Below are 144,179 nucleotides of genomic sequence, written 5' to 3'. Positions count from 1 at the left end.
TCTACACTCCTTGCCAGTGATTCAATGCATTTGGGCAACCTTCTCACTGCACCCATGAGCTGAGTGTGCATGTCCACCGCCTGGGTGTTCATTTCAGCGATGAGCCACTCCTCCTCTGCGTCCAGTGCAGCAGGACTTGCTGGCCTACTCTCCCTCTGGGGAGAAGGCCCCCGAGCTTCTCTAGCCTGCTGGGTCCTGGAGCTTCCCCCCTGCTCCCCTTCAGGGAAGATGTGGTCCCATTGTGGGCATGGGCTTCCTTGGGAGAGGGTGGCACTGATGCTCCGGCTTCCTCTTCCTCTTCCTCCTCACCTGTGGCTTCGCTCCCACTAGCAGCTTCAGGGCCCGTCTCCTCAGCTGGTGAATCACCATCTGAAAGCAGGGAGGTACAAGAGTGGCTTTAGCGTCAGGACAGGGGGGCAGTAAGGGAGGAAGGATTGGAGCAATTTAATAAGTTGGATTGAAAGTGTCAAAGGCTGGTGTTGTGAGGGACAAGTGGAATGAGAGAGGAGAGAAAGCTGATGACCTTACCATTGCTGTCCCGAACAGGGTCGACCTCTCCAGGGGCGATGGGACCGATCACCTGGCTTGCCACAATCCTGTGGACCTGCGCCTCAAGATCGCTGAGGGGTTGCAGCTGAGGCCGCCCTCCACCTGTCCATTGCTGCTGTCTCTTGTTATGAGATAGCTTGGCCTGACAGAAAAAGGATGGTGTCTGAGTAAATATACAGCCATGATATGCCTCCCATAATTGAATAGCCCTTAATGTATGCAGCCATGGTCCTGCCTGATGTGCCTCCCATAGTTGAATAGCCCTTACTGTATGCAAGGTCTGGAATGTGCATGTGTGTTTCATGAGAGGGCCACAGGTGTTGGGTGAGTGTTGGCATTGGGGTTTTAAGACCCTCTGGCCATAGTGTGAGGTTGAAATGGAGGGATGGAGAGGTATTGAAAAAAAGCCACTCAACCTGACGACCCGAGTGAGGTCGTTGAACTTTTTGCGACATTGAGTATGGGTCCTGGGCACCATGCTCCTGGAGGAGACGTGCTGAGCCACCTCTCTCCACACTCGGCTGTAGTCGCGCGGCAAAGGCCTCCTGCCACTCTCAGGGTAGAGTATAGATCTTCTGCGCTCCACCGCACCAACCAGAGCCTCCAAGGCCCGCTTGCTGAAGCGCTGAGCTCGTTCTCTCACTCTCTCCATAGTCCTTGGCTGGAAAATGTAGTCACAGGTCTCTCCAGGCCGAGATGCAAGGCTGCAATGAGCAGGGTGTGGCTGGAGAGCAAGATCGACCCTCCCCTTTAAGAACTGGCCGGCGTCAGTGTGCCTGTGTTCCATGGCTAACTGACATCACCAGCGCTGCGCCCGTGCTCTGAGTTAGCGCCTCGCTCCTCAGCCTTTGCGCCTTAAGACAGGTGTGAAGCGCCTGATTTAGCGCTCCAATCACCTCCAGGGGCGATAAAAGCCAAGTTTGCAGTCAGAGGCAGTAATTTGCGCCAGGCGCTAAACTTTGCAACCGGCCGATAATTGCACCCCAAACGGGGCGATACCGAATTTCTCCCCCTAAATGTGCCCCCCTGAGGCTCCATGGTACACATGTGGCCCACAGGCTGAGGTTTGGACACCCCCTGATTTATGGTACTGCTCAGAAACAGAATACTTTTTAAATGGTGAGAAACTATTAAATGTTGGTGTTGAGAGAGATTTAGGTGTCCTCGTACAGGAAACACAGAAAGTTAGCATACAGGTACAGCAAGCAATGAGGAAGGCATGTTGGCCTTTATTGCTAGAGGATTGGAGTACAGGAGTAAGGAAGTCTTGCTACAATTGTACAGGGCCTTGGTGAGACCACACCTGGAGTACAGTGCAGTTTTGGTCTCCTTATCTGAGAAAGGATATACAGGTACTTGCCTTAGAGGCGGTGCAATGAAGGTTCACTAGATTGATCCCTGGGATGAGAGGGTTGTCCCATGATGAAAGATTGAATATTTTGGGCCTGTACTCTCTGGCGTTTAAAAAGAAAAGAAAGGCTTGCATTTAAAGAGCGCCTTTCACAACCACCGGACGTCCCAAAGAGCTTTACAGCCAGTGAAGTACTTTTTGAATTGTAGTCACTGTTGTAATGTAGGAGAAACGGCAGCCAATTTGCGCACAGCAAGCTCCCACAAACAGCAATGTGATAATGACCAGATCATCTGTTTTAGATGTTGATTGAGGGATTAATATTGGCTAGGACATTATTATGAGTGTATGAGTCAGTACATGGCTCCCATGTCATTTGTTTACTTTTGACGGTGAGTTTATATTTTATTATATTTTCTCCAATCTTGCAGCTATAATGACAGGCAGGCGAGCTGCTCAGAGGCCTCTGCCATTGATGTGAGAGTAGCTCGGGCCTTGGGCCCAGGGATGACTCGTCTCAGACTAATTCCAAGAGTAGTATGGATGACATTGAAAACTTATTGGGGTCACAGGCATGAACCCACCTTGATAATTCATTCCCGATAAAGGAGGCCAATATTTATCTGCACAGAAGGAAAGCATTATTTCTGTCAGTTTTGTACTTTATTTTGTCCTCTTTCCATTGCTCCACTCACCTTCCTTTAACAACAGAATGAGAAGATAAAATTCAGACAGGTTGCGCTCCCCAAGTGGAATCTTGCTATGGACAGGGCACGAGTCGGAGACAGGGCTAAAACACTATGGCCTAGAAATTCAGTATAGCCACTTTTGGGGCGGTAAAGTCGGGCGGCCGCTAAAGTTTGCGCCCGGCGCAAAGTCGCGCCCCCTTCGCCGATATTCAGTCGCATCGCCCCAAGAGGTTGCTGCTGCGCTAAAACAGGCGATGCACGACTATCTTTAGGCGCTAAGCCGGCGGTGCTGAGCGATACCCCCGAGGCCGGGCGCAGCGCAGGTGCGGCGAGTTCTTGATTGACGGCAGACACTCTGGCGCCGGTCATCTCTTAAAGGGGGAGGGTGGATTTGTTTGCCTGCCACGCCCTGCACACTGCAGCCCTCAACCTAGGCCTGACCACTTCAGCTTCACCTGTACAACGCCCAGGACTATGGAGAAGGCCAGGGAGAGAGCGCAGCGCTTCAGCGACGGTGACCTGAGGCTGCTGGTTGGCGGAGTGGAGCGCAGGCGCCATGTTTTGTTCCCAGAAGGTGGCAAGAGGCCGCTGCCCAGCGCCTACCGGAAAGCCTGGAGGGAGGTGTCCAACAGGGTGTCTTCCAACAGCATGGTTGCCAGGACTCCTGTGCAATGCCGGAAGAAGTTCAACGACCTCACTCGGGTTGTCAGGGTGAGTACCCATTCCAGTGTCCTCCTCATCCTTGCATGAGCACCTCACATTATGGGCAAAGGGACCTGAAAGCCCTAATGGCCAGCCCTCATCCAGCAGCTATGGGACTGGCATGAAAATCAATTGCACATTCAGCACTTTACACACTGTCCAAGCTATTCGACCATGGGAGGCATTGCAGACAAGATCAGGGCTACACACTGTCCAAGCTATTCGACCATGGGAGGCAGTGCAGACAAGATCAGGGCTACACACTGTCCAAGCTATTCGACCATGGGAGGCAGTGCAGACAAGATCAGGGCTACATACTGTACTTAGAGGCCGTCCTTTCTCTTGCAGGCCAAGGTTGCGCACAACCGGCGCAACTGAACTGAGACCGGGGGAGGCCGTCCTGACCTCAAAGAGCTCTCCGACCTCGACCAGCGTGTGGAGCGCATTATGGTAGGCCGGCTGATTGGCCCCGTCGCCAGTGGAGATGCCGACCCTGTTCTGGGCACCAATGGTAAGGGCATCACCTTTTGGACCTCTCTCGTTCCACTTGCGCATCAGATCAGCATCCTTTGCCACTGTCCGACCAATGCGGTGAATGGCACCACTCATGCCTCCCTCGCTGCCACCCTGTCCTCACTCTAAAGCTACTCTTGTGCCTTCCTGCTTTCAGATGGTGAATCGCCAGGTGAGGAGGCGGGCCCTCAAGCTGCCACTGTCAGCCCTTCGGAAGACGAGGAGGAGGAAGAGGAAGCCGGCCCATCAGTGCCACCCTCAGCCGCACCAGCCCATGGCGATGTAGGGGACACGTCTTCCCTGGAGGGGAGCCGGGGGGAAGGGTCGGAGGAGAGTGAAGCTCCGGGGCCCAGCAGCCTGCAGCAACGTGGGAGGGGTGGGGAAGCTCGGCGGACTTCTCCCCAGAGGGTGAGTGCGGCCTCCAGTCCTGCGACGGTCAGCGCAGAGGAGGTGCGCCTCCTAGAGGAAATGGCCGTCCAGGCTGAGCGCAGGCACACTGAGCTCATGGCTGCAGTGGCAAGGATGCCTGACTCCATAGAGTGTCTGTCAAGGCATGTGCAGCAATTCGGAGCAGCACAGGCCAGGAGTCTGCAACAATTCAGTGCAGCACAGGCCAGGAGTCTGGAACTATTCAGTGCAGCACAGGCCAGGAGTCTGCAGGACTTCGTGGCAGCACAGTCGGCTTCTAGCCAAGTGCTCAGTCGTGCCGTCCATTCACTGGCTGGTGCCATGCGGACACAGACCAGGGCCACACGGGCACTAACTGCTGCCACCCTCGCTGGATCAGCCAGGCATTGCCAGGGCACTCGCCGCGCAGCAGCAGCCCAGCAGTCTGTTCTTCAGCTGTTTGCTGCGCATGCTGCAGTGCTGGCCCGTGCGAGTGCCAGTGTCTCAGGCGACCAGCGAGCACCTGCGATCTGCCAGGTTGCCACCATTCCTGCAGCCGACACTGCCACTCCGCCATTGCAGCTGCCATGAGCTGCTGGACAGACTGCTGCCGCCCAGCCAGAGTTGGAGCAGTCAGCAGCCGGACACTCCAAGGCCAGAGCTGGTGCAGGCCGACCCCCAAGGGCATCTGCCGTCTCGCCATCTGCCCCTCAGCAGCCTTCCCTCAGCCTTGCTGCAGCCACTGGGCTCCCATTGAGGAGGAGCAGCAGGGCGGGCAGGGGCCAGGCAAGGATGCACAAGGCATCGCCCTCGCAGGGCAAAAAGTAGAGGTATGCACAAATGCCTGGTGCTTGTTGTAAGGCCGACACTGGTGCAGTTGTTTTTGTGTAAGGCCGAGACTGGTGTCTTTCTTTCTTTTTGTAAGGCCGAGACTGGAGTCTTTATTTCTTTTTGTAAGGCCGAGACTGGTAGTTTTGTGTTTTTGGAGGGGGCTTCTCCACATGAGCATGTAATGTGGGAAGGGCAGAGGTTTTCAATAAATTATTGCTGTTAAATTGCAGTGTGCATGGTTTTTGGGTTAAGTCCTGGTTGCCCTGCTCGGCTGAGGGCTTGTGGAGCGGCTACATTCATCTGCTGACATTGGCACAAGCCAGTCCCTGAGAGGGGGCCTAGAACCGACGTTCAATAAGCCGGCGACGGGCGGCCCTTGCACTTTCTGCCTCCCTCCTGTGCTGGTCCTCCTCCTCCTCCTCCTCCTCCTCCTCAGGTGGTCCTCCAATCTGTGGTGGCAGTGGCTGAGTCCTGCGGATAGCCAGGTTGTGCAGCATGCAGCAAACGACCACGAAATGGGAGACTCGTTCCGGCGAATACTGTAGGGCTCCACCGGAACGATCCAGACAGCGGAACCGTTGCTTCAGGACGCCGATTGTTTGTTCGATGATGTTCCTGGTCGCTTGATGGCTCTCATTGTATCCCTCTTCAGCAGGGGTGCTGGGCGCACGGAGCGGGCGTCATCAGCCAGGTACACAAAGGATAGCCTTTGTCCCCGATAAGCCATCCTCATGGGTGAGGCTGGGCCTGGAACATGTCTGCCACAGAAGTCTGTCGCAGGATGAAGGCATCGTGGCTGCTGCCTGGAAAGCGGGCATTGACAGCTAGGATGAGCTGCCTGTGGTCACACACCAGCTGGACGTTCAGCGAATGGTAGCCCTTCCGGTTGCGGTAATCCTCGGCATTCTCCAGAGGTGCCCGCAAAGCCACATGCGTGCAGTCAATGGCGCCCTGCACCATGGGGAAGCCCGCGAATGTTGCAAAGCCCATTGCACGCTGTTGCTGCTTGGCAAGGGCCATGGAGAAGGAGATGAACTGACGTCTCCTTTTGAAAAGGGCATTGGTCACCTGGTGGATGCAGCAATGCACGGCGAACTGGGAGATGTTGGCAATGTCCCCAGTAGCGGATTGGAAGGAGCCGGTGGCATAGAAGTTGAGAGCCACCGTCACCTTCACTGCCACCGACAGAGACATCCTGCTCCTCAGCTGTGGCTGCAGATCACCGCCAAGCAGCTGGCAGATCTCTGTGACCACGTCCCTTCTGAATCGCAGCCTCCGAACACACTGCTCCTCAGACATGTTGAGATAGGAGAACTGCTGGCGGTATACCCTGGGTGGGTAAGGCCTCCTTTGCCGACGCCTGTTGCCCCCTCTCCGTCTAGCCAGGGCCCTTTGGATGTAATTGAGAAAGCCAGCGTTGACACCCATTGCAGCCCCCATAATATGCTGGCAAACAATGAGATGTCAATGAAGGCAAAGACTAGTGGAAAGCTGCGGCCTGAAGCCAGAAGTACCTGTCCGAGTGTTGGGCCAAAGCAGAAAGCTATCTACCTTCGTCTCTCTCCAAAGATCCGTTTCTCAAGAGGGAGTGCTGCGAAATGGCAGCCTTTTATAGTGCAGGAGGAGTGCCCTTTAATTTGCGCCCCCCGCGCCCCGCATCGGCTGAGCACCGTTCCACTCTAACAGTCGCTAGGGGCGCCAGGCGCACAATGGGGCGTTGCCACTGAAGTTCCGGTTGGGGGCGCACAAAGGGCATTGCACGAGGAAATGACGTCATGATCTGCGCGCACAGCTGAGCGCGCGCAAAGACTTTGCGCCGCCGCTAAATCTCTAGTGAAGTTGGGGCGAGGCGCTGTTCACGCTGCGCCCGGGCGCTAGCCGCCTAGCGCCCGACATCTACTCCTCCTAAGGCGCTAACGGCTGGCGCAACCAACTGAATTTCTAGGCCTATAGCCCTGATTCTCTGAGCTGCGCTTCCATCTAGCAAGGCTGTTCTAGGAACACAGCCTGGCTGAATTTGCCCTACAGTACATTAGGAATAAGGAAAAAGGAAAAATTTCACGATGCAGCACTGATGGAATAATATTGGGAATTTGGGTGCAAAGCTCAGCATGTCCACTTTGCAACCTGCATGATAATGGATGAAATATTGTCCATGCTGCTAATCGGGCGTGCCAACCTGCACACCTGAATTCCTGCCAAGTATGCTGGATCATGACATTTACTCCAAAGTCAATCTGGGATTGGACATTTCACTTCTGTATGGTAATACTATGGTTAGCAGGGTAGTGAGTGCATAAAGGTCACATTAGGGTTAAATGACAGGAAGGGAAGCTATTGGTGTTATTTGAAATAGGGCAAAGAGAGCTGAAGGGTAGATCGAATGTCAGACCAAGTTCAGGATTCAACTGGGAGCATCTGAAAATGAGTCTGCACCATAAGTAAGATACCCACTGTATTGCTAATTTTCACAAAACTGAGCTTTTGTGAATTGTGGAGGACTTTTAATATTATGAGTTACTTTTTTCAAACATCCCTTCTCCCCAGTTTGTCTGATCTATGAAACATAAAAGGATTGCAGTTTTTGATTGCCAGTTTGCCTAAATCATTTTTTGGCAAACATTAAATCCATTAAAAAATGCTTAGGTTTTGATTTGTACCTGTTGATAGAGTCGAGTTATTTAGAATCGCTAAAGCTGGTGTAAAAGGTACTTACAAGTCAATGAAATGCTGGAATCACACTCTTTTCCAGGATATATCCAGGATAAGAACATAAGAACTAGGAGCAGGAGTAGGCCATAGAGCCCTTCGAGCCTACTCCGCCATTCAATAAGGTCATGGCTGATCTTTGACCTCAACTCCACTTTCCCGCCTGATCTCCATATCCCTTGGTTCCCCGAGAGTCCAAAAATCTAACTATCGCTGTCTTGAATATGCTCAATGACTTAGCATCCACAGCCCTCTGGGGCAGAGAATTCCAAAGATTCACAATCCTCTGAGTGAAGAGATTCCCCATCTCAGTCTTAAATGGCCGACCCCTTATCCTGAGACTATGCCCCCTAGTTTTGAATTCTCTCCAGCCAGGGGAAACAACCTTTCAGCATCTACCCGGTCAAACCCCCTCAGAATCTTATATGTTTCAATGAGATCACCTCTCAGTCTTCTAGTGTCAGCTGTGGCTCAGTGGGTAGCACTCTCGCCTCCGCGTCAAAAGGTTGTGGGTTCAAGTCCCACCCGAGGGACTTGAGCATAAAAATCTAGGCTGACATTCCTTTGCAGTGCTGAGGGAGTGCTGCACTGTCAGAGGTGCCGTCATTCAGATGAGGCATTAAACCGCAGCCCTGTCTGCCCTCTCAGGTGGATGTAAAAGATCCCATGGCACTATTTCGAAAAAGAGCAGGGGAATTATCCCCGGTGTCCTGGCCAATATTTATCCCTTAATCAACATAACAAAAAGAGATGATCTGGTCATTATCACATTGCTGTTTGTGGGAGCTTGCTGTGTGCAAATTGGCTGCCGTGTTTCCTACAGGAGATGAGGCCAGGCAGTGCAGCACCAGCTGCTGCAGGAGGGAGGGACAGGAGTTACAGGAGGGCAAATGGGCTCCAGATTAATTCTGACTTGCTGCATGCTCCACAACCTGGTAATCATGAGAGACCTGCCATTACCACCAGCAATTGTGCCAGAGGGTCAAGCTCAGGAGCCACAAGAGGAAGAAGAGGATGGGATAGATGCAGAACAGATCTAGCAGCTCAAAACTGGGCATCCATGAGGTGCTGCAGGCCATCAGCAGCACTAGCATTGTATTCCACCACAATTTGTAACCTCATGCCCCGCCATATCCCTCACTCTTCCATTACCACCAAGCCAGGGGACCAACCCTGGTTCACCAACGAGTGTAGAAGAGCATGCCAGGAGCAGCACCAAGCGTACCTAAAAATGAGGTGCCAACCTGGAAAAGCTACAACACAGGACTACTTGCATGCTAAAAAGTGGAAGCAGCTTGCTATAGACAGGGCTAAGTGATCCCACAATCATCGGATCAGATCAAAGCTCTGCAGTCCTGCCACATCCAGTTGTGAATGGTGGTGGACCATTAAACAACTAACGGGAGGAAGAGGCTCCGAGAATATCCCCATCCTCAATGAAGGTGGAGCCCAGCACGTGAGTGCAAAAGACAAGGCTGAAGCGTTTGCAACCAACTTCAGCCAGAAGTGCCGAGAAGATGATCCATATCGGCCTACTCCTGAGGTGCCAGGCTTCAGCCAATTCGATTCACTTCATGTGATATCAAGAAACGGCTGAGCGCACTGGATACAGCAAAGGCTATGGGCCCCGACAACATCCCAGCTATCGTGCTGAAGACTTGTGCTCCAGAACTAGCCGCGCCTCTAGCCAAGCTGTTCCAGTACAGCTACAACACTGGCATCTATCCGACAATGTGGAAAACTGCCCAGGTACGTCCTGTCCACAAAAAGCAGGACAAATCCAACCCGGCCAATTACCTCCCCATGAGTCTACTCTCAATCATCAGCAAAGCAATGGAAGGTGTCATCGACAGTGCTATCAAGTAACATTTACTCACCAATAACCTGCTCACTGATGCCCAGTTTGTGTTCCGCCAAGACCAATCAGCTCCCGACCTCATTACAGCTTTGGTCCGAACATGGACAAAGGAGCTGAATTCCAGAGGTGAGGTGAGAGTGACTGCCCTTGACATCAAGGCAGCATTTGACCAAGTCTGGCATCAAGGAGCCCTAGTAAAACTGAAGTCAATGGGAATTAGGAGGAAACCACTCCACTGGCTGGAGTCATACCTAGCACAAAGGAAGATGGTTGTGGTGGTTGAAGGTCAATCATCACAGCCCCAGGACATCGCTGCAGGAGTTCCTCAGGGCAGTGTCCTAGGCCCAACCATCTTCAGCTGCTTCATCAATGACCTTCCCTCCAACATAAGGTCAGAAATGGGGATGTTCGCTGATGACTGCACAGTGTTCAGCACCATTCACAACTCCTCAGATAATGAAACAGTCCATGTGTAGGGGGTTTCTCTTGCTCGTTCTGGTCTCCTGACAGGCTTTGTGCAATAATTACCCTTGAGTGGTTCGACCCACTCTCCCCTACGGTTCTAGACCTTGGACTTAGACGCAGAGAACTGTAGTGCAGAGAAAGGACTCAATAGACCAGGTTGAATAGCACGAAATGGATGCTTTTATTTTTACAGTTTGAAGCATTACAAAATACATGTCATAGGCACAGATTAAAGTAACTACAATCATGCACAATTTTATGAACTTGACTCTATGGAAATGGGGAACACACGGCACATCGTAAAAGGGAAAACACATTACGATTACCCTTAACTCCCTCCCCTATACCTAAACTAAGTTTCGACCTGAGGAACTTGGGATCATGCTCACCACTCTCAAAATCGCGAAAAAGGGGGTTCGCAGCCTTTTGGCACAGCTTTCCGTCGTCACGTGGATTTGGAAACTTCTGGCGCAGTCGATATTCTCTCTCTCTTGAGGCGGCGGGGTAGACACAGCCTCGATGAGCGCTCATCAAGGTTGAATCAGCTAAAAGCTGTTGAAGAACTGCATGCAAATGGGAGAATCTGAAGGTCTCTGGCCGAATGGTATGTCGAGGACCTTTCTCGCTCCCGCCTGGCTCGGTGGCTTTCCAGAGGGTTTCTTCTCCTTCGGCCTGGGTCGTCAATGATCTCCCGACCACAGTACCCGGGCCACCCTCGTCGTCTTCCCGTCGTCACCGAGCCTTGTCTGGCTGAACACCGACCACGTTGTCTTTTCACCGAAATTGTCCGTCCGAAGCGTCTTTAAAAAGACGAAGCGTCTTCATCGATTCCGAAGCTACCGAGGTAGAAGAGGCGCGCTTGATCCTGGATCTGTGTAACCGTCACCGTCCGTCCTTCGTTCGTTCGATCGATAACTCCGTAACTTTTGATGGACTTTCAATCCATAGTTATACCCTTTTGGGACAGTCTTATCTCCCGCCAAATCATAGTCCTGTCTTTGTATTAATTTTGGCGGGCAGAAATCTCTGCAGGAGCGCTTTGTCTTGTAACGGGAGCCGGTGATAACTTAACTGGCCTTCCTGGCCGATAATGTCTTTTAATGTCTTTTACATTGTCACCGCGACTCGGTTCGCATATTGATCGGTCTGGAGATTTTCCTTGATGGCTGTTAAACGGTTTCTCCTTTGTACATTAAATGGGTATAAGTGTTCATGCATTGTCCGCCCATATTTTGATGGGCCCCATCCTGTACTTAGAATCCATTGAATATGTATGCTGTTTCCCTGAGTTTCGGTTCCCCGATACTGGCTTTCGCAGGCTTACTGTCTTCAATCCACAAGCCTGTCTGGCTTGCAGTAACAGAAATCAAACGGTCCAGAAAACTGATCACGAGGCCCGGCGGCCATTTTGTATGCCCTTTTATCAAAGGTTTTTCTGTGCAAGCTTACTTTGGTCAATAAACTGTCTTATTTTATCCTGTTTTCTTGCGTGATTATTGCTGAAAATTTCGACTCTTACAGGCCCCCCTGTGATACTGATAGCTTGCTAGAGGTATCAATAATCCTTGGTGAGCAAATTTTCCCTGATTCCCCACATCCAAACATTCCTGGCACTTAACTATCTATGACCCTCACGACACATGCAGTTCCCATTTCCGAAAAAAACGAAAATTACTTTGTGCGCATTCGGACAATCATAGGCAGCATTTCTTAAACTATAACACATTCATCTGTCAGATGTGCAGGGGTTGATACCCCCTTGCACCACCTGCATACATATTTTATTAATCCAAAAACTTAAGAACGACTAATAACATAACAATATTCATATCCTTAAAACAAAAACACGCAAATGGCCAAAATCTAAAAATGGAGGGACGCTTAACCTTCAATACTAGCAACTTAAAGTGGGGTGTCTTCTTCCCCCATTCGCACATAGCGTTCTCTCCATTCTCCTGTGTTCTCGTGCCTCTGGAGGCGTTTGCCTCTTTTGCAATGCACGAATAGCAAAAGTATCACAATTAAAACCTGACACACTACTAGGATGTGGGATGCTATTCTAATCCAGGCCGGGACCTCTATGTTAGTGAACAAGTCCCACCATGGTGGGATGACTATGTCCAATATGTCTTTTCCTATCTCTAAAGTCTTCTGCTCCAGTGTGTAAAAATGTTTCTGTGAAACTATAACGGCTTTTAAAATCTTGGTGAGGTGTTCGGGAAGAGGGGGAATGACATAACCAAAATGCGCGACGAATCGTTGCAAGTCCGTGAAATTTTCTTTGACAGTGAGGTGAACGGTGGAGGGTGCAGGAATGGGGACAATTCATTGTTGTGCCACTTGAACCTCGGCCCTGGGTTTGAAACAGAAACTGCTATCACTGATCGAACATCACTCATGTTGTCCATAGCAGTAGTGAGGCGCTGCAGTGGTGACGCAGTATGTCCCACCCCGATATATGCTACCTGCGGGGGCACATGGTCCTCTGCCATTGCCTCCATGGTGCAATTTATCGGCTTCGTGCTAGCGGTTCTGAACCCGCACTGTGGTTTCAAAAAGGCATTCAAGTGCTGGGGACACAGGATGATGTGTGCTCCCCGGCTCCGACATCCCGAGAGGTCGGTGCCTGTCATCGTACGCTCCCATCTGATGACGTAAGGTGGGACCACTGCGTAACGAATGTGTGCGCCCCCCTGAATGACTCCAATGTTCTCCACCCTGTATACCGGCGCGGGCTTTGCTGCGGGACCCAACACCGGCATTCTTACCACTATTCCCATGATAGTATGATTCGAACGTCCGCAGTCCACTGGGACTGGGTACGCTTCTGCAGCTAGTCTGAGCTGGCACGGGCTCAATGCATTCTCAAAAGGGTGGAGCGCTTGCAAGTGCTTGTTGCTGATCCAGGACGGGACCAAACCCTGTTTTAAATCCTCAAGATTACTGCGACCCTCGCCCAGTAACCACGCCCCATATAGCACACAGGCCTTGTTTTGCGCAGCTTGATCGGACGCATTCCGATCCTCCTTAATGAGCGCATTTACCGTTCTCGCGTGTTTCTCCAGCTCAGCTATTATTTCCTTAAAGTGTAGTTTCATGGCCTGGTCCTCATGTAACTCAGAACCCACTACCTTATTTTCGTCTGTCAGTATGTTCCTTAACTGGGCTTTTAAACCGTTGATCTGTGTCTGCAGCTCCACGTTATCTAGAGCGTTGACGACAGATGTCCCGGTATTAAAAGCAGTGAATATGTCATTTACTGTACCCCTTCTTTGCCTCCCGACTCGATCCAAAACTTCTGGTGGTGTGGTGTATAATTTGTCTTTGTCGATGTCGGCAAAGTCGAACTCGTAAAACTGTCTAAACATTCGGGTTAACAGGACCTGGTATAATTGTTCCGTTTCTTTGGGACACCACTCTGGCAATTGTACCTCAGTGAGGTTTAAAATCACTGAGGCCACCGCGTTGTGTACCCCTTGGTACAGCACCTGACCGGTGGGTACCAATACTAAACCGTTCCCGGGTCCCTTGGTGGTGGTTGGGCACCCTTCTTTCTGGGCTAGTGCTACCGGAAGCGTGGGCAGGGGCTTGCGTGGGCGGGTGATGAGTTCAGTGGCGTTTACCGGAATAGGGGGGTATGGGGCTCCGCACGCTCGAGTGCTGACATCCCATCTCATCCCCTTTCCTTCATCCTGCCACTGCCTCTGGAAGAAGATGGATACGCCCTTGGGGCAAACGTGTTTTGAACCCCACATACAGACATATATTCCTTCATCTGGTTCCCACCATTTGTCCCAACACACACGTAATTGTCCGTGAGTCCCCGTAATAGTCCGATGGGTATTATTACCCAGTCGCTCCCACTCGACCGTAGAGTTCCTCATGTCCTTTCCCAGCTTTCGCAGCCACCACCATCGCCTTAGTGGTACGTTCCCATTACACACCAGACAGATCCTCTTTCCCACGGTAACGCTGACTCTGGGTGCAAGGATCCTCACCCGAGGGCACGTTAACGAAGTCTCTTGGTAGGCAAAACCGAAATTGCTGGAGTATTCCGTAGAATTCGTCCCCAGCCAACCTGGCCATCTCCCCTGGTGGAAGTAGGTGGCGGTTTCCTCAACCTCTCGCTCCCCTGTCCCATCCGTTGTGATGGGGGCCGTGTCCCCGGAACACCCGAAGATGATGACGTCCTTGGTGTGGCCTCGGTAGGCCAACCCGCACCCGATCGCCACGAACACGATGAGAATCTTTTTCATCATATCCCAGGTTTCTGTAACCAATAAAATGATGTAGCCGGGCTCCCAATAGGTGCTGGCCTAATTAAATGGACGCGCGGGTTCCTGGACCCCGCTCCCAAACAAGCACACATACCGGGCAGACTTCAAAATTGTACTCTTAACATTTCTTAACACCGTAAACTTTATATTCCTTAAACTATCACCATAATTACCTAACTTAACTTATGTACAGCGCCGCCCTCCGCGGGGCGGCCTACTGAATCCCTGTGAGGGCTGCAGCATGCCATCCCCTGCGGTGGGGCTGCACTGGCCTTCGGCTTTGATCCCCCGCAGCCTGTCGCTGTTGAACGGGAACCATGCCTTTCTGGGGCTGCTCTAAACCGAGGTTGGGAAAAATGGGGAGAATCTGGCCAAAACTTTCTGGGCTGAGGCGCTCGAGTCGACCTACTGCTTTGGGTGGGGCTCCCGGGGCTGATGGACCGGGGGTTGGGACTGTCACCGTCACAGCCTGTGGTTCCACCACAGCTGCCGGTTCCAGCTCCCCTCCCTCAGGCTCTGTCCCCCCGGGGCCGGGATTTGTGGCTTCCGACTCCAACTCACCTGTCCCTACAGGTAGTGAGTCTCCGCCCCCATTCCCTACCTCCCCCAAGCTTGAGTCGAGGGCGGGATCGTCGTCCTCTGACTCTTCCTCCTCCGTGATTGGGTCTAAGGCGAGGTCGAGCTGTTCGGGCTCTTCCTCGTCCGAATCCCACATTAGAGGGGAGACCTCCCACTCTGATGGGGTGGCCCCTCCCTTCAAGCAGGCTACTGTTCCAGCCTGTGTGGTCTGTGACTCTGTTACAGGCTGAGGATCTTTGTTCTCAGACCTGGTCCCTTTTGATGGCCCTTGTGCACCCGATTTAAACAGTTTACACTGGTTAATGTGAAACCATTTGGTACGTCGGGGCACCTTCACTGCATAAACCATGGGGCTGGCCTTGTCCACAATGCTGTAAGGCCCCATGTACAATGGTTCAAAACTCCCTACCCTGGCGTAGTTTCGGACCATGACCTGGTCTCCGACTACCCACTCTTGTTGCTTACGAGGTTCCAGTAACAGTCTATTTCCCTGGTGCTGTCTTCCCATGTTCCCAGCCGCCTGCCCATAAATCTGTTTCAGGCGCTCCAAAAGGGTTTGGACGAATTTGTCTCGCTTCACCTCTCGGAGCTGGCCCTCAGTGAGCACCGGGGCTAGTACATGGGTGGGTGTTCGCATGATCCTTCCAGTCATTAATTCGTGCGGGGAATACCCCGTACTTTTGGACTGGCTGGCTCGGATCCCCATGAGGACTAAAGGCAGGACCTCCGCCCATTTCTGGGGCGAGCCCATTGTCTCTTTCCTCAGCTTTTCCTTGAGGGTCCGATTCATGCGTTCAACAATCCCGGATGACTGGGGATTGTATGCTACGTGTCACTTCCCCTCAATGCCCAAGAGCATGAGGGCGTTCTGCATTACTTGACCGGTGAACTGACTCCCTTGGTCGGACTCTACAAAACGGGGGAGTCCCCACCGTGAGAACACTTCCCGAATCAAGATCTTAGCAGTGCCCAGTGCCGTAGCTGTTCTGCATGGGAAAGCTTCTACCCATTTGGTGAACACATCTACCAGGACAAGGCAGTACTTATATCCTCCCTGGGCGGCGGGCAGGGGCCCTATGTAGTTGACCTGAATCGACTGCCATGGTCCCTCTACCCTCCTGATGTGCCCCATGGGCACCTTCCTTTTGTGGGGGTCTGGGTTGTTTGCAGCGCACACAAGACAGCTTGTGCAGAATTCGCGGACATCGTCCCGAAGTCCCGGCCACCATCCCGCCTGCTCTACCCGCTGCCAGGTGACCTCAGGCCCGGGGTGTCCCGCCCCTGGACCCTCGTGGGCCAGTTGCAGGAATTCCCTCCGGTGCTGCTGCGGCACAACCCACTGCTCCTCTCGGAACAGCATGCCTTCTTTGACTGAGAGGGCTGCCGTACTGTACGGACCCTCTACCTGCTTGCCTTCTGTGATGGCTTTTAGGACTGTTTTTAGGGCGGGATCCAGGGTTTGGACAGTCTTTAGGTCTGGGGGCGGTGTCACCCCTGTGTTCCCTGGAATTCCCTCCCTGCCTTGGATCGCCGCCACGGGTCCGGGTTCATAGGGGTCCCAGAGAATGCCGTTGCGGGCACCCTCCCTGGCTAGCGCATCCGCCTGCTGGTTGCCCTGACTGCGTGGTTCTGTGGTGGAATGAGCCTTCACCTTATGGATGAACACCTCCCCTTCCTCTCCCACAGCTGCCAGGATCTTTTCCAGCAAGGGCTTAGCTGTTAAAGGCCACCCGTCCGCGGAGGTATATCCGCGGCGGGACCAGATGGCGAGGTACTCCGTACACGAATTGCATGTGAACATGCTGTCTGAGCAAATCGTGTATGGGGTTGGGAAAATCTCGGGGTGGGTAACCACGTATGCCACCGCGGACAGTTCAGCCTGCTGTGCGCTCATAGTGCTGGGGAGCTTAATTGCCAGGGCAATGTTTGCCGCAGGGTCATAAACTCCACACCCTGTGAGTCGTTCGCCAGCAGATACAGTGCTAGAACCGTCTACGTAGATTTCGCGGCCTGTGGGGTGTATCCCGGCCCGTAAACCTATGTTGACCTTGTGGTAAACCACTGTTTGTATTCCACTGTGTACATGCCTGGACATGCCTCGGCTGACTCCTCCCACAAGTCCTAGTATAAAGGTGACTGCTCCCCAGCCCTTTGTATTTCTGGACCGGTCGACCACTCGAGGCAGACCTTCATTCTTTTGTTAATAAAAGCCTTTAGTTACTCTCTTAACTCTCAGTCTTTTATGAGTAATTGATAGCGCATCAATTTTATTAACAAAATTTTTATAATGGAGAAGATCCTCACACCAGCATGCCTGGACTTAGATCATCGGGAGGCGGACTCATCCACCAAGTTTACTCACTGGCTTAAGTGTTTCGAAAAATTCCTGACCGCCTCCGCAGCAATCAAATCGGACGAGGACAAACTGGATGTCCTGACCTCCAAAGTGAACCACCGAGTGTACTCGGTCATCCAAGACGCGACCTCGTACGCGGACGCTATCAAGCTCCTCAAGGACCAGTACACGCGCCCAGTGAACGAAGTGTACGCCAGGCACCTTCTGGGGAGTCGTAAACAACAACCTGGGGAATCGACCGTGGAATACCTTCAGGCACTGTCTGTGCTTGGCCGGGCCTGTGGTTGTAAGGATGTAAAGGCCGCCGTGTACACAGAGGAACTTATCCGGGACGCTTTTGTAGCGGGCCACAGATCCAATTACACCCGACAGCGACTGTTGGAGCAGAGTGACCTCGACCTCAACAAGGCCTCTGAACTCGCACTATCACTGGATGCAGCCTACCGGGGCATGGATGCCTACTCCTCTGCACCATGGACGCCGCGGGGAATGACAGCCTGGGACACGGTAGGACCGCCTCATAGCGCCGTGCCACCCCAGCCACACCCCAGCAACGGCCCAACTACCGCAGCAGTGTCCCAAGGCCAGACAGCAGTGCCCCAAGGCCAGAAATGCTACTTCTGTGGCCAGGCAAAACACCCCAGAGCGCGCTGCCCGGCGAAAAACGCGATCTGCTCGGGCTGCCGGAAGAAGGGACACTACGCTAACGTCTGCAGGGCCAAAGCCACCCCAAACCCCAGCAGCGCCGCGTGTGGGCCATGCGGGCCGCCATCTTGGGCCTCCCCGGCCATGTGTGAACCACCGGTACAGCAGCCATTTTGGACGCCTCCAGCCACATGGGGATCATGGACGCCGCAATCTTGGATGACAGCCGGAACGCAGCAGGCCCCCAACACCGCCTCATCTGATACCCGCAGCGACACACCGACCCCTACGCTGGCATCCGTTACACTGGACCAAGCGAGACCGCACCAGCTGGCCAGTTCCACAATGGACATTAAGGTAAATGGCCACGATACAATCTGCCTTTTTGACTCTGGGAGCACGGAGAGCTTCATCCACCCCGACACGGTGCGGCGTTGCTCTCTCCCAGTCCTGCCTGCGCACCAGCGGATTTCTATGGCCTCCGAGTCCCAGTCGGCGGACATCGGCGGCTACTGCGCAGTGACACTCGTAGTAGACGGGACCGTGTACGATCATTTTAAACTTCTGGTCCTGCCCGACCTCTGCGCTGCCGTCCTGCTGGGGTTAGATTTTCAGTGCCACCTTAAAAGTGTTACGATGGCGTACGGTGGACCCCTACCCCCACTCACAGTCCGCAGCCAGCAGCTCCCAAATTGCCCGCCGCGCACCAGGTGCAACCTCTCCACACTCAGAGTCACCCCCCCCCGACTGTTTGCTAAACTCACCCCCGACTGTAAGCCCATCGCCACAAAGAGCAGGCGATACAGTGCCGGGGACAGGGTTTTCATTAAAACCGAAGTGGAGCGGCTCCTGAAGGAAGGGATTATTGAGGGCAGCACCAGCCCCTGGCGAGCCCAGGTTGTGGTCATTAAGACCGGCGAGAAGCAGCGCCTGGTCATCGACTACAGCCAGACAATAAATCGCTACACCCTGCTGGACGCCTAGCCACTCCCCCGCATAGCTGATATGGTCAACCAGATCGCGCAGTACCGCGTCTTCTCGACCATTGACCTGAAATCAGCATACCACCAGCTCCCTATCCGCCCTGAGGACCGCCAGTATACTGCCTTTGAGGCAAACGGCCGCCTCTACCACTTCCTTAGGGTTCCCTTTGGCGTCACCAATGGGGTCTCCGTCTTCCAAAGGGAGATGGACCGGATGGTAGATCAAAATGCGTTGCAGGCCACTTTCCCATATCTGGACAATGTGACCATCTGCGGCCGTGACTTGCAGGACCATGACGCAAACCTCGAAAAATTCCTCCGCACCGCCCAACTCCTGAACCTGACATATAACAAGGAGAAGTGCATATTCTGCACAAACCGCCTCGCCATCCTTGGCTGTGTTGTGGAACACGGAGTCATCGGCCCCGACCCCGACCGGATGCGTCCCCTTATGGAACTCCCACTGCCCCACTGCCTCAAGGCCCTGAAGAGGTGCCTAGGGTTTTCCTCCTATTATGCCCAGTGGGTCCCCTACTATGCGGACAAGGCCCATCCGCTGATCAAGTCCACCTCTTTTCCCTTGACGGCAGAGGCCCGCTTAGCCTTCCACCGTATCAAGGAAGACATTGCCAAAGCCACCATGCACGCAGTGGACGAATCCATCCCCTTCCAGGTGGAAAGCGACGCGTCCGACTTTGCCCTGGCCGTTACCCTCAATCAGGCGGGGAGACCCGTGGCCTTCTTTTCACGAACCCTCCAAGGCCCGGAGACCAGACACTCCGCTGTTGAGAAGGAGGCCCAGGCGATTGTGGAGGCTGTGCGTCATTGGAGGCACTACCTGGCCGGAAAATGATTTACCCTGCTCACTGACCAACGTTCAGTTGCTTTCATGTTTAACAACAAGCAGAGGGGCAAAATCAAAAATGACAAGATCTTGAGGTGGAAAATCGAACTTTCCACCTACAATTACGAGATCTTGTACCGGCCCGGGAAACTCAATGAACCCCCGGATGCGCTATCGCGTGGCACCTGCGCCAGCGCGCAGATCGATAGACTGCGGGCCCTCCACAATGACCTCTGCCACCCGGGGGTCACCAGGTTCTTCCACTTCATCAAGGCCCGCAACCTGCCTTACTCTATTGAGGAGGTCAGGACCATGACCAGGAACTGCCAAGTCTGCGCTGAGTGCAAACCGCACTTTTATAGACCAGACAGGGCCCACCTGATAAAAGCCACTCGCCCCTTCGAGCGCCTGAGCGTTGATTTTAAAGGGCCCCTCCCCTCCTCCGACCGCAATGTGTACTTCCTCAATATTATTGATGAGTACTCCCGTTTCCCGTTCGCCATCCCCTGCCCGGACATGACCAGTGCCACGGTCATTAAATGTCTGAATGACCTCTTCACCCTGTTCGGTTTCCCCAGCTATATCCATAGTGACCGGGGCTCATCGTTTATGAGCGACGAACTCCGTCAGTACCTGCTAACTAGGGGTATTGCCACAAGCAGGACCACCAGTTACAACCCCCGGGGGAACGGACAGGTGGAAAGAGAAAATGCGACAGTTTGGAAGGCCGCCCTGCTAGCCTTAAAGTCTAGGGGCCTTCCAACCTCCCGCTGGCAGGATGTGCTCCCCGATGCGCTCCACTCTATTCGGTCACTGCTCTGCACTGCCACTAACGCCACCCCTCATGAGAAAATGTTTGTCTTCCCAAGGAAGTCCACATCGGGGACATCGCTACCGCCATGGCTGACGTCCCCAGGGCCGGTCCTACTGAGAAGGCACGTGAGGACCCATAAAACGGACCCCCTGGTCGAGAGGGTCGACCTACTCCACGCCAACCCCCAGTATGCTTACATTGCGTACCCGGACGGGCGGGAGGACACAGTCTCCATAAGAGACCTTGCACCCTCGGGGGCCGCAGTAACCCACTACTCACTACCACCCCCCCCACGATCCGATATCCAGCCCCAGCAGACAGCAGGCCTGGGCCCCGCGACCCGCTCGACATCTACGAGGACGACACGCCTGTGCCACAGCCCACGCAGGACTCGACGCCGGAAGCTCCACTACCCCTGCCGTCGCCACGCCGATCACAGCGGCAGACAAGACCTCCGGAGAGACTCCAATACACTAACTTTTAATACACTTCACCCCGCCGGACTCAATTTTAAACAAGGGGTGAATGTGGTAAACCACTGTTTGTATTCCACTGTGTACATGCCTGGACATGCCTCGGCTGACTCCTCCCACAAGTCCTAGTATAAAGGTGACTGCTCCCCAGCCCTTTGTATTTCTGGACCGGTCGACCACTCGAGGCAGACCTTCATTCTTTTGTTAATAAAAGCCTTTAGTTACTCTCTTAACTCTCAGTCTTTTATGAGTAATTGATAGCGCATCAGACCTCCCATACCCCTTCTACGGAACACCAATGGGCTGTTCCGGGATATGCCATGTTGGCTGCGAGCCTTGGCGCGCAGAGGCCTTTAACTTTGAGATCCATCTGGGAAAGGAGGAGGGTCCAGCGCGCAATCCGAGCGCTGCTTACGGTCCCATCCTTAATCCTTCCATCCAGAAGCATCTTTGTGGGGGTGTGATGGGTGAGGAGCATGATGGGAGAGGTTCCTGTGAAGATCACTGATCTGTTCACAGCCCAATGCGTGGCCAGGAGATGCCGTTCGCAATTGGAGAAACTCCTCTCTACATCCGTGAGCACCCTGGAGGAATAAACTACCGGTCTCAGCTTGCCGTGCCGCTCCTGGAGCAACACGGCGCTCAGGCTGTCCCCACTAGCGGCTACCTCCAGGAAGAACTCCTCTCCCCCATCTATGGCCCCTAGGGCTGGCGCGGTCTGCAGATCTCTTTTCAACTTCTCGAATGCTGCCTGGCACCCCTCATCCCAAGACCACTCGACTCCCTTGTGTAAGAGTCGAAGTAGCGGGGCTGCTGTGGCAGCATAGTCCTCGATGAAATCTCTGCAGTACCCGGTCAATCCCAAAAAGGACCTCACACCCGTTACTGTATTGGGGATCGGCAGATCTTGTATTGATTCCCTTCTGGCCTTATCTATGGCTCTTTCTCCAGCGCGGATGGCCAGACCCAGGAATTTGACTTCCTGCTGGCCGATCTGTGCTTTCTTTGGGTTTACTTTGAAACCCTTCCTTTCTAACAGTTCCAATAATTCGGCTAATAGTGGGCCGTGCTCCTCCCTTGTGTCCGTGAACAGAAGTAGGTCGTCCACATACTGTACTATCTGGTTGGGCTGGCTAAACTCTTTTAAACTCCCTGCCATGCATTGATGGAAAATGCTGGGGCTGTTGTGAAAACCCTGTGGCAAGCAGTTCCAAGTGTACTGTTGCCCTTTGAAAGTAAAGGCAAACTTGTACTGATCCTCCCGCCGCAGCGGAATGGACCAGAAACCGTTCGAGATGTCCAGCACCGTGAACGTGGTCGCTGATGCTGGAATACTCCCTATTAGGTCTGCAACTGCTGCTACCATGGGTGCGCAGGCTGGGATGTTACTATTGAGGACTCTGTAGTCCACCGTGGCTCTCCACGAATTGTCCGGCTTCTTTACCGGCCATAATGGGGAGTTCACGTGAGTGGCTATTGTTCTCAATACGCCCTGCTGCACCAATGAAGATATTGCGGTCTCCATGTCGGGTTCTGCCTCCTTGGGGAAATTATACTGCTTTTGGGGTCGGATCATGGGGTCCCCGTCTACGCTGACTTCAAACCCAGTGACTCTCCCACAGTCGTGCTTGTGGGTGGCAAACGCGGTCAGATTTTCCGACACACACGCCTGCAAGTCCGTTGGGACGTTCGCTACCATGAGCTCGAGATCGTAACCTCCTGACGGCTTCATGGTGCACAGGGCCCCCTTTTCTTCCCTCCCTGGGATTACGACTACCTTACCTAAACCGCTCTCGGCTCCCCAGAGACAGTGATTTCTCAGGTCCACGAGGATCCCGTGTTCCACCAAGAAATCAGCCCCGAGGATGCCTTTTCCACCCCCCTCACTCCACTTCAATAGGATACACGTCCATGTGGTGTGGAGTGCTCCCAAATGAATGGAGAGCGGGATGGAGTACGCGCCAGCCTGTTCTCTGCCTGTGAAACCCGCTACTAAGTATGGAGCCTGGGCGGACAGAGGTGAGGCAAAAGGTTTATCTGTGTGGATCACGGTACACGAAGCTCCCGTATCCAACAGGTAACTACCCTTTTGTCTTTCCACCTCCATTTCCACCACAGGTCTTCTCCAGGCGTCATAGCGGAGCGGACACAAGTAGACGGGCTGCGCAGGCGTCAGTCATTTAGGTGTTTCGGTTGGGGTCTCGGGAGCGATAGGGCTGTTGGCGACCGCTACCTTCCCCTGCCAGGTCATCAGAGACCGCATAGTCTCCAAGACTGACTCGATCGCAGCGGGATCCACAACCGCACCACCCCCTATTGTTGGGGCAGGGGCTACGGTTGGGTTCTGGACTGGTGCTGGGGCAGCGGTCTGGGCGTGGGCTTGGACTTGGGCTTGGGCTCGGGCTTGGGCTGCGGCGAACATTCTCTCTCTCTTATCCTTCCATGGATTTCTACAGTCCTTGCGCCAATGACCCTCCTTCCCACACCCGTAACAACTGCTGTTGGCTTGGGGAGGGCGATTTCCCTCCTGATGCCATTCCTTTTTAGCAGAAGCTGCAGGCCTCACCTCATGCACCTTTCCCTTTAAAACAGGCGTTTTCCTACCCTTGTTGTTCCTGTAACTGATCGTGAGCTGATCAAGTATTAGTTCCTCCATGGAGCGGGCGTTAGTGGGGTCAAACCATGCTTTGGCCTGCTCCCGCACTATTGGCAAACAACCTGCTACCAGGCACCGGAGCCAATGAGCCCTTTGTTCATCATTTAGCGCGTTCCGTTCCGGTCCTCCCGGGCAGCTGCGCCGATACACGGGCCACAACCTTCCGGCGAAAACCCGTGGGGGTACTCCCTCTAGCTGCACTCTCTTTTCTAAACGGAGGGACGGAGTTCCGTCACCCTCTCCTATAATCTCCAGGATCTCGTCCCGTAACAACTCATAGTCCCTGTGCCCTCTCTTGCTCTCGTCAGGGAGACACTGGAGGAGCGAGCTGTCCAGGGAGAACAGCAGCATCTTAGACTGTTCGACCCCGTCGCAGTCATTAACTGCTGCGATCTGCTCCACGTCCCTAAAATGGACGGAGGGATCTCCTGACTCAGAGAGTTTTGGGATGTGACTTATCATTGCCCTCAGCTGTTGTGCGCTGTGGGGCATTATGATCTGATGCACAAGGGGTCCGTCCTCGCCATTGTCTTCATTCGGACCGAGCCTCCGGTGTCGAGTTGGACACATCGGCGCCGGCCCTGACTCTACTATCTGGTGTTGCTCTACCTCAAGAATCTCTTCATCTACCATCTCCGTTTCCTTCCCCGGAGTCCAAGACTCATCATAAGCAGGAGGCGCAGAGGGTTCGGGGGTTGGTGCCTGAACTATCTCTTGTGGAATCGGTCTTTTGGATTCCTTGGCTAGCAATAGCTGGCTCGCTGGTGGGTTTATGAGACACACCAAGCCGTTTGCCTTGGCTAGGGCCGTTCTCAGGTTCTCTTGCTCCCGGCGGCAAGCGCTGTGGTCGGTGCTCTCAGATCTATCCTCCATGGCCATCTTATATGCTGCCCTGGCTCCCAGAAGTTTTTCCTCTTGGGCCTCTATTTGCTTAGCTAGACGGAAACACTTCTCTCTCATTCTACCTTCACAGGCCTTGGCTTCAATGACCTGACATTTTAAATACTCTACCCGGGTTTCGTGGCAGCGAGTTGTGGAGTGTCGTTCCTGATTCAGCGCGTTAAGCGATTCAATCAGTTTTTGACCTCCCGCAACCTTTTCCTCTACGTCTGTAAGCAACCCTTTGATCTGGGCTGTTTGTGCTGCAACGACTTGGTCCAAAAGCTGGACTTGCTTCTTGTAGCACATCAGCCAGACCGCCTTTTCTACAGATTTCTTATGCTCTTTACCCTCTGTCCACTTGATGGCTGCGTCTAGCGGGCGCCTATCCCTTAATAGGTCAGATATCCATTGTTTTGTGAGGTTGACTTTTCCAAAAACATAATCCGCTATTCTTTCATCCATCACATTTCGTTTATTCAGACCTTGATCTAACACACTACTTTCCTGCTGTCAAGGTCCTGCCGCGGTCGCCATTTCTGTAGGGGGTTTCTCTTGCTCGTTCTGGTCTCCTGCCAGGCTTTGTGCAATAATTACCCTTGAGTGGTTCGACCCACTCTCCCCTACGGTTCTAGACCTTGGACTTAGATGCAGAGAACTGTAGTGCAGAGAAAGGACTCAATAGACCAGGTTGAATAGCACGAAATGGATGCTTTTATTTTTAAACAGTTTGAAGCATTACAAAATACATGTCATAGGCACAGATTAAAGTAACTACAATCATGCACAATTTTATGAACTTGACTCTATGGAAATGGGGAACACACGGCACATCGTAAAAGGGAAAACACATTACGATTACCCTTAACTCCCTCCCCTATACCTAAACTAAGTTTCGACCTGAGGAACTTGGGATCATGCTCACCACTCTCAAAATCGCGAAAAAGGGGGTTCGCAGCCTTTTGGCACAGCTTTCCGTCGTCACGTGGATTTGGAAACTTCTGGCGCAGTCGATATTCTCTCTCTCTTGAGGCGGCGGGGTAGACACAGCCTCGATGAGCGCTCATCAAGGTTGAATCAGCTAAAAGCTGTTGAAGAACTGCATGCAAATGGGAGAATCTGAAGGTCTCTGGCCGAATGGTATGTCGAGGACCTTTCTCGCTCCCGCCTGGCTCGGTGGCTTTCCAGAGGGTTTCTTCTCCTTCGGCCTGGGTCGTCAATGATCTCCCGACCACAGTACCCGGGCCACCCTCGTCGTCTTCCCGTTGTCACCGAGCCTTGTCTGGCTGAACACCGACCACGTTGTCTTTTCACCGAAATTGTCCGTCCGAAGCGTCTTTAAAAAGACGAAGCGTCTTCATCGATTCCGAAGCTACCGAGGTAGAAGAGGCGCGCTTGATCCTGGATCTGTGTAACCGTCACCGTCCGTCCTTCGTTCGTTCGATCGATAACTCCGTAACTTTTGATGGACTTTCAATCCATAGTTATACCCTTTTGGGACAGTCTTATCTCCCGCCAAATCATAGTCCTGTCTTTGTATTAATTTTGGCGGGCAGAAATCTCTGCAGGGGCGCTTTGTCTTGTAACGGGAGCCGGTGATAACTTAACTGGCCTTCCTGGCCGATAATGTCTTTTAATGTCTTTTACATTGTCACCGCGACTCGGTTCGCATATTGATCGGTCTGGAGATTTTCCTTGATGGCTGTTAAACGGTTTCTCCTTTGTACATTAAATGGGTATAAGTGTTCATGCATTGTCCGCCCATATTTTGATGGGCCCCATCCTGTACTTAGAATCCATTGAATATGTATGCTGTTTCCCTGAGTTTCGGTTCCCCGATACTGGCTTTCGCGGGCTTACTGTCTTCAATCCACAAGCCTGTCTGGCTTGCAGTAACAGAAATCAAACGGTCCAGAAAACTGATCACGAGGCCCGGCGGCCATTTTGTATGCCCTTTTATCAAAGGTTTTTCTGTGCAAGCTTACTTTGGTCAATAAACTGTCTTATTTTATCCTGTTTTCTTGCGTGATTATTGCTGAAAATTTCGAATCTTACAATGCCCGCATGCAACAAGACCTGGATAAGTGACAGGTAACATTCGTGCCACAGAAGTGCCAGGCAATGACTATCTCCAACAAGCGAGAGTCTAACCACCACCCCTTGACATTCAATGGCATTACCATCGCCGAATCCCCCACTATCAACATCCTGGGGGTCACCATTAACCAGAAACTTAACTGGACCAGTCACATAAATACTGTGGCAACAAGAGCAGGTCAGAGGCTAGGTATTCTGCAGTGAGTGTCTCACCTCCTGACTCCCCAAAGCCTTTCCACCATCTACAAGGCACAAGTAAGGAGTGTGATAGAATACTCTCCACTTGCCTGGATGAGTGCAGCTCCAACAACACTCAAGAAGCTCGACACCATCCAGGACAAAGCAGCCCACTTGACTGGCACCCCATCCACTACCTTAAACATTCACTCCCTCCACCACCGGTGTACCGTGGCTGCAGTGTGTACCATCTACAAGATGCACTGCAGCAACTCGCCAAGGCTTCTTCGGCAGCACCTCCCAAACCCGCGACCTCTTCCACCTAGAAGGACAAGGGCAGCAGGCACATGGGAACACCATCACCTCCAAGTTCCCCTCCAAGTCACACACCATCCTGACTTAGAAGTATATCGCTGATCCTTCATCGTCGCTGGGTCAAAATCCTGGAACTCCCTACCTAACAGCATTGTGGGAGTACCTTCACCACATGGACTGCAGCGGTTCAAGAAAGCAGCTCACCACCACCTTCTCAAGGGCAACTAGGGATGGGCAATAAAATGCTGGTTGCCAGCGATGCCCGGATCCCACAAACGAATTAAAAAAAAGATTGAGGAGGAGGAGGAGGAAGACAAGGCGGATGAGGGGGAGCATTAGCAGGTTCCAGGTAGACAGCCTGCACCTGGGAGTTGCTCACCGCCATCTAATTGAAGACCGCTTTTGAGAGACGTCCTCCGCCATCAGACTTCAGAGCACTGTTGCCACATGCTTTACCTTCCACGACTGAGGATCCAACAAGAAGTCCACCATCTGCACTCAATCCTTTCAATCCCTTCCCCATGAACAACACAATAAAAAAGACCACCAATTGCAGCACCACACAATTACCATATTGACTCTTTATCTGGAGCAAACACAAACAATGAAAACATGACATAACCAACAGCACTTACAAATATTACACTATTCACCCTAGTGCTTACCCTTAGTCACTATCCTGTAAGTGCTCTTCCCTACTCTGATGCTTCTACGAAGTGGGTGGATGGCTGCAGAGATTCTGAAAAGGGCAGTTCAGATGTCCTCCTGGGACTCCCTCGAGAGGCTGTGGGCCGTGATGACCCCACCTCAGACTGCACCATCTCGGCATGTGCTTGAGCAATCTGGGCCGCCTGGCTGACAGGCAATTGCAAGGACAATGGTGGAGTGCTAGGGGAGGGAGCAGGAATACTGCCATCCGGAGAAAGGCCAGTACGTTCCTGCTCCATGGTCCCCACGCCACTACCTCGGGCCATCTGTTCAGCCAGCCCTGTAATCTGCTGAATGACAGATCTCTGGGCAGCTGAGATATTCTGCAAGCCCTTTTCGTTTCATGGAAGCCACAATGACTGCATTGGAAACTGTGACCTCACTCATTAGACGCTGCATGATGTTGGGCTCCACAGGTCGCTGGATAGAAATGGTCAGCCTCTCCACACTGGAGAGGATGGGTTCCAGGCTCTGCATCAAGCCACGGGCCAAGCTGGAGGCGGACTGTTCCATTCCCCTAAGCTTTCTGGCAGGCTGTCCATTGCACCAAGCATTTGGTTTGTGTTAAATCCATCAGCCTTCTTCTGAAGCTTGGCCTTGCAAGGTCTTCATCAAGTGTCAGCTGTGGCTCAGTGGGTAGCACACTTACCTCTGAGTCAGAAGGTTGTGGGTTCAAGTCCCACTCCAGAGACTTGAGCACATAAATCTAGGCTGGCACTCCAGTGCAGTGCTGAGGGAGTGCTGCACTGTCAGAGGTGCCGTCTTTCAGAAGAGGTGTTAAACCGAGGCCCTGTCTGCTCTCTCAGGTGGATGTAAAAGATCCCATGGCACTATTTCGAAGAAGAGCAGCGGAGTTATCCCCGGTGTCCTGCCCAATATTTATCCCTCAATCAACATAACAAAAACACAATGGCCCAGAACTTGGTGTCGGGGGCTTGCCGCGCGTGCAAGCCCCCGATGTGCACTCACCCTGCACGCCGACATCTGAAACCTGGCCCGCAGTGGATTTCCTGTCAGTGGCCAGGTTCTGATGTCGGCGCGCTGTGCTAACCTGACCCAGCGGCGTAGTTAGTGCGATGTGCCGGCTGGGATCAGGTGAGCACTGTTCAGCCAATCAGGGGAGGGGAAACTTCATTCATAAGAACTGTCAAACTCATGAGAAGTACTGCACCCCAAAACACTACTTAAACTTTAAATAACATTTTAAAAAACATCCCAATCATTAAATTAAGTATAAATAAGTTTAAAAAAATAATTTAAACAATTATTTTTTTTTTTGAATAAAATAAATTTTTAATAAAAAGGGTCTAAAACTAAACTTACCTTATTGTAGATTCTTTAAAATAATAAACCTGTGGAAAATTTTTTTCTAAGTTGCACTAAAACACCACTTACCTGTAAAAATAAATACTTACGTGTGCTTTTTACAAGCGTAAAGACCGGAGGCCTTTACACATGCGCAAATCCCCCAAAACAGAGGAAATCCAAGACGCACACGCTGCCCCCTACAGCGCACGCGCTAGCCTCTTCAACTCTTGGGTGAGAGGAGAGGAAATGCCGGTTTTCAGCGCATGCGCTGTGCATGCTGAAAACCGGCATTTCCTCCGGCCAGACGCGAGTACCCCTTCCGTACTCACGCGTTTGGGGAGGAATTACTGCCCCAATAGCCCAGAAATTCGGGTCGGAGGCTTCCCGCGGGTGCAAGCCTCCGACATGTACTTACCTAGCACGCCGGCCGTTGAGCTGTGGGCCCGCATGGGATTCCGATCCTGGGCCTCCTCCAACTGCTGGCACGCGGTGCTTGCATATCCCAGGGGCGCAGTTAGTTTGATGTGTCCCCTGGGATCATGTGGGCCATGGAGAGCCAATGGTAGCAGGGAAATGCCCATTCATAAAATTGACAGGAAGAGCTATAAATACTATAAGCCCCAAAACATCACTAAAACTTCAAATAAATTAAAAAAGAAACATCACATTTTTAAAATAACAATAAATTATATAAAATAACTATTTTAAACAATAATTTAAATTTTTGAAAAAATTAATTACATTTATAATTACATAAAAATAAACTTACCTTTCTTTAAAGTATTTAAAAATAATAAACCTGTGGAAAAAATGTTTTAATTTTAATTAATTCACCACTTACCTTGTTAAAAGCAGGCCTTGCGCCTGCTTTTTACATGTGTAACTTCTGGAGGCTTACCCTGCCGGAGAACCCTTCAAAAAAAACGTAAGCTCCATGCGCACGCACTGCCTCTCCGGCGTACGCGTTCGACCTCTGAACCCCTTCCTTTAAGGGAACGGAAGTTCCGGTTTCCCGCACATGCGCAGTGCATGCACGAAACCGACACTTCCATTGGGCTTACGGGTGAGTACCCCGTGCGTAGTCACCCGTGGAGACCCGAATTTCTGATTCTTGCCCCCTGGCAAGATGGCACCTGTGCTGTCCCTTCCACCTGATGTCACTGGTGCCCGGTGCGTCCCACTGTGAGGATCGGTGTTCTACACTAGCCTCTAAGTTATGCATGGTGCCGGTCTCTGAGTTGGTGCCTGAGACAGTGGTAGCGATTGACGCAGTGCCATCTTCCTCACTCTCCTCCTCTTCCTCTGGGGCACGGCGGGGGGGAGGGCGAGGTGGCTCTTCCTCCCCTTTTATTTCCTCTGGGGGGCAAGATGGATCTTGCTCCTGGGAACCTGCAATGATAAAGCTAGAAGGGTTAGGGTGCAGCATGTGTGGCCAATATAGGAGGATGTGTGTGATGAGACCATATGGAGTTTGTGAGTGAGGATAGGTTCGTGGATTAGGGATCAGGAATAGTTGTGGATATGTAAGGAAGCTGGAGTGTCCACATACCACTAGGCGAGATGTTCCCTGCTCTGCCTATGGCCACTGCGTCTGCCGCTCCCCTCCCGATCACAGCCAGCACTGCCTCCTCAAGGGGAGTGATCTCATGCAGTCACACTTCTCTTCCCTGGTCAGGTCCTGCTGGTGCTTGTTCTGTGCTAACTTGTCCTGGAAGAGAAAGATTGGTGATTGTGAATGAGTGTATTGGTAGGTGTATTTTTGTGTGTATGATGTCTCACATGGTTGAAGAGCTGTGAGATGTGTCTGAGGTGTGAGTGGTGCCTGTGAAGGATGTAGTAGTGTGAGTTGTGTGAGTGTCAGGGTGTATAGTTAGATGGTGGATGCAGTTACTGAGCAGTGTGTTTGTGAGATGGGATCTTACCATGACCACTTGTGTCAAGTCCTCCAGGCATGTTTAAATCATGTTAAAGAAAGAAAGGCTTACATTTATATAGCGCCTGTCATGACACCAGACATCTCAAAGTGCTTTACAGCCAATGAAGTACTTTTTTGGAGTGTAGTCACTGTTGTAATGTGATGTTGTAATCATCAATTAGCCCCAAAATTGCAGGCTAAAACCAAACTTTCAAACTCACGTGTCTCATTAGCGCCTGTTTTCACTCTTTCCCCAAAATAACCCCCATGCTGTTTTATTACATGGTGCCACTAAGCTCCAAAAATAATTGTCCCTTCTACTCATAGCAGAACCAGAGATGCATTCTCACAATTAGGTTCTCTCCCTCTTTCTCCTTCCTTTTCTCCTCCCACTCTACCCAAGCTCAGCTGGCTCTCTTCCACCCTCACAGTATAGCATCTCCCATTCACTCTTTTTTCTCCCTTTCTCTTTCTCTCCCTGCAAACCCAAAAGGGTCTCCCTCTCTGCTCCCTTCTCAACTGTATCCCCAACAAAGCATGTCTTCCTCGCCTCTCAAGACAGGCTTTCTCATTCTCCCTGCCCCCTGCCACACCACCTGCCTGTCTCTGTCGCTATTTCCTCCCCATTCACCAGGCCATAATACTCCTGAAGTAAAGTCGGGAGTTTGTTCTTTGTGGATGAACTCCTGCACATACGATTGGAGCTGTCATTGGTTACAACTGTGATTCTCAAACCTTTTTGGGCTTGGTCCCTCCCAAAAATTCTCAGCCTCTTGAATCATTTTAGCTATGGATATTGATACTGGTAAGTCTACAAAAAGTGTCTCCTCTCTCCTTCACTTATATTTTTATGCCCCTAGCTGCCAGGACTCTGAGAGCAGCTCATTGAAGAGCTTGTCACCTGAACCATCCCTCCCATCCCCAATACATCAACAGTCCCACAGCTCTTGTCGCCACTGTCCTTACTATCACTATTTAAATAAGGGTCTGTGGTTGTAGTAGGAGCCTTTTGTGATATTGGGCTGCCCCAGTTCCTGACTTGCAACGTGATAAACTTGTGCAGTAACTTGTGGTGATAACAGGCAGGAAAGACCTTTCAGTCGTGCTATTTACTACATACAAGTTAGCTGCTGGTTTGTCATTTACACGTTGGTTAAAATTTGGTGGGTTTTGACTTGTTTTCTGATGTGATCATTTAATTCTGACTGCTGAGAAGATTTTGCTGGTACTGCAATGTTTTTTTCTGTCTTCTAAACAGTTGTACTGCAGTTGTGAGTGGTCTGGTAGGGCTGCCTTTAGGGCTGGGGGAGGAGTGGAGGAGGAAGACAGGAGAGAGCAGGAGCAGCTCACAGAAAAGGGAGGATGAGGGCCCTGGGCAAGAGGCCATATCCACAGTGGGTCTTCAGGGAGCACCTCTCTTACCTGAACTTCACTTAGGAGCAATGTCTCAGCGCCTCTGCTTCACAAAGGAGATTGTCACCGAGCTATGTCAACCGCTGCAGCCACAACTTGAGCCTCGTACCAGAGAATGGACAGCACTGCCTGTGACTGTCAAGGTCACCATGGTCCCTAACTTTTATGCCATAGGTTCCTTTTAGACTGCAGCAGGTGACATCAGTGACATCTCCCAGTTTGCAGTCCACTGCTGTATCAGGGAGGTCACCAAGGCTCTCTACACCAGGAGGAACACAAAGATCTCTTTCCCCATGAACAGAGCAAAGCAGGACTAGAGTCAACTGGCTTTGCTCGTACTGCAGGCTTCCCCAGGGTGTAAAGTAACATAGATTGCACTCACATTGCTTTGCATGCTCTCTCTTTTAAAGGGATCTCTCTCAATTTTTCTCTCTACCAATGGGATCTCTCTCTATTTGTCTCTCTCTCTCAATGGCAATGCTGTCCCTTACCACTAGGTACTACATTCTTTATTTTCTCTCTCTTGAGCGATAGAGATCCCAATGAGAGAGATAGAGATCTCACTGAGCAAGCTAGAGATCTCACTCAGATAGAGATCCCAATGAGAGAGATAGAGATCTCACTGAGCGAGCTAGAGATCTCACTCAGATAGAGATCCCACTGAGAGAGATCCCACTGAGAGAGATAAAGATCTACTGAGAGAGATAGAGATCCAACTGAGATAGAGATCCCACTGAGAGAGAGATCACACTGAGAGAGAGATCCCACTGAGAGAGATAAAGATCTACCGAGAGAGATAGAGATCCAACTGAGATAGAGATCCCACTGAGAGATCACACTGAGAGATAGAGATCTCACTGAAAGAGATAGAGATCCCACTGAGATAGCGGTCTCACTGAGATAGAGATCCCACTGAGAGATAGAAACTCCACTGAGAGACATCAAGATCTCACTGAGAGATCACACTGAGAGAGATCCCACAGAGAGAGATAGAGATCCCACTGAAAGAGAGAGATCCCACTGAGAGAGATAGAGATCCCACTGAGAGCTAGAGATTCCACTGAGAGACATCGAGATCCCACTGTGAGAGAGATCACCCTGAGAGAGATCCCACTGAGAAAGATTCCACTGAGAGAGATCCCACTGAGAGAGAGATCCCACTGAGCGAGAGATCCCACTGAGAGAGATCCCACTGAGCGAGAGAGATCCCACTGAGAGAGATTCCACTGAGAGAGGTCCCACTGAGAGATAGAGATCCCACTGAGATAGAGAGATCCCACTGAGAGAGATAGAGATCCCACTGATAGAGAGATCCCACTGAGAAATCCCACTGAGAGAGATAGAGATCCCACTGAGATATAGAGAGCTCCCACTGAGAGAGATAGAGATCCCACTGAGAGATCCCACTGAGAGAGATAGAGATCTCACTGAGAGAGAGATTCCACTGAGATAGAGATCCCACCGAGAGAGAGATCCCACTGAGAGAGAGATCCCACTGAGAGAGAGCCCACTGAGAGAGATCCCACTGAGATAGAGCTCCCACTGAGAGAGATAGAGATCTCACTGAGATAGAGATTCCACTGAGAGAGACAGAGATCTCACTGAGAGTGATCTCACTGAGAGAGATAGAGATCACACTGAGAGAGAGATCCCACTGAGAGAGACAGAGATCTCACTGAGAGAGAGATCTCACTGAGAGAGAGATCCTGTAAAGTCTGTGGGTTGTATAGCGAAGTAATACACAGACTACAAGAGTAACTTAAACAGGACTTTACTATTCGAAGGTCAGGGCGAATCTGCCCAATAAATTCTGCCACAGCACTTATATACCGGTGTGGTCACCGTCGGTATTACAGTATACAGCAGCCAGGATAAAGTAGTGCCACACCTAAAATAGTTCTCTTAAAGGTGGACGGTTACATACAATAGTTCTCTTAAAGGTAGAACAGTTACATACACTACAATCCTCCCTTTTTAGCTTACAACATACTTATTCCCCATTAACATAACATCATAACATATCCAACTTCATGTTACAACAGTTCACAGAGGTAGTCTCTGCGGAAACAGTTCAGATTCAGTCTCTGCGGGAAACAGTTCACAGATTCAGTCTCTGATCTTCTTGACTCGGTCCGGACCACGCCTCCGTGGTGTAGTCGGGTCACCTTGCTAGAGGGACTCATCCCATAGTCCTTCCCTAGACTTAACAGCTTTACTTCCATCACTTCTGAACCAGCATTGCTGACTTTTTAAACAAACAAAAAAAAAAACAGTTGGATTGCCTTGGGAAATTTTCCTACTTTCCAACTGATTTGGCTCCGTTCGGGGGACCACGTGTGTGATCGGGTAGAGGTAATAATGGTTCAGATGGTTATCATCTTCTGCTTCGTCTTTTCCTTTTTTGCTTCTTGGAGACTCTCGGGGCTCCATTGTCAGCTGCCAGCTGTAACACCACCATCTCCCTATGTTCCTTAGACTTTAAGTGATTCATCCTGATTTCGGCACTTTGGGAGTTGGGCAGACCAGGTCCTCGTAATATTCAGTGTCACTCAACAGGTCATGGTAATATTCGGTGTCGTCCTGAGCTAGGCCAGCGAGAGGGTCTTCTATTTCCTCCTTACCCAGCTGGACGTTAGCCGACTTTTGTTCCAAATCCCGACATCTGTCCTGAAGAGACTTCATCATGCGTTCAGATTCATCCCGCTTTTTCTGGGCTTCCTGCAAGTCTTTTACTAATGACCTCATTTGTGATTTCAATACTTTAACTTCATTCGGAGATTGATTGATCGGACTATTCAATCCCTCTACTGAAGTAGCTGTTTCAGTATTCTGTTGTTCTACATTGCCGTGCGTCAGCGTACTTTTGGCATCCAAGGGCTGTTCTGCTGCAGACTTCTCAGTCTGGGTTGCCACCTCAGCTCTTCCAATGACTTTTGAGAGCTCCCTTCCCTTTGAAGATTGAGGCTCGTATTTAAGTTTTTCCCATTTTAGAGTTTTATCCCTCAGCATATGAATGAGTTGGCTGACTGTTAACTCTTCTGCCATCATCCCTTTTCCATTAACTACAGGGCTGTTTATAACCTTGCCCTGGAGGAGTTGGCTGACTGTTAACTCTTCTGTCCTCATCCCTTTTCCATTAGCTGCAGGGCTGTTTAGAACCTTGTCCTGGGGCTCCTTTGCTGCTTCTACTTCGCCATCATCCGCAGCCCCCATCATTCGAATTTCCACAAATGAATCGTCCGGTGATGCTGCACCCAACTTCAGTAGGAGCTCGGAAGTCATGTCGACCAACTCAGCTTTTTCTGCCTGCAACCTGCTAACCAGCGCCTTCAGTTGCGGCACATCTTGTTCCACCGGATTGGAGCACGCCCCTTCAGAAGCCGAATCAGCTTTGATTCGTTTGGCCTCCTCGTGCAGACGGTTTGTGTGCTCCTGCTCCCTTTTCTTCCCCAGCTGCTTCTGTTGTCTTTCCAGATTCTCCCATTCGGTATCATAGAACTTTTTCATTGCTTTCATCTCTTGCTCGAGACGGCAATTCAATTGTTCTAATTGCTGTCGTAATCTGAAATAAGTTTGCGTTCGAGCTCGATGTTCCTCAGTAATATATATGTCTGTAACTTGAACAGACTCAGAATTCTCTGTCAAGCTATGTTGTTGTTGTTCAGAGGAATTCTGTTCTGAAACTTTGTTCTCCTCTGGAGCATAAGCCTTTATGCCCACATTCGTTCTACCAACCTTAGTCAGCAAGTTCATTTTAGACTTGTCTTTCATGCTTGGGCTGGTCTTATCGTCATCCGTTTCAGAGTCTGAGCTGATTGTCTGCCCCGAGTCCTCACTCGTTATTGCTTTGAGGTAGTGCCATTCCATGTCTATTTTCTTGATCCACTCCCGTCCTAGAAGTGGTGGTCCTCCCTCAGGTAGTACGTATAAGTCCATTCCGGGGTGTTCTTTGCCCCTGTCTCTCACCTTGACTCTTATCTTTCCCATGGGGTATACTTTATGCCCCGTGTATGTCTGCAATACGAACTTGGTATCTCTCAAGGGTATATGTGAGAATAGCCGGTTGTAATCCCTTCGATTTATGACTGATGGGGCTGATCCAGTGTCCAATTCCATTCTCACTTGGACTCCGGCTATTTTTAGCATGACCCAGATAGTTTGTAGGTCAGCTTCCTTACTCACATTATGAATTCTCAGACTACCCAGTTCCTGGCCGCTTGGGTCTGAATCCGAATTCTGTTCATCTGAACTCTTCTCAACCACCTTGTGTACTTTGTTGTACTTTTCCTGTGATGGCTTTTTTTTTTTGGTTGTTGGTCTTCTTCCCTGACCGGCATACTTTGGCTATGTGACCCAGTTTGCCACATTTCCTACAGTCCTGGTTTTTAAACCAGCATTGGTTCTGGTCGTGTGTTGTCTTCCCACAACGATAACATTTCGTTGCACCCGAAGTAATTTGATCCACACTGAGGACCGCTGCCTTCAGCTGCATTTCCGCAGTTCCTTTCGCTGCGGCTTCGTGTGATGCTGCAATAAGGACAGCCCTATCCAGTGTAAGGTCGTTCTCTTCGAGCAGTCGCTTTTGCGTTCCTTCCTTCGACAACCCACACACGAACTTGTCTCGTAATGCCTCTGTCAGATTTCCTCCAAACTGGCAGTATTTCGCTAGCCTACGCAGTTCGACCAAGTATTCCGCGTTGCTTTCCTCTTTCCGTTGCGTTCTCGCATAAAATTTGAATCGTTCCGCCAACATCAGCGGTGTGGGGTTCAAGTGATCCTTCAGAACAGCAACAATATTATCGAAGGTTTGATCCGCCGGTTTAACTGGTGCTAGAAGATGCTTCAATAGCCCGTATGTCTTCGCCCCCATCGAGTTTAGCAAGGCTATAGCTTTATCATCATCCTCTATTTTATTGGCCTCACAATATATCTCAATGCGTTCTACATACGTGGCCCAATCTTCTACCTCGGAATCGAAATCGTTGATGTTACCACGCTTAGGCATCTTCACCTCCCTGATAAACAACAACGAAATAGTTCTTTAACTCTTTTTTTTTTCCAAGATGGCGGTTTCCCCGCGCTTATCTTCTTTCCCCGCCCCTTTCAAAATGGCGGTTCCCGCTTCTGTCTTTTTCTCCGCCTACTGGCGGCTTCCCGCGGTTTCCCGCGCTTATCTTCTTTCCCCGCCCACTTTCAAGATGGCGGTTCCCGCTTTTCTTCCCCTGGCGGGAGGGGTAAGCTTTTCCCTCGGGCGACGGCCGCTGGCTTTTGGGGTTCGCAGCCTGCTCTTCGGCTTCAGCGCGTTCCCTTCTCTCGGCCGGGCAACCGGCTCTGGGTACAACCCGTTGACGGCGAATGGTCTCAGCCGCTGGCTGGATCTCGCTCAGTTTCCCTCACTCAGGCTCTGTCTCTCCGGTGCTGGGTACAACCCGTTGACGGCGAACAGTTTCAGCCGCTGGGCTGGATCTCGCTCAGTCTTCCTCGGGCTCTGTCTCTCCCGCTCACGCGGCTCTCGCTCGCTCTCTCTCGGGCTCTGTCTCTCCTGTTCGTGCGGCTCTCGCTCGGGCTCTGTCTCTCCCGCTCGCGCGGCTCTCAATCGCGCCTCCCAGCCCTCTCGCAGTCCGGTGCTTCCCTCCCCGGCTGCGGCTGAGTTCTCTGCGCTTTATTTATTTTATCTCTTCCCGCGCCTTACGATCCCGGTCGCAGCGCTTCGTGGCCTCGGTCACTGTCCGACCTTCTTCACCCAATCGCTCCTCCCAGCCTCTCGCAGTCCGGTGCTTCCTCCCCGGCTGCAGCTGCGTTCTCCGCAGTTTATTTATTTTTATCTCTTCCCGCGCCTTACGATCCGGTCGCAGCGCTTCGTGGCCTCAGTCACTGTCTGGCCTTTTTCACCCCAATCGCGCCTCCCAGCTTCTCGCAGTCCGGTGCTTTCCTCCCCGGCTGTGGCTGAGTTCTCCGTGGCTTATTTATTTTTATATCTTCCCGCGCCTTACGATCCCGGTCGCAGCGCCTCGTGGTCGCGGTAGTTGTCCGGCCTTTTTCGCCGTCGCGGTCTAGCCGTCTCACGACGCTCCCCAGCCCGCTTGTACCGCGGCTTCTGCTCCACGCTGCCCCAGTCTCAGCGCCTCTGGGCCCGACTTCTGTCCGGCTCCTTTCCCCCTCGACCGTGGTCGAGTGCACCGCCCTTATCCTCCGTTTATTTGTTTCTATTTTCCCTTTACTCACAGTCACCGTGGCCGACTTGCTTCTCCTGTTGATCGGCTCACTCACCACCGTGGCAGAAGGGACAATCCGTGCCTGTTGCTGATGGAAGACTTTGTGTTTGAAATCTTCCTCCTTTCTTGGTCTGCAGACTCGAGTTTTCTCTCAGCAAAACGACGAGGGCGGGTGCCTCTTCTCGACGCTCGTTTACTTCTTCAGAAGTATTGTTGCCGCAGGGTAAGATCGAACTCGTCGCCACTGTAAAGTCTGTGGGTTGTATAGTGAAGTAATACACAGACTACAAGAGTAACTTAAACAGGACTTTACTATTCGAAGGTCAGGGCGAATCTGCCCAATAAATTCTGCCACAGCACTTATATACCGGTGTGGTCACCGTCGGTATTACAGTATACAGCAGCCAGGATAAAGTAGTGCCACACCTAAAATAGTTCTCTTAAAGGTGGATGGTTACATACAATAGTTCTCTTAAAGGTAGAACAGTTACATACACTACAGATCCCACTGAGAGAGACAGAGGTCTCACTGAGAGAGAGATCTCACTGAGAGGGATAGAGATCCCACTGAGAGAGAGATCCCACTGAGAGATCCCACTGAGAGATCTCACTGAGATAGAGATCCCACTGAGAGAAAGATCCCACTGAGAGAGATAGAGAGATCCCACTGAGATAGAGATCCCACTGAGAGAGAGATCCCACTGAGAGAGACAGAGATCTCACTGAGAGAGAGATCCCACTGAGAGATCCCACTGAGAGAGACAGAGATCTCACTGAGAGAGAGATCTCACTGAGAGAGACCGAGATCTCACTGAGAGAGAGAGAGAGATCTCACTGAGAGAGATTCTGTACTCCTTTTCTTCCTTTCGTCTATTGTTCTCTTCACGGGTGCCCACCGCTCGCAAGTTACACGGCTTCCTATTGGCCGGAGTGAAGCGGTGAGCGTCTCCGATTGGCTCCATGGGTATGGGTGACGTCAGCGCGGGTATTTGCCAAAAGAAACGAGAGTAGCGCCGACAAAATCCGAAAAGCCGGTCCGACAAACAGTGAGTGCCGACACCGAGAGGCCGGTCCGACAGACAGTGAGTGCCGACACCGAGAGGCCGGTCCGACTGACAGTGAGTGCCGACACAATCCGAGAGGCCGGTCCGACAAACAGTGAGTGCCGACACCGAGAGGCCGGTCCGGCGAACAGTGAGTGCCGACACCGAGAGGTCGGTCCGGCGAACAGTGAGTGCCGACACCGAGAGGCCGGTCCGGTCCGGCGAACAGTGAGTGCCGACACCGAGAGGTCGGTCCGGCGAACAGTGAGTGCCGACACCGAGAGGCCGGTCCGGCAGACAGACAGAGCCGACACCGAGAGGCAGGGACACCGGGAGCTGAGCCGGCCCTGGATGTCCGTTTGTAGCTCCCGGCGTATCAGCAGCGCCGCGTCAGTGTAGGGGGAGCAGAGCGCCGGCCAGCGAGCGATCCGGGAGCCGAGCGACCGCGATGTTGTGTTACGTGACCAGGCCCGACTCGGTGGTGATGGAGGTGGAGGTGGATCCCAAAGCGAACGGCGAGGACTGCCTGAACCAGGTGAGGGGGCCGCTTGGCTTTTGTCGGGGAGGGGGTCGGGGTGTTGTGGGTTGAAGGGGGGGTTGCGGGTTGAAGGGGGGGGTCGGGGGGGTGCGGGTTGAAGGGGGGGGTCGGGGGGGTGCGGGTTGAAGAAGGGGGTCGGGGGGGGGGTTGCGGGTTGAAGGGGGGGTCGGGGGGGGGGTTGCGGGTTGAAGGGGGGGTGCGGGTTGAAGAAGGGGGTGCGGGTTGAAGAAGGGGGTCGGGGGGGTGCGGGTTGAAGGGGGGGGTGCGGGTTGAAGGGGGGGTCGGGGGGGTGCGGGTTGAAGGGGGGGGTCGGGGGGGTGCGGGTTGAAGGGGGTGCGGGTTGAAGAAGGGGGGGTTGAAGAAGGGGGTGCGGGTTGAAGAAGGGGGTCGGGGGGGGTGCGGGTTGAAGATGGGGGTCGGGGGGGTGCGGGTTGAAGAAGGGGGTCGGGGGGGGTTGCGGGTTGAAGAAGGGGGTCGGGGGGGGTTGCGGGTTGAAGGGGGGGTCGGGGGGGGTTGCGGGTTGAAGGGGGGGTCGGGGGGGGGTGCGGGTTGAAGAAGGGGGTCGGGGGGGGGTGCGGGTTGAAGAAGGGGGTCGGGGGGGGTGCGGGTTGAAGAAGGGGGTCGGGGGGGGTGCGGGTTGAAGAAGGGGGTCGGGGCGGGTGCGGGTTGAAGAAGGGGGTCGGGGCGGGTGCGGGTTGAAGAAGGGGGTCGGGGCGGGTGCGGGTTGAAGAAGGGGGTCGGGCGGGGGCGGGTTGAAGAAGGGGGTCGGGGCGGGTGCGGGTTGAAGAAGGGGGTCGGGGCGGGTGCGGGTTGAAGAAGGGGGTCGGGGCGGGTGCGGGTTGAAGAAGGGGGTCGGGGCGGGTGCGGGTTGAAGAAGGGGGTCGGGGCGGGTGCGGGTTGAAGAAGGGGGTCGGGGCGGGTGCGGGTTGAAGAAGGGGGTCGGGGGGGGTGCGGGTTGAATAAGGGGGTCGGGGGGGGGGTGCGGGTTGAAGAAGGGGGTCGGGGGGGGTGCGGGTTGAAGAAGGGGGTCGGGGGGGGTGCGGGTTGAAGAAGCGGGTCGGGGGGGTGCGGGGCGGGGTGAAGGGGGGTGCGGGGCGGGGTGAAGGGGGGGTGTCGGGGGGGCGGGGTGAAGGGGGGGTCGGGGTGGTGGGGTTGAAGGGGGGGTGCGGGGCGGGGTCGGGGGGGTGCGAGGGGGGGGTGCGGGGCGGGGTGAAGGGGGTGCGGGGCGGGGTGAAGGGGGGTTGCGGGGCGGGGTGAAGGGGGGGTCGGGGGGTGCAGGGCGGGGTGAAGGGGGGGTCGGGGTGGTGCGGGGTTGAAGGGGGGGTCGGGGTGGTGAGGTTGAAGGGGGGGCGCGGGGCGGGGTGAAGGGGGGGCGGTGCGGGGCGGGGTGAAGGGGGGGTCGGGGTGGTGCGGGCTAAGGGGTGGTGCGGGGTGAAGGGGGGCGTCGGGGTGGTGCGGGGTGAAGGGGGGAGGCCGGGGTGGTGCGGGGTGAAGGGTGGGGGGGGGCCGGGGTGGTGTGGGGTGAAGGGGGGGTGGGCCGGGGTGAAGGGGGGGGCGGGGTGAAGGGGGGTGGTGCGGGGTGAAGGGGGGGGGCGTCGGGGTGGTGCGGGGTGAAGGGGGGAGGCCGGGGTGGTGCGGGGTGAAGGGTGGGGGGGGGGCCGGGGTGGTGTGGGGTGAAGGGGGGGTGGGCCGGGGTGGGTCGGGGCGGGGTGAAGGGGGGGGCGGGGTGAAGGGGGGGGTCGGGGGGTGGTGCGGGGTGAAGGGGGGGGGCCGGGGTGGTGCGGGGTGAAGGGGGTGGGTCGGTGTGGTGGGGGGGGAGCGGGGTGAAGGGGGGGCGGGGTGAAGGGGGGGTCGGGGTGGTGCGGGGTGATGCGGGGTGAAGGGGGGGTGCGAGTTGAAGGGGGGATCGGGGGGGTGCGAGTTGAAGGGGGGGTCGGGTCGGGGGGGTGCGAGTTGAAGGGGGGGTCGGGGGGGGTGCGAGTTGAAGGGGGAGTTCGGGGGGGGTCGGGTCGGGGGGGTGCGGGTTGAAGGGGGTCGGGTCGGGGGGTGCGGGTTGAAGGGGGGGTCGGGGGGGGTGCGGGTTGAAGGGGGTGGTCGGGGTGCTGCGGGTTGAAGGGGGGGGTCGGGGGGTGCGGGTTGAAGGGGGGGTCGGGGGGGGTGCGGGTTGAAGGGGGGGGTCGGGGTGCTGCGGGTTGAAGGGGGGGTCGGGGTGCTGCGGGTTGAAGGGCGGGTTCGGGGTGAAGGGGGGGTATGCGGGGTGAAGGGGGGGCCGGGGTGGTGCGGGTGCGGGGTGAAGGAGGGAGGTTGGGGTGAAGGAGGGAGGTTGGGGTGAAGGAGGGAGGTTGGGGTGCTGTGGGGAACCTGGGCAGTGGTTTAGTAACATTTGCAGTTACTCTAATGATTTTCCTTCTTCCCAGGTTTGCCACAGGCTTGGGATTAAAGAAGTTGACTATTTGGGGCTGCAGTACTCTGCGAACAAAGGGGAGACACTCTGGCTGAACCTGAGGAACAGAATCTCTCAACAGATCGAAGGGATGGCTCCTTATAGATTCAAACTCCGAGTCAAATTTTTTGTGGAACCTCATCTCTTGCTTCAGGAACAAACTAGGTGTGTAATAAAAAATCCTAAAGTTTTTCAAATACTAATTTTAAATGTAAATAGTTTTTTAAAACTTTTTTTACTTGCATTTTGTTTTGGGCTTCTAAGTCTGGAATTGCGTCTACTTTGTGGTTCCTTGCAGTAGTTTGCGTCTTGTTTACAAATGACCGATAGTAACCTCATCACTGGAGTGTTATTACAGGTCATTATGGCTGAAACCAGTCCTCGCTGCAACCAGACATGGCTCCTGGGTCCTAGTGCACCATCTGTTCAACATTTCCAGGTGTTAAACTCTTTTTTCTGTTAAATTGAAATGCGGGGTGGGTGGACTGGAGAGTTAGTCATGTATTTTTGCAGTTTTGATTCTGCTTAGTCTTTATTTCGAGGATTTACCTGGTGTGTCAGTTCTAGTTGACATGAGTGATTTATAATTTGAGATGTACTTCAGCAATCTACCTTGCCTGTTCCAAGAAAAATATGTTGAAAGATACAATGTTCTCTTCAGTAGGATAGCATGTAGCTGTAAATCTCATAAAACCTGATTGATTTGGCTCTGTGATTTCCTAGAAAAAATAATCATGGTAAACAAGTTAAGTGAAAACTTAAAATAGCCTCGAAGAGTGCAGTTCATGTGTAATAACGCAGCAATTGAAACCAGATAGAAGTGGGTGCCCAGTTCCTAGCCTATGAGGGAGAAATTCAGTATAGCCCTGTTTGGGGTGCTAAAACTTTTTAAAATTTGAAAAGTTAGTGCCAGGCACTAATCATTCTCTCCTGCAAAATTCAGTTTAAGCGCTAACTGCTTCTCAAGGCGCTAAAATCTGAGAGCGGGATGATAGCAGCAGAGCGCTAAACAATTCCGAGCACATTGTAAAGGGCACTCTTTTTATCACCGAGGCTGCTTTCCTCGCTTAAAGGAAGAGGCCAGTGATGCTGCACAAGCTAGTTGTCATCAGTTCTGTTTTGCAGGGCGACTTGGGCGACTGCCATTACAGCCCCAAATCCCCCCCTCAAAGTGGAGGGCTTGGACATCTTGCAGCAATGAAACATTAAAAACTTTGTGCAGGCACCAGGTTGTGCTAGCTGAAAAGCATTCCCTTTAATTACCACTCCTGAAGCGGCCAGCCAAGTTCACAATGCCTCTGCTTGCTGGTGTTGGCATGAGGTGAGTGGGGCGAGATTCAACTTTCCATCTGGGGCGATAACTCTGCACTTTATGCCGTCACGATCTGCCAGGTGCTAAGAGTTAGCGCCAGTGCTAAACCAGCACGGAAGTTCGCGGGCGTTGCTGCATTTGCCGCGCCTGGGCGCTAACCCGTTAGCGCCCCCCCCCACCAAGCACTAACTGGAGGTGCTAACATACTGAATTTTGCAGTCTATTTATAAGTTTTGACCTACATGGGGCTTCAAAAGACTACATGGGGCTTCAAAAGACTTGCTACGGTGGAACAAATTAGTTTGACTGAATTGACAGGACATTTTGCTAACCTAGTGCAGTAAATAGTTTACTGTTCTTTTCTCCTTGATTAGCTTGGGGATGATGTAAAAATGATGTGGGGTGAATAATACTCCTAAACCTATATTATTTTGGTATGACTAGCGACTGACCCTCCCTCACCCCACCCCCAGTAAAAGCTCTCCTCAAATGTTACCTTTTGCTATAAAGCCTCACTTAAGCAATGGCTCCACTGTACACATTTACTTAAAATGACTATGCTTTAAAAAGGTTATTGGCATGTTTTATAAAAGATTTCCTCCATGAACTTAAAGGAATTTTTCCTCCATTATGTTAGACATTTTCATTTTAATCTTGTACATTCAATGAATAAGTAGCAATGGCCCAGTGACTAATAGACAGTGTGCAGTGCAAGCTTGGGTGCCACAGTGAATCTTGGCAACAGCCTCACAAGGTGTATCCAGCTACAAACGTAACATCTATACATAGATGTTATTGCTTGCTTGCTTTGTGCTATAATTAGTACTATTTCAAATTTTTGTTTGTACACATGAATTGTGTAATGGAGACAACTTGTAATATTGCAGACTAGCCACTACTAACTTATACACTGTCAAATATGCACTGTCAAATATAGAGCACTTTTTGTAAGTGTCGGCCATGCAAAAGAGATTGTGCTGTAGGCAAGTATTTGAAACAGAATGCATTTAAAGATGGCTTTAAAATGTTACCTTTTTTTATAGGGATATGGGTTTTGACTCCAATCCCCAGAAAACTAGTGCAAAAATAAAGCATTATGTAGTTGGTCAAATGTTTTTGTAGTGGATCTTTATTTTGAATTCAGTGGTCATTGAGTGAAGTTGTTCCCGACTGGGAATGGAATTATTTCCACTGACTGCAGCTGATCCAGCATTCCCAGGCTGGGTGTCGCACAGCCAAAGAACCCTTGTATCCCCATATCATTATTCGCTTTAAAAGTGTCGCGTTGCTATTCACTGTCCACACTGTACCAGCTTGGGATGTTTCTCTGTTAAATCCGGTATATAAATGCAAGTTGTTGTCCTCATGATATCTCAGAATATGCCAAATGAGTACTTGGGTTGCAGGTGGTTTTGTGCCTAAAACTACTGGGGCAAGGGGGGTGGTGACCATGTTTCAACTGACAGAAGACTCATCCACTTAGCTGACCTTTTATCACTTGTTTGCCGAGCATGCTGCTGTTTTGTCTCCGCATAATCCCCTCCCTTGGATGTGGATGTATTCTGACATCAGTCCGGGTTTGCGCGGAGTTAACTGCTCTTAGCAGCCGCCTATAATTGACCTCCACGCAAGGGAAGGAGAAAATGAACCTGGACTTGGTTTCCTGATGGCTATCCAGGAGTGTGGAGAACTGGTGGGGGGATTTGGCCACGTTGATCTGAAGTTCATTAAATTCTTTCTGGATCTTTACAGGGATTCAGATTTGTGGAAATAACGCGCGTGCACTTGCTGTAGCAAGTTTCATACATCAAATCATAAGGTCTGCAAATGAGTAATCGGGAGAAGGCCCTATCTTTCTTCCCTGCAGTACAACTTGAGCACATCATTTAACTTCTGATTTAATGTTGCGATTTATCTTGTTTTGAACGATACCAGCAGCTATAGTTCTAAACAGCTAGTCTGGCATAGTCTTGGCTAAGTGCTGCAATGGTAGTTTTTATGAATTTGGGTTCCTGACATAGTTTCACGTGCATCAGGAATTTTAGCGCGGAGGTCATTGGACCTGCAGAACTTGCCCTCCATTGTTTTTTTTAATGACTGGACAGAAAATCCTGTGGACCAAGCTGGCCTCCACACCCAAATTCTTGATGGGTGGTCCTGGCGCATGAAGCTCTGAGCACAAGTGTGTAAAATCTAACCATGGGTGGGAAGGGTTTACATTTCTGATTGGGTGGAGTGAAAGTAATTTCCTGCTGAAACGGGTGTAAATAGTTCTGTGGTATGTAACTTGTGCTCCATGTTAAATAGCAGTGTGCTTTGTAATATGCTGTCTGCTTAGTCTATCGCCATTGGGAGAGAGGGTGGTGGTGGTGGTGGTGGAGTTGGGAGCCGTAGGCCCAAAAATTGCGATCGGAGGCTTCCCGCGGGCAGATGCCTTTGACCTGTTAAAATTACGCATTTACCTGGTTGGTATGGAGGCTTGTAATCCTGGCAGAGGCCCACGTATCCCAGGGGCGCATGTGGTTCGCAAACGACCCTGGGATCACGTAGGCCGGCCCAACCAATAAAAGTACTTGCGGAACTCCCATAAGTGTGAATGGGGATCACTTTTTTTAAAATACACGAACACATTTAAAATTTAAAAATTACATGTTAAGTAAAATGCCATTTAATTAAATATTTTAAACTCAAATGTAATTTAATTTTTTGAAGAGAATTTGTTTTAACAGGGCCAAAAAAAACCTTACTTTATTGGACAGGGTTTTTAATGTATAAATGAGAATTTTATTTTTTTCTATTTTTTTAAAACTTATGCTGGTAAAAGCAGGCCTTATGCCTGGTACCAGGCGTAAGAATTTCACAGGCATTCAACGGGTGGAAATAGCGTAACTCCACCCGCAGCAGCCCATCTCCCGGGGATGCGGAGGATCTGTCAAGATCGCAAGTTCCGGGTTTTAGCACTTGCGCTTCGCACGCCTAAACCTGGAATTTGCGCGGCCCCTGCAGGCGCGTATGCACCCATGGGGGTCGCAAAATACGGCTCATAGTATAGGGCCGTTCCCCTCCTGTTGAGTTCTTTGCTTTACATATAATGTTAAACATGTCAACCACATAATTTACTGCTGATGTTTTAAATTGGTAGTAGAAAGATCATGTATACAATCATTTTTGCAGCCTTTTCTTTTGTTTCATGGATAATTAGCTTGCACATGATCATTTTACTCATTATTTAGGTAGTCAGGTTCTAAAACTTTTGTATTGTGCAATTGCAGTGGTTGTATTGCTTGGTTACCTATTTTAATCTATTTTCATGGTAAGCTTTCTATTTTGTTCCGAATCTGATCTGTTTAGAACTTCAACTTTAACAATTGGAAAATGTTTAGGAAGTTCAGATGACTAAGGCTCCCAACTGCAGGGTGAAAGTAGGAAGCAAGTTCACATTAGATCTGGCACTCGTCAGTGTTTTTTGAGTTCATTGACTGCTGGTTACCTCTGACCAACAGCCTTTTGCCCTCTGGGATGAAAAGCCACCCACATGATGGTGTCGGCTCGCACTGAGTGCAGTCAAAAAGAAACTAATTCAGCGATTTGGTAGCTTCTGTTTCAAGGTAGTTTGTTTTCTTATAAAAACTTTTTTTTTGCCTTCAATACTGAAATTACAGGAGGATCAAAAGTTAACCCTTTTATGATTTAATAAGAATTTGGAGTAGGCCATACGGCCCCTGGAGCCTGCTCTGCCAATCAATAAGATCATGGCTGATCTTTGACCTCTGTTCCACTTTCTCTCCCGATTTCCCCATATCCCTTGATTCCCTAGTCCAAAAATCTATCTTGCAATGAATAGTAGCAAAGTTATTGATAGACCGGTGACATGTAATCAGCGCTTAGATTTCATGCTTTAGCTGTTTTGTCTGGCAAAACTGTTTTATTATTTACTTTCATTAATCTAACAATTCAAATAAAGCAACAAAGTTTCTATTTGACCTTTATTATGAAATTTGAAAAATGCTCTCCACTCCAAGCTGTGGGCATTATTGGCCCAGATTTTGCGATTGTAATACAGGAAACTTTTTTTTATCCGGGACCGACGTGCTGGTTCATCAAAAATTCCGGATAACCGAAAGCTATAGTAAAAGATGCTGAGAGCTCCGTATAAAGCAACAAACCCTGTTGCTTAGCAACAGGTTCAGAACAATGGCCACAAGTTCCAAGCGTCTCTGTAGCTTAGCAACAGCTGCAGCCACACCCTTACACAGCAACAGATCGAGGAAGGCAAGTAGAATATGAAGTAAAACTTACCTGAACCTACTCCTGAATTTTGCTGGTTAACTGAAATTTCCGGTTATTTAGGTGCCGGTAAACCGAAAGTTTCCTGTATTGGCAAAACTCTGTTTGCCGTCGGACATGCAAAATCGGGCCTTTATCTCCTCGCCCACCCCCCAAAAGCCATTTCTTCCCCTAACTGAGGGGGACAGACAGGAAATCTACTTCCTGAGCAGATGATCTGTTTTGTGATGTTTGGTTGTGGGATAAATATTGGCCAGGACACCAGGGAGAACTCTCTCCTCTCCCTCCTCAAAATTATATTGAGTTTGAAAGTGATTTAGTTAAATCGAAACTAGGGTCTTAAATCTAAACAAAGCAAACTACGTAGGTATGAGGGGCAAGTTGGCTAAAGTAGATAGGGAAACTACATTTAAAAGGTATGATGGTAGACAAGCAAGAATGAATACATAATTTACAACAAATATACATTCCTTTTTAAGGCACAAAAACTCCACAGGAAAAGTGGTTCAACCGTGGCTAACAAGAGAAGTTAGGTAGTGTTAGATCAAATGAAGAAGCTTATAATGTTGCTAAAAATAGTAAGCCTGAGGATTGGGAGGATTTTATAATTCAGCAAAGGAGGACCAAGAAATTGATGACAAAAGGGAAAATAGAATGAGTAAACTAGCAAATAAGACTGTAAAAGCTTCTATAGGTATGTAAAAAGGAAAAGATTAGCAAAAGTAAACGTGGGTCCCTTATAGGCTGAGACAGGAGAAATTATAATGGAATAAGGAAATGGCAGAGTAATTAAACAAATACTTTGCCTGTCTTCACAGAAGAAGATGCAAAAAACTTCCCGGAAATAGTGGAGAACCAAGGCTCTAGTGAGAATGAGGAACTGAAAGAAATTAGTATTAGTAAAAATGTAGTACTAGAGACATTAATGGGACTGAAAGCTGATAAATCCCCTGGACCTGATGGCCTACATCCTTGGGTTTTGAAAGAGGTGGCTATAGAGGTAGTGGATGCATTGGTTGTCATTTTCCAAATTCCATAGATTCTAGGATGGTTCCTGCGGATTGGAAGGTAGCAAATGTAACCCCGCTATTTTAAAAAGGGAGGGAGAGGAAATGGGGCATTACAGACCAGTTAGCCTGACATCAGTAGTAGGGAAAAAGCTAGAATCTATTAAGAACATGGTAACAGGGCACTTAGAAAATAATAGGATTGGGCAGTGTCAACACAAATTTATGAAGGGGAAATTGTGTTTGTCAAATCTGTTTAGTTTTTTGAGGTTGTAACTAGCAGAATAGATAAGGGGGAAATGTAGAAGCAGGAGTAGACCCTTCGAGCCTGCTCCGCCGGTCAATATGATCATGGCTGATCCTCAATACCATATTCCCGCTCTCCCCTCGTACCCCTTGATGCCTTTTGTGTCTAGAAATCTATCTATCCTTAAATATATTCAGTGACTTGACATCCACTGCCTTCTGTGGTAGAGAATTCCACAGGTTCACCACCCTCTGAGCAAAGAAATTTCTCCTCATCTCAGTCCTAAATATCCTACCCTGTATTCTGAGACTGACCCCTCGTTCTACACCCCCCAGCCAGGGGAAACATCCAGTCTGTCTAGCCATGTCAAAATTTTATACGTTTCAATGAGATCCCCTCTCATTCTTCTAAACTCTAGTGAATACAGGCCTAGTCGACCCAATCTCTCCTCATACAACAGTCCTGCCATCCCAGGACTCAGTCTGGTGAAACTTCGCTGCACTCCCTCTATGGCAAGTATATCCTTTTTAGGTAAGGAGACCAACTGCACAGAGTACTCCAGGTGTGGCCTCACCAAGGCCCTGTACAACACTAGTAAGACATCCTTGCTCCTGTACTCAAATCCTCTTGCAATGAAGGCCAACATACCATTTGCCTTCCTAACTGCTTGCTGCACCTGCATGTTTGCTTTCAGTGACTAGTGTACAAGGACACCCAGGTCCCTTTGTACATCAGCATTTCCCAATCTATCACCATTTAAATAATACTCTACCTTTCTGTTTTTCCTACCAAAGTGGATAACTTCACATTTATCCACATTATACTGCATCTGCCATGTATTTGCCTACTCACTCAACTTGTCTAAATTGCCTTGAAGCCTCTTTGCATCCTCCTCACAACTCACAATCCCACCTAGTTTTGTGTCGTCAGCAAACTTGGAAATATTACATTTGGTTCCCTCATCCAAATCGTTGATATATATATCGTGAATAGCTGGGGCCCAAGCACTGACCCCTGCGGTACCCCACTAGACACCGCCTGCAACCCTGAAAAGACCCATTTATTCCTACTGTCTAGTGTATTTGGATTTTCAGAAGGCATTTGATAAGTGCTGTACAAGAGGCTATTAAATTAGGGCTCATGGGATTGGGGGTAATATACAAGGATTGATTAATGGGCAGAAAACAGTAGGAATAAATGGGTCATTTTCAGGTTGGCAGGCTGTAACTAGTGGGGTACCGCAAGGATCAGTGCTTGGGCCTCCGCTATTCCTAATCTACAATGATTTGGATGAGGGGACCCAATGTAATATATCCAAGTTTGCTGCTGATACAAAGCTGGGTGGGTATGTGTTGTGAGGAGGATACAAGGAGGCTTCAAGGGGATATAGACAGGCTAAGTGAGTGGGCAAGAACATGGCAAATGGAAATGTAGTGTGGAGAAATGTGAAGTTAATCCACTTTGGTAGGAAAAATAGAAAAGCAGAGTTTTTTTTAAATGGTGAGAGATTGGGAAATGTTGGTGTTCAGAGGGACCTGGGTGTACTTGCATACGAATCACTGAAAGTTAACATGCAGGTACAGCAAGCAAATGGTATGGTGGCCTTTATTACAAGAGGATTTGGGTATAAGAGTAAAGACATCTTACTGCAATTATATAGGGCCCTGGTGAGACCGCACCTGGAGTATTGTGTACAGTTTTGGTCTCCTTACCTAAAGAAGGATATACTGCCATAGAGGGAGTGCAACGAAGGTTCACCAGACTGGTTCCTGGGATGGTGGGGGGGATTATCTTGAGGAGAGATTGAATAGACTCTGCCTATATTAAGTTTAGAAGAATGAGAGGTAACCTCATTGAAACATACAAAATTCTTACAGGGCTTGACAGGGTAGATGCAGGGAGGATGTTTCCCCTGGCTGGAGAGTCTAGAACCAGGGGTCACCGTATCAGAATAAGGGGTTGGCCATTTAGGACTGAAGAAATTTCTTCACTCGGAAGGTGGTGAACCTTTGGAATTCTCTACCCCAGAAGGTTGTGGAGGCTCAGTCGTTGTGTATTTTCAAGAGTTTTTTTTAATATTAAGGGAGTCCAGGGATATGGCAATAATGCAGGGAAGTGGATAATCAGCAATTCTTATTGAATGGCGAAGTTGGCTTGAAGGGCCAAATGGCCGCGTCCTATTTCTTCTATTATCACTGTCTAATTGTATAGTCAATTTTACAAGTTAGTTGCCCAAATACAAACTGAGTGCTGTGTGAATATTGAGTAATGGGGAATGTTCAGAAGCATACTATGAATGTGTGGAGACTTCCAAAATGCTGTGTTTGACTCTTGAGCCTCAAGGAATCCTGGGACTGAACCAAACTTGTGCATGGAGACAGGTTCTCCTCTTACACAGGTTCAGCAAAGTGTGAGAAAGCAACTGCAGACTAACTTCACCCTTTCCGGTGTAGGACTGTGGGGGTCACTCTGCGTATGTGGCTTCCAACTGTTTTTGGCAGCTGTTTGAGTGCCCACAATGACCATGACTGTCTTTGTTCCAGAATCTGTGCTGGAAAAGGACAGGGATCCTGTAGAGGAGACACCATCCTATTTTGTTGGCTGTTAAATTGGCTAGCGTAGCAGATGGTCTTTTTATGTAGTATTGATGTTTAAATATGATTGAGAAAGTGGGGCATCACTGGAAATTGGCCAGCCAACTGGATTGTTCTGCTTTTATTTTTAAATTGTAGCCTACTGTACAAAACTGGTTTTTAACTGTTCTGGAATTTATTGTATTTTTCAATCTAAAGTTTTGTTTCACGCAGGTTTAATACAGTGAAGTGAAAGGAGATCAATGGGCCTTTAAATGTTAACTGAAGTGTATGCTGTAGCTATTGTGTTTTTTAAAAGAAAAGTATTGCTAATGTGCATTAGATGGTCTAAATGTGTTTGTTACTTTTGTATAGTTAAGAGGCAGCTTGTCAGTCCCTAATTAGCTAAACAATGTTTCCTTTATTTCCACTTGATGATGCATGTTTTGCCCTCTAGTAACCTTCTGTTTACACGGTTAGCATTTGACCGAGGGTTACCTCTGCAAAATATGGTGTTCTGAAAGTACTGGTGCCTCTGGCTAAATGAGATAATAACCAACCTCACCATGTGTTGTACTGTTCATCTTGAACAAATTTTGACTTGTTTCTTGGCAATTCTTTGAGCATTTTGCTAACGGGTTTAGGCAACAAGTTTTAGGTTCAGAGGAGTATCTTAAATGCTGTGGTCACACTTCCCCAAAAGGCTACCTTAACAGTTCTGTCTCTCCTCCCCACTTTCTCCCTTATTTCTCTTTTTCCCCCTCTGTTCTAAGTCATGTTTTTTGCTATTCCAAATCCATGCAAGCAATCTTTTTTCACGTTCCTTCCCCTAACCTAAGGTCACTGACCTCTCTCTCTCTCTCTCTCTCTCTCTCTCTTTGTTCTCCTTTTTTTTCCGCTTCCTCTCTTTCCCTTTCCCCCCCCCCCCCCCCCCCCCGGCCTCACTTCATTTTGATATTAGTTTTTCTGTCCTCTGCCAATACACTTCTCTCTCCTTCCCACTCCTCTTGCCCGTAGCAGTATTTAGCCCTCTTATTGGGGCATTGCAGACCTGCTTGCTAAAAGTGTTACTTTGCTGTTATGTGCAGGCTGCCTCTGCAATCTACTGTTGCAATTTGAATGACAACTACTCAAATGGAAAACCTAACCAGCAGTTTGCAACTGAATTTTTGATGTTGCACTTTGAGTTCAAAGCCGGATGTGTTGGAGCGAGTTTATTTTTCAGTTTCAGTTCTTGCTTAGCGAGGGGAATTCCAGATTGTATTGGGAAGTGGAGCTAAACTGTGCCAAACAGCACCACCCACAGAATCTCAGTTGATGGCCAATATTTTTATGTTGAGTGAAACTATTTGAATCTAGTACAGTGACCAGCGGTACAGTTGTTTAACGTGGTCCATAATCTGTTTTTGGAGGGGGTCCTGGTCCAAATGAAGAGGTGGGGGGGGGGGGGGTAAAACTAGATGGATTTCACTGAAAATTGCTTATTAACGAAAGTGTGGTTTTGAAAACTGACCGCATGACTCATGGTCTATCAATTTCTGACAGATTTATCATGGAACAACAGAACTTGCTTATCTATCTGAACAGACCTTGGCTGATAAGCTATATAATATTTATGGTAGCTGTGCCACTGGCTGAATTTCCCACAGCTAGACTTGGTGATTAAGGGAAATAACATGTAGGAAATTGTAAATCGTTGACTTGGGATAGCCAGTTTAAAATAACACCGCTGACTTAAATCCATTCTCTTTCTCTTCTCCTTCCCACCCACCCAAACCTTTTTTGTTAAATCCTGAAATCTTTTTAGGAGAAATTGGATATATAATTTACTCTTCTGGTACAATGTACAGATGGAGTAACTATTTCCAGTACAGAATTTCAGACTTGAGGATGCTCGTCAGCAGTGTTCCTAAGATCTCCTGCACCTTGAACCAGATTAGCCAGCAAAGTTTGTGGCCCATATTGTTTGTAACCTTCCAGATAAGATTATTCCAAGCATTGGTGTTAAGGTGTTGGTGTCTTTGACATGGTCACCTCTGATCCATTTTAATGAAGCTTTGTGATAAATTTCTAGATCGATTGCTGTCTTAAGGTACACTCAAATGTTTGAAGTGTTAAAACTGTGCAACAGTATGAAGTACATGCAAAATTTTGGCTAAAAGTTAGAAAGAATTACTAACGACAACTTTACTGAACGTGATGTACTTCACTGAGGAAGCCTGTTTTGATGACTCTTGTCAAGTGGCATGTTTTTGTATTCTGAATTTCCCCTCTTGAATGAGACTTTAAATCCAGTCCCGTCAGTCTATCCAAATTAATGTCCAAGATGGATGGTGCTAATTGATGCACGGGTGTTCTCATTAGCTCAAAACATTAGTTGTTTCATTGCTGTTTGAGACCTTGCTGTGCCCAAATTAGCTACTGCATTGGCCCACAAGTGATTAAACTACATAAAGTAAAAAGGTGTTCTTTATCTCCAATTATATAGCTGTAGAATGTAAAAGCATTCTATCAATAATTAGCTGCAGAATGTTGAGCTTTGTTTAAATTACTGCATTTTTTACCCCTTTTTTAAAAAAACTTCAGGCACCAGTTTTTCATGCACGTGCGGGATGACCTACTAGGCGAGCGCCTACAGTGTTCACCAGAGCAGGCTGTCGACTTGAGCGCACTTCTAGCACAAGTGGAAATCGGAGACTACAATCAAAACACTGCCAAGTATTCTTATGAAGACCTCTGTACAAATGACTTAAGCGCTACCATTTTGAACAGGTAACTGGGCCGCACAAAGCTCCAGCCTTCCTTACCAAATTAAATGAATAGCTTGCTTCTAGTTGCAGCATCTTTAGAAGCCCAATTTTTTTGAGATAATTCTTGAGAACCACCTCACCAGTCCGAGTTTGTAAATAAAGTTCTGTTGAGCTTCTGTATTTTCCTCTAAATCTTGGTCCACTGGTAATAAAATTTGACCAGATAATACAATTTGACCAGATAATCCAAATGTTGCTCTTTCTGTTTCAACAGTATTGTTGCAAAACACAAGGGATTGGAAGGAATGAGTCAATGCACAGCCGAGTATCAGGTTCTACAGATTACATGCACGCTGGAGCACTATGGTGTGGAGTGGCATCCAGTAAAAGATGGTGATGGACAGAAGATGATGATTGGAGTGGGGCCTGATGGTGTATCTGTCTGCAAAGAGAACTTGAGTCTCATTAACAGGTAAATGGCACCAACGGTTTGGATTAGTTTTTTTTTAATCTAATTTCCTCAAATGTCAATTCAGGGATTTTTTTTTTGGATTAGTTTAGTTCTACGTTTGGATATATTGGTACATTTTATAAATTAAATAATCCCTTTTACTTTTTAAACTTGTACCAGGTTGCTGAGTAACAGATATAATGGTGAAGGCTAAGCCAGCTTTTATTTAAGAGCTTGGTTAACACAATAGCTAGGATCCATTCCTCTCTTTTCTCCCCACTGGTCATAGAGTCATAGAGTTTTACAGCACAGAAAGAGGCCCTTCGGCCCATCGTGTCTGCGCCGCCCATTCCCTCCCTGTCCAGTCTAATCCCATTTTCCAGCATTTGGTCCATAGCCTTGTATGCAATGGCATTTCAAGTGCTCATCCAAATGCTTCTTGAATGTTGTGAAGGTTCCTGCCTCTACCACCCTTTCAGGCAGTGAGTTCCAGCTTCCAACCACCCTCTTGGTGAAAAAGTTCCTCCTCAAATCCCCCCTAAATCTCCTGCCCCTTACCCTGAATCTGTGCCCCCTTGTTATTGACCCCCCTACTAAGGGGAAAAGTTCCTCTTTATCTACCCTATCTATGCCCCTCATCATTTTGTACACCTCAATCAGGCCCCCCCTCAGCCTTCTTTGCTCCAAGGAAAACAACCCCAGCCTGTCCAGTCTCTCTTCATAGCTGAGGCGCTCCATCCCAGGTAACATCCTGGTGAATCTTCTCTGCACCCTCTCCAAAGCAATCACATCCTTCCTATAGTGAGGCGACCAGAACTGCACACAGTACTCCAGCTGTGGCCTCACCAGCGTTTTGTACAGCTCCATCATAACCTCCCTGCTCTTATATTCTATGCCTCTGCTAATGAAGGCAAGTATCCCATAAGCCTTTTTAACCACCTTATCTACCTGTTCCGCTGCCTTCAGGGAATTATGTACATGTACACCAAGGTCCCTCTGACCCTCTGTACTTCCTAGGGTCCTACCACTCATTGTGTATTCCCTTGCCTTATTTGTCCGTCCAAAATGCATCACCTCGCACTTTTCCGGGTTAAATTCCATTTGCCACTTTTCCGCCCATCTGACCAACCCGTTAATATTGTCCTGTAGCCTGAGGCTTTCCTCCTCGCAATTTACCACCCCACCAATTTTCGTGTCATCCGCGAACTTACTGATCATACCCTTTTACATTCTCATCCAAATCATTAATGTAGATCACAAACAGCAAGGGACCCAGCACCGATCCCTGAGGTACCCCACTGGACACAGGCTTCCAGTCACAAAAGCAACCTTCGACCATCACCCTCTGCCTCCTGCCACTCAGCCAGTTTAGGATCCAACGTGCCAAGGCCCCCTGGATCCCATGGGCTCTTACCTTCTTGACCAGTCTCCTATGCGGGACCTTGTCAAAAGCTTTACTGAAGTCCATGTAAACCACATCCACAGCATTTCCCTCATCCACACACCTAGTCACCCCCTCGAAAAATTCAATCAGATTGGTCAGACATGATTTACCCTTGACAAAGCCATGCTGACTATCCCCGATTAATCCTTGCCTCTCCAAGTGGAGACTAATTTTGTCCCTCAGAATTTTTTCCAATAATTTCCCTACCACAGATGTTAGGCTCACTGGCCTGTAATTCCCTGGTTTATCCCTGCTACCCTTCTTGAATAATGGTACTACATTAGCTGTTCTCCAGTCCTCTGGTACATCCCCTGTGGCCAGAGAGGTTCTGAAAATTTGTGTCAGAGCCCCTGCAATCTCCTCCTTTGCCTCACACAACAGCCTGGGATACATCTCGTCCGGGCCTGGGGATTTATCCACTTTTTGGCCTGCTAAAACCGCTAGTACCTCCTCCCTCTCGATGCTAATATGTTCAAGTATGTCACAGTCCCCTTGCCCGACTTCTATATCTACATCGTCTTTCTCCATAGTGAACACTGAGGCAAAAAATTCATTTGAAACCCCACCTACTTCATCTGGCTCTACACACAGCTTGCCACTTTGGTCCCTAACCTTTCCCTGGTTATCCTCTTGCCCTTAATATACTTATAAAACATCTTAGGATTTTCCTTTATTTTGCTCGCTAGTGTTATTTCATGGCCCCTCCTCGCCCTCCTAATTTCCTTTTTAAGTATGCCCCTGCACCTCCTATACTCCTCTAGGGCTTCCACCGTCTTTTGTCTTTTGTAACTGCCAAAAGCCCCCCTTTTGTTCCTAATGCATTTTTGTATATCCTTTGTCATCCAAGGTTCCCTTTGCTTGTTGGTCCCACCCTTGACCTTTACAGGAACATGTTGGTGTTGTACTCTCTCTATTTCCCTTCTGAAAGCCTCCCACTGTTTTGATGTGGATTTTCCTATAAGTAGCTGCTCCCAGTCCACTTTTGCCAGATCCTGTCTTATCTTATTAAAATCGGCCTTCCCCCAATTTAGAACCCTGATTTCCGGGCCGTCTTTGTCTTTTTCCATGACCACCTTAAATCTCACCGAATTGTGGTCACTATCGCCAAAATGCTCTCCTACAGACACTTCCACCACCTGCCCGGCTACATTCCCTAGAATTAGGTCCAGTACCGCCCCCTCTCTTGTAGGACTTTCTACATGTTGGCTCAAAAAGCTTTCCTGGATGCACTTTAAGAATTCTGCTCCCTCCAAGCCTTTCACACTCTGACTATCCCAATTTATATTGGGGAAGTTGAAATCCCCCACTATTACTACCCTATTATTTTCACACTTTTCTGATATCTGCCTGCATATCTGTTCCTCTATCTCCCCCTGACTGTTTGGGGGCCTATAGTACACTCCCAGTGTGGTAAACCACTGTTATAGTTATCACTGTATATTGTTCTCACTGTTCTCACTGTCACATCACTACACGAGGTCGCCTCTTGTCGCACTGTTATACCTGGGCTGACCACCTCCGACTCCGCCCATTACCTGCCCAGGTATAAAGGTAGCTGACTGGCTAGTATTCCTCCCTGTTGGATCGGATCACCCACGAGGGTGGGCTCTGTTATTTAGCCAATAAAAAACCTTCAGTTACGTTCTTAACTCGTCACCTTTTATTGGACTAATTGATAGGCATATTACCCAGCAAGGTGCTTGACCCCTTTTTGTTTTTAAGTTCTACCCATATGGCCTCATTAGAGGAACCCGCTAATATATCATCCCTCCTTACAGCAGTAATAGACTCCTTAATTAATATTGCAACACCCCCTCCCCTTTTACACCCCCCTCTGTCTCGCCTGAAGATTCTATACCCCGGAATATTTAGCTGCCAGTCCTGACCCTCCCTCAACCATGTCTCCGTGATAGCAACAATATCGTACTCCCATGTGTTCAACAACAACTTCAGTTCATCCACCTTATTTGCAAGACTCCTTGCATTAAAATAAATGCCTTCCAGCCCTGCCATATTCCCTTTTGCCTTCACATCTTTGCTCTGCCTTCCCTGCTGACTTGTTTTTTCCTCCTTATTTGGCTGTACATCACCCCCTACTATAGCTCCACTCTGTATCCCATCCCCCTGCCGAATTAGTTTAAACCCCCCCCCCCCCCCAGCAGTGCTAGCAAACCTCCCCGCAAGGATATTGGTTCCCCTCTGGTTCAGGTGTAAACCGTCCGACTTGTACAAGTCCCACCTTTCCCAGAAGCAGACCCAGTGATCCAGGAAACTAAAGCCCTCCCTCCTGCACCATCCCTTTAGCCACGCATTCATCTGTTCTATCCTCCTATTCCTATACTCACTAGCACGTGGCACCGGGAGTAATCCAGAGATTACAACCTTTGAGGTCCTGCTCCTTAATCTTGCCCCTAGCTCCCTAAATTCTTGCTGCAGGACCTCATCCCTCTTTTTACCTATGTCGTTGGTACCAATGTGGACCACGACCTCTGGCTGTTCACCCTCCCCCTCCAGAATGCCCTGCAGCCGCTCAGTGACATCCTTGACCCTGGCACCAGGGAGGCAACAAACCATCCTGGATTCACGTCTACGGCCACAGAAACGCCTATCTGTTCCCCTTACTATAGAATCCCCTACGACTATTGCTCTCCCACTCTCTTTCCTCCCCTCCTGGGCAGCAGGAGCGCCCCCAGTGCCAGGAAGCTGGCTGCTGCTGCCTTCCCCTGGTGAGTCATTCCCCCCAACAGTATCCAAAACGGTATACTTGTTTGAGAGGGGAATGGTCACAGGGGTTTCCTGCACTACCTGCCTACTTCTATTGCTCCGCCTGGTGGTCACCCATTTCCTTTCTTCCTGTGCAGCCCTTCCCTGCGGTGTGACCAACTCACTAAACGTGCTATCCACGAACTTCTCAGCCTCGTGAATGCTCCACAACCCATCCACCCGCAGCTCCAGCTCCTCAATGCGGTCTGCTAATAGCTGCAGATGGATGCATTTCCTGCACACGTAGTCACCAGGGGCAGTGTCCCTGAATTCCCACATGGAGCAGGAGGAGCACATCACGGGGCTGGGCTCTCCTGGCATGACTTTCCCCTTAATTAATTTAAATTAATTTACTATCACCAATTAAAGATATCTCTAAGGCTCTTGTATAGTCTACCAACAGTACCTGCTACACCAGAAAAGACCCTAGTAACGATAAACTACAGTTAAAGTTTAAAAAAGAGAAATACTCACCAACCAATCACTTACCTGCTCCCTGGTGACGTCACACACTGACTATTTTTTACCTCTCCCCCCGCTGCGGAGTTGGTGTGCCTCGCTGGTCGTGGGTTTTTACACCCGGCCGCTCCTCCTCTGCTCCCGCTGCTCCGAGTGCTCTCTGGCCTCGCTGGTCGTGGGTTTTTATACCCGGCTGCTCCTCCTCTGCTCCCGCTGCTCCGAGTGCTCTCGGGCCTCGCTGGTCGTGGGTTTTTATACCCGGCTGCTCCTCCTCTGCTCCCGCTGCTCCGAGTGCTCTCGGGCCTCGCTGGTCGTGGGTTTTTATACCCGGCTGCTCCTCCTCTGCTCCCGCTGCTCCGAGTGCTCTCGGGCCTCGCTGGTCGTGGGTTTCTATACCCGGCTGCTCCTCCTCTGCTCCCGCTGCTCCGAGTGCTCTCGGGCCTCGCTGGTCGTGGGTTTTTATACCCGGCTGCTCCTCCTCTGCTCCCGCTGCTCCGAGTGCTCTCGGGCCTCGCTGGTCGTGGGTTTTTATACCCGGCTGCTCCTCCTCTGCTCCCGCTGCTCCGAGTGCTCTCGGGCCTCGCTGGTCTCGGTATCCTCCTTGCTACTGACTACCCTGTAAGGTACTCTGAGAAGTCTCCATATAATGAGTGCTATAGAAATCTATGTGGTTGTATAGGAAGAGTTTAATATTTCACTAAAGCAAAATTGCTTGTTTTTTGGTAGATACCTCTTAACACTCTGATTTACCTTGCAGGATTTCATACCCCATTATCCAGATGGCAACCCAATCTGGGAAAAATGTTTACCTTACCATCACCAAGGAGTCTGGTAGCAGCATAGTGCTAATGTTGAAGCTGATCAGCACCAGAGCAGCAAGTGCCCTTTACCGTGCGATAACTGAAACCCATGCTTTTTACAGGTATACTATATGCTGTCACTGCAATTTAATCTTCATTACACTTATGTAAATTAAATGTTGCTCTGCATTATCTATAACCATAGCTTTTATCTGTAATGGATTCTTTGCACATGTTTCAGAGTTGATTCTTGTCATTGGGCTCATTTGTGTTGGAAGGTATTGAGCTGTGCATTCACCTTGTGCGTTGCCCTTGCATTTGTTTGGTTTGCAGACGCTTAGGTGGTCTTTTGAATATTGTTTTATCTTTAAATGAGCTTTGTTGTTTATAGGAGCAGGACTCTACCAACAGTTCAGTGCCATATTGATAGTCTGATTTGGGTTAAAAAGCAATATCCTTAACTTGTACCATCTTGAAACCAGGTTATTTGCATACTCAGTAGTATGGAGTTTACCTTTTTTTCAGCAGATCACATTTTCAAAATCTTACTTCATGTCCTCTGGAATTTAACTGAAGATTCGTTCTTCTTCAGGTGTGACACTGTCACAGATGCTGTCATGATGCAATACAGTAGAGACTTCAAGGGCCATCTTGCCTCTTTGTTTCTCAACGAAAACATCAGTCTGGGTAAGAAATATGTCTTTGACATCAAACGCACATCCAAGGAGGTTTATGACCATACACGAAGAGCTTTATATAATGCTGGCATTGTAGACTTTGTTCCACGCAATGATCAAGATGGCCAGAACTCTCCACTTAAATCTTCAGAGCATGAACTGAACTGTAACAGTTGTGAAGGGCTGAGCTGCCAGCAAAGTCAGGTACTCCAAGAGAAGCTTCGAAAACTTAAAGAAGCATTATTGTGCATGGTCTGTTGTGGCGAGGAGATTAATACAGCCTTCTGCCCCTGTGGGCATATGGTTTGCTGCGATACTTGTGCTACTCAGCTGCAGGTAAGATTTTTCAAACTATTTTAACACCTTTTTTTAAATGGGATTTGTCTAATAAAATGACACACTCCTCCATCATGAAGACCATCTACTTCCACCAGAATACTGCCTGTCTCCACCCCTACCTCAGCTCATCTGCTGCTGAAACCCTCAACCTTTGTTATCTCCTAGATTCAACTATCCCAATGCTCTTCTGGCCGGCCTCCTACATTGCACCCTCCACAAACTTGAGCTTATCCAAACCCTGCTACTGATTTTATCCTCTGGAATTTCCTCCCTAAACCCCTCCACCTCTTGACTTTTTTTTCTTTAAGACCTTCTTTAAAACCGAGCTTTTGTTTCCCCCCCCCCCCGTCCTAAAATCTCCTCGTGTGGCTGGGCGTCAAATTTTGTTAATGCTCCTGTGAAGTGTCTTGGGACATTTTACTACATTAAAAGTGCTATATGAATGCTAGTTGTTGTAGTTTAGATAGTCCCAATTGCTTAAGCCTTTCCTGCAGTTAAGTTAGATAACTATTACCCAATTACATTAGTTCCTCAGACATCAAGTAACGTAGGCTAACATTGAACATGGGGCAAGCTTGATCTTTCCCTATCTAGATATGGAGCAACCATGCTGCCACTGATTCCCTCTCAACAGTAGTCTCCTCCAGTTTAAAAATCCAGCAACTAATTCAGGGAGGAAAAACTGCTAAGTCCTGATGCCTTGCGTCAGGATACTGTAATAGACTAATTCCAGCTAGCAAACACCTTTTCCATTATTACTGAAAATGCCCTCTTTATTCTTAAGGCCTGTAGTGCACCCATACCCAGAACAGTGACTTATTGGGTGGGGGAGGGGGGCTCTCATAATCTTGATTCAGCAGGATTTCATACGCTCTTTATATAATAAAAAATAAACATTTTTACTCAAATGGGAAATCATTAAAAGCTTCAGATTCTGTAATTGTTCTTTAAGTAGTTTAACAACAATTGCATTGTTTAATTGTCTAATTGTCAATTTTTACCAGGCCTGTCCAGTTTGTCGTTCTGAAATTGATCACATTCAGCATGTATTTCTGCCTACGTGTGCCAGTCTACTCAACCTCACTGTAATTTGAACAATCAAGGGTTCAGCACCTCAGACTGGATGTTTTTAGAGCTAACTCGCACTACAGAAGAAAGTAGAAAGCACTCCCATGTTTGTCCTAATGCAAATACACCAGCTTGTTTGGGCCGTCCTCCTGTTCTCATCTTGTGGCAGATTGTGGAAGTTTGGCAGGACTGTTGCAAGTCACTAAAGATTGCTCTGAGGAACATCTGTCACCGATGACTGGCCACCTTTCAAACCCAATTGCTGTATCAGTTGACCTGATAAAATTGTACTGTCGCTTTTTACTTTCAGAAGCTTGTAATTTGAAGACCTTGTAATGGACAAGTGGTGACACTGCCTGAACAATCCCTTACCTGGAAACAGTGTCTTATTTCTTGAATTATCCATCCATAGTGTTAGAATGTTTTTTCTGTTTTGATGTGCTTTTTTTAAAGAAAAATAAGCTTTTTAAACTTTTTGTTTTGAGTTTTGTAGTTCACTCAAGTATAATGACTCCAAAAATTAGCACATTGGTGCAGTGAATCATTTGAGGTGTATAATAGCTTTATTCATCTTTTCTAAAAAAAACAATTGCGGGGTGGAAAGTGCTGTATTTAAACCTTTTTTTGAGATGATTCTGATCTTGGTGTCTACAGCAGAAAATGTATTTTTAATTCTGAAATATGCAATTCCAGTAGTTCTACATCCCTTCCTAGGCATGGAAAAAGTGAGTATGAATGCAAGTATAGAATTGTTTAAAACCAGGTTTGTTAGAGATTTTCCACCCTGAAGTGTATGGTCAGTAGAATCTTTCAGATGCAAAGACTTGCTAGAAGACCAATTGGAGTGCAATTCTGGCTGCTTTGAGGCTAGGAATAAACTACAGTGTCACTTTATTGAGGAATTTCCAAAAATGTATTGTTCATAGGGTTGCCTTAATGTAGCAGCAATGATAGACACCATCTGTTTATGTACAGATCAGGTTATTTGCACAGATGTTTGTCAGACTTTAAAAATATATATTGTTGACTCTCATGTTAGCATATAGCCTCTTACTCAAAGGGGTATCTATTTTTTCACTTTGTATAAAATGAGGTTTATTTGCATTTGAAGCAAAAACATAAGCTAAATTTAACTCTTGACTTTTTTATATTTTAAAATGTTAAATAAAATTTTTGTATCAAGTATGAAATGTATCTGATTCAAGGGATCATTGCAGAACATTTAATTTCTCTCTTTTAAGGGGCGCATTGGGCCATAATTTGCTTTAACAATGAGCAAAGTTTCCCAGGTGGGTTTTTTCTACTCATCTTGCTAGTACTGACTGTGCTGTAATGAGTACTTTATAAACTGTGCTTCAGTACACTGGCAGGTCTTGGTTTTTTGGTGAGGGGCTAGCCTGAATTTCTTCTGAATGAAAGCCTCGGGCTTGAAAATTTTTAGTTGAGTATAATAAACTGTCCTGGCCTTCACAGTGCTACCTCTGCTATGTTGAACCCTGAGGGTTCTCTGCTCCAGATCAATAGTTTGAAGTTTTAAAGAAATTGCATTTATGTAATACCTTTTTATGACCTCTGGACATCTGGTTTGAAGTGCAGTAGCTATTGTAATGTGGGGAAATACAGCTGCTAATTTGTGCTTGGCAATAAGATAAATGACCAGGTAATCAGTTTTCGGTGGTTCGTTGAGGGATAAATTTTGGTCAGGAGATCTCCTGCTCTTCAAATACTGGTGTGGGATATGCACTGAAGTATTGGCCTACATTAAGCCTCAAGTCCTGGAGTGTGACTTGAACCCACAACATTCTAACTCTGGCGAGTGTTACCTCAGCCAAGGCTGACGTCTAAATACTTGAGTGCTAGTCTTGAAGTAAATCAATCTGGTACATGTATAAAGAAGGTAGACCTACCAAGCCTTCTATGCAACTCCTGAAGTCATGATTTTCTTTTGGTTCCAGTCACCCTTTTTGTTTTATCTGTATGAACCTTTGAAAGAGTCTGGTACCTGATGTATAGGATTTGAGTTCTGGTTGCAATTTCATATCCTAACCAGATGGAAACATTTGTCCAGTTTATCCCTAGCCTGATGCCTCTTTCTCCTCTTCTCCCCTTTTCTCTTTCTATCCCCCCCCCCCCCCCCCAAAGCTTATCCAAAATGCAGTTCCTTTTTAAAGTCTCCATGCTATTGAGAAGGTAAAAAATATTTTCATACAGAATTTTCCTACTCCAACCTCAGTCAACACACCCATGCTTTTTTCACCTGTTTACAGTAAAAAGGTACAAATGGAAGTGATTTTTTTAGTTAGTGTCTACTCTTACTGGTGCTTCCCTCCCAAATTTTAATGGTACTGTTGTTGATGCATGTCTACTTATCCTAGTACTACTTTTAAGTGAACTCTCACTAATAAACAGAGGGGTCTAAGCTGTGCCTCTGGAGACATGGTGCTGAGAACAAGATGGCCTTCAATCACAGACCCTAGATGATCTTGCTACAAGCTGTGAACTCTACAGATGGCTTATGGGTACTAGGTGGAGGAGGAGTATGGAACTGCTGCTACCCTAAGCTAGAGCATCATCTTTGGCTTCATCTAGCCTGACTTACTTGGAACCTCCATGTCCTGGTGCCCTCTAATCTGGCCGCACAGACTTGAGGGCTTCAATTACATCATGAAAGCCTACCTTCATTTTGTGCCTAATTTGACAACAGTAACCATGCCCCCTCATGTAGAAACATAGAAGATAGGAGCAGGAGTAGGCCATTCGAGCTTGCTCCACCATTCAATGAGATCATGGCTGATCATCCAAATTCAGTACCCTGTCCCTGCCTTCTCCCCCTATCCCTTTAGCCTCAAGAAATATATCCAACTCTTTCTTGAATATATTTAATGAACTGGCCTCCACCCCCCTCTGTGGTAGAGAATTCCACAGGTTCACCACTCTGGCTGAAGAAATTCCTCCTCATTTCAGTCCTAAATGGCTTACCCCTTATCCTTAGACTATGACCCCTGGTTCTGGACTCCCCGGCCATCAGAAACATCCTGCATCTAGTCTGTCCAGGCCTGATTGAATTTTATTTGTTTCAATGAGATCCCCTCTCAATCTTCTAAACTCCAGTGAGTATAAGCCCAATCGGCACAATCTCCTCATACGTCATTCCTGCCAGCCCAGGTATCAACCTGTGGAATTACTACAGCCAAAGGCCTGGATGGCAGCTGTTTGTATTATTGTCATGGGGCTGTATTATTGTCATGGGGCTGTACTGCACATGACTGTTAAATTACCACTCTATGCAAAGATATCTGCAAGTCTGTAAGCTAACCCTGTGCATACGAGTCCGGGCAACTGCAAACGTTAACTCTGTTTCTCTCCACGGATGCTGCCTGGCCGCCTGAGTATTTCCAGCACTTTCTGTTATTTCGTATTTGCAGTATTTCGCTATTACATGGCTAATAACTTAACTCCATTTACTCGCCTTTGTTCCATATCCCTTCATACTCTATTGATTTTAATCTTGAAAACTAAAATTGTCCCAACATTCACAGCCTTTTGAGTGTTCCAGATTTCTACTAGCCCTTGCATGGAAAAAATGCTTCCTGGTTTTGCTCCTGCATAGCCTAACTCTAATTTTATTATGTCCCCTTGTTCTGCATTCCCTCGATATGAACTGCCATTTCTTGGAAGTTTCTGGGTAGCTATTAATTACTCCAACAAAGCTGGGCTATGGAGTTCTGGTTCCTCAGCAGCTGATGAGGGAAGTGACATTATCCACTGGCAAGAGGCCTCCTGCATCTGCTTCTGTCTTTTCCACCTGTGCTCAGTGACATAGCACTTGTGCTGTCCTCCTGCTGTCTAGAGTTGTGCCTGATTGTAGTGATGGGGTGGTAGGTGTGTTGCTACTTTTTCAGGAGCTGGTGTCAGGTGAGCCCTGGGACAGGAAGGTTCTGGAAGCCTTTGGAGATCACACAAAAACACATGACCGACTTGAATTAGAATGGTCATGTTAGTGGGGCTTAGGCAAGCATTTCATATGTTTCCACTGCTTCTGGAAAGATTGTGTGATGGCCCTTCGGAAAGGATGTTACATCGCTGAGTTCTTGGAAGTAGCTGTGGGATACCAACCCCTTGCTGGGATTTGTCCACCTGCTTTGCTGGCCTGCCATCTTTGGTGTCCTTGGATGTAAATGCTGCAATTGAAGCGGGTAAGATCCCTGATGGCGACTTCCTCTTGCCAGTTGCTGCCTTCTGTTGTGACCTGCTTTCTCCTGTGAAATAAAAAGATTTCCATTTATATAGCACTGTTTCATGACTTCAGGACATCCCAAAGCACTTTAATGCCAATTAAGTACTTCTGAAGTTGCTGAAATAGCGATGAAGGTTGCAATTTAAGTGACATTGAAAAAGTCTGTGCGAGAAGGGGGGTGGGGGTGGTGTTGGGAAGAGGAAAAAATGTGGATGATGAGGCACTGAAGCTTGGGAGCTTCTAGCAGTGGGCATGCTTATACTCTTAAGTGGTGCTTAAAAAAAAATATACAGGAGTGAAGACTGGAAGTTTTCAGGACCACAAGAAAGGTTGTGAGGTGTATACAACAATCACCTTGGTGAGAAGCATAGCCGCCCAATCCCCTTGCCCATGTGACTGGACCTCTGGTACTACATCCATGTGCATTGGTCAGTACAGCAGAAATTCGGTACCTCTCTGCTTTGTTTCTAGCTGTTTTTGCTGGATATAGGGCTGCCATCCGCTTGTCCCACAACCTGCAGCAACACGTCTGTGCTCTTCTTGTCAAACTGCAGAGCCCTTTGGCTTGTTGCAGCCACCCCGTGTGCAAAAGGAGATTGATCTATAAAACCAACAAAAAACAGTTACAGGATAAATGTCAAGCAAGAATACTTGTAAGTGCTTAAACAAAACCTTCCAGCCAACTTTAACTGAACTGTTTAAAACTATCAGGAGCAGCTGTACCTTCTTCCAGGAACCTGAGGGCCACTAACCAACAACTCTGCAGGAGTTCTCCCAATTCTGTCTCCTATTGCTCCAATTCCTTTAATCAGCCTCGGATCTTTGCGCCCAAACTTCATGTCCTCTCACCTGAGTGCTCTCCACCAATCATGCACCTCCAGGTCTGCCGCAGGTCTACGCCCTGTATTCAGATGAAAGTCACCAGGAAATCCAGGCGTCGCACTTCTGGTCTACTGTGAACCCATTGCCCCTGAACAGTGCCCGTCCAGAAAAATCAGCCCTCTTAACTACGTGTGCATATATGTTCAGCAGTACGTAATCATGAGTGGCTGTTTTTCTGAGTCTTGAGCCATTTCTTCCTCAGATCGGTTAACTCAGTACAAACCAGGAATTGAATCAGATCTCTTCCTGTTTTTTTTGCCTCAATACTACGTCAGGTGGTGCATTTACTTATGGAGACAGCAGGGTAGTATTTCTAAATTAGTTTAAACTCCCAAGAGATTACAGTGCCAGCAATCTCCTTGTTGGTGTATTCCTTGGCGCTCCAAATTTCACTGTGATTTGAGAGCCTGAGGACACTTGATCAACTGTGCTAATGGGACTAGCTAAATTACTTTCATTTGGTAATAAATATATTTCTAGATCGGTTGAGAAATCTATCTGTTGTAAACTGGCAGATTGAGAATTGCCTGATAGTGTTAAAAGTCCATTCCACCCACGTATATCTCATCAGCCAAAGTTTATGCTTCTTTTGAATATCTACAATCAAGCCACAATCTCGCACCTTAATGCAGATTATAAACTCTTTGGCACAAATGTCAGTGAAACAGGCTTAAGATCAAACCACAAATTTTTAACCCTAGTTTGGTGGTATATATGGAGGATACACAAATATTCCAAATGTGTCCCTCATTTATGAGGCAGTACTGGAAATTGATGAAATTGAACAATTAATTGATCATTATTCTAGGTACTTAGTGTGCAGGATGCCTCTTGTCAATAGATTAGCAAGTTTGGCCTGTGGATGTGGGAGGGTGACCACACTGCTGTGATAGTTACACATATAAACTTCTTAAAGGGAAACTTTCTGTGATGAAGCTATCCTTATTATGTATATGGATGAGTCAAAGAATATCACACTAAAGATGGGCATGTAACTTTATGCCTCTGGGGGTGGGAGTAATTTGAACACAAGTGTACTCTGTACCCTATATCCCATCATTCTGCTCATTGGAAGGCTTCCTAGGAGATTTTCAGGTTCTGCTGATGTAAATAGTTTACTTTTTATTTAACAAAAAAAGCTTGCTTTAAGTAGAAGTGAAATGAGCCTTGCCTTACTGTTGATGTTTGTTTTCAACTTTTTTTTTGTCTGTATACAAAGTATATAAGAGGATCACTGAGAGACACTCCTACAGGTTGTGGGAAGGAGCATTCATGGGATTTACTGGTTTGCAATTCTTAAATGGCCTACTCCCGAGGTCCCCACCATCACAGAAGCCAGTCTTCAGCCAATTTGATTCACTCCACGTGATATCAAGAAATGGCTGAGCGCACTGGATAGAGCAAAGGCTATCGTACTGAAGACTTGTGCTCCAGAACTAGCCGTGTCTCCAGCCAAGCTGTTCTAGTACAGCTACAACACTGGCATCTATCCAACAATGTGGAAAACTGCTCCGGTATGTCCTGTCCACAAAAAGCAGGACAAATCCAACCTGGCCAATTACCGCCCCATCAGTCTATTAATCAGCAAAGTGATGGAAGGTGTCATCGACAGTGCTATCAAGCGGCACTTACTAATAACCTGCTCGGTTTCGGTTCCACCAAGACCACTCGGCTCCCGACCTCATTACAGCCCTGGTCCAAACAGAGGTGAGGTGAGAGTGACTGCCCTTGACATCAAGGCAGCATTTGACGGAGTGTGGCATGAAGGAGCCCCAGTAAAACTGAAGTGAATGGTAATCGGGGAAAACGCTCCACTGGCTGGAATCATACCTAGCACAAAAGAAGATGGTTGTGGTGATTGAAGGCCAATCATCACAGCCCCAGGACATCGCTGCAGGAGTTCCTCAGGGCAGTGTCCTAGGCCCAGCCATCTTCAGCTGTCTTCAATGACCTTCCCTCCAGTGTAAGGTCAGAATTGGGGATGTTCACTGATGACTGCACAGTGTTCAGCACTTTTTCACAACTCCTCAGATAATGAAGCAGTCCATGCCTCCATGCAACAAGACCCGGACGACATTCAGGCTTGGGCTGATAAGTGGCAGGTAACATTCGCACCACAAAAGTGCCAGGCAATGACTATCTCCAACAAGCGAGAGTTTAACCACCTCCCCTTGATATTCAACGGCATTACCATCACCAAATCCCCTACCATCAACATCCTGTGGGTCACCATTGACCAGAAACTTAACTGGACCAGCCACATAAATACTGTGGCAACAAGAGCAGGTCAGAGGCTAGGTATTCTGTGACGAGTGTCTCACCTCCTGACTCCCCAAAGCCTTTCCACCATCTACAAGGCACAAGTCAGGAGTGTGATGGAATACTCTCCACTTGCCTGGATGAGTGCAGCTGCAACAACACTCGAAGCTCGACAAAGCAGCCTGTTTGATTGGCACCCTATCCACCACCTTTAAACATTCACTCCCTCCACCACCGGCGTACCGTGGCTGCAGTGTGTACCATCTACAAGAGGCACTGCAGCAACTCGCCAAGGCTTCTTCAGCAGCACCTCCCAAACCCGCGACTTCTTCCACCTAGAAGGACAAGGGCAGCAGGCGCATGGGAACACCACCAGCTCCAAGTTCCCCTCCAAGTTACACTCAATCCTGACTTGGAAGTATATCGCTGATCCTTCATTGTCGCTGGGTCAAAACCCTGGAACTCCCTAACAGCACTGTGGGAGTACCTTCACCACACGGACTGCAGCGGTTCAAGAAGGCATCTCACCACCACCTTCTCAAGGGCAACTAGGGATGGGCAATAAATGCTGGCCTTGCCAAGCGACGCCCTGATCCCATAAGCAAAAAAAAAAATAACCCTATGATTTTCCAGATTGCATTGGGAACATTGCCTGTGATCTCCTAGCTGGCCCCCCATCTTCCACCCTCCGTATACTTGAGCTCATCCAAAACTCTGCATCCTGTCTCGTACCAAGTCCCATTCACCCCTGTGCTCACAGACTTCTGTTGGCTCCTGGTTCGATTTTAAAATTCTCATCCTTGTGTTCAAATCCCTCCATGGCCTCGCCCCTCCCTATCTCTCTGTAAACTTCTCCCATCCTACAACCCTCCAAGGTCTCTGCGCTCCTCCAATTCTGGCCTCTTTGCACATCCCCGAGTTTCATCAATGCACCCTTGGCGGCCGTGCCTTCAGCTGCCAAGGTCCTAAGCTCTGGAATTCCCTCTCTAAACCTCTCCACCTCTTTATCTCGCCTCCTTTAAGTCGCCCCTTAAAATCTACCTCTTTGACCAAGTTTTAGGTCACCTGACATAATATCTTCTTTTCTGGCTTTATGTCAAATTGTGTCTGTGAAGCACCTTGGGACCTATTTACAACACTAAAGGTGCTATATAAATATAGAGCAGAGAAGGTTGAAAGGAGATTTGATAGAGATGGGTCCAGACGGAGTAGATAGAGAGAAACAGTTCCTATTGACGGAAGAGTCGAAAACCAGCGGACACAGATTGAAGGTGATTGGCAAAAGAACCAAAGGTGATATGAGGAAAAACTTTTTTACGCAGCGAGTGGTTAGGATCTGGAATGCACTGCCTGAAAGTGTGGTGGAGGCAGACTCAATTGTAGCTTTCAAAAGAAAATTGGATAAGTACCTGAGAGAAAAACATTTGCAGGGCTATGGGGAAAGGGCGGGGGAATGGGACTAGCTGAAGTGCCCTTGTAAAGCGCCGGCACAGGCTTGATGGGCCGAATGGCCTCCTGTGCTGTAACCATTCTATGATTCTAAATGAAAGTAGTTGTTGTGATATGTGGAGAACACTTTCATTTGAAAAGTTACTGTGGGAATGTATTCTAATTATGAGTTACTTCCATGAATTTGTCAGTGATTTGAGTCCGGTCCAAAAGTTTCATCAAATGTTTTATTTGTTAACTTAATAAAATAGTTCTACTGAAGTACATTAATAAAAATGAAAATGTATAGAGACCACCTGAATTGCTGTTAACACACGCTTAAAATTTTCCTTTGTTTTACTACTGCACAATACTTGAGAAGTTTTTGGTTCCCACTGAACCCCTGCCCACCAAAAACCAATAGTGTAAGAATAATAGTATCAGGATTATGGTATCGGACCTGTAGTGTATGTACCTTTTAAGAGGAACTATGTTTTTGAAGCCCCTGTATACTGTAGTACCAGTAGTGACCACTCGCGTATATAAGCCTGTGCAGCGTCTTCTGTTGTTAGTTCACCTCCAGACTTTGTTCAGTAAACACTTGTTAAATCAACTCCTGCATTCCATGTCTAATCAACTCCTGCATTCCGTGTCTCCATTAACACATGGATCTAACAGTGGCGACGAGTTAGAAACAAACTTACCTGCAATTCGGCAGCACCTCAAGGGGATCGATTCCTCAGACGAAGGTCAAAGCCAGAAGCAAGAAAAAATAAATAAAAATAACTCGAAGAAACTCGAAAACGAGGGCCAGGCTTGGCCTCCAGTCTGTGGTTTCCCCAGCTAAACGGGCTGCTGGCAGGTAGGGCACTGATCCTTCCTGGGCTGCGGTGGGTTAGAGCTCGATCGGGTGGCTCTGCAACGGTGCCAGGCAGCGAGTCGGGAAGCAGGAGCAAAGAGAGAGGGAGAGGGTGGAGCACTCGGGGCGCGGCCGGTGCTGCAAAGCAGGTCGGCGTTCAGACCGAGCAGAGGGAGGGGAAAGTCCCAGAGGGCCGCTCCACGACGGGAACGGTTTTCCAAGTAACGGAGAAACTATTGAAGCGATATATTAAAAAAAATAGAAATACCGCGAAAAGCTGCAGGTCGCAACGGGAACCGCGGAGAACAGCATTGGCAGCAGCGATTGTGGAGGCGCAAAGACAATAGTGCGTCGCCATTAAAAAATTAATTAATTAATTAATCGCCAGCAACAGTGTTGGCAGCGGCGGGAAAGCGCGGGAGGCACCATCTTAACTCGGCGGGGAAGAAAGAAAAGCACGGGAATCGCCATTTTAGATTTTCAAGATGCCGAAGACTGGCAATATTACTGCTTTCGATAGTGATATAGAAGATTGGACCACATATGTGGAAAGAGTGGAGGTATATTGCAAGGCGAATGAAGTAGCGGATGATAAAAAGGCATCGGTACTTCTAAATCTGATGGGCGCAAGGACATACGGGCTGTTATGAAACTTGATCACTCCGGCCAAACCGATGGACAAGAATTTTAAGGAGATTGTTGATACCTTACAGGAGCACTTAAACCCAACACCGCCGCTGATAGCGGAATGATTCAAATTCTTCAGGAGGAATCAGCACAAGAATGAAAGTAACGCTGATTACCTCACCGAATAACGAAAGCTGTCAAAGCACTGCCAATTCGGGGCAGGACTGGCAGATTCTCTACGAGATAAATTCGTCTGCGGTCTCCTAAGCGAAGGAATACAGAAAAGACTACTTTCTGAGAAAGATTTGACACTGGACAAGGCTTTCAGTGTGGCTGTATCATACGAAGCAGCAGCAAGAGGAGCTGCAGAGATACAGCAAAAGCCACTGGACATCGGCATCCATGAAATGACACGGGGTTTCGAGAGATGTTATCGCTGCGGCAGATCCACCCATGACCAGCAGGACTGCTGGTTCAAGGACAAAGCATGCAGGCAATGCGGAAAGATGGGACACATTGCACGTGTATGCAGATCTGGAAAGAAATCCGCTGACAGTAAAAAGGTCAATAAGGAAAAGTACAGAAAGGTACAAATGATGACGGACAGTAGCTCCGAAGACCAGAAGAGTGATAGCGACTCCGGAAACGAGACTAAGCTGTCTCAAATTACATAATGTAATTGCCAAAGAAGATTACCAGACCATTTGGGTTACCCTCACGATAGCGGGGTCCCCAGTCAAAATGGAGCTAGATACAGGATCAGCTCTGACCGTCGTGAGTCGACGAGATTACGAGCGGCTATTTCCGCATATACCTTTGAAAGACACATCCATTATCTTGAAGACATATATGGGGCAGAAAGTATACCCCAGAGGGAAAATAAGGGTGCCTGTTGTATACAATGGCAAGGAAATACAAAAGTTGTATTTATACATTCTACAAGATGGTGGTCCACCATTGTTGGGATGTGAATGGATCAGAAAGATACGTTTAGACTGGCACTCCATTCAGGCATTGACGGTGACCAGTAAGAAAAAAAACGATGATGACATCATACCTGGACGATTAAAAGAAATCTTGGCTAACGCCAAAGAAGTGTTTCAACAGGAACTAGGAACCCTGAAAGGCGCCACCGCCTCAATAAAAGTGGGAGATGCGGCAATTCCCAAGTTTTTTAAGGCAAGGCCGGTGCCATACGCAATTCATCCAGCCGTCGAGGCAGAGCTGGAGAATTTGGAAAAAGCAGGCGTGTTATCCAAGGTAGATTGGAGCGAGTGGGCAACACCCATCGTCCTGGTCATGAAGAAAACATTGAATAATGATAAATCTGAAGAACAGAGAAAAGTTCGCATCTGTGGGGACTTCAAGGTGACTGTAAACTCGGTTCTTCACACGGTACAGTATCCTCTTCCGAGGATAGAAGATATTTTCGCCTCACTATCCGGAGGGAAACGTTTCACCAAAATTGACTTCGCACAGGCATATCTACAGATGGAGGTTGAGGAGACCTCTAAAAAGTATCTCATGATAAACACACACAAAGGCCTGTACCAGTACAATCGACTGGTTTTCGGAGTGGCATCAGCTCCGGCTATCTGGCAAAGAGCTATGGAGCAAGTCCTGCAAGGGATTCCGGGGGCTCAATGCTACTTAGACGACATCCTTGCAACAGGAGAAAACGACAACGAGCAGCTTGCCAACTTGGAGCAGGTGCTCACGAGGCTGAGAGAACGGGGCCTATGAGCAAATCGCCCCAAATGCGAATTTTTCCAGAAACAAATATCATATTGTGGCCATGTCATTAAGGAAGAAGGGTTGCATAAGTCACCTGAAAAAATTGAAGCGGTCGTAAAGGCCCCAGCGCCTGAATGTCTCACAATTAAGGTCGTTCCTGGGATTAGTAAATTACTATCAAAAAATTTTACCAAACTTGTCGACGGTTCTGCACCCGCTTAACGCACTGCTACAAACGGGAGTAGTTTGGAAATGGAGCGAAGACTGTAAACGTGCCTTCCATAAATGCAAAGGCTTGATCACGTCCAGGGAAGTGTTGGCTCATTACAACCCATCACTGCCAATCAGACTGGCGTGCGATGCATCCCCTTACGGCGTGGGAGCAGTATTATCGCATAGATTCCCTGATGGCTCGGAGCGGCCGATAGCTTTTGTGTCACGCTCATTGAATTCAGCTGAGCGTAACTATGCCCAGATCGACAGGGAGGCACTCAGCCTGGTGTGGGGGGTGAAGAAATTCAACCATTACCTACACGGACAAAAGTTTACCTTGTTGACTGACCATCAACCCCTCGTTTCCATATTCAACCCTAAAAAGGGCGTTCCCATTATGACAGCGCAAAGGCTACAGAGGTGGTCCCTTTTCCTAGGGGCACACCAATATGACATGGAGTACAAAGGAACAAAACAGCATAGGAATGCTGACGGGTTATCGCGCCTACCGTTGCCAACGGTGGAAGAGGCGCCTACAGTGGACCCAGTGGAGATATTCCACTCGACCATAGTGGAATGTCTACCGGTGACAAATTCTACCATTGAAAAGGAAACGCGAAATGACCCGACTCTCTCTCTCAAGTCTACGATTTAATGGTGAAGGGATGGCCAGCACATGGCGAACCACTGTTGCCAGCATTCTTGCAAAGAAGAGAACAGCTGTCAGTGTGCCGAGGAACCTTGATGTGTGGATCCAGAGTGGTGATTCCACCCAAACTCGAGGATAGAGTGCTAAAGGAGCTTCACGAGGGGCATCTGGGTGGAGTGAAAATGAAGAACTTAGCCAGAGCGTTTGTGTGGTGGCCAGGTATCGATGGAGACATCGAAGAAATGACCAAGAGCTGTCTAGGATGCCAGAAGGTCCAAAACGCCCCACCACAAGCCCCTCTACATCCATGGGAGTGGCCCTCATCTCCATGGCAAAGGGTACATATCGACTTTGCTGGTCCATTTATGGACTCGATGTTCTTAATCGCAGTGGATGCACACTCCAAGTGGCCGGAGGTAATAAAGATGTCCTCCACCACGGAAAAAACCATCACAGTATTTAAGGACCATATTCGCCAGGAATGGGCTGCCTGAACAGATCTGTTCTGATAATGGACCGCAATTTGTATCCGAAGAATTCAGGAAGTTCTTAAAAAAAACAATGGGGTTAAGCACTACACGTCCGCCCCATACCATCCCACCACCAATGGATTGGCTGAAAGGTTTGTCCAGACCTTCAAGAAGGCCATAAAGGCCATGGGTAATGAAGACATAAATCTACAACATAAGGTAGATAACTTCTTGTTTGCGTACAGGAATGCAACATGTGGTTACAAACCAAACCCCCGCCATGATGTTTTTCAATAGAAGACTAAGATGCCGGCTGGATTTGGTCAAGCCAAACGTCAGAAGGGACGTAGAGGACCGGCAATTTCAAAGCATAAATGAAAGGCCAACTAGAACCTTCCAGATAGGTCAACCAGTTTTGGCCCGGGACTACCGTACCGAGAAATGGCAGCCTGGAACTATTTGCACACGACTAGGACCGCTGATGTATATCGTGGACATTGGAGAAAGCATAATAAGGCGCCATGCTGACCAGATCATAGTCATCCGAAAAAGGACAACCTACACCACAACTCTATACGCCTAGTGATGAAGCAGAGATACCCATAGTATCTACCTCCGATCCGGTGATACTGGAACCAGATAAACCCGACACTAGCATTGAAGCCGAATCGACCTTGCCAAAAGAACCTACTACACCACCGATGCGTTATCCGGACCGAGTCAGGAAGCCTCCAGAGAGACTGAATTTGTAATTGATTAACTTCAGCAAATGTGTATATTATTGTTCTTGTAAAAATGTTATTTAATGATCACTTAAAATGTTATGTACTATTTATCTAAAAGGGGAGGAATTGTAGTGTATGTACCTTTTAAGAGGAACTATGTTTTTGAAGCCCCTGTATACTGTAGTACCAGTAGTGACCACTCGGTATATAAGCCTGTGTAGCACCTTGTGTTGTTAGTTCACCTCCAGACTTTGTTCAGTAAACACTTGTTAAATCAACCCCTGCATTCCGTGTCTCCAACCCCTGCATTCCGTGTCTCCATTAACACACGGATCTAACGGGACCAGTGGAATATTGGCAATGGGAACAGACTAGTGGAATATGAGCAACAGTATCAGACCAGTGAAATATAGGCAACGGTATCAGACCAATGGGATATAGGTAATGGTATCAGATCAGTGAAATATGGGCAATGGTATCAGATCAATGAAATATGGGCAATGGTATCAGACCAATGGAATATAGGTGATGGTCTTAGATCAGTGAAATATAGGCAGTGGTATCAGACCAATGGAATATGGGCAACAGTATCAGACCAACAGAATATAGATAACTAGCTGGGGGGGCCTGGCGTTGCCAAGGCTTTTTTGTAAAACGGCAGTTTACAGGGCCGCGTGGTTGACGGCCGGCCGCTGCCGCTCCCCCGCTCTGTCTTGGGCCGAGCGGTTGTCAGGCCCGGCCCGGCCCGAGTGACCCCAACTCACCTCCTGCTCCGGCGGGCTGCCGCAGCTGCCCCGCTCGCTGTTGAGTAAAAGCAGTGAAAAAAATGGCGGCTACGTTTCGGGAGGCTGCTGGATTAGGTCCCGCCCACACATGGAATGAAACGCCCCCCGCGACGCACTGATTGGTCAACCATCAGGTCACTGAACTGTAGGATTGGCCAACCATCACGTCACTCAATGCTAATGAGCGGTAGGATTGGTCAACCGCTAATGAGCGGATTTTTGAACGTTTTTTGTATACTGTCCGAACAATCTTTGTCTGACCAAAAAGTAAATACACCTATGAGACTCCCCTAATCATAAGCTTTCTTGTGATATAACATATGTGTAGGTACGCTCTAAAACTTTTGAGTGTATAGCGGCCAGACAGACAGACAGACCTACAGATAGACGGATCCTTTTATTATATATATATATATATGTATATATATATATAAGATGGTATCAGAGTAGTGGAGTATAGGCAATAATATCAGAGCAGTGGAATATTGGTAATGGAATTAGACCAGTTGAATATTAGTAATAGTATTGGACCAGTGGACCATTAGTAATGAATGTTTTGAAGACTCTAATGGATGCAAGTCTGAAGGCATCCTGTCTCCAGAATTCAACCACATTTACAATGACTTGCATACGGGAAAGAGGAATACACACATTGGTTGTCCAACAAACTTCTCTCCAAGTTGCCATTTTGTCTAAAAAAAGAAAGACTTGCACTTATATAGTGCCTTTCATGGCCTCAGGACGTATCAATGTGCTTTACAGCCAATAAAGTAATTTTGAAGTATAGTCACTGTTGTAATGTAGAAAAATGCAGCAGCCAATTTGCACACAGCAAGGTCCCACAAACAGCGATGAGATGATGACCAGATAATCTGTTTTGTTACTGATGTTCATTGAAGAATAAATATTGTCCAGGACACAGGGGAGAACTCCCCTGATCATCTTTGAGCTTTGACCACACCTCCTGTTGGGCTCAGTTTGAAAGAGAACACAATAAAGGTGAGAGTAAACCAAAAGGAGTATTTTATTTTTTGATTTCCAACATTCAGGAAAGGGGGGTTATTTTTAGACTCTGATAAATCCTTGTCATAACTATTTAAGGTTCCAATGATAATCCCCCTCTCAGCTGACAGTGTTTTACATTTCCAAACTAAAGATTTTAAAAGATTATTTTATATCCTATCATTTTTGCTTTCTGTACCATTAAGTTCCCATGGTAATGATTATAGTTATTTGAAATTATGGACTTCCTGAATGAATGGATGGAAAGAACTGGTATTAAAATTATACAATGCACAACTTCAAAGAGCAGCACAAATTATGAGCTTGCCCATCAAATCAGGATGCAATCTCCCTTCCTCCTTCGTGCTCTCCACTGCCATTAATTAAAGTATAAATGTATGTTAGATGAGTGTTTAAAGGGACTTTACCATCCTTGGACTATCGTTGGCAAAGTCTTATTTTGTGTTATGCAAACATACAAGACGGTGATGTAATTTTTGTCAAAAAATGTCACCTCATCACAAAAGCAGCATTGTGCTATTTGTATGTGACGCCTGTGTGACATAATTGCATCAGCATTGTTTTCATCCCCCTTCTGTAAACTGGCAACCCACGGAAACGATCCCAGAAAGGTAAGTAAGGATTTGGGGGGGGTGGAGTTGGCAAATTCGTGTTTGAGGGAGAAAAGTGAAGCCCGGGACAGGAAAGACCCATGGTATCCTTGTGGTGCCAGGAGGGGCACTCGTGCTCCTCTTGACCCATTAGGAACTTTTAAAGATTTACAAAATATCACTCGCCTGGGTCTCCCATGCTCAGGATCCTGGCTGCTGCCAGCTTTCACTGGCTAGTTGGAGACTGTGCGGTTAAAATGGCTTGCAAGTCCTGATGACATAATTGGGACATGATTTCGCTGTTTAAATTAGGCCCCTGCTCTTCTGGGGCAGGCAGCTTTCCCACGCCTGAATTCAGGCAAGTAAAAATGATGGGGAAGACAGAAGTGCAGCACAAACCCTACCACCCCCCCATCTTAACCACTCCGCCCGCACCATTCTCACGAGGTGGGGGGTGGGTTAAAATCGGCCCTTATTTAATTTCTATTTAGTAGCATACAGCAATTTGATTTCTTCTTTAATTGTTTAATTGATGCAATACCTTGATTTTATTTCTTTGTAGCCCACTCAACACACCATAAATTGTTTGGGGCTAATTAATACTAATAACCTAATTTACAAAAGTAGACCCCAAGAGTAGAGATTTCTCAGTGTCTTAGCCAACATTTCTCCATCGAACAATGCCAGCAAAACAGATTAACTGGTTGATCATTTCATTGCTGTTTGCTATGTGCAAAATTGCTGCCGTAACAGTCAGTGCACTTTAAAACAACTCGTGAAGAGCTTTGAGATATTTCTGAGAGACTTTGATAAGGTGCTGTATATATAAAAGTAAATACCTGAAAACTCACCGGTGTGCCAGAGTATATATTTGTTTACCAGGAATAATCCTGGTGTCCTGGCTAACATTTCTGTCTCAATCAAAACCAGCAAAAATAGATTCACTGGTCATTCATCTTATTTACTGTTTGTGGGATCTTATGTGTGCAAATTGGCTGCAGCATTTATCTACATCACAATGCTTACACTTCAAAAAGAATTCATTGGATGTTACGGGCTTTAAGGTGCTGTATAAATGTAGGTTATTTCTTTCTTGAGATAAGAAATGTGAGATGACTAGAAAACAAAATCAGTTTTAATTAATGGATTAGATGATCAAACAAAAGGTTCTGTTCTTTTCAATTCAGGGTGAGATAAAATCAGTGGAAAGCCGGCAACAACCCAGCGCATACTGAGTTTTTCAATCCTTGAAGCTGAAGTGCATAACTCATGAAACTTCAAGCCTGGATTAATTCTTTATCTGTACTAAGGACTCAGCCTGTGACATCTTCAATGAGGAAGGGTATGTCATGATGATTCAATGGCTGATTTTGTCCCTCCATGGGAAGTGCTTAGTCTCTCCTTTCTCTTCTTGCTGTCCTCTCCCTCCCCCATTACTGTATCATTGAGATTGGGAACTCACTATACGGTTCAGCTTCAATAAGGATTAGTCCCTCTTTTTTTTTCATTGAGACTAATCGGACCAGTGCCAACATTGACTAGTCCAATTTATTCCAGTGCATTTTCCTTCGGGCTGTTCCACCAATAAACTTAAAGGTTACTGTGCACCCTGGAAACAGGCAAGGCTGTTGCAAAGGACTGAAGTGATGTCAAGGTGGATCTGTGCTCCACGACTTTGTTACTGGTAAAGAGCTACACCTGTGCTATTACAGTTCCTGTGTTTGTTGCTTTTTGAAGCACAATGAGCCTAACTGTAGTCTCATGTGCTATTGTTGGGGAACAAACCATATACTAAGGACTGGTATTCTTCTGCACACTATTTTTAACAAACGGTTTAATTACTTTGATGAAACAACAAACGCAGGCATTTCATCCAAACACGTTAACCCATTCCTTTTTCACATAATAGGTTCAGCCCCTAAATGGCTGCGTATTCTATGCACCATTCCCCTGGCCCATATAATATTGAACTCACAGCACTTACCAAATTTATCAAACGAATACAGAGCAATCTCGTGCAGTACTTCTTCACACCTACAGAATTACCTCCTAATGTTAGCAGCATCACATTTTTATTCGACAGTTCCATAATTTACAACTTCCTTGTTGAAGTTTTCTACCGTATTAATGCCTTGGAATAAAACATGCTGATTTTTTTATATTGAAAACAATATTTTAGCTAACTTTTTGCATCTGATCTCTCCTCTGTTACTGTGAAACAATTCTATAAATAGAATTTATCAAGAATCCACCATCCAGGGCAAACATGATTTCCATGACATTGTTCATTCAAAGTTCAAGCAGACACTCGTTCAGCCAAAACAGATATAAATATGACACCAGTAGAACAAAATCACCTAATGACATTGCCACTGGAGAGCTCTGTCTTTTAGAAGGAAGACTTTTTGTTTATTCATTCTCGGGATGTGGGCGTTGCTGACAAGACTGGCACTTATTGCCGATCCCGAGTTGCCCTTGAGAAAGCCATCTTGAACTGCTGCTGTCCATACAACAACAACTTGCATTTATATGGCACCTTTAACGTAGTAAAATGTCTCAAGGTGCTTCACAGGAGCGTTATCAAACAAAATTTGACACCGAGTCACATAATGAGATATTAGTCAAAGAAGTAGGTTTTAAGGAGCGTCTTAAAGGAGGAAAGAGAGGTAGAGAGGCGGAGAGGTTTAGGGAGGGAATTCCAGAGCATAGGGCCTTGGCAACTGAAGGCACAGTCACCAATGGTTGCCTGATTAAAATCATAGATGCTCAAGAGGCCAGAATTAGAGGAGCGCAGCTATCTTGGGACTGGAGGAGATTACAGAGATAGGGAGGAGCGAGGCCATAGAGGGATTTGAATACAAGAATGAGAATATTAAAATCAAGGCGGTGCTTAACCAGGAGCCTATGTAGGTCAGCGAGCACAGGGGTGATGGGTGAATGGGACTTGGTGCGAGTTAGGACACAGGCAGCAGAGTTTTGGATGACCTCAAGTTTACGTAGGGTAGAATGTGGGAGGCCAGCCAGGAGTGTGTTGGAATAGTCAAGTCTAGAGGTAACAAAGGCATGGATGAGGGTTTCTGCAGCAGATGAGCTGAGGCAGGGGTGGAGTCAGGCGATGTTACTGAGGTGGAAATAGGTGGTCTTAGTGATGGCGCAGATATGTGGTCGGAAGCTCATTTCGGGGTCAAATATGACACCAAGGTTGCAAACAGTCTGGTTCAGCCTCAGACAGCTACTACGGAGAGGGTTGGAATCGGTGGATCGGGAACAGAGTTTGTGGCGGGGACCAAAGACAATGGCTTCGGTCTTCCCAATATTTAGTTGGAGGAAATTTCTGCTCATCCAGTACTGGATGTTGAACAAGCAGTCTGACAATTTAAAGACAGTGGAGGGGTCGAGAGAGGTGGTGGTGAGGTAGAGCGGAGTGTTGTCAGCGTACATGTGGAAACTGACACTGTTTTCGGATGATGTCGCCGAGGGGCAGCGTGTAGATGAGAAATAGGAGGGGGCCAAAGATAGATCCTTGGGGGACACCCGAGGTAATGATGGAGGAGCAGGAATAGATGTCATTGCAGGTGATTCTCTGGCTACAATTAGATAGATAAGAATGGAACCAGGCGAGTGCGGTCCCACCCAGCTGGGTGATAGTGGAGAGGCTTTGGAGGAGGATGTTGTGGTCGACCATGTCAAATGCTGCAGACAGGTTGAGAAGGATGAGGAGGGATAGTTTACCTTTGTCACAGTCACACAGTCATTTGTGACTTTGATAAGAGCCTTTTCAGTACTGTGGCAGGCGCGGTACACCCACAATGCTGTTAGGTAGGGAGTTCGAGGATTTTGACCCAGCGACGATGAAGGAACGGCGATATATATCCAAGTCGGGATGCTGTGTGACTTGGAGGGGAACTCTAATTATGCTAACTAGCAGACATTTGGATGAACCAAGGGCAGTTATTGGCATCAACAGCAGAGGATGATATGTAGACTCTCAACCAGCACTTATATAAAGGAAATTACCTGCTTCAAGTATACAGACTATAGGGGGGACCCACGGTGGGTCTCTGAGTGTCAGCAGTTTGTGAGAAAAGTGAAGCTATTGGCACCAGTGCTGGAAGACCTGTACATATCCAAGAAAAATAAAATCCACCTCCAATAAAATCGCCATGCATGGTGCACATAACCACAGCCTGTGGCAGCCATTTTTAGTTTTTTTGATTAAATATAGAATGACATTTAAAATATCAACAGATTTACTTATGATTTGAGCACTAAAAATGCACATATATTAAGAGACTGGCATTTCAGTGCTGTCATGCATTGCTAGTTGAAGACTTTATAACAGTCTTGGGAAGGCCAGAAGGGCAATGGTGACTCATTGTCATCACAATTGTCTCGTTACTACCTGCGAGATAGTTTCTGGTCTGTCTTGTTTAATAAAATCATTGCTCTTTGTGTTTTAGAGATGACCGGCATTGAGACAGCAGCTGCTGCTTTGAAGGAACACCTTACCGCAGATTGCCGTCATATGTCCCAGCATATTGATTAATGCCAACAGGTTTCATTGCAACAGCAATGAAAAGGTGATAATGGCACTTCACATGAAGTAACTGAGAAGTACATAATTTACCTTTATTTTGTTTTTAATTAAGTTAGACAGTATTTTGTTCTCCCTTATGGCCTCCCTGCATCACATACCGGGCTAATTTTCATCTTCACTGCCTGGGCAGTAATCTGGCAGAGCAGATTGCCCACCCATTGTTGAACCTGCCAGATATTCATTCGTTTGATTTCAATGGATTGAAAATCGGGCAGTTCATAAAACAGGCGGGCCATCCTCTCCACCAGGCGGTGACGATGAAAATTTACACCACCATGTCCAGCTGAGAGGGAAAGCGGGTGACTGGCTCCCAGGTCACTGCCTGTGCAGGCTTGTGACTGCTCTTGCTTAGCTGAGCTGCTGTTTGTGTGTTCATATTGCTCAGCTGCTGTTAGAGTTCGTATTGTTGAGCCACTGTTTATGTGTTCATTTCGCAGAGCCAGTGGGGGCTAGCTTCATTAGTGCTTGTTTCCGGGCACGAACTGGGCAGTGTACTGGAATCACACAACAGAACAGGTAGGCCTGAGGACCATTCTAACTTGGCCTCATTATCTTCAGACCAGTGAGCTGAAGGCCACGATACAGCTCGCCGGTCGGGGTCTGATGAATTTGGCCGGCTTGGAGAGATTGGGTCTACTAGGCCTGTATTCACTAGAGTTTAGAAGAATGAGAGGGGATCTAATTGAAACGTGTAAAATTCTGACCGGGCTAGACAGACTGGATGCAGGGAGGATGTTTCCCCTGGCTGGGGGGTCTAGAACGAGGGGTCACAGTCTCAGGATACGGGGTAGGACATTTAGGACTGAGATGAGGAGAAATTTCTTCACTCAGAGAGGGCGGTGAACCTGTGGAATTCTCTATCACAGAAGGCTGTGGAGGCCAAGTCACTGAATATATTTAAGAAGGAGATAGATAGATTTCTAGACACAAAAAGCATCAAGGGGTATGGGGAGAGAGCAGGAATATGGTATTGAGATAGAGGATCAGCCATGATCATATTGAATGACGGAGCAGGCTCGAAGGGCTGAATGGCCTACTCCAGCTCCTATTTTTCTATGTTTCTATGGATGGGGGAGGAGGGGAGGGGAGGAGGGGGGGTGTGAAGGCGATCAGGAGCGGGCCAAGCACAGGTCTGCAACAGCCTGCCATATTAATGAGGAGGCAGGAGCACTCCAATCCTTCCTGGCTCTACGTTGAGGTAAGTATAAAAATTTTACCTGACGGTTTCTTTGGCATCCTCCAGTGCTGGTTGGGCCGCTGTAGGTCTGGAAAAGCTCCTATTAGTCTTAATGAATTTAGCAATATTGAAAAAAGGCTTGTGTTCATTTTAAGCGGCCGCCAGGGCTGCCAAAAAAAGGCCTGACGTATTTAGCAGTGGCCCGAGCGCGAGCACAGGTTGGTCGTGGGCCGTCTCACTGCTAAATTCATCATTGTTGCACCCGTTTTAAGACCATAAAGCAGATGTTGCATTTCTCCCCCATTGTTTATGTGTTGGTATTGCCGAGCTGCTAGTTATGTGATTGTATTGTTAGCCACTGTTTATGATCACATTGTTGTCAAGTTTGGCACTGCCTCTGGAGCTACCCACAGAAGTAATCTCCTTTCACAGACTTTGCAATCTTTTGCAGGAGGCAGTGCCAACTTGTTTAATTTCCCATGATGCTGCTGAAATTGGGCCTGCCATAACCATGATAAAGTAAGTAGAGTATATGATTGAATACAAGAGATATGCAACACTGGCTACAGGCAGCACATCTGCAGAATTTCCTCCCCCACCCCCCATTAAGGGAGCATTTGGCCTCCTCTTGCCACTTTACCACACAGACATGGCTGATACCACACACACAGGGTGTGGGCAATTGTAACCTCCGTGGTGTCCAGTGATTAAGAATGTTTTTCCATCATTGTGTTTAGGCATAATTACAAATAGTAGTGTCCAGGAGATTGATTTTTATGATCATGCGATGCACTCCATTTTTGGTCACCTACACTCTTTCAACCAAGGTCAATGGAACAGTATCTCAACTTTCTCTTGGGCACCCTGTGCCCCTCTGGCCCTATGCTCTGGAATTCCCTCCCTAAACCTCTCCGCCTCTCGACCTCTCTTTCCTCCTTTAAGACGCTCCTTAAAACCTACCTCTGTGACCAAGCTCCTGTCTTAATGTTGCTCAGTGTCAAATTTTGTTTTATACACTCCTGTGAAGCACATTGGGACATTTGTACTACGTTAAAGGTGCTATATAAATGGACGTTGTTGTTGTTGTTGGTCTGACCACTGACTTCAGGGACTTCAGTTATGTCGAACAATTTCTTCGAAGCAGGGAGGCACTAGGGATCCCTGTAGGTCCATTAGCCTCGGGGGAAGGGGAGGCAGGTTGATGTGTTAGGTGTAGACCCTTTTATCAGGTGATAGTGTTGACTTGGGCCAGGGGTTCTGGGGGCAGGGGTTCAGTGGGTAAGGATTTAGTGGACATGGGTTTAGTAGGTAAGGGTTTAGTGGGCAGGGGTTCGGTGGGCAGGGATTCGGTGGGCAGAGGTTCAGTGGGCAGAGGTTTAGTGGGCAGGAGTTTTGTGAGCAGGGGTTTCTCTGGGAGGGCGCTGACTTTTTTTGGGTACTGTGTGTGTTTTCAGCACATTTTCTGCATTCACAGATTCATCTTATTTTCTCCATTTTTGCTCGTCTCATTCGATAACACCTTGGAGGGGGTTTTTTGTGTGTCTATCCCTGCCTTACTTAACTACTTTCACATCCTCTTATTCATCTAATGCCTTTCCATTGCCTCACTGAGAACATCTTTGTATATTATCCACCAGTTCTAATCCCCTTCCAACGTTTCAAAAAAATCTGTATTCAGCCAATTAACCTATGAACTGCCTTTCTGTGACTGAAGTCAGCATGACAGTTGACTTTTGCATGTTATTCTCCCCCACCCGTCTTCGTTTAGGAGTTCACTTATCTTCCCGTTTCCAGTTAACCTGTCTTTACTGACCTGCTGTGTATTTCCTCAAAAAGTATCTCTTCTATGGAACTACTGCCACCATAATGTTCTACAGTTTTAAAAGTCTAAATTACACAAGCTGTTCACATTCATTTGCTTAAACCCTCCTCTGTGCCTTTGTTACCACTAGACTCAACTAGTGCGATGCTCTCCAGGCCAAACTCCCACCTTGCACCCTCCATAAACTTGAGCTCATCCAAAACTCTGCTGCCCCGTGTCCGAGCTCGCACCGAGTCCCGTTCACCCATCACCCCTGTGCTCACATGATCATAAAAATCAATCTCCTGGACACTACATTGGCTCCCGGTCTGGCAACGCTTCGATTTTAAAATTCTCATTCTTGGTTTCAAATCCCTCCATGGCCTCGCCCCTCCTAATCTCTGTAACCTCCTCCAGCCCTACAACCCTCTGCGATCTCTACACTCTCTACCGCTCTCACCTCCTTTAAGATGCTCCTTAAAACCTACCTCACCTATCTTATTATCTCCTTATGTGGCTTGTGTCAAATTTTGTTTGATAACACTCCTGTGAAGCACCTTGGGACATTTTACTATGTTAAGGGTGCTCTATAAATTCAAGTTGTTGTTGTTGTAATGCAGCTGCAGATAAGAAAAACAAGAGCCCATTCATTCTCCTGATCTGCAGAAGCTGCCAAGTGCTTTGTCCCATGTACAGTTAAGCTCACAAAGCAAATAAAGTCCTGTTGAATATATTGCCTAATGACCATTGCTCACAGATGCTCATTTTCTTTATCATACTGGGATTAAAGTTCAAATGGAGCATCACGTGATTAAGCTGCACTTCAAAAATATGTCAGAGCTGCCCTTAATTGTAAAAGCGAGTTGCTGATTCTGTATTTGTACTGTCAGAGTAATGTACCTGACTCCACAGTCCCCAAACTTAACATCAATGACACTGTTTTTAATGATGTGAGGCCATGTGTACTCCAGTTCTAATGAAAGTGTTATGAGTTCTCGGATCTTCCAGTACAGCTCTGTGAAATGATCAATGGTAAAATATCAGACGTTACCTTAGGAGTAGTTTTACTAGACTCCATTTGAGCTATAATGTTATAACCCAATCTCCAACCTATGCTCACATCCAGCAAGACCTGCAAAATACACTTACTGTTTTAATTAAACAATTCATTTTGCAAAGGATGACCCCATTTAAACATTACATGATCATTTAAATGTCATATGAATACAGGATGCACACAATGAGAAGAGGTCTTTGGCCTATCAAGTGAATTTCTACCATAGACAAAAGAAAATTTGTTCTATTGTGAAATCCACCCACCCATTTCATCTCTTATCTTGAAAAATAGTTGCTGATCTCTAAAGGTTATTAAGCAAAGTTCCAGAATATTCATCCATCCTCGTATCTCCATTGTTGGAAGCTGCACCAGTGACTAAATTCTCTGTACATTATTTAACCTTATCCATTGTATTTTGTTTGGTAAATTTTGTACTCATTAAGTCAGGGGATGTTAGTGCTGAGGAATGGAATGCTTTTTATTTCGCTGAGTCACACTGCCAAAATTAGTGCCAAATTAAAGGCAGTTTTGTGTTCTGTGCCCATTAACACTAGGTACCGGATTCAGGCTGCCTAAAATCAATTTCATGTAGGACTTTTAAAACTAGCAGAGGAGATTTTCATCTGAATGGGGTGAACCTAGACAGTGGAGGTGAGAAGCTAGCTTCTAACTCACTGCAACAGCTAGTCACATCTACTGTATTTCTAATAGTGTCAGCTGTGGCTCCAGTGAAACCAAGAATGCGAATTTTAAAATCGAAACTTTGCCAGACAGGGAGCCAATGTAGGTCAGCGAGCACAGCAGTGATAGGTGAATGGGACTTGGTACGAGTTAGGATATGGGCAGCAGAGGGAGTGCTGCACTGTTGGAGGTGCTGTCTTTCGGATGAGATGTTAAACCCATCTGCTCTCTCTCAGCTGGAAACTATAGGCCAGTTAGTTTAACATCTGTTGTTCGGAAAATGCTGGAGTCCTTCATTAAGGAAGCACTAGCAGGGCATTTGGAAAATCATAATACAGTCAAGCAGAGTCAGCATGGTTTTATGAAAGGGAAATCATGTTTAACAAATTTGCTGGAGTTCTTTGAGGATGTAACGAGCAGGGTGGATCAGGGTGAACCAGTGGATGTGATACATTTGGATTTCCAGAAGGCATTCAGTAAGGTGCCACATAAAAGTTTACTGCATAAGATAAGAGCTCACGGAGTTGGGGGTAATATATTAGCATGGATAGAGAATTGGCTAACTAACAGAAAGCAGAGAGTCGGGATAAATGGGTCATTTTCAGGTTGGCAAACAGTAACTAGTGGGGTGCCACAGGGATTGGTGCTGGGGTCTCAACTGTTTACAATCTACATTAATGACTTGGATGAAGGGACCAAGTGTAATGTAGCCAAGTTTGCAGATGATACAAAGATGGGTGGGAAAGCAAGCTGTGCAGAGGACTCAAAGAATCTGCAAAGGGATATAGACAGGCTAGGTGAGTGGGCAAACATTTGGCAGATGGAGTATAATGTGGGAAAGTGCGAGGTTATCCACTTTGGCAGGAAAAATAAAAAAACAAATTATTATTTAACTGGAGAGAGATTACAAAATGCTACAGTTCAGAGGGACCTGGGGGTCCTTGTGCATGAAACATAAACATTAGCATGCAGGTACAGCAAGTAATCAAAAGGCTAATGGAATGTTGGCCTTTATTGCAAGGGAGTTGGAGTATAAAAGCAGAGAAGTCCTGCTGCAACTGTACAGGGTATTGGTGAGACCACACCCTGAGTACTGCGTACAGTTTTGGTCTCCTTATTTAAGGAAGGATATATTTGCATTGGAGACAGTTTAGAGATGGTTCACACGGTTGATTCCTGAGATGAGGGGATTGACTTATGAAGAAAGGTTGAGCAGGTTGGGCCTATACTCATTGGAATTTAGAAGAATGAGAGGTGATCTTATTGAAACATATAAGATACTGAGGGGGCTCAACAGGGTAGATGCAGAGAGGATGTTTCCCCTCGTGGGGAAATCTAGAGCTCAGGGGGCATAGATTCAGAATAAAGGGTCGCCCTTTTGGAATTGAGATGAGAAGGATTTTCTTCTCTGAGGGTCGTAAATCTGTGGAATTCTCTGCCCCAGAGAGCCATGGAGGCTGGGTCATTAAATACATTTAAGGTGGAGATAGATAGATTTTTGTAAGATAAGGGAGTGAAGGGTTATGGGGAGCAGGCTCAAGGGGCAACTGGCCTATTCCTGCTCCTATTTCTTATGTTCTTATGCCTGTCTTCTGCCACTCAGCCAATTTCCTAACCAGGTCAATAATTTGCCTCAATTCCATGGGCTTCTACCTTAGTTAACAGTCTCTTATGTGGGACTTTATCAAATGCCTTCTGGAAGTCCATATAAATAACATCCATAGACAGTCCCCTGTTCACTACTTTAGTCACTTCCTCAAAAAATTAAATCAGGATTGTCAGGCATGACCTACCCTTTCACAAATCCATGCTGGCTCTCTCTGATCAACTGAAAAATTTTGAGGTGTTCAGTCACCCTATCCTTAATTATAGACTCTAGTAATTGCCCGACAACAGATGTTAGGCTAACTGGTCTATAATTCCCTGGTTTCCCTCTCTTGCCATTCCTAAATAATGGAGTGACATGTGAAATTTTCCAATCTAAAGGGACAGTTCCTGAATCAAGAGAACTTTGGAAGATTATAGTTAGGGCATCTGCAATGTGCTCACTTACTTCCTTTAAAACCCTCCAATGGAAACCATCTGGTCCTGTGGATTTGTCACTCTTTAGTGCCATGATTTTCTTCATTACTGTTATTTTACTTACATTAATTTTATTACGTCCCTGTCCCTGATTCAATATTAGTTTCCTTGGGGATTTCTGGCATGCTATCCTCTTCCTCTACTGTAAATACTGACACAAAATAATTATTCAACATATTCATTATTTCCTTAACATTGACAATATCACCACTTTCAGTTTTTAAGGGGCCAGCATTGCTCCTGACTATCCTCTTTTCCCTAATATAATTGTAAACATTCTTTGTGTTGATTTTGATGTCCCTTGCACATTTCTTTTCATACTCCCTTTTTGTAGCTCTTACTGTCTGTTTTGTAACCCTTTGCTGTTCTTTGTATCTTTCCCATTCGCCAGGACCTGTGCTATTTTTTTGCATTTTTGTATGCTTTTTCTTTTAGTTTTATGCTGTCCCTTACCTCTTTAGTCATCCATGGCTGTTTTTTTTGGCAAGTGGAGCTCTTGCCCCTCAGGGGTATAAATTGATTCTGTGTCACCTTAAATTCTTTTTTGAACATCTCCCACTGATCTTCTGTCGTTTTACCCATTAACAGATTTGCCCAGTTTACTGTGGACAGTCTCTGTTTCACCCTGTTGAAGTTGGCCTTACCCAAATCTAAAATCATAGTAGCTGTTTTGCATTTCTCCCTTTCAAATGCTACGTTGAACTCGATCATGTTATGATTGCTATTGGATAAATATTCACGCACCATTAGGCTGTTAACTAAATCTGGCTCATTACTTATTATTAAATCTAATATGGCCTGCTCCCTTGTTACTGTAATGATCAATAACATGTCATTCTATAGTGGACACTAGGTGGAGCCGTAGAGCTGTATATAGCTGTATGTATAAGACTACACTACCCAGCTGTATATATATTAAGACTACATTACCCATGAGGCACTAGGCTACCCACAAGGCAGCAGTCAAGATGGAAGCCTCTACAGATACTGTACCTAGTCCACATGTGCTCAATAAAGTAACTAGCAAAAGCTAGCTGTGTTCATAATAAGAATGTCTATTTATTAATGAACATAACATGGTACCAGGATAGTGAAGATCTGCTGAAAATTGTGAAAAGCGAAATGGAGAATTTGAAGCCACCAGAGCGTTTGAAACTCACAGGAAACATCGACTACAATTGGCAGACTCTTAAACAACAATTCGAACTCTACATTGCAGCCATCGGATTCGGTACAAAGCCAGATGCAAGGAAGATAGCGTTGCTGCTTACGGTTGCAGGCCCACAGGCGATAGAGGTATTTAATACATTTGTATTTAATCCAGAGGAGAACAGAGAAAAATTAGAAGATGTGCTAAAAAAATTTGATGCACATTGCTCTCCCAAAAAGAATGAGACCTATGAAAGATACATGTTCTGTTCTCAGACACAGCAGCAAAATGAGACTTTTGATAGCTTTATGACTGATCTGAAACTGAAAGCACAGACATGTAATTTCTCTGAGCTCAAAGCATCCATGATTCGTGACCAGATTGTGTTTGGTATTCATGATAAAAAAGTCAGGGAACGTCTGTTGAGAGAAACCGAACTAAATTTGGAAAATGCGGTGAAAATATGCCAAGCCAGCGAGCTAGCTCGAAAGCACGCAAAGACTTTCAGTGAAATCAATAATGATGCGATTGTAATGAGTGATAATGCTGCTGTCGGTGCTGTGTCCTACAAGGGGAAGAAACGTGGGCAGAACAGAAATGAAAAGCAATCGGAGGATGAAATTTTTAATTGTAAACGCTGTGGTTACAAACACCAGTTAAAACAATGCCCAGCATTTGGAAAAATGTGCACAAAGTGTAATAGAAAGAATCACTTTGCCAAACAATGCTTTTCAAAAGTAAAAACTAAGAATGGGCAACGAGTTAATGTAATTGAGGACACTGATTTAAGTGAGACATTTTTTGTAGGAATGGTGTCATGTGACTATCAAAAAGGATACAGAAAATGTGCAGCCCTCAGAAATGGACAATGCTGAACATAAAGTTAATGCAGTAAAAGAGGACAAATGGATGATCCCACTGCAGGTAAATGGAGCATTAGTTACCTTGAAACTAGACACTGGGGCAAAAGCAAACTTAATCAGTATGAGTGACATTAACAATATGAAAGAAAAGCCCAAAATACAGAAAAAGTCAGTACTACTGAAGGACTATAATGGACAGAAAATAGACAGCTTAGGTGTATGCAGACTTAAAGTGACAGTCAAAGACAAAGTGCATCATCTCATGTTTTCTGTTGTGGCTGAAAGACTTGATTCTCTACTAGGTGACAAAGCTTGTGAGGACTTAGAACTGGTCAAGAGAGTCTACCGTATAAACTGTGCCATAAGCAGACCAGATGACTCGGTGGATTCTGTAGTGAATAATTTCCAGGATGTGTTCAAAGGATTTGGAGTTCTACCATTCACTTACAAGATCCAGCTAAAGCAGGATGCTCAGCCAGTGGTACATGCTCCACGAAGAGTTCCAGCACCCCTGCGTGACCAGCTCAAGAATGAAGTGGACAGAATGACCGCACTAGGAGTCATCCGGAAAGTCGAAGAGCCAACAGACTGGGTTAACTCCATGGTATGTGTAAAGAAAAAGAACAATGATCTAAGAATATGCATGGATCCAAAGGACTTAAATGCAAACATAAAACGTGAACACTACCAGATTCCCAAACGAAAAGAAATCACCAGTGAAATGTCAGGTGCCAGATACTTTACAAAGCTCGATGCCTCAAGGATTTTGGCAACTAAAACTGGATGAAGAGAGCACCAAATACTGTACCTTCAACACACCATTTGGCAGGTATTGTTTCCTCAGAATGCCTTTCGGGATAATATCTGCATCTGAAATCTTTCATAGAGTGATGGAACACATAATTGAAGGTCTGGAAGGAGTTCGGGTCTATGTTGATTGTAGTGTATGTGCCTTTAAGAGCCCCATGTGTGCTGTAATACCGGTAATGGCCACTCGGGCTATATAAGCCTGTATATTGTGTTATATCTGTTAGTTCCCCTCCAGACTTTGTTTAGTAAACACCTATGAAACCAACTCCTGTCTTCAGTGTCTCTATCAACGCACAGACACAACAGTGGCGACGAAGTGGAAACGGACTTACCTGCAATTCGGCAGCACCTCAAGGACATCGATTCCTCTGGCGTCCAGAAGAATCAAGAAAGTGAAAAAAGCTGTGGTTTCACCAGCTGGCCAAGCTGGTGGCAGGTACTGCGCTAATCCTTCCTGGGCGTCAGGCTGGGGCTCCAGCGGCTGGTTCTACAGCTGGGCCAAGCAGCGAAAGCGGAGGCAAGCAGTAACAGACGGGGAGGGAGCACTCGGGAGACGGCCAGCGCTGCAAGCAGGTCGGCGTTCAGACCTAGAGAGAAAGTCCGGCGGGAACGAGTCTCCAACTGTAAATAAAAAAAGAAAAAAAAGAACGGAAACCGCGGGAAACAGCGTTGTCATCGGCAGCAGCGGCGGGAAAGTGCGGGACGCGCCATATCTTTTCTGCAGAAAAGAAAGAAAAGCGCGGGAAGCGCCATATCTTTTCTAAGATGCCTAAGTCTGGCAATATTGACGCTTTTGATAGCGAGATAGAGGATTGGACCACATATGTGGAAAGAGTGGAGGTATATTGCACTGCAAATGGAATAGAAGATGAAAAAAAAGCTTCAGTACTGCTAAATCTAATGGGCGCAAAGACATATGGGCTGTTACGAAATTTAATCACTCCAGCCAAACCAAAGGACAAGGATTTTAAAGAAATTGTTGATACCCTACAGGAGCACTTAAACCCAACACCGCTGCTGATAGCGGAACGATTCCAATTCTTCAAGAGAAATCAACACAAGAATTAAAGTAACGCTGATTACCTCACCCAATTAAGAAAGCTATCAAAACACTGCCAATTCGGGGCAGGACTAGCAGATTATCTTCGAGACAAATTCGTCTGCGGTCTCTTAAGTGAAGGAACACAGAAAAGGCTGCTTTCTGAAAAAGATTTAACACTGGACAAGGCTTTCAGTATGGCTGTATCATACAAAGCAGCCGCAAGAGGAGCTGCAGAGATACAACAAAAGACACAGGACTTCGGCACCCATGAAATGACACAGGGTTTCGAGAGATGTTATCGCTGCGGCAGATCCACCCATGACCAGAGGGACTGCTGGTTCAAGGACAAAGCATGCAGGCCATGTGGAAAGATTGCACACGTTGCACGGGTATGCCGATCTGGACAAAATAAATCCACAGACAGGAAAAACAAAATCAATAAAGAAAAGTACAGAAAGGTACAAATGATGACGGACAGTAGCTCCGAAGACCAGAAGAGCGATAGCGACTCCGAAAACAAGAGACTAAGCTGTCTCAAATTATATAATGTACTTGCCAAAGATGATTACCAGACCATTTGGGTTACCCTCACGATAGCAGGGTCCCCACTTAAAATAGAGCTAGATACAGGATCAGCTCTGACCGTAATAAATCGACGGGATTACGAGAGGCTATTTCCGCATATACCTTTTAAAAGACACATCCATTATCTTGAAAACATATACGGGGCAGAAAGTATACCCCAAAGGCAAAATAAGGGTGCCTGTTGTATACAACGGCAAGGAAATACAAAAGTTGTATTTATACATTCTACAAGATGGAGGCCCACCACTGTTAGGACGTGAATGGATCAGGAAAATACATTTAGATTGGCACTCCATTCAGGCACTGACGGTGACCAGTAAGAAAAAAAACGATGATGACGTCATACCTGAACGATTAAAAGACATCTTGGCCAACGCCAAAGAAGTGTTTCAAGAGAAACTAGGAACCTTGAAAGGCATCACCGCCTCAATAAAAGTGGAAGATGCAGCAATTCCCAAGTTTTTTAAAGCAAGACCGGTGCCATACGCAATTCGTCCAGCAGTCGAGGCAGAGCTGGAGAATTTGGAAAATGCAGGCGTATTATCCAAAATAGATTGGAGCGAGTGGGCAACACCCATCGTTCCAGTCATGAAGAAAGCATTGAATAATGATAAATCTGAAGAACAGAGAAAAATTCGCATCTGTGGAGACTTCACGGTGACGGTAAACCCGGTCCTTCACACGGTACAGTATCCTCTTCCGAGGATAGAAGATATTTTCGCCTCACTATCCGGAGGGAAACGTTTCACCAAAATTGACTTGGCACAGGCATATCTACAGATGGAGGTTGAAGAGGCCTCTAAAAAATATCTCACGATAAATACACACAAAGGTCTGTACCAGTACAATCGACTGGTTTTCGGAGTAGCATCTGCTCCAGCTATCTGGCAAAGAGCTATGGAGCAAGTCCTCCAAGGGATTCCAGGGACTCAATGCTACCTAGACGACATCCTTGTAACAGGAGAAAACGACAACGAGCACCTTGCCAATTTGGAGCAGGTGCTCACTAGGCTGAGAGAACGGGGCCTACGAGCAAATCGCCCCAAGTGCGAATTTTTCCAAAATCAAATATCATATTGTGGCCACATAATTAATAAGGAAGGGTTGCATAAGTCACCTGAAAAAATTGAAGCGGTCATAAAAGCCCCAGCACCTGAAAATGTTTCACAATTAAGGTCGTTCCTGGGATTAATAAATTACTATCATAAATTTTTACCGAACTTATCAACTCTTTTACATCCTCTTAATGAACTGCTACAAACAGGAGTAATTTGGAAATGGAGCGAAGACTGTAAACCTGCCTTCCATAAATGCAAAACTTAATCACGCCCAAAGAAGTTTTGGCTCATTACAACCCATCACTGCCAATCAGACTGGCGTGCGATGCATCCCCTTACAGCATAGGAGCAGTATAATCGCATAAATTCCCTGATGGCTCAGAACGGCTGATAGCTTTTGCGTCACGCTCATTGAACTCAGCTGAGCGTAACTATGCCCAAATCGACAGGAAAGCACTCAGCCTGGTATGGGGAGTGAAGAAATTCAACCATTACCTACACGGACAAAAATTTACCTTGTTGACTGACCATCAACCCCTCATCTCCATATTCAACCCTAAAAAGGGTGTTCCCATTATGACAGCGCAAAGGCTACAGAGGTGGTCCCTTTTTCTAGGGGCACACCAATATGACATAGAGTACAAAGGATCAAAACAGCATGGGAATGCTGACAGTTTATCATGCCTACGGTTGCCAACGGTAGAAGAGGCACCTACAGTAGACCCAGTGGAGATGTTCCACTCAACCATAGTGGAATGTCTACCAGTAACAAATTCTGCCATTGAAAAGGAAACGAGAAATGACCCGACTCTCTCACGAGTCTACGACTTAACGGTGAAGGGATGGCCAGCACATGGCGAACCACTGTTGCCAGCATTCTCGCAAAGAAGAGAACAGCTGTCAGTATGCCGAGGAACCTTGATGTGTGGATCCAGAGTGGTGATTCCAACCAAACTCCAGGATAAAGTGCTAAAGGAGCTTCACGAGGGGCATCTGGGTGGAGTGAAAATGAAGAACCTAGCCAGAGTGTTTGTATGGTGGCCAGGTATCGATGGAGACATAGAAGAAATGACCAAGAGCTGCCTAGGATGCCAGAAGGTCCAAAACGCTCCACCCCAAGCCCCTCTACATCCATGGGAGTGGCCCTCATCTTCCTGGCAAAGGGGATACATCGACTTTGCTGGTCCATTTATGGACTCGATGTTCTTAATCGCGGTTGATGCACACTCCAAGTGGCCGGAGGTAATAAAGATGTCCTCCACCACCATGGAAAAAACCATCACAGTATTAAGGACCATATTTGCCAAGAATGGGCTGCCGGAACAGATCTGTTCTGATAATGGACCGCAATTTGTGTCCGAAGAATTCAGGAAGTTCTTAAAAAACAATGGGGTTAAGCACTACACATCCGCCCCATACCATCCCGCCACCAATGGATTGGCTGAAAGGTTTGTCCAGACCTTCAAGAAGGCCATAAAGGCCATGGGTAATGAAGACATAAAACCTCAGCATAAGGTGGATAACTTCTTGTTCGCATACAGGAATGCAACACATATGGTTACCAACCAAACTCCCGCCATGATGTTCTTCAATAGAAGCCTAAGATGCCGGCTGGATTTGATCAAGCCCAACATCAGAAGGGACGTGGAGAACCGGCAATTTCAAGGCATGAATGAAAGGCCAACTAGAACCTTCCAGATAGGTCAACAAGTTTTGGCCCAGGACTACCGTACCGAGAAATGGCAGCCTGGAACTATCTGCACACGACTAGGACCGCTGATGTATACCGTGGACATCGGAGAAAGCATAATAAGGCGCCATGCTGACCAAATCATAGAGTCATCCGAAAAGGGACAACCTACACCACAACTCTATACGCCTAACGATGAAGTAGAGATACCCATATCTGCCTCCGATCCGGTGATACTGGAACCCGATGAACCCGACACTGGCACTCAAGCCGAATCAGCCTTGCCAAAAGAACCTACTACACCACCAGAAACTACTACACCACCGAGGCGTTATCCGGACCGAGTCAGGAAGCCTCCAGAGAGACTGACTTATAATTAATTAACTGCAGCAATGTGTAGATTATTTTTCTTATAACATGTAATTAATAATTACTTAAAATATTATGTACTGGTTAGCTAAAAGGGGAGGAATTGTAGTGTATGTGCCTTTAAGAGCCCCATGTGTGCTGTAATACCGGTAATGGCCACTCGGGCTATATAAGCCTGTATATTGTGTTATATCCGTTAGTTCCCCTCCAGACTTTGTTTAGTAAACACCTATGAAACCAACTCCTGTCTTCAGTGTCTCTATCAACGCACAGACACAACATTGATGACATCATCATCTGGGGCTCCACACTGAAAGAACACAATGAGAGACTGACTAAAGTGCTGCAGAGCATACACCAGAATGGACTGAAGCTCAACAAAGCCAAGTGTCAGTTTGGTGTCCAGGAAGTCACTTTCCTAGGAGACAATCTATCTGGTAAAGGAATAGAGCCAGATATGGAAAAAGTAAACGCCATACTCAAAATGCCCCGACCCACTGACAAAAAAGGAGTGCTACGCATCATGGGGATGATAAACTTCATTGGAAAGTTCATTCCTAACTTGTCAGCCAAGACAGCCTGTCTGTGAGACCTGCTACATAAAACAAATGAGTTCGCATGGACAGAAAGACATGAACAAGAGTGGATAAACCTCAAAACAGTGCTGACAACCACACCTGTACTCACCTTCTTTGACCCAACAAAAAGAATCAAAGTGTCAACGGAAGCATCAAAAGATGGCCTAGGTGTGGTCTTGCTACAAGCAGAGGGTGAAGATTGGAAGCCTGTTGCCTATGCCTCCAGGTCTATGACTGATACTGAGTGTCGATACGCCCAGATTGAAAAGGAATGTCTAGGCTTGATAGTTGGACTAGAAAAGTTTCATGGCTACATATATGGACTTCCCACCTTCACAGTTGAGACAGGAGACAGACCACAGCCCTCTGGTTGCCATCATTAAAAAAAACCTGAATGAGATGTCTCCAAGGATTCAACGACTCATGATGAAGCTGCAAAGATATGACTTTGAACTGACCTACACACCAGGCAAATACATAGTGTTAGCAGATGCACTATCCCGAGCACCCACAATGAGTCATGTGAGCTCTACTGAAGAAGACGTGGATGTTCATGTGAGTATGGTCACTGCTGCGCTGCCCGTGTCAGACACAAAATCAAAGCAATTAGCAGAAGAAACAGTAAAAGATACAGTATTACAAACAGTAATAGAAAACATTCATCATGGTTGGCCAAAAGGTTCCTGTCCAAAATATTTTCACATAAGGTCAGAATTGAGTGTCGCAAGTGGACTATTACTAAAACAGAACAGAATAGTCATTCCACAGGCTCTACGTCAAGACATGCTCAAAAGGATTCATGAGGGACACCTCAGAATTGAAAAATGCAAAAGGAGGGCAAGAGACACTGTTTATTGGCCTGGCATAAATAAGGACATTGAGAACATGATAGGCAAATGTGAGACATGTCAGAAACACCAAAACAAACAAGCAAAGGAACCAATGATAGTAGCTGACATACCAACAGCACCATGGCAAAAGGTTGGTATGGACCTTTTTCATTTAAATGGTAAAGACTATCTAATAGTGATTGACTACTATTCTAACTATCCTGAGATGGCGCTGCTCTCGAGCACCACAGCAAGCAGTGTCATAATGCATGTGAAATCCATCTTCGCCAGACATGGAATTCCCAGGATTGCCGATAGCGACAATGGTCCGTGCTTCAACTGTAAGGAGTGGCAACAGTTTGCAGCACAGTATGACTTTCAGCACATCACATCCAGTCCTTTGTATGCTCAGTCAAATGGTAAGGCAGAGAAAGGTGTTCAAGTTCTCAAGCAGCTACTGAAGAAAGCGACAGAAAGCAAGTCTGATCCTTATCTCGCCCTGCTGAGCTACCGAGCCTCACCTTTAGACTCTGGTTCTTCACCTGCTGAACTACTAATGGGTCGCAAGTTGCGCACCACGCTACCCTGCTGTGCAAAAGAACAGCAAAGTGAGGAACTGAGACAGAGACTTCAACTGTTAAAGCTGAAACAGAAATCATACTATGACAAGTCATCCAAAACTCTAAAACCATTGACAAGGGATGATGTTGTCAGGATTGAGGATCCAGATGCATGGAACAGGAAAGCTACAGTTCTTGAGGAAGTAGGACCAAGATCATACACTGTTAGAACTGAGGAAGGACAGATTCTCAGGAGGAACCGCCGTTCCCTCCTAAAAACACGAGACTATTCAAGAGCAGATTGATGACAATGCCGCAACTGCATCTTGTCATTCACCGCCAGAACAATCTCATGAAGACACATCAGACTTACGATCCACACGTGAAGTAAAAGAGCCTGATAGACTTAATCTTTGAGTACAATGTAAAGCTTTGAAAATGTGTTGACTGTTTTGAAAATGTTTATGTTTATAGAGCACTAACAAAAGTGTTACTGATATTATCTTTATTGTTTTCTTGAAAGTTGATTGATATTGATTTTGTTAAACCTCAAAGAAAGGGGGATGTAATGATCAATAACATGTCATTCTATAGTGGACACTAGGTGGAGCCGTAGAGCTGTGTAGAGCTGAATATAGCTGTGTGTATAAGACTACACTACCCAGCTGTATATATATTAAGACTACATTACCCATGAGGTACTAGGCTACCCACAAGGCAGCAGTCAAGATGGATGCCTCTACAGATACTGTACCTAGTCCACATGTGCTCAATAAAGTAACTAGCAAAAGCTAGCTGTGTTCATAATAAGAATGTCTAATTATTAATGAACATAATAGTTACCTCTAGGACATATTTTGTAGAAAACTATCCTGGACACACTCAAGAAATTCACTACCTTTCTGACAGGTGCTAGTCTGCTTATCCCAATCTATATGAAAGTTAAAATCCCCCATTAAAAGCACTCTGCCATTACTACACGCTTGTCTAATCTCTGCATTTATACAATCTAGCACTTCACAGCTGTTACCAGGGGGCCTATGCACAACTCTCATACAGTCTTAAATCCTTCCCTATTTCTTAATTATACCCATAAAGCCTCCACTGCCTGCTTATCTCTCTTTATATCCTTTCTTATCATTGAAGTGATTTCATTCTTAATCACTAAGGCTACACCGCCCCTCTGCCATTTTTCCTATCTTTCCTGTAGACCTTATAAGCTGGTATATTTAGTTCCCAGTCCTGACTGTCTTGCAGCCATGTCTCAGTAATGGCTACCATGTCATATCCTCCAATTTGAATTCGCGCCTGCAGTTCATTCAAATTTATTCCTTATACTCCGTGCGTTTGTGTAAAGAACACTTATTTGGGCCACACACCCTAGCCTGTCCTTCAGCTCTAATGTTTTACTCACATGTTTCTTATTTCTCTCTCCTGGCTTAATCAATTTGGATCTTTTAGTTTTCCCTTTACCTGTAGTGCCTAAAGCACAATTTTTGACTCTTGTTCTACTCTCTTCCCTTTCATTTGTTTTTGAACTATTATTTGTACTACAATTTCCCCCCTCCCCCTCCCCCCATTTACTAGTTTAAAGTCCTTGTGACCGTGCTATGACTGCCCTAGGTCCCACAAACAGCGATATATGGACTGTCAAGTATATGCAGAAATGACATTGTGTTACCAAAAATGTAATTGCATCACTTAGCAGGCAGCACTGTAATCACATTTGGCTTTTCTAACCTTCCCCTTCCCAAAATGGCACTGAACTTGCTGCTGGCTTGGGTACAGTAGTGTAGTGGCTATGATCCTCAACTAGTAACTGAGAGGTAGTGAGCTCAAATCCTACCATGGTATTTGTAAAATTGAATTCAATAAATGTGATAATTTCTGGACTAGCAGCACAAAAATTGATGTGGAAAGATGCTGGCTTGTTGAAAAAACCCAACTGGTCCACAAATGTCCTTCAAGGAAGGGAACCTACTACTCTTAACCAGTCTGGTCTACATGTGACTCTAGTCCACACTATGTGGTGACTCTTAAAGCCCCTGAAGTGGCTTATTTAGACAAGTAAGCATTATGAAGGACTAGAAGAAGGTCCACTACCACCTTCTCAGGTCTCTTAGGGATGGGCAATAAATGCAGCCTTGACCTCATTATGCACATCCTGAGAACAAATTTAAAAAACTTATTGGTTTTGGTTTTAAAATGATTTATTAACAGAGTTCAACAAATTTTAGTTCATGTTTTACAGTTCAGAGATTTTTATGGAAACTTCCTCTGGAAGATTCCTCTGTCAGTCCCAAGACTCTCTATTAAAGAAAAAAGCCTTATAAAATGACAGTAACCTTGAATTAAGCCTTCCTCTGCTTGTTAGCTCCACCTTTTCTTCATAGTTTGTCATTTTATTGTCACTATAGATTTTATAAGACTACCTTTTTTTAATATCATATTGACATGCATACAGGTGCCATGTTTTTGAACAAAATAATAATTTTGAGTTCTGTGTACAGCCTGTAACAGTGACTCCATTGTATTTTTATTTGTTCTTGGGAGGTGGTAACATTGGAATTCTCTACCCCAGAGGGCTGTGGAGGCTCAGTTGTTGAGTACATTCAAGACAGAGATCGATAGAATTTTGGGTATTAAGGGAATCGAGGGATATGGGGATAGTGCGGGAAGGTGGAGTTGAGGTAGAAGATCAGCCATGATCTTATTGAATGGTGGAGCAGGCTCGAGGGCCAAATGGCCTACTCCAGCTCCTATTTCTTATGTACTTATTGCCAAGGCAGTATTTCTTGCTAATCCCTAGTTGCCCTGAGAGCATTAGGAGCCAATCGCATAGTATGGGACTGGAGTCACATGTAGGCCAGACCAGGCAAGCAGTTTCCCTTCCCTGAAGGACATTAGTGAATCAGCTGGGTTTTTACAACTATCCTGGAGCTTTCATGGTCATTTTTTTGGCGCTAACCCACAAATGACAAGATTTATTGAATTCAATTGCACAACTTGCCACGGTGGGATTTAAAATCACGTGGGTTGCTGGTCCAGTACCATAACCCCTAAGCTACCATTCCATGCAATACCATGACATGCCATGCCAGGTCATACCATGCCATGTCAAGCCATGCCATTCCATACTAGAACATCTGCATAGTGACGCTGATAAGTGATCATAACGAGTGGATATTTAGACAGCAAAATAGCAAGCAGGACGAGAACTACCTGTAGATTTTGGAACATGTGGCAGGAAATGTTTAACAGTACCAATACCAGTATAATATTAGAGGAAAAGGGATAAGCAATATCAGAAATCTGCAAACCACTGACTGCAACATGCAGCTTTTGGAAAAAATAAAAGCAATTAAGCTGCTGTCTGCACGAGAAACAAATGTGCAAAAAAAATACAATGGTGCTGGGTAAATAACATAATAAGCGGAGAATTTATTCATGGGGTGGCTCCAATCTTCATCCAGCTTTAACTTGGCTAGCATGAGAAGGGTGCATCATTGGAGGAAGCAGAAAGACAAGCTGTCATCTCTTTATGATCGAATGTATTTCAAGGGGATAAACATGGATCAGATCCAGAAACTGAGCATGAGATGAAGTAGTTTGTGTGAGAAACATGAAAAATTGGCTGCATGATGACAACTGGAACAGGTCAGGCAAACACACAGCAAAGTGTACATGACAAAATTATCCTTGATTAGGGCTCGATTTTAATGAAGGAGGCGGGTTGACGGCGGGCCCGTCTGGACCAGCTCTCGGTTGCCGCCACCCTGCAGATGAGATTTTAGGTTGATTGGCCTCGTTACGACTGACGTGCCGGTCCCTCCAGGCAATTGATTGCAGAGTGTCAGATTCTCGCCTCCGATGATGCGTTGTTTCAGTAAAGATTTAAAGGGGCCATGTCCCCTTTGCAGAAGCATTAGCCTTTTTCTGTTAAAAGTGCTGGCTGCTGCAGGAATGGCGGCGTCAAAGACTAAAGCTGCACCCAGGTTCAATGAGGGCTCCCTCTGTAATGTATATACCTTTAAGGGGGGAACTACTTTTTACAGCTCATGTATACTGTAGTACTGGCAGTGACCACACCTGTATATAGCACTGAGTAGTAATCTGTACAGGCAGTTCCACTGTGAGCCACGTTGAGTAAACACCTGTTGTACCGTTTCTCCATGCAGTCTGTGTCTTATTATAAACAGACACAACATTGACGACGAGGCAAGTTCGAACCTACCTGCAACTCTGCATCACATCCCGGGGATTCGCTCCTGCAGATCAGTGGATTGGAGGTCAAGGCCAGAGACTCGGGCGTCGACCACGTGCAACCGCCCAGTCATCCAGCAGAGACTCGAGAATTGCGGGGGAGGCTGTCGAGAGCCAGGCTTGGCTTTCCAGTCGAGGTGGTCCAGCGAAACGGGCTGGCAACAGGTAGTGCGCAGACCCTTCCCGGACAGCGGCGGGCTAGAGCCCGACCGAGCGGCACAGCAAAGGGCCGAGCAGCGTCGACGGGGGAGACAGAGAGAGGGCAGAGTGCACAGGGCGCAGCCGGTGTTCAGGGGCCGAGCAGCGCCGAAGAGAGAGAGAGAGCGAGAGAGATGCGCAGAAACCCGTGAGGCGCCGCCATTGCCACGAGGACCGCCGAGAGCGGCATTGGCAGCAGCGCAGGAGTAGCGCGCGAAACCTACAGGGCGCCGCCATTGTCACGAGAACCGCCGGGAACGGCATTGGCAGCAGCGGGGGAGGAAGGAAAGCGCGGGAGATGCCATTTTAAGCCATTGGGAGACGCCATTTTAAACCACACCCAAAATGCCGAAGAGTGGCAGTATCACCGCATTTGACAATGAAGTCGAAGATTGGACTACATATGTCGAATGAATAGAGGTGTACTGCAAGGCAAATGAGGTGTCAGATAACAAGAAAGCATCGGTATTGTTAAATTTAATGGGTGCAAAGACATATGGTGTATTACGAAATCTAGTAACCCCAACAAAGCCAATGGAAAAGAGTTTTGAAGACATAGTAACGATACTACAGGAACATTTAAACCCCACACCGCTGCTGATAGCAGAAAGATTCAAGTTTCACAAACGGAACCAGCATAAGGATGAAAGCAATGCTGATTATTTAACAGAACTGCGCAAACTATCGAAACACTGCCAGTTTGGAGCGGGACTGGCAGATTCCTTAAGGGACAAGTTTGTGTGTGGGCTTCAAAGTGAAGGAACCCAGAAACGGCTTTTATCTGAAAAGGACCTTACACTGGAAAAGGCTTTCAGCATTGCGGTATCATATGAAGCAGCAGCACGGGGCGCTGCAGAGATACAACAGAGACCGCAAGAATATGGCACAAACGAAATGTCATATGGAACAGAGAAGTGCTATCGCTGCGGCAGAACAACACATGACCAGAATGATTGCTGGTTCAAAGACAAAGTGTGCAGACAGTGTGGAAAAGTAGGACACATAGCACGAGTCTGCAGGTCAGGAAAGAAAACCAGCAATAAGAAACCTACCAAAGGAAAGTACAAGAAGGTACATAAGATGACGGAGAATAGTTCAGACGAACAAAAGAGTGATAACGACTCCGAAAGCAGGGAACTGAGTTGTCTGAAACTACATAATGTGATCACAATGGAGGATCACCGAACCATTTGGGTCACTCTCAAGATAGCAGGAGTCCAGGTAAAGATGGAATTAGACACAGGATCAGCCCTAACAGTCATAAACCAATGGGACTACGAGCGGCTATTCTCACACATAGCCTTGAGAGACACAAAAATTATTTTGAAGACATAGACGGGGCAAAAAGTCTACCCCAAAGGAAAAATAAGGGTGACCGTTATATATAACGGTAAGGAAACACCAAAACTAGACCTGTATGTATTGCAAGATGGAGGACCACCATTACTGGGACGTGAATGGATCCGGAAAATACAACTGGATTGGCATTCCATACAGGCACTGACTGTGGCTGACAAAAAGGATGACGACATCACACCTGGGCGACTGTCAAAGATCCTAACTGACGCGAAAGAAGTGTTCCAGCAAGGACTCGGAACACTAAAAGGCATGACAGCAACGATTAAAATTGAAGAAAACGCAAGCCCAACATTTTTTAAGGCCAGACCGGTACCTTATGCGATCCGCCCAGCCGTCGAAGCAGAGCTGGAGAGTCTGGAACGTTCAGGTGTACTGTCCAAGGTAGACTGGAGCGAGTGGGCTACACCCATCGTCCCTGTGATGAAAAAGTCGTTGAGCAGCACGCCTGGGGAACCAAGGAAGGTTCGCATCTGTGGGGACTTTAAGGTAACAGTGAACCCGGTCCTTCACACCGTACAATATCCACTTCCACCGATTGAAGATATTTTCGCCTCGCTATCTGGAGGGAAACGCTTCACTAAGATTGATCTGGCCCAGGCATACCTGCAAATGGAGGTAGAAGAAGCATCAAAAAAATACCTCACAATCAACACCCATAAAGGTCTCTACCAATACAACCGGCTGGTGTTCGGGGTAGCATCAGCTCCGGCTATTTGGCAAAGGGCAATGGAACAAGTCCTGCAAGGGATCCCAGGGACCCAGTGTTACTTGGACGACATCCTGGTCACGGGCGAAAATGACAGTGATCACCTTGCCAACCTGGAGCAGGTACTCACTAGATTGCAGGAATATGGGCTCCGAGCTAACCGCCCCAAATGCGAGTTTTTTAGAAAACAGATCTCGTATTGTGGCCACGTTATCGATAAAGAGGGGTTACATAAGTCCCCAGAGAAGATTGAGGCAGTAGTCAAGGCTCCAGCACCAGAAAATGTGTCACAACTGAGGTCGTTCCTCGGGCTGGTAAACTACTACCATAGGTTCTTGCCAAATTTGTCTACAATACTACACCCACTGAACACCCTACTGCAAACTGGGGTGCCATGGAAGTGGAGTGACGAATGTAGACGAGCTTTCCAGAAGAGCAAAACACTAATCACATCGAAAGAGGTATTGGCCCATTACAACCTGGCATTACCAATTCGGTTGGCATGTGATGTGTCACCCTACGGCATTGGAGCGGTGCTGTCGCACAAATTCTCGGACGGCTCAGAGAGGCCAAATAGCCTTTGCGTCACGATCACTAACCTCAGCCGAGCGTAACTATGCCCAGATTGACAGGTGTAAAATCTGTGTGTTATTTTGCAAATTATTACACAGACTACAAGAGTAAACTTTAACAGGACTTTACTATTCGAAGGTCAGGGCGAATCTGCCCAATCACTCATTACACAGCACTTATATACCGGTGTGGTCACCACCGGTATTACAGTATACCGCAGCCAAGATAAAGTAGTGCAACACCTAAAATAGTTCTCTTAAAGGTGGACGGTTACATACAATAGTTCTCTTAAAGGTAGAACGGTTACATACACTACAATCCTCCCTTTTTAGCTTACAACATACTTATTCCCCATTAAACATAACATCATAACATATATCCAACTTCATGTAAAAACAGTTCACAGATGTAGTCTCTGCGGAAAACAGTTCACAGATTCAGTCTCTGTGGAAAACAGTTCACAGATTCAGTCTCTGGAGGCGCCTCCTGTGCTTCTTGACTCGGTCTGGACAACGCCTTGGTGGTGTAGCAGTTCCCTGTGGTGTAGTCGGTTCACTTTGCTGGGGTGACTCATCCAATAGTCCTTCACTGGACTTAACAGCTTGAACTTCCGTCACTTCTGAACCAGCATTGCTGACTTCTAAAAGCTTGAGTACCTTGGGAAGTTTTTCTACTTCCAAACTGATTTGGTTCCGTTCGGAGGGACCACGTGCGTGATCTGGTAGGGGTGATAATGGTTCAGATGGGTCATCATCTTCTGTTTCGTCTTTTCCTTTCCTGCTTCTTGGAGACTCTCTGTGCTCCGCTGCCAGCCGCATGCACAGTTCCTCCTCCTCTTTCTCCTGTTGCCTTAGCAGCGCCACCATCTCCCAGTGTTTCTTAGACTTTTTGTGATTCTTCACGGTTTTTGCACTTCGGAAGATTTCCCCACAAGCTGGGCAGAACAGGTCATCGTTATATTCGGTGTCATTCAACAGGACGTGGTAATAATCGGTGTCGTCCTGAGCTAGGCCAGCGAGAGGGTCTTTTATTTCCTCCATGCCCAGCTGGACGTTAGTCAGCTTTTGTTCCAATTCCAGACATCTCTCCTGAAGAGACTTCTTCATGTGTTCAGCTTCCTCCAGCTTTTTCTGGGCTTCCTGCAAGTCTTTTACTAATGACCTCATTCGTGATTTCAATACTTCAACTTCATTCGGAGATTGATTGATCGTATTATTCAATCCCTCTACTGGAGCAGTTGTTTCAGCATTCTGTTGTTCAACATTGACGTGAGTCAGCGTACTTTTGGCATCCAAGGGTTGCTCTGCTGCCATCTTCTCAGTCTGTGTTGCAACCTCCGCTATTTCAATAACTTTTGAGAGCTCCAAACCCCTCTCCTTCGAAGATTTAAGCTCATGTTCAAATTGTTCCCATTTCAGAGTCTTGTCCCTCAGCATATGAAGGAGTTGGCTGACCGTTAACTCTTCTGACATCATCCGTTTCCCAGTAGCTGCAGGGATGTTTATAACCTTGCCCTGGGGCTCCTTTGCTGTTTCTACTTCGCCATCATCCGCAGCCTCCACCATTCGAATTTCCACAAATGAATCGTCCGGTGATGCTGCACCCAACTTCAGTAGGAGCTCGGAATTCATGGTGACCAAATCAGCCTTTTCTGCCTGCAACCTGCTAACAAGCGCCTTCAGTTGCTGAACATCTTGCTCCACCAGATTAGAGCACGCACCTTCAGAAACTGAATCAGCTTTGATTCGTTTGGCCTCCTCGCGCAGACGGTTTGTGTGCTCCTGCTCCCTTTTCTCCATCAGCTGCTTCTGTTGTCTTTCCAGATTCTCCCACCCTGTGTCAAAGAACTTTTTCATTGCTTTCATCTCTTGCTCAAGACGGCAACTCAATTGTTCTAATTGCTGTTGTAATTTGAAATGGAGTTGAGTTCGAGCCCGGTGTTCCTCAGAATTGTGCATGTCTGTAAACTGGACAGACTCAGAATTCTCTGTCAAACTATGTTGTTGTTCAGTGGAATTCTGTTCTGAAACTTTGTTCTCCTCTGAAGCATAAGCATTTATGCACTCCTTCGTTTTTCCAACCTTAGTCAGCAAGTCCATTTTAGACTTGTCTTTCGCACCTGGGCTGGTCTTATCGTCATCAGTTTCAGAGTCTGAGCTGATTGTCTTCACCGAGTTCTCACTCGTTATTGCTTTTAGGTAGTGCCATTCCATGTTTATTTCCCTGATCCACTCCCATCCCAGAAGTGGTGGACCTCCCTCAGGTAGTACATATAAGTCCATTCCTTGGTGTTCTTTGCCCTTGTCTCTCACCTTGACTTTTATCTTTCCGATGGGGTATACTTTATGCCCCGTGTATGTCTGCAATACGATCTTGGTATCTCTCAAGGGTATATGTGAGAATAGCCGGTTGTAATCCCTTCGATTTATGACTGATAGGGCTGATCCTGTGTCCAATTCCATTTTTACTTGGACTCCGGCTATTTTTAGCATGACCCAGATAGTTTGTAGGTCAGCTTCCTTACTCACATTGTGAATTCTCAGACTACCCAGTTCCTGGCCGTTTGGGTCTGAATCCGAATTCTGTTCATCCGAACTCTTCTCAGCCACCTTGTGTACCTTGCTGTACTTTTCCTGTGGTGACTTTTTTTTGTTGCTGGTCTTCTTTCCTGACCGGCATACTTTAGCTATGTGACCAAGCTTGCCACATTTTCTACATTCCTGGTTTTTAAACCAGCATTGGTTCTGGTCGTGTGTTGTCTTCCCACAACGATAACATTTCGTTGTACCCGAAGTCATTTGATCCACGCTGAGTACCGCTGCCTTCAGCTGCATTTCTGCAGTGCCTCTCGCTGCGGCTTCGTGCGATGCTGCAATAAGGACAGCCTTATCAAGTGTAAGATCGTTCTCTTCTAGCAGTCGCTTTTGTGTTCCTTCCTTCGACAACCCGCACACGAACTTATCTCTCAATGCCTCTGTCAGATTTTCCCCAAACTGACAGTATTTCGCTAATCTACGCAGTTCAACCAAGTATTCCGCGTTGCTTTCCTCTTTCCGTTGCGTTCTCGCATAAAATTTGAATCGTTCCGCCAACATCAGCGGTGTGGGGTTCAAATGATCCTTCAGGACAGCAACAATATTAGTGAAAGTCTGATCCGCCGGTTTAGCTGGTGATAGAAGATGCTTCAATAGCCCGTATGTCTTCGCCCCCATTGAGTTTAGTAAGGTTAGAGCTTTATCATCATCTGCTATTTTATTGGCCTCACAATATATCTCGATGCGTTCTACATACGTGGCCCAATCTTCCACCTCGGAATCGAAGTCGTTGATGTTACCATGCTTAGGCATCTTCACTATCTTTCTGAGAAACAACAACGAATTTGTTCGTTACTTTTTTTTTCCAAAAATGGCGGTTTCCCGCGCTTGTCTTCTTCCCCGCCCACTTTCAAAATGGCGGTTTCCCGCTCCTGTCTTCTTCCCCGCCTACTGGCGGCTTCCCGCGTTTCTTCCCCTGGCGGGAGGGGTAGGCTTTGCTCTCAGGCGACGACCGCTGGCTTTCGGGGTTCGCAGCCTGCGCGCCGGCTTCAGTGCGTTCCTTGTTCCCTTTTCTCGGCAGGGCAACCGGCGCTGGGGACAACCCGTTGGCGGCGAACAGTTCCAGCCGCTGGGCGGAATCTCGCTCGGTCTCCCTCGCTCGGTCCCGTTCCCCCTCGCTCGGGCTCTGTCTCTCCCGCTCGCTCGGGCTCTGTCTCTCCCTCAGCGGCTTCCAATCGCGCCTCCCAGCCCTCTCGCAGTCCAGTCCTTTCCTCCCCCGGCTGCGGCTGAGTTCTCCGCGGTTTTATTTATTTATTTATTTTATTTCTTCCCGCGCCTTACGATCCCGGTCGCAGCGCCTCGCGGCCTCGGTAGCTGCCCGGCCTTTTTCGCCGGTCGCGCTGTCTCACGATGCTGTTGTGTCTCCCAGCCCGCTTGTAGCCCGGTCTCTCACACCGGCTGTGTTCCCGCTTGTAGCCCGGTCTCTCACACCGGCTGCGTTCCCGCTTGTACCGCGGCTTCCGTGCCCTACGCTGCCCCCGTCTCAGCGTCTCTGGCCCCAACTTCTGTCCGGCTCCTTTCCCCCAACCGTGGTCGAGTTCACCGCCCTTATCCTCCGTTTCTTTTTATTTCCCCCCTACTCACAGTCAACGTGGCTGACTTGCTTCTCGTGGCTGATCGGCTCACTCACCACCGTGACAGAAGGGACGATCACTGCCTGTTGCTGATGGAAGGCTTCATGTCTGAATTCTTCCTTCTTCCTTGCTCTGCAGACTCGAGTCTTCTCTCAGCAGAACGACGAGGGCGGATGCCTCTTCTCGACGCTCGTTAACTGCTTCGGATGTATCGCTGCCGCAGGGTAAGATCGAACTCGTCGCCACTGTAAAATCTGTGTGTTATATTGCAAATTATTACACAGACTACAAGAGTAAACTTTAACAGGACTTTACTATTCGAAGGTCAGGGCGAATCTGCCCAATCACTCATTACACTGCACTTTATATACCAGTGTGGTCACCACCGGTATTACAGTATACCGCAGCCAAGATAAAGTAGTGCAACACCTAAAATAGTTCTCTTAAAGGTGGACGGTTACATACAATAGTTCTCTTAAAGGTAGAACGGTTACATACACTACAACAGGGAGGCCCTCAGCCTAGTGTGGGGAGTGAAAATGTTCAATCACTATCTGCACGGGCAGAAATTCACCTTGCTGACTGATCACCAGCCTCTTGTCTCCATTTTTAATCCGAAGAAGGGCGTTCCGGTGATGACTGCGCAACGACTACAAAGATGGTCACTTTTTCTAGGGGCGCACCACTGAGATTGAATATAAGGGCACGAAACAGCATGGAAATGCTGATGGGCTATCACGCCTGCCACTGTCTACTGCGGAGGAAGCACCAGCAGTGGATCCTGTCGAAATATTCCATTCGACTATAGTTGAATACCTACCGGTAACTAACGCTTGTATCGAAACGGAAACCCGAAATGACCTGACACTGTCTCGGGTATATGATTTGACGGTGAAGGGATGGCCAGCACATGGCGGCTCACTGTTGCCAGCATTCTCGACAAGGAGAGAACAGCTGTCAGTGTGCCGGGGGACCTTGATGTGTGGATCCCGAGTGGTAATTCCACCCAAGTTAAGGGATAGAGTGCTTAATGAGCTTCATGAGGGTCATCTGGGAGGGGTAAAAATGAAAAGCCTAGCCAGGGCTTATGTGTGGTGGCCGGGAATCGATAAACAAATTGAGGACCTGACCAAGAGCTGCTCAGGATGCCAGAAAGTCCAAAATGCACCACCACAGGCCCCTCTACACCCATGGGAGTGGCCCTCATCTCCATGGCAACGGGTGTATATTGATTTTGCTGGTCCATTCATGGACTCAATGTTTTTAATAGCCGTGGATGCGCACTCGAAATGGCCTGAGGTCATCAAAATGTCCTCCACCACCACGGAGATAACTATTGCAGTCCTACGGACTAGTTTTGCCAGGAATGGCTTGCCAGAACAGATTTGCTCCGACAACGGACCACAGTTTGTGTCCGAAGATTTCCGGAGGTGCTTGAAAAAGAATGGGGTAAGGCATTACACATCCGCCCCGTATCATCCAGCCACAAATGGATTGGCTGAGAGGTTCGTACAAACCTTTAAGAAGGCAATAAAGGCTATGTACAATGACAACATTCCGCTGCAGCACAAGGTGGACAATTTCCTGTTCGCCTACCGGAATGCGACACATGCAGTCACCAACCAGGCCCCAGCCATGATGTTCTTTAACCGAAGGTTAAGATCTCGCCTGGATTTGCTCAGACCAAACGTACGAAGAGATGTTGAGAGTAAGCAATTCCAGCACATCCATGAGAAGCCAACAAGGAGCTTCAATGTAGGGCAACCAGCCTTGGCCCGCGACTACCGAACAGAAAAATGGCAGCCAGGAACGATATGCACACGGCAGGGCCCACTAATGTACTCAGTGGACGTTGGGGAGAGCATCGTGAGATGCCATGCTGACCAGATCCTACAGTCACAGGAACAAGTCAACCCCATGCCTCGCCCATACGTACCTGGTGATGAACCCGACGTACAGGTCGCATCTACCCCAGAAACAGTAGCATCGGAAGCTGATGAACCAACCGAAGACAGGGGGCCAGAATCGCCTCCGCACCAAGAGCAAGACACTCGGGAAAGGCGCTATCCAGAAAGGATCAGGAGGCCTCCCCAAAGACTGAATATATAAATAGACTATTTTCAGCTAATGTTGCATGTTAAAAGTGTTAATTGTAATTAGTTTGATATTTAATTGTTAAATGAGTATTATGGTACTATTAATCTAAAAGGGGAGGAATTGTAATGTATATACCTTTTCAGGGGGGAACTACTTTTTACAGCTCATGTATACTGTAGTACCGGCAGTGACCACACCTGTATATAGCACTGAGTAGTAATCTGTACAGGCAGTTCCACTGTGAGCCACGTTGAGTAAACACCTGTTGTACCGTTTCTCCATGCAGTCTGTGTCTTATTATACACAGACACAACACCCTCCATGCTCTTGTGGAGGGAGTTAGAGCACAACAGGAGGTCCTCTTCCCTAGAAACGGAAGGAGGAGGCCTTTTCAGCAAAGCAAGGCAGCTTGGCTGCAAATTGCTGAGGAGGTGAGTTCGAGGTCTGTGTGCAGGCGCACATGGGTTCAGTGTGGAAAAAGGTTTAATGATCTGCTGAGATCACCTAAAGTGTGGCCTCTGTGTTCTGGGAAATGGAAGTTCAAGAGTGAGGGCTCAGGGAGAATTCCATTTAGAATGTTGGTGGTGACACTGAGCGCCAACCACCATTTATTGGACAGATGATGCCTGGGGTTTTGAAAATGTCAGACTTATATTCACCTCCATGTGCCAGCCACCTGTGGTTGAAGCATAAGCTTACTTAAATCTGGCATGGATGAGTGCATCCCTTGCCTGACGGCCAGTAATGTGGCCGTGCGCTGCTGGATTGGCCACATCCAGCCCTGCAAGGCGTCACTTGCCATCCTCCTCCCCATCATCTTCCTCATGCTCCTCCTCGTTCTCCTCCTCATCCTCTTCCTCGTCCTCTTCCTCCGAGGAGGCTGTGTGCTGAGCCACTTGTTCATGCGGCAGCACTAAGCTGCGCTGCTGTGCGATGTTGTGCAGGGCACAACAGACCACGATGACTCTGGACACCCTGGCTGGTGCATACTGCAAGGCTCCTCCAGATTGGTACAGGCATCGGAAGCGCATTTTGAGCAAGCTGATGGTTTGCTCGATAATGCTTCTGGTGGAAATGTGGCTGACATTTTAGTGCTCCTCAGCATCGTTTGATGGCCTCCTCATCAGCGTCATAAGCCACTTTTTCAGGGGATATCCCTTGTCGCCAAGAAGCCATCCGGAAAGTTGGGTTGGTGGATGGAAGAGCTGAGGTACAGTAGACTGGCGCAGGATGACGGAGTCATGGCAACTGCCAGGGTACTTAGTGCAAACATGCATGGTGATCTTCCTGTGGTTACACACCAGCTGGACGTTCAGGGAGTGGAAGCCCTTGCGGTTGACAAATATAGCTGGGTTGTGATCGGGGGCCCTAATGGCTACATGTGTACAGTCTATGATGCCCTGCACTATTAGCAAGACTGCCATATTGGCAAAGCCAACCGCACGCACAGTCACACTTAGGCCATCCATGGAGAAGTGGATATAATTGTGGGCCTTTGCAAAGAGGGCATCGGTGACCTGCGTGATGCAGGTGTGTGCGACCAACTGGAAGATGCCGCTGATGTCTGTAGCTGACCCCTGGAAGGAGCCCTAAGCAAAGAAATTGAGTGCGGTAGTGACTTTCACAGCCACTGATAAGGAGTGTCCACACGCTCCTTTGGGCTCCATGTGTTGTTGCAGCATTGCGCAGATGTCAGCGACTACGTCTCTTGAAAGTCTCAGCCTCATTTGGCACTGTTGCTCAGTCATGCTGAGGAAGCTGATCCTCTGCCTGTAAATCCTGTGTTGGGGGTATCTTCTGCGGTGGGTGCAGCCCTGTGCTGAGGCCCTCCACCCTGTGCATCATCAGGTGGGTGAGGAGGAGGTTGGTGCTCCTGGTGCTGGTGCTGCTGTTGTGGCTGGTTGTGGTGCTGCCACGGCTGCTCTTCCTCCGAATCTGACGACCAGGATGAGAATGTAAGTGGTTCCCATCCCGTTGCTATAGATCTCAGTTGAGGCAAGAAGCTTGCAAGCGCACACTCAAAGTGGCCTGAAATTATTCCAATCAGGTAACACTGCAGATGGGTGTCAGCTTGAACAGTCACAAGGTCAGTAGATTTGCAAAATCTTATCCCAAACCTCCAACAACAAAGTTGTTGCATTTGAATGTCAGCCATGTTACAGGAGCGCTTTTAAAGTGCTGCACCAATGACTACAATTCACGTCCTCAAGAAACTCGTCTCCTTGTAGCTGGCATGTTTCTGGCAAGACGGGAAACAGTAGCCAGAAACACGAAAATCAGAAAATACTATAAAAATAGGATTAGCAAGGCTGTTAACTGCCTTAGCTACCTGTCCCACTGGTTCCAGTTGGGTCAGTCCGGGAGCGGAGGCGGGTTCGCATTTTTTCTGATTTTTGCTGCCGACCCGCCTCCTCAGGGCTATTAACATCAAGCCCTAAGAGTTCAAAGCGAGCAGAGGGTGGGTACACCATTTCATAAGACATTCGTTCCAACGCCATATAACAATAGGAATATAGGAACAAGATTAGGCCACTCAGCCTTTCGAGCATGTTTCACCATTCAATTAGATCATAACTGATCTGTATCTTAACTCCATTTACCCACCTTGGCTCCATATCCCTTAATACCCTTACCAAACAAAAATCTATCATTCTCAGTTTTAACATTTTCACTTGCACTAGCATCAGCAGCCTTTTAGCAGAGAGAGTTCCAGACGCCTGTTGGATGACTATGAAACACCTGGTGCAATAACAGCAGAATTATGTACAAAGAAAGAAACTGAAAATCGGGAATAAAAGTGCCATTCGTTCCTGTTGTTGTGCAAGACTCACACCAAATGTGGGATTTGCTAAGTCTGACCACCGGGAAGACCCTATCAAAATGGATTTGTATATAGAGGCCAAATTATATCTTTCTTAGATTTTAGTTTTCAGCTCTGGTGAAATGTCTACACGCAAAAAACTCTCCACTGGCTGGAGTCATACCTAGCACAAAGGTAGATGGTTGTAGTTGTTGGAGGCCAATCATCTCAGCCCCAGGACATCGCTGCAGGAGTTCCTCAGGGCAGTGTCTTAGGTGCAACCATCTGCAGCTGCTTCATCAATGACCTACCCTCCATCATAAGGTCAGAAGTGGGGATGTTTGCTGATGACTGCAGTGTTTTGTTCCATTCACAACTCCTCATATAATGAAGCACTCCATGCCCACCTGCAGCGAGACCTGGATGACATTCAGTCTTGGGCTGATAAGTAGCAAGTAACATTCATGCCACACAAGTGCCAGGCACATGACTATCTCAACAAGAGAAAGTCTTACCACCACCCCCTAACATTCAACAGCATTACCATCGCCGAATCCCCCACCATCAATATCCTGGGGGTCACCATTGATGAGAAACTTAACTGGACCAGCCACATAAATACTGTGTCTCACCTCCTGCAAGGCACAAGTAAGGAGTGTGATGGAATACTCTCTACTTGCCTCGGTGAGTGCAGCTCCAACAACACTCAAGAAGCTCAACACCATCCGGGACAAAGCAGCCTGCTTGATTGGCACCCCAACCACCACCTTAAACATTCACTCCCTCCACCACCGATGCACCGTGGCTGCAGTGTGTGCCATCTACAAGATGCACTGCAGCAACTCACCAAGGCTTCTTCGACAGCAACTCCCACACTCACGACCTCTACCACCTAGAAGGACAAGAACAGCAGGCGCGTGGAAACAACACCAACTCCAAGTTCCCCTCCAAGTCACACACTATCCTGACTTGGAAATATATTGCCATTCCTTCATCATCACTGGGTCAAAACCCTGGAACTCCCTCCCTAACAGCACTGTGGGAGTACCTTCACCACACAAACTGCAGTAGTTCAAGAAGGTGGCTCACCACCACCTTTTCAAGGGCAATTAGAGATGGGCAATAAATATTGGTCTTGCCAGCAATGCCCACATCCCATGAATGAATAAAAAAAATGTGAACTTCTCTTTTTCTCTTTCCAGGTGCTGACTGACCTGCTGCCTATTTCCTGCAACTCTATTTTCACAACAGCAGTAAAGTGTGATTGCACTTAGAATAAATGGACAATGTGGACAAACCTTCTGTAGTGGTTGGATACACATAGCAACACCATGGTGAATGAAAAGCGAGGCTTAACTATCAACATCGTAACAACAGGCAATGAAAAACAGAGCATGATGATAAACACGAACAAAATAATCATTTTGAATTCTGTGTACAGCCTATAACAGTGACTCCACTGTATTTTTATTTTCTCTTGGGTAGTGGGTAACATTGGCATTTTCTGCCAGACCTTAGTTGCCCTGAGGGCATTAAGAGTCAATCACATCTTGTGGGACTGGAGTCACATGTAGGTCAGTCTAGGCAAGGGTGGCACATACCCTTCCCTGAAAGACATTAGCAAACCAGCTGGGATTTTACCACAATCCAGAAGCTTTCATGGTAATTTTTTGGTGCGAACCCAGAAATGACCAAATTTATTTAATTTAATTGCATATGTTTATTATGTAATGTTGGCAGCTACAGAAGATCGTTGCAAGCTACCACCATTTGTGATACCAAAATAATAAACACTACCCAAGGACAAAATTCCATCTGGCTTATATGTGTGGTCACAGGAAAAGGGTTGGATGACAGAGGATTTAATGCAGGACTCAGGATGGTATAGAATTAAAGGCCATGTGTCGTGCTACACGAATATGCTGTACTAGCATATTTGTGAAGGTGTCAGCTGCAGCTCAGTGGTAGCACTCCCACATCTGAATCAGAAGGTTAACATAAGAAATAGGAGCAGGAGTAGGCCATTTGGCCCCTCGAACCTGCTCTGCCATTCAATAAGATCATGGCTGATCTTCCATCTCATCTCCACTTTCCTGCACTATCCCCATATCTTTGTCTTGAATATACTCAACAACTGAGTTTCTACAGCCCTCTGGGGTAGAGAATTCCATAGATTCACCACCCTCTGAGTGAAGAAATTTCTCCTCATCTCAGTCCTAATGGTCGACCCCTTATTCTGAGACTGTGACCCCTGGTTCTAGACTCCCCAGGCAGGGGAAACATCCTCCCTGCATCTACCCTGTCAAGCCCTGTAAGAATTTTGTATGTTTCAATGAGATCACCCCTCATTCTTCTAAGCTTGATAATATAGGCCTAGTCTACTCAATCTCTCCTCATAGGACAATCCTCCCATCCCAGGAACCAGTCTGGTGAACCTTTGTTGCACTCCCTCTATGGCAGTATATCCTTCCTTAGGTAAGGAGACCAAAACTGTACACAATACTCCAGGTGCGGTCTCACCAGGGCCCTATATAATTGCAGTAAGATGTCTTTACTCTTATACTCAAATCCTCTTGTAATAAAGGCCAACATACCATTTGCTTTCCTAATTGCTTGCTGTACCTGCATGTTAACTTTCAGTGATTTGTGTACAAGGACACCCAGGTCGCTCTGAACACCAACATTTCCCAATCTCTCACCATTTAAAAAATACTCTGCTTTTCTATTTTTCCTACCAAAGTGGATCACTTCACATTTCTCCACATTATATTCCATTTGCCATGTTCTTGCCCACTCACTTAGCTTGTCTATATCCCCTTGAAGCCTCTTTGCATCCTCCTCACAACTTACATCCCCACCCAACTTTTATCATCAGCAAACTTGGATATATTGCATTTGGTCCCCACATCCAAATCATTGATGTAGATTGTGAATAGTTGAGGCCCAAGCACTGATCCTTGTCGTACCCTCCTAGTTACAGCCTGTCAACCCAAAAATGACCAGTTTATTCCTACTCTGTTTTCTGTCAGTTAACCAATCCTCAATCCATGCTAGCATATTACCCCAAATCCCATGAGCCCTAATTTTGTTTAATAACCTCTTGTGTGGCACCTCACCGAATGCCTTCTGAAAATCCAAATACACCACATCCACTGGTTCCCCCTTATTTATTCTGTTAGTTACAATCTCAAAAAACTCTAACAGATTCGTCAAACACGATTTCCCTTTCATAAATAACAACAGAAAATGCTGGAAACACTCAGCAGGTCAGGCAGCATCAAGGAGTGAGAAACAGAGTCAATGTTTTGAGTCGGGGACCCTTCATCAGAACAAAGGGTCTGACGAAGGGTCCCCAGCTCAAAACGTTGACTCTGTTTCTCTCTCCTCGATGCTGCCTGACCTGCTGAGTGTTTCCAGCATTTTCTGTTGTTATTTCAGATTTCCAGCATCCGCAGTATTTTGCTATTCCCTTTAATAAATTCGTATTGACTCTGCCCAATCCTATTATTATTTTCTAAGTGCACTGTTACCACATCCTTAATAATAGATTCTAGCATTTGCCCTACTACTGATGTCAGGCTAACTGGTCTGTAGTTCCCCGTTTCCTCTCTCCCTCCTTTCCTAAATAGCGGGGTTACATTTGCCACCTTCCAATCCGCGGGAACCGTTCTAAGATCTATGGAATTTGGAAAATGACAACCAATTCATCAATTATCTCTATAGCCACCTCTTTCAAAACCCTAGGATGTAGCCCATCAAGTCCAGGGATTTATTGGCTTTTAGACCCATTAATTTCTCCAGTACTATTTTTTTACTAATACTAATTTCTTTCAGTTCCTCATTCTTGTTAGACCCTTGGTTCTCCACTATTTCTGGTAACTTTTTTGCGTCTTCTTCCGTGAAGACAGACACAACGTATTTGTTTAATTTCTCTGCCATTTCCTTATTCCCCATTATAACTTCTCCTGTCTCAGCCTGTAAGGGACCCACATATACTTTCGCTAATCTTTTCCTTTTCACATACCTATACAGTCTGTTTTTATGTCTTTCACTAGTTTACTCTCATATTCTATTTTCTCTTTCTTTATCAATTTCTTGGTCCTCCTTTGCTAAATTCTAAAATCCTCCCAATCCTCAGGCTTACTGCTTTTTTTGGCAACATTATAAGACTCTTCCTTTGATCTAATACTATCTTTAACTTGTCTTGTTAGCCACGGTTGGACCACTTTTCCTGTGGGGTTTTTGTGACTTAAAGGAATGTATATTTGTTGTAAATTATGTATTCATTCTTTAAATGCTAACTATTGCTTCGCTACTGTCATACCTTTTAATGTAGTTTCCCAATCTACTGCAGCCAACTGCCCCTCATACCTACGTACTGTAGTTTGCTTTGTTTAGATTTAAGACCCTAGTTTCAGATTTAACTAAATCACTTTCAAACTCAATATAAAATTCTACGGTTCTGAGTTCAAGTCCCACTCTAGCAACTTGAGCACAAAAATCTAGGCTGACACTCCAGTGCAGTATTGGGGGAGTGCTGTACTGTTGGAAATGTCATGATAGACATGGAACTACAGAGCTTCTAGTTGTTGTCCTCTTATGAACTGCTCTCCTACACTTCCCCCACATGGTGTCAGCCTGGGCTCAGTGGTAGCACCCTCACCTCCAAGTCAGAAGGTTGTGGGTTCAAGTCCCACATCTGAGACTTGAGCACTTAATCTAGGATGACACTTTGGTGCAGCACTCAGGGAGTGCTGCATTGTCGGAGCTGCCATCTATCTGATGAGATGTTAAACCAAGGCCCCGTCTGCCCGCTCAGGTGGACATAAAAGAACCCATGGCATTATTTTGAAGAAGAGCAGGGGAGTTATCCTCAATGACCTGGCCAATATTCTTCCCTCAATCACCTTTGCTAAAACAGATTATCTGGTCATTATCACATTGCTGTTTGTGGGAGCTTGCTGTACGCAAATTGGCTGCCGCGTTTCCTACACATTACAACAGTGACTACACTACAAAAAGTTCTTCATTGGCTGTAAAGCGCTTTGGGATGTCTGGTGGTCATGAAAGGCGCTATATAAATGCAAGTCTTTCTTTCCTTCAACCAACACTGAAAACCCCCCAGATTGTTTGGTCATTATCACGCTGTTGTTTGTGGGAGCTTGCTGTGTGCAATTTGGCTGCCAATTTTCCTACGTTACAACACTTCAAAAGTACTTGATTGGACATAAAGCGCTTTGGGACGTCCCAAGGTCATAAAAGGCGCTATATAAATGCAAATTCTTTCTTTCTTTATCTCAACTAGAAGTGAGTCTGATGATAATGTTGATTCTGTATCTAGCACCTTAGAATCAAGGTCTGATAATGAATAAAAGCCAGAACTGCCCAGTTTTTCTTTTGCTTTGCTTTTCTTTTCTGGTACTCAGCACCAGATTATGGCTACTTTTAGTAATATTTTTACACAGAAAGTTACAGAAGGAGAAATTGTACTGAAGTACAAATTACTGTATTTTGTTTTTTTGTTCACAGCTATCTTGGAGGCTATTATTTATTATATGGTACAGTTATTGCAATTAAAATCACGGGTATACCTAAACTTGTAAAGTTGTTTTTTACTGTTTGGGAGGGTTGGGGTGAACAATCTTCAATTGGGGTGCGGCCTATGTAAAGGGGAGCTTACATTAATGTCAATATGGTAAAGTGGAAAATAAAATAATTTTAAACACCAGACTGTAGTTCAACTGCTCTTTATTAACTGTTTAAATTTCTGCTTTCTTTAGTTTTATTTTTCAAGTAAAGTCCAGGGGACAGAAATTCGGCTCCGTAGTGCTTGATTTTTCAGCGCTACGAGTGCCGTCTTGTGTCAAAAAGGGTGCCCAGGTGAGCACACTTCTGGTGCGGGTCATGCCAGATGCCATTTTGGTGAGGGCGGTAGGATGGGCGGTACGAACGTGCACCAGAAGTATGTAGAGTAGGTAGATTGTGACGCCAAATGCAATGCTGATTTGACGCCAGCGCTGCCATTTTCATCCACAACACCGCAGCTAATGCCCTGCCTTCACCTCGCACAGCTGAACATGTGTTCAGCAGCAGCAAGGCCCCCCACCAACAATATTTAAAGGGATCAGCAACCACTCTCAGGTTAGTTGCTGATTAATTTCTATTGGCTCTGTGTAAGTTTGTAGTAGTGTTTGGTTCTTTCTGGGGTTGTTTAAAGTTGGTGAGGTGACAGGGAGTGGTGCTGCAAATGGAGAAAGGCCTTGGTTCTGACTTCAAGGGTTCTGGTCAGACCACTTGTTCCCAGTCATGGGTTCTGTAGTTACCATCCCCCTTGGCCTGCAGCATGAGAGGGAGATGGAGCAGAGGCAGCAAAGAAGAGGACAGGCTGCTCACAGAAGGAGGAGGAGAAGGGGGAGGAGGAAGAGGATGAGAGGAGGAGGAAGAGGAAGAGAAGGAGCAGGAGGAAGGGAGGAGGCAACCAGCACACCCCGTCTCTGGCCAAGCTCTCCATGATTGCCTCATTCGACTACGGTTCCACTGAACACAACCCCAAATCCCCACAGTACAGCAGTTACACACCTTACCATCCCACTGTTCCAGACCATCACAGCGTCCTCTTGGCCACTTTTCTGAAATAAAAGCCACCACTAAAGAAACATTCTGTTAGATCCGTGTATTTTTGATGTAATGTGTCCTTCAATAACTAGACACTCAGACTGCAGGAACAATTCAACAGGTATTTACTGGATGAGGGTTACTCTAAAACTAATGTACAGATCCCTACTCAGGGTTTATATACAGGTGTGGTCACTGCCGGTACTACAGTATACAGGAGCTGTAAAAGTAGTTCTCCCCTTAAAGGTACATACACTACAATTCCTCCCCTTTTAGATTTACAGTACCATAACATTCATTTTACAATTAACACTTTTAACATGCACATTACTGAAAATAGTCCATTTATAAATTCAGTCTTTGGGGTGGCTTCCTGATCCTTTCGGGATAGCGCCTTTCCTGAGTCTCTTGTTCTTGGTGCGGAGGCCCCCTGTCGTCAGTTGGTTCATCAGCTTCCGATGCTACTGTTTCTGGGGTAGATGCTACCTGTATGTCGGGTTCATCACCAGGTGCGCGAGACATGGGGTTGACTCGTTCCTGTGACTCTAGGATCTGGTCGACATGGCGTCTCACAATGTTCTCCCCAACATCCACTGTGTACATTAGTGGCCCCTGCCGTGTGCATATCGTTCCTGGTTGCCATTTCTCTGTTCGGTAGTCGCGGGCCAAGACTGGTTGCCCTACATTGAAGCTCCTTGTCGGCTTCTCATTGATGTGCTGGAATTGCTTATTCTCAACATCTCTTCGCACATTGGTCTGAGCAAATCCAGACGAGATCTCAACCTTCGGTTAAAGAACATCATGGCCGGGGTCTGGTTGGTGACTGCATGTGTCGCATTTCTGTAGGCTAACAGGAAATTGTCCACCTTATGCTGCAGTGGAATGTCGTCATCGCACATGGCCCTTACTGCTTTCTTAAAAGTTTGTATGAACCTCTCAGCCAATCCATTTGTGGCTGGATGATACGGAGCAGATGTGTAATGCCTTACCCCATTCCTTTTCATGAATCTTCGAAACTCTTCGGACACAAACTGTGGTCCGTTATCAGAACAAATCTGCTCTGGCAAGCCGTTCCTGGCAAAAATAGTCCGTAGGACTGCAATAGTTTTCTCCGTGGTGGTGTACGACATTTTGATCACCTCAGGCCATTTCGAGTGCGCATCCACGGCTATTAGAAACATTGAGTCCATGAATGGACCAGCAAAATCAATATGCACCCGTTGCCATGGAGATGAGGGCCACTCCCATGGGTGTAGAGGGGCATGTGGTGGTGCATTTTGGACCTTCTGGCATCCTGAGCAGCTCTTTGTCAAGTCCTCGATTTGCTGATCGATCCCTGGCCACCACACATAAGCCCTAGCAAGGCTTTTCATTTTTACCCCTCCCAGATGGCCTTCGTGAAGCTCATTGAGCACTCTCTCCCTTAACTTGGGTGGAATTACCACTCGGGATCCACACATCAAGGTCCCCTGGCATACTGACAGCTGTTCTCTTCTGGATGAGAATGCTGGCAACAGTGAGTCGCCATGTGTTGGCCATCCCTTCACCGTCAAGTCATATACCCGAGACAGTGTCGGGTCATTGCGGGTCTCCTTCTCTATATCAGCGTTAGTTACTGGCAAGCGTTCAATTATAGTCGAATGAAATATTTCGACAGGGTCCACTGCTGGTGCTTCCTCCGCAGTAGGCAGTGGCAGGCGTGATAGCCCATCAGCGTTTCCATGCTGTTTCGTGCCCTTATACTCGATTTCATATTGGTGCGCCCCTAGAAAAAGCGACCATCTTTGTAGCCGTTGCGCAGTCATCACCGGCACGCCCTTCTTTGGATTAAAGATGGAGACAAGTGGTTGGTGGTCCGTCAGCAAGGTGAACTTCTGCCCGTGCAGATAGTGGTTGAACTTTTTCACTCCCCACACTAGGCTGAGGGCCTCCCTGTCAATCTGGCCGTAGTTACGCTCGGCTGAGGTTAGTGACCGAGACGCAAAGGCTACCGGCCTCTCCGAGCCATCCGGGAACTTGTGCGACAGCACCGCTCCAATGCCATAGGGTGATGCATCACATGCCAACCGAATTGGTAATGCTGGGTTGAAATGAGCCAACACCTCTTTTGATGTGATCAATTCTTTGCACTTCTGGAAAGCTCGTTTACATTCGTCATTCCACTTCCATGGTACCCCCGTTTGCAGTAGGGTGTTCAGTGGGTGTAGTACTGTAGACAAATTCGGCAACAACTTATGGTAGTAGTTCACCAGCCCGAGGAACGACCTCAGTTGTGACACATTTTCCGGTGCTAGAGTCTTGACTACTGCCTCAATCTTTTCAGGGGACTTATGTAACCCCTCTTTATCAATAACGTGGCCACAATACGAGATCTGCTTCTGGAAAAACTCGCATTTGTGGCGATTTGTCGGAGCCCATATTCCTGCAATCTAGTGAGCACCTGCTCCAGGTTGGCAAGGTGAGTACTCTCATTTTCGCCCGTGACCAGGATGTCGTCCAAATAACACTGGGTCCCTGGAATCCCTTGCAGGACTTGATCCATTGCCCTTTGCCAAATAGCCGGAGCTGATGCTACCCCGAACACCAGCCGGTTGTATTGGTAGAGACCTTTATGAGTGTTGATCGTGAGGTACTGTTTCGAGGCTTCTTCTACCTCCATTTGCAGGTACGCCTGGGCCAGATCAATCTTAGTGAAGCGTTTCCCTCCAGATAGCGAGGCTAAAATATCTTCAATCCGTGGAAGCGGATATTGTACTGTGTGAAGGACTGGGTTCACTGTCATCTTAAAGTCCCCACAGATGCGAACCTTCTTTGGTTCCCCAGGCGTATTACTCAACGACCTCTTCATTACAGGAACGATGGGTGTAGCCCACTCGCTCCAGTCCACTTTGGACAGTACTCCAGAACATTCCAAACCTTTCAGCTCTGCTTCGACGGCTGGGCGGATCGCATAAGGCACCGGTCTGGCCTTAAAAAACTTTGGGCTTGCATTTTCCTCTATTTTGATCATCGCTGTTATTCCTTTTAGTGTTCTGAGTCCCTCCTGGAACACTTCTTGTGCATCAGTTAGTATTTTTGACAGTCGTCCAGGTGTGACGTCGTCATCCTTTTTAGCATCTACAGTCAGTGCTTGTATGGAATGCCAATCTAGCTGTATCTCCTGGATCCATTCATGTCCTAGTAGTGGTGGTCCTCCATCTGGCAATACATATAGGTCCATTTTTGGTGTTTCCTTACCGTTATATACAACGTTCACCCTTATTTTTCCTTTGGGGTAGACTTTTTGCCCCGTGTACGCCTTCAAGACAATCTCTGTATCTCTCAAGGGTATATGTGAGAATAGCCGCTTGTAGTCCCTTCGGTTTATGACTGTTAGGGCTGATCCTGTGTCCAATTCCATTTTCACTTGGACTCCAGCTATCTTGAGCGTGACCCAGATAGTTTGATGATCCTCCGTTTGGATTACCTTATGTAGTTTCAGACAACCCAGCTCCTTGCTTCCGGAGTCTGTATCACTTTTCTGTTCGTCTGAACTACTCTCCGTCACCTTATGTACCTTCTTGTACTTCTCCTGTGGAGATTTCTTGCTACTGGTTTTCTTTCCCAACCTGCAGACTCTTGCTATGTGTCCTACTTTTCCACACTGTCTGCACACTTTGTCCTTAAACCAGCAATCATTATGGTCGTGTGTTGCTCTGCCGCAGCGATAACACTTCACTGTTCCGTATGACATTTCATTTGTGCCATATTCTTGCGGTCTCCATTGTATCTCTGCAGCGCCCCGTGCGGCTGCTTCGTGTGATACTGCCATGCTGAAAGCCTTTTCCAGCGTAAGGTCCTTTTCAGATAAAAGCCGTTTCTGGGTTCCTTCACTTTGAAGCCCACACACAAACTTGTCCCTTAAGGTATCTGCCAGTCCCGCTCCAAACTGGCAGTGTTTCGATAGCTTACGCAGTTCCGTTAAATACTCAGCATTACTTTTATCTTTATGCTGGTTCCTTTTGTGAAACTTAAATCTTTCTGCTATCAGCAGCGGTGTGGGGTGTAAGTGGTTCTGTAGGGTTGACACTATGTTTCCAAAATCCTTGTCCACTGGCTTCTCTGGGGTTACTAGGTTTCGCAGTAAGCCATACATTTTTGCACCCATGGAATTCAACAATACCAGCGCTTTCCTCTCATCTGGCACTTCATTCGCCTTGCAGTACACTTCTATGTGTTCGACATATGTCGTCCAATCTTCGACTTCATTGTCGAACGCTGTGATACTGCCACTCTTCGGCATCCCTGGGTGTGGTTAGACTGGCTCAAAATGGCGTTTTCCCGCGCTTCCCTTCTTCTCCGCTGCGGCTCAAAATGGCGTTTTCCCGCGCTCTCCCTTCTTCTCCGCTGCGGCTGCTCGGCCCTTGAACACCGACTGCGCTCTGCGCATTTCCCTTTCTTCCCCGCTGACACTGCTCGTCCCTTGAACACCGGCTGCGCTCTGTGCATTTTCTTTCGCGCCTCTCTCTCTTCTCCCGTCGACGCCGTTCGATTCTGAACACTGGCTGCGCCCTATGCGCTCTACCCTCTCTCTTCTCCCGTCGACGCCGCTCGGTCCTGAACACCGGCTGCGCTCTGTGCGCTCTACCCTCTCTTTTCTCCCGTCGACGCTGCTCGGCCTTTTTTTTGTGCCGTCGGTCGGCTCTAGCCGCCGCTGTCCGGGAAGGGTCTGCGCCATACCTGTTGCCAGCCCGTTTCGCTGGACCACCATGACTGGAGAACCAAGCCCAGCTCTCAACAGCCTCCCCTGCGATGCTCAATCTCTGCTGGATGACTGGGCAGTTGCTCGTGGTCGACGCCCGTGCTTCTGGCCTCAACTTTCTTCCACTGTTCTCCAGAAGCGAATCCCTGGGAGGTAATGCAGAGTTGCAGGTAGGTTCGAATCTTCCTCGTCGACACTGTTAGATCCGTGTATTTTTGATGTAATGTGTCCTTCAATAACTAGACACTCAGACTGCAGGAACAATTCAACAGGTATTTACTGGATGAGGGTTACTCTAAAACTAACTCTACAGATCCCTACTCAGGGTTTATATACAGGTGTGGTCACTGCCGGTACTACAGTATACAGGAGCTGTAAAAGTAGTTCTCCCCTTAAAGGTACATACACTACACATTCCAAGCCAACTTTATACATCAATCCATCCAATATTTCATAACAAAGTCAACTAATCACCCTGTGCATTCCCTTAGTGCCAGTCTTGCGTATGCTTTTGCCTATCCTGGTGCTCCTATGCAGTGCTACCCCAGTGGCTGCAGCATGGCTGGTGGAAGGCTGCTGACTTTCAGTAGGGGAGACTGCAGAAGGTCTTGTAGGATGACCTCGAGCAGCTCTGGGCCTTTAAGGCCCGGCTTTGGACTGCACCACCTCAGCCTGGGCGGCAGCAGTCTGGGCTGGCTGGCTGACAGGCAACAGCAAGGTCACTGGTGGAGTGGCAGTGGTGGGCGGACGAATGCTGTCACCCTGAAAGAGGACAGCAGGTTCGAGCTCCACGGAGCCACTGCCATTCCATCGGGCGGCGCCTCAGCAATCCTAGTAATCTGTTGGAGGACAATTTGCTGGACTGCTTTGACCCCCTGCAAGCCCATTTCCACACTGGTAAACATAGCCATGATGGTAGCAATCTGAGCTTGCGTGGCAGAAGTTTTGAACTTCCACTGCAGCATTCAGACATTGGGTGGCTTCTGCTTGTGCTGCAATAGAAGCTGAGACATCGGCCATCAGAAGCTGCATCATGGTTGGGCCCACTACTCTAAAGGAGTTTCCCATCACTTCCATGCTGGAAAGGATCGGCTCCAAGCTCTCCGCAAAGCCCTGTGTAAGGATGGTGCCGGACTCCTCCATGCTCCTTGACATTGCACTCAGGCTATCTGTCAGCCCTGCCATTGTACCAAGCATTTCATTGTGCATATCCAACAGCCTTCTTCTGTAGGCCGCCTCATTGAAGTCTTCATCTGAGTCCCCTGCAGCAGAACTCGTGTGCGACCTCCCCCACCAGCAAGCTGGCACCTACATTATCCTTTCACGTGCCCGGTATCTCACCATGTGTAGATCCCGCCTCTAACCTATCCTCTAATGTACACGGAGTGTTAATATCTGAGCTGGTGGCTGTAAGTGTGAAATCAAGTGATGGTGCTGTGTCTTCATCATCAGTATCTTGGTGCTCTTCAATTTCCTGCCCTTCCACCAGTGCCTGGCCAGGTGGCAGTTCTTGGATAGCTGAAAGGAGAAAGGCACAAGGGTAAGGTTGTGGAGAGGGGAACAGGAGAAAGCAAGAGGCGTATGCTTATACCATGTGCAGCTTGCATATCAGACAAGACTGTGGGATGAGGGGGAAGGGGGATGTGAGGAGTGTTGTGTCGGTACCTTTTTACCTAGACACAATTAGAACTCAGAACTCAGAGATTCAAACATGAAGTGCTTTATTTGAAGGGAAAGGGAAGTTCTGGAGAGTTCCGAACAAAGAGAGCTAAACTTAACCAAGAGAACACCCAACCATTTATCTGCTGTGACAGCGCCACCACAGGTGGGAGGAGAACACACAATACATAACATATTCCTTCCCTCTTAAATGGAAGGTCCACATTATTCCTCAACAGGTAAGTTACTTTCAATGCACTCAACTAACCTAGGGTAGAAGTAGACTGCCTCAACCCCTGACTTTACCCTGGGGTTTATTCTGCCCCAGTCTTGTGGGTAAGTCGCTAAGCCTACAGATCCAAGCGTCTTGGAGGCCGCCGCTCTCTGACAGGATACTGGCGGTCATCACTGCCTTCCACAGCAGTAGGCATTGACACAGACCTAGATGGAGAAGGTGCCTGTGTCAGTCGAAAGTCAGGAGTTTGCACAGGTGGAACAGCCTCTTTGACTTCCTGTGTTGGAGAAGAGCATTGTGGCAAAGGATGCTGGTTTGCGGTATCATCCGGAAACAGTTCAGGCCAACCAGCCATTGGAGCCTCTGTGGCTGTCTCTGCTCCTAGCAACAGTTGATCTGTGTGTCTTCTCCAGACGACGTCCTCAGCAGTCTCAACTGTGTAAGACACAGGGCCTGTCTGCGCGATCACCGTAGCAGGAACCCATTTCGGTCCAGTGTTGTAGTTTTGAGCTAGGACGTGCTCTCCCGGATGAAACCGTCTCTCCTTGGCTCTTTTCTCTCTCTTTTCAACTTGAGCTTGTTGTTGACGATGGACAACCTGCTCTGCCCTTGGAGGTTTGAGTAAGTCAAAACTTGTCCGCAACTGCCTCTTCATCATGAGCGAAGCGGGGGAAGTTTTGGTTGTGGCATGCGGCTCGTTCCTGTAGGACAACAGGAAGCTGTTCAGACGTTGGTGGATTGAGCCCTGACTTTGCGATGCCTTCAAGGTGTGCTTCAAAGTTTGCACGAACCTTTCTGCCTGGCCGTTAGTAGAGGGATGATAGGGCGCAGACCTGATGTGTTGGACACCATTCACATGCAGGAAGGTTGCAAACTCCTGTGATACAAATTGTGGACCGTTGTCACTTACGAGTTGTTCCGGTGAGCCATAACGGCTGAACATCTCACCAAGTTTCTCAATTGTTTTCTCTGCCGTGGTAGACCTCATCACAGCGACCTCCGGCCACTTGCTACGAGCATCCACAACCACCATAAACATCTTCTCTTCGAAAGGACCGGCGAAGTCCACATGTACTCGCTGCCACACTTCTGCAGGCCAATCCCAGGGGTGTAGGGTTGCCAGCTGTGGAACATTCCGGACCCTTTGACATGGGGAACATGTTTTGGCTTTCTCCTCAATATTCCCATCGAGACCTGGCCACCAGAAGTAACTTTTTGCCATTTCCTTCATCCGAACTATCCCACTGTGGCCTGTATGAAGTTGTTGCAGTATAGGTTCCCTCAGAGGTGGCGGAATGATGACACAGCGTCCCCAAAGAAGACAACCTGCCTGGACGGAGAGCTCATTTATTTTTGAAACGTAAGGTTTCAAACTAGGAGAATCTCCTATAGCTCTCCCTCGAATGACATCGTCCATTACCTCAGACAGGACTGGATCATTGCGGGTGTACCTTTGCACCTGAACTGCAGTGACAGGTGCTCCCTCCACTTGTCTAAAGTAGAAGATGTCTATCTGATGAGGCTCTGGGGGAGTAACAGGCAAGGGTAGCCTCGAGAGACCGTCTGCGTTGCCGTGCAAGTCTGATTTGCGATATTTGATGTCGTATGTGTGTCCTGACAACAGTAAAGCCCACCTTTGCATCCTGCTTGCAGCGATAGACGGAATTCCGGTGTGGGGCCCGAAGATTGAAGTCAATGGACGGTGGTCCGTCAAGAGTGTGAACCTTCTCCCAAACAGGTACTGATGAAATTTTCGAATTCCAAAAACAATTCCCAAGGCCTTGCGCTCGATCTGCGCATAGTTACTCTCGGCCTTGTTCAAGGTGCGTGATGCGAAGGCGATAGGTTTCTCTTCACCCGAAGGCATGATGTGGGATATGACTGCTCCCACACCATATGGTGATGCATCACATGCTAGCTGCACGGGTAGCTTTGGGTCGAAGTGTGTCAGGACCTCCGATTTCAGCAATGCTTTCTTTGCTTGGGCGAAAGCTTTGTTGCACAGTTCAGTCCATTTCCATGTTTTGCCTTGACATAGCAACTGATGTAATGGCTTCAGCAATGTTGCTAAGTCTGGAATAAACTTCCCATAGTAGTTAAGTAGCACCAGAAATGAACGTAACTGGCTCACATTCTGGGGTGCTGGGGCCTCCACGATCGCCTTGACCTTTGACGGCACCTTATGCAGGCCAGTAGCGTCAATCACATGCCCCAGGTACTCAACTGAAGACTGAAAGAATTCACATTTGTCTTTACGAACTCTGAGTCCGTACTCTTTCAGTCGTTGTAGTGTCGCATCCAAGTTCAGAAGACGATCCTCCTCATTTGTCCCAGTGACAAGGATGTCGTCCAGGTAGCACTGGACTCCTGGCAGTCCCCTCAAAATCTGATCCATTGCCCTTTGGAATAGAGCAGGGGCCAACTTAATTCCAAACGGAAGGCGGCAGTACCTGTATAGCCCCTTGTGTGTCACAATTGTCAGCAGCTCCTTTGATTTGTCATCGACATGCATTTGTAGATAAGCCTGGCATAAGTCTATTTTGCTGAACTTTTGCCCTCCGGCCAGGCCCGTAAAAAGATCATCAATGAGGGGAAGAGGGTACTGTTCCGCAGACAGTACTGGGTTAATAGTTACTTTAAAATCCCCGCAGATTCGAACAGATCCATCCTTTTTCAGGACAGGAACAATGGGTGTGGCCCATTTGCTCATGCTCACAGGCTCCAGGACTCCATTCTCGACTAAGGCCTCCAAGTTAGCCTCAACTTTTGGCCTAATTGCATAGGGTACAGGTCGGGCTTTGTGAAACTTCGGCTTGCTGTCAGGTTTAATGTCCAGTCTCACGCTGATCTTTTTCATGCTCCCAAGTTCCCCATTGAAGAGTTCTGCATGTTTGTTTAACACTGCAGTCAGACCTGACTCCCCTTTTGACATCATGCAGACTGCAGGCCAGTCCAGTGTGATTTTCTCTAGCCACGCACGTCCCAGTAGCGATGGGTAATTTCCCTTTACCACATATAGTGGCAGTTTTGCAGTCTGTTCGTTCAATTTAACTGTCACCTCAATGGCGCCTCTCATGGCCACAGGTTCGCCGGTATACGTCTTTAGCACAATGTTTGTTGGCTGAAGGGTAAGATGTTTTAGCATTTTGTTGTAGGCAGTGTCTGAAACAAGGGACACAGCCGCGCCTATGTCCACCTCCATCCGCACTGATTGTCCCTCCACCAGTGGTGACACCCAGTAGCCATTTGAACCACCTGCAACCGTCAGTATGTGCACCTCTTCCTCCTCAGAGGTGTCGCTCCCCTCTGTTTTGCTTGTTCCATCATACTGCACTGAATGAACACTCTTTTTCCTCTCTTGTCCAAATACAGACATTTTGCTTCCATGCTTCCCAGCTCTGTCCTTTTTTACCTCTACAGGCGCGTTCAATGTGACCCTTTTTGCCACAATTTCAGCATTCCAGCTCCGTACACCAGCAGTCATTAGCGTGATGGCCCATTTTCCCACAACGGTAACATGTGCCGTTCCGCGCATCTTTAAGCTCAGACGACACCTTGTGAACTCTCCCTGTTGAACTCAACTGGTGAGCCTCCTTTTCCGCCATCTCCATGGAGACACTAACTTCAATGGCCTTTTCAAGAGTAAGGTTGCCCTCACTAAGAAGGCGCTTCTGTGTGGCTGCACTTTGCAGACCACACACAAGTCTGTCTCTAATGGTGTCATTCAGCACCTCCTTGAACTGGCAGTGTTCTGACAACCTTTTTAAAGCAGCAATAAACATCATCACTGATTCCCCCTCCTCTTGATTCCGTTTGTGAAATCTAAATCTCTCAGCAATAACCAGAAGTTTTGGTGAAAAATGTGCTCCAAGAATTTCCACAAGTTGCTTATATGTTTTAGTTTCTGGATTATCTGGCTGCACAAGGCTGCGAAGTAAATTGAATGTCTTCGGCCCCATTACACTCAAAAAGGTAGGCACGACCTTTTCATTTGCCACCGCATTCGCCAAGACAAAATAGTCAAAACGTTCCGTATAAGCACTCCATTGCTCCACATTTTCATCAAAATCACCGATGTTTCCTAATATAGTAGCCATCTCACGTTTCAAATTTAAATTTCTGTTTACTCACTGCACCCGTAACGTATGCAGATTCATCCGCTCCTCGTCGACACATTGTTGTGTCAGTACCTTTTTACCTAGACACAATTAGAACTCAGAACTCAGAGATTCAAACATGAAGTGCTTTATTCGAAGGGAAAGAGAAGTTCTGGAGCGTTCCGAACAAAGAGAGCTAAACTTAACCAAGAGAGCACCCAACCATTTATCTGCTGTGACAGCGCCAACACAGGTGGGAGGAGAACACACAATACATAACAAGGAGGATTACATATGAGGATACCGTTATCTTGTATTGATTCAGCCCCACCACTGGCCATAGGCTTAGCGATGGCCCTCGCAATAATGGCCAGCACCAGGGTAATGTTTTGCAGCTGCAAGTGTTCCCCGCCGGTTCGGACCTGCTGCATCTGCTTGTGAGCCACGATGCTCTGTAAGAGAAAGAGAAAGGTGTCAGTGAGCGTGGTGCAATGTATTTGGGTGAACTGTGTCAGTGAGTGTGGTGCAATGTATTTGGGTGAAGTGTGTCAGTGAGTGTAGTGCAATGAATTTGGGTGAAGTGTGTCAGTGAGTGTGGTGCAATGTGTTTGGGTGTAGCTTGTCAGTGAGTGTGGTGCAATGTGTTTGGGTGAAGTGAGTCAGTGAATGTGGTGCAATGTGTTTGGGTGAAGTGTGTCAGTGAGTGTGGTGCAATGTGTTTGGGTGATGTGCGTCAGTGAATGTGGTGCAATGTGTTTGGGTGAAGTGTGTCAGTGAGTGTGGTGCAATGTGTTTGAGTGAAGTGTGTCAGTGAGTGTGGTGCAATGTGTTTGGGTGAAGTGTGTCAGTGAGTGTTGTGCAAAGTGTTTGGTTGAAGTGTGTCAGTGAGTGTGGTGCAATGTGTTTGGGTGAAGTGTGTCAGTGAGTGTGGTGTAATGTGTTTGGTTGAAGTGTGTCAGTGAGTGTGGTGCAATGTGTTTGGGTGAAGTGTGTCAGTGAGTGTGGTGCAATGTGTTTGGGTGAAGTGTGTCAGTGAATGTGGTGCAATGAATTTGGGTGAAGTGTGTCAGTGAGTGTGGTGCAATGTGTTTGGGTGAAGTGTGTCAGTGAATGTGGTGCAATGTGTTTGGGTGAAGTGTGTCAGTGAGTGTGGTGCAATGTGTTTGGGTGATGTGCGTCAGTGAATGTGGTGCAATGTGTTTGGGTGAAGTGTGTCAGTGAGTGTGGTGCAATGTGGTTGGGTGAAGCGCGACAGTGAGTGTGGTGCAATGTGTTTGGGTGAAGTGTGTCAGTGAGTGTGGTGCAATGTGTTTGGGTGAAGTGTGTCAGTGAGTGTGGTGCAATGTGTTTGAGTGAAGTGTGTCAGTGAGTGTGGTGCAATGTGTTTGGGTGAAGTGTGTCAGTGAGTGATGTGCAAAGTGTTTGGTTGAAGTGTGTCAGTGAGTGTGGTGCAATGTGTTTGGGTGAAGTGTGTCAGTGAGTGTGGTGCAATGTGTTTGGGTGAAGTGTGTCAGTGACTGTGGTGCAATGTGTTTGGGTGAAGTGTGTTAGTGAGTGTGGTGCAATGTGTTTGGGTGAAGTGTGTCAGTGAATGTGGTGCAATGTGTTGGGGTGAAGGGTGTCAGTGAGTGTGGTGCATTGTGTTTGTGTGAAGTGTGTCAGTGAGTGTGGTGCAATGTGTTTGGGTGAAGTGTGTCAGTGAGTGTAGTGCAATGTTTTTGGGTGAAGCGTGTCAGTGAGTGTCGTGTAATGTGTTTGGGTGAAGTGTGTCAGTGAGTGTGGTGTAATGTGTTTGGGTGAAGTGTGTCAGTGAGATTGGGGCAATGTGTTTGGATGAAGTGTGTCAGTGAGTGTGGTGCAATGTATTTGGGTGAAGTGTGTCAGTGAGTGTGGTGCAATGAATTTGGGTGAAGTGTGTCAGTGAGTGTGGTGCAATGTGTTTGGGGAAGTGTGTCAGTGAGTATGGTGCAATGTGTTTGGGTGAAGTGTGTCAGCGAGGGTGGTACAACGTGTTTGGGTGAAGTGTGTCAGTGAGTGTGGAGCAAAATGTTTGGGTGAAGTGTGTCAGTGAGTGTGGTGCAATGTGTTTGGGTGAAGTGTGTCAGTGAGTGTGGTGCAATGTGTTTGGGTGAAGTGTGTCAGTGAGTGTGGGGCAATGTGTTTGGGTAAAGTGTGTCAGTGAGTGTGGTGCTATGTGTTTGGATGAAGTGTGTCAGTGAGTGTGGTGCAGTGTGTTTGGGTGAAGTGTGTCAGTGAGTGTGGTGCAATGTGTTTGGGTGAAGTGTGTCAGTGAGCGTTGTGCAATGTGTTGGGGTGAAGTGTGTCAGTGAGTGTGGTGCAATGTGTTTGGGTGAAGTGTATCAGTGAGTGTGGTGCAATGTGTTTGGGTGAAGTGTGTCAGTGAGTGTGGTGCAATGTGTTTGGGTGAAGTGTGTCAGTGAGTCTGGTGCAATGTGTTTGGATGAAGTGTGTCAGTGAGTGTGGTGCAATGTGTTTGGGTGAAGTGTGTCAGTGAGTGTGGTGCAATGTGTTTGGGTGAAGTGTGTCAGTGAGTGTGGTGCAATGTGTTTGGGTGAAGTGTGTCAGTGAGTGTGGTGCAATGTGTTTGGGTGAAGTGTGTCAGTGAGTGTGGTGCAATGTGTTTGGGTGAAGTGTGTCAGTGAATGTGGTGCAATGTGTTGGGGTGAAGTGTGTCAGTGAGTGTGGTGCAATGTGTTTGTGTGAAGTGTGTTAGTGAGTGTGGTGCAATCTGTTTGGGTGAAGTGGGTCAGTGAGTGTGGTGCAATGTGTTTGGGTGAAGTGTGTCAGTGAGTATAGTGCAATGTTTTTGGGTGAAGCGTGTCAGTGAGTGTGGTGTAATGTGTTTGGGTGAAGTGTGCCAGTGAGTGTGGTGTAATGTGTTTGGGTGAAGTGTGTCAGTGACTATACTGCAATGTTTTTGGGTGAAGCGTGTCAGTGAGTGTGGTGTAATGTGTTTGGGTGAAGTGTGTCAGTGAGTGTGGTGCAATGTGTTTGGGTGATGTGTGTCAGTGAATGTGGTGCAATGTGTTTGGGTGATGTGTGTCAGTGAATGTGGTGCAATGTGTTTGGGTGGAGTGTGTCAGTGAATGTGGTGCAATGTGTTTGGGTGAAGTGTGTCAGTGAGTGTGGTGCAATGTGTTTGGGTGAAGTGTGTCAGTGAGTGTGGTGCAATGTGTTTGGGTGAAGTGTGTCAGAGAGTGTGGTGCAATCTGTTTGGGTGAAGTGGGTCAGTGAGTGTGGTGCAATGTGTTTGGGTGAAGTGTGTCAGTGAGTATAGTGCAATGTTTTTGGGTGAAGTGTGTCAGTGAGTGTGGTGCAATCTGTTTGGGTGAAGTGGGTCAGTGAGTGTGGTGCAATGTGTTTGGGTGAAGTGTGTCAGTGAGTATAGTGCAATGTTTTTGGGTGAAGCGTGTCAGTGAGTGTAGTGCAATGTGTTTGGGTGAAGTGTGTCAGTGAGTGTGATGCAATGTGTTTGGGTGAAGTGTGTCAGTGAGTATGGTGCAATGTATTTGGGTTAAGTGTGTCAGTGAGTGTGGTGCAATGTATTTGGGTGAAGTGTGTCAGTGAGTGTGGTGCAATGTGTTTGGGTGAAGTGTGTCAATGACTCTGGTGCAATATGTTTAGCTGATGGGTGTCAGTGAGTGTGGTGCAATGTGTTTGGGTGAATTCAGTGTGTCAGTGAGTGTGGTGCAATGTGTTTGGGTGAAGTGTGTCAGTGAGTGTGGTGCAGTGTGTTTGGGTGAAGTGTGTCAGTGAGTGTGGTGCAATGTATTTGGGTGAAGTGTGTCAGTGAGTGTAGTGCAATGAATTTGGGTGAAGTGTGTCAGTGAGTGTGGTGCAATGTGTTTGGGTGTAGTGTGTCAGTGAGTGTGGTGCAATGTGTTTGGGTGAAGTGAGTCAGTGAATGTGGTGCAATGTGTTTGGGTGAAGTGTGTCAGTGAGTGTGGTGCAATGTGTTTGGGTGATGTGCGTCAGTGAATGTGGTGCAATGTGTTTGGGTGAAGCGTGTCAGTGAGTGTGGTGCAATGTGTTTGGGTGAAGTGTGTCAGTGAGTGTGGTGCAATGTGTTTGGGTGAAGTGTGTCAGTGAGTGTGGTGCAATGTGTTTGCGTGAAGTGTGTCAGTGACTGTGGTGCAATGTGTTTGGGTGAAGTGTGTCAGTGAGTGTGGTGCAATGTGTTTGGGTGAAGTGTGTCAGTGAATGTGGTGCAATGTGTTGGGGTGAAGAGTGTCAGTGAGTGTGGTGCAAAGTGTTTGTGTGAAGTGTGTCAGTGAGTGTGGTGCAATGTGTTTGGGTGAAGTGTGTCAGTGAGTATAGTGCAATGTTTTTGGGTGAAGCGTGTCAGTGAGTGTCGTGTAATGCGTTTGGGTGAAGTGTGTCAGTGAGTGTGGTGTAATGTGTTTGGGTGAAGTGTGTCAGTGAGATTGGGGCAATGTGTTTGGGTGAAGTGTGTCAGTGAGTGTGGTGCAATGTATTTGGGTGAAGTGTGTCAGTGAGTGTGGTGCAATGTGTTTGGGTGAAGTGTGTCAATGAGTGTGGTGCAATGTGTTTAGCTGATGTGTGTCAGTGAGTGTGGTGCCATGTGTTTCGGTGATGTGTGTCAGTGAGTGTAGTGCAATGTGTTTGGGTGAAGTGTGTCAGTGAGTGTGATGCAATGTGTTTGGGTGAAGTGTGTCAGTGAGTGTGGTGCAATGTATTTGGGTGAAGTGTGTCAGTGAGTGTGGTGCAATGAATTTGGGTGAAGTGTGTCAGTGAGTGTGGTGCAATGTGTTTGGGTGAAGTGTGTCAGTGAATGTGGTGCAATGTGTTTGGGTGAAGTGTGTCAGTGAGTGTGGTGCAATGTGTTTGGGTGATGTGCGTCAGTGAATGTGGTGCAATGTGTTTGGGTGAAGTGTGTCAGTGAGTGTGGTGCAATGTGGTTGGGTGAAGCGCGACAGTGAGTGTGGTGCAATGTGTTTGGGTGAAGTGTGTCAGTGAGTGTGGTGCAATGTGTTTAGGCGAAGTGTGTCAGTGAGTGTGATGCAATGTGTTTGGGTGAAGTGTGTCAGTGAGTGTGATGCAATGTGTTTGGGTGAAGTGTGTCAGTGAGTGTGGTGCAATGTATTTGGGTGAAGTGTGTCAGTGAGTGTGGTGCAATGTATTTGGGTGAAGTGTGTCAGTGAGTGTGGTGCAATGTGTTTGGGTGAAGTGTGTCAATGACTCTGGTGCAATATGTTTAGCTGATGGGTGTCAGTGAGTGTGGTGCAATGTGTTTGGGTGAATTCAGTGTGTCAGTGAGTGTGGTGCAATGTGTTTGGGTGAAGTGTGTCAGTGAGTGTGGTGCAGTGTGTTTGGGTGAAGTGTGTCAGTGAGTGTGGTGCAATGTATTTGGGTGAAGTGTGTCAGTGAGTGTAGTGCAATGAATTTGGGTGAAGTGTGTCAGTGAGTGTGGTGCAATGTGTTTGGGTGTAGTGTGTCAGTGAGTGTGGTGCAATGTGTTTGGGTGAAGTGAGTCAGTGAATGTGGTGCAATGTGTTTGGGTGAAGTGTGTCAGTGAGTGTGGTGCAATGTGTTTGGGTGATGTGCGTCAGTGAATGTGGTGCAATGTGTTTGGGTGAAGCGTGTCAGTGAGTGTGGTGCAATGTGTTTGGGTGAAGTGTGTCAGTGAGTGTGGTGCAATGTGTTTGGGTGAAGTGTGTCAGTGAGTGTGGTGCAATGTGTTTGCGTGAAGTGTGTCAGTGACTGTGGTGCAATGTGTTTGGGTGAAGTGTGTCAGTGAGTGTGGTGCAATGTGTTTGGGTGAAGTGTGTCAGTGAATGTGGTGCAATGTGTTGGGGTGAAGAGTGTCAGTGAGTGTGGTGCAAAGTGTTTGTGTGAAGTGTGTCAGTGAGTGTGGTGCAATGTGTTTGGGTGAAGTGTGTCAGTGAGTATAGTGCAATGTTTTTGGGTGAAGCGTGTCAGTGAGTGTCGTGTAATGCGTTTGGGTGAAGTGTGTCAGTGAGTGTGGTGTAATGTGTTTGGGTGAAGTGTGTCAGTGAGATTGGGGCAATGTGTTTGGGTGAAGTGTGTCAGTGAGTGTGGTGCAATGTATTTGGGTGAAGTGTGTCAGTGAGTGTGGTGCAATGTGTTTGGGTGAAGTGTGTCAATGAGTGTGGTGCAATGTGTTTAGCTGATGTGTGTCAGTGAGTGTGGTGCCATGTGTTTCGGTGATGTGTGTCAGTGAGTGTAGTGCAATGTGTTTGGGTGAAGTGTGTCAGTGAGTGTGATGCAATGTGTTTGGGTGAAGTGTGTCAGTGAGTGTGGTGCAATGTATTTGGGTGAAGTGTGTCAGTGAGTGTGGTGCAATGAATTTGGGTGAAGTGTGTCAGTGAGTGTGGTGCAATGTGTTTGGGTGAAGTGTGTCAGTGAATGTGGTGCAATGTGTTTGGGTGAAGTGTGTCAGTGAGTGTGGTGCAATGTGTTTGGGTGATGTGCGTCAGTGAATGTGGTGCAATGTGTTTGGGTGAAGTGTGTCAGTGAGTGTGGTGCAATGTGGTTGGGTGAAGCGCGACAGTGAGTGTGGTGCAATGTGTTTGGGTGAAGTGTGTCAGTGAGTGTGGTGCAATGTGTTTAGGCGAAGTGTGTCAGTGAGTGTGGTGCAATGTGTTTGAGTGAAGTGTGTCAGTGAGTGTGGTGCAATGTGTTTGGGTGAAGTGTGTCAGTGAGTGATGTGCAAAGTGTTTGGTTGAAGTGTGTCAGTGAGTGTGGTGCAATGTGTTTGGGTGAAGTGTGTCAGTGAGTGTGGTGCAATGTGTTTGGGTGAAGTGTGTCAGTGACTGTGGTGCAATGTGTTTGTGTGAAGTGTGTCAGTGAGTGTGGTGCAATGTGTTTGGGTGAAGTGTGTCAGTGAGTGTAGTGCAATGTTTTTGGGTGAAGCGTGTCAGTGAGTGTCGTGTAATGTGTTTGGGTGAAGTGTGTCAGTGAGTGTGGTGTAATGTGTTTGGGTGAAGTGTGTCAATGAGTGTGGTGCAATGTGTTTAGCTGATGTGTGTCAGTGAGTGTGGTGCCATGTGTTTCGGTGATGTGTGTCAGTGAGTGTAGTGCAATGTGTTTGGGTGAAGTGTGTCAGTGAGTGTGATGCAAAGAATTTGGGTGAAGTGTGTCAGTGAGTGTGGTGCAATGTGTTTGGGTGACGTGTGACAGTGAGTGTGGTGCAATGTGTTTGGGGAAGTGTGTCAGTGAGTATGGTGCAATGTGTTTGGGTGAAGTGTGTCAGCGAGTGTGGTACAACGTGTTTGGGTGAAGTGTGTCAGTGAGTGTGGTGCAAAATGTTTGGGTGAAGTGTGTCAGTGAGTGTGGTGCAATGTGTTTGGGTGAAGTGTGTCAATGAGTGTGGTGCAATGTGTTTAGCTGATGTGTGTCAGTGAGTGTGGTGCCATGTGTTTCGGTGAAGTGTGTCAGTGAGTGTAGTGCAATGTGTTTGGGTGAAGTGTGTCAGTGAGTGTGATGCAATGAATTTGGGTGAAGTGTGTCAGTGAGTGTGGTGCAATGTGTTTGGGTGACGTGTGACAGTGAGTGTGGTGCAATGTGTTTGGGGAGTGTGTCAGTGAGTATGGTGCAATGTGTTTGGGTGAAGTGTGTCAGCGAGTGTGGTACAACGTGTTTGGGTGAAGTGTGTCAGTGAGTGTGGTGCAAAATGTTTGGGTGAAGTGTGTCAGTGAGTGTGGTGCAATGTGTTTGGGTGAAGTGTGTCAGTGAGTGTGGTGCAATGTGTTTGGGTAAAGTGTGTCAGTGAGTGTGGTGCTATGTGTTTGGATGAAGTGTGTCAGTGAGTGTGGTGCAGTGTGTTTGGGTGAAGTGTGTCAGTGAGTGTGGTGCAATGTGTTTGGGTGAAGTGTGTCAGTGAGCGTTGTGCAATGTGTTGGGGTGAAGTGTGTCAGTGAGTGTGGTGCAATGTGTTTGGGTGAAGTGTATCAGTGAGTGTGGTGCAGTGTGTTTGGGTGAAGTGTGTCAGTGAGTGTGGTGCAATGTGTTTGGGTGAAGTGTGTCAGTGAGTCTGGTGCAATGTGTTTGGGTGAAGTGTGTCAGTGAGTGTGGTGCAATGTGTTTGGGTGAAGTGTGTCAGTGAGTGTGGTGCAATGTGTTTGGGTGAAGTGTGTCAGTGAGTGTGGTGCAATGTGTTTGGGTGAAGTGTGTCAGTGAGTGTGGTGCAATGTGTTTGGGTGAAGTGTGTCAGTGAGTGTGGTGCAATGTGTTTGGGTGAAGTGTGTCAGTGAGTGTGGTGCAACGTATTTGGGTGAAGTGTGTCAGTGAGTGTGGTGCAATGTGTTTGGGTGAAGTATGTCAATGAGTGTGGTGCAATGTGTTTAGCTGATGTGTGTCAGTGAGTGTGGTGCCATGTGTTTCGGTGATGTGTGTCAGTGAGTGTAGTGCAATGTGTTTGGGTGAAGTGTGTCAGTGAGTGTGATGCAATGTGTTTGGGTGAAGTGTGTCAGTGAGTGTGGTGCAATGTATTTGGGTGAAGTGTGTCAGTGAGTGTGGTGCAATGAATTTGGGTGAAGTGTGTCAGTGAGTGTGGTGCAATGTGTTTGGGTGAAGTGTGTCAGTGAATGTGGTGCAATGTGTTTGGGTGAAGTGTGTCAGTGAGTGTGGTGCAATGTGTTTGGGTGATGTGCGTCAGTGAATGTGGTGCAATGTGTTTGGGTGAAGTGTGTCAGTGAGTGTGGTGCAATGTGGTTGGGTGAAGCGCGACAGTGAGTGTGGTGCAATGTGTTTGGGTGAAGTGTGTCAGTGAGTGATGTGCAAAGCGTTTGGTTGAAGTGTGTCAGTGAGTGTGGTGCAATGTGTTTGGGTGAAGTGTGTCAGTGAGTGTGGTGCAATGTGTTTGGGTGAAGTGTGTCAGTGACTGGTGCAATGTGTTTGGGTGAAGTGTGTTAGTGAGTGTGGTGCAATGTGTTTGGGTGAAGTGTGTCAGTGAATGTGGTGCAATTTGTTGGGGTGAAGGGTGTCAGTGAGTGTGATGCAATGTATTTGTGTGAAGTGTGTCAGTGAGTGTGGTGCAATGTGTTTGGGTGAAGTGTGTCAGTGAGTGTAGTGCAATGTTTTTGGGTGAAGCGTGTCAGTGAGTGTCGTGTAATGTGTTTGGGTGAAGTGTGTCAGTGAGTGTGGTGTAATGTGTTTGGGTGAAGTGTGTCAGTGAGATTGGGGCAATGTGTTTGGGTGAAGTGTGTCAGTGAGTGTGGTGCAATGTATTTGGGTGAAGTGTGTCAGTGAGTGTGGTGCAATGTGTTTGGGTGAAGTGTGTCAATGAGTGTGGTGCAATGTGTTTAGCTGATGTGTGTCAGTGAGTGTGGTGCCATGTGTTTCGGTGATGTGTGTCACTGAGTGTAGTGCAATGTGTTTGGGTGAAGTGTGTCAGTGAGTGTGATGCAATGTGTTTGGGTGAAGTGTGTCAGTGAGTGTGGTGCAATGTATTTGGGTGAAGTGTGTCAGTGAGTGTGGTGCAATGAATTTGGGTGAAGTGTGTCAGTGAGTGTGGTGCAATGTGTTTGGGTGACGTGTGACAGTGAGTGTGGTGCAATGTGTTTGGGGAAGTGTGCCAGTGAGTATGGTGCAATGTGTTTGGGTGAAGTGTGTCAGCGAGTGTGGCACAACGTGTTTGGGTGAAGTGTGTCAGTGAGTGTGGTGCAAAATGTTTGGGTGAAGTGTGTCAGTGAGTGTGGTGCAATGTGTTTGGGTGAAGTGTGTCAGTGAGTGTGGTGCAATGTGTTTGGGTGAAGTGTGTCAGTGAGTGTGGTGCAATGTGTTTGGGTAAAGTGTGTCAGTGAGTGTGGTGCTATGTGTTTGGATGAAGTGTGTCAGTGAGTGTGGTGCAGTGTGTTTGGGTGAAGTATGTCAGTGAGTGTGGTGCAATGTGTTTGGGTGAAGTGTGTCAGTGAGCGTTGTGCAATGTGTTGGGGTGAAGTGTGTCAGTGAGTGTGGTGCAATGTGTTTGGGTGAAGTGTATCAGTGAGTGTGGTGCAGTGTGTTTGGGTGAAGTGTGTCAGTGAGTGTGGTGCAATGTGTTTGGGTGAAGTGTGTCAGTGAGTCTGGTGCAATGTGTTTGGATGAAGTGTGTCAGTGAGTGTGGTGCAATGTGTTTGGGTGAAGTGTGTCAGTGAGTGTGGTGCAATGTGTTTGGGTGAAGTGTGTCAGTGAGTGTGGTGCAATGTGTTTGGGTGAAGTGTGTCAGTGAGTGTGGTGCAATGTGTTTGGGTGAAGTGTGTCAGTGAATGTGGTGCAATGTGTTGGGGTGAAGTGTGTCAGTGAGTGTGGTGCAATGTTTTTGTGTGAAGTGTGTCAGTGAGTGTGGTGCAATCTGTTTGGGTGA

General features: G+C 47.5%; 1 protein-coding gene across 2 annotated transcripts; it reads left to right on the top strand.

The window, feature by feature from the left end:
- The first annotated feature begins 39,690 nt into the window (after positions 1-39,690).
- On the top strand, positions 39,691-119,753 carry mylipa (myosin regulatory light chain interacting protein a). 2 transcript variants are annotated; one of them, XM_085988852.1, is made up of 7 exons: positions 39,691-40,286; positions 42,707-42,897; positions 54,745-54,930; positions 55,183-55,380; positions 60,783-60,947; positions 61,418-61,838; positions 117,687-119,753. In XM_085988852.1, the coding sequence occupies exons 1-7, from the start codon at positions 40,200-40,202 to the stop codon at positions 117,756-117,758; spliced, it is 1,320 nt and encodes a 439-aa protein (XP_085844978.1). In that variant the 5' UTR covers positions 39,691-40,199; the 3' UTR covers positions 117,759-119,753. The 2 variants fall into 2 exon arrangements, with proteins under 2 accessions (XP_085844978.1, XP_085844977.1); XM_085988851.1 differs by lacking the exon at positions 117,687-119,753 and adding an exon at positions 62,846-64,092 and having other exon boundaries at positions 39,700-40,286.
- Positions 119,754-144,179: the final 24,426 nt, after the last annotated feature.

Source organism: Somniosus microcephalus, chromosome 5 (assembly GCF_052327205.1).
Source record: "Somniosus microcephalus isolate GS21.2 chromosome 5, FLI_Smic_1.0, whole genome shotgun sequence".
Classification (NCBI taxonomy): Eukaryota; Metazoa; Chordata; class Chondrichthyes; order Squaliformes; family Somniosidae; genus Somniosus; species Somniosus microcephalus.
The sequence above is the reverse complement of the archived record's forward strand: the minus strand, read 5'-3'. Positions and strand labels throughout refer to the sequence as shown.

What these genes read in the sequence shown, in the direction of transcription:
- mylipa (XM_085988851.1), top strand. Translation starts at nt 40,200, where the DNA reads ATGTTGTGTTACGTGACCAGGCCCGACTCGGTGGTGATGGAGGTGGAG. An exon ending in TTGCTTCAGGAACAAACTAG is followed by an intron (nt 42,898 to 54,744) that starts GTGTGTAATAAA and finishes AAAAAACTTCAG; the next exon opens with GCACCAGTTTTTCATGCACG. An exon ending in AACTTGAGTCTCATTAACAG is followed by an intron (nt 55,381 to 60,782) that starts GTAAATGGCACC and finishes TTTACCTTGCAG; the next exon opens with GATTTCATACCCCATTATCC.